At 40.8% G+C, this 120,657-nt stretch overlaps 5 protein-coding genes across 8 annotated transcripts; 3 read left to right on the forward strand and 2 right to left on the reverse strand.

The window, feature by feature from the left end:
• Positions 1-6,670: 6,670 nt before the first annotated feature.
• pcgf3 (polycomb group ring finger 3) lies at positions 6,671-35,170 on the reverse strand. Of its 3 annotated transcripts, none has more exons than XM_088294801.1 (10): positions 35,015-35,170; positions 25,057-25,167; positions 21,280-21,397; positions 20,788-20,884; positions 19,455-19,510; positions 19,237-19,344; positions 15,298-15,386; positions 14,993-15,130; positions 12,424-12,504; positions 6,671-10,883 (listed from the first exon to the last, which is right to left on the reverse strand). In XM_088294801.1, the coding sequence occupies exons 2-10, from the start codon at positions 25,069-25,071 to the stop codon at positions 10,836-10,838; spliced, it is 750 nt and encodes a 249-aa protein (XP_088150927.1). In that variant the 5' UTR covers positions 25,072-25,167; positions 35,015-35,170; the 3' UTR covers positions 6,671-10,835. The 3 variants fall into 3 exon arrangements, with proteins under 3 accessions (XP_088150927.1, XP_088150928.1, XP_088150929.1); XM_088294802.1 differs by having other exon boundaries at positions 34,920-35,165; XM_088294803.1 differs by lacking the exon at positions 35,015-35,170 and adding an exon at positions 34,550-34,664.
• A 1,688-nt stretch (positions 35,171-36,858) lies between these two features.
• On the forward strand, positions 36,859-44,189 carry slc49a3 (solute carrier family 49 member 3). The gene is made up of 10 exons (XM_088294008.1): positions 36,859-37,285; positions 39,006-39,164; positions 39,761-39,977; positions 40,059-40,135; positions 40,358-40,495; positions 40,585-40,701; positions 40,862-41,014; positions 41,088-41,245; positions 42,291-42,394; positions 43,807-44,189. Exons 1-10 carry the CDS (start codon positions 37,121-37,123, stop codon positions 43,983-43,985), a joined length of 1,467 nt encoding a protein of 488 aa, XP_088150134.1. The 5' UTR covers positions 36,859-37,120; the 3' UTR covers positions 43,986-44,189.
• An 834-nt stretch (positions 44,190-45,023) lies between these two features.
• On the reverse strand, positions 45,024-57,920 carry ncbp1 (nuclear cap binding protein subunit 1). Its single transcript, XM_088295054.1, has 23 exons — positions 57,541-57,920; positions 55,636-55,724; positions 55,263-55,363; positions 55,035-55,191; positions 54,863-54,970; positions 54,660-54,781; positions 53,135-53,204; positions 52,814-53,029; positions 52,445-52,542; positions 51,690-51,753; positions 51,494-51,604; positions 51,038-51,102; positions 50,893-50,955; positions 50,734-50,808; positions 49,281-49,384; positions 49,061-49,183; positions 48,862-48,964; positions 47,641-47,734; positions 47,441-47,544; positions 47,242-47,359; positions 46,659-46,802; positions 45,435-45,548; positions 45,024-45,355 (listed from the first exon to the last, which is right to left on the reverse strand). The coding sequence occupies exons 1-23, from the start codon at positions 57,572-57,574 to the stop codon at positions 45,242-45,244; spliced, it is 2,391 nt and encodes a 796-aa protein (XP_088151180.1). The 5' UTR covers positions 57,575-57,920; the 3' UTR covers positions 45,024-45,241.
• A 1,229-nt stretch (positions 57,921-59,149) lies between these two features.
• On the forward strand, positions 59,150-69,250 carry tstd2 (thiosulfate sulfurtransferase like domain containing 2). Its single transcript, XM_088295105.1, has 9 exons — positions 59,150-59,412; positions 60,185-60,471; positions 60,545-60,653; positions 62,302-62,421; positions 63,757-63,862; positions 65,948-66,063; positions 66,136-66,294; positions 66,810-66,948; positions 67,032-69,250. The coding sequence occupies exons 1-9, from the start codon at positions 59,284-59,286 to the stop codon at positions 67,253-67,255; spliced, it is 1,389 nt and encodes a 462-aa protein (XP_088151231.1). The 5' UTR covers positions 59,150-59,283; the 3' UTR covers positions 67,256-69,250.
• Positions 69,251-70,201: 951 nt separating this feature from the next.
• Positions 70,202-117,183, forward strand: fgfrl1a (fibroblast growth factor receptor like 1a). Of its 2 annotated transcripts, XM_088295130.1 has the most exons (9): positions 70,202-70,324; positions 70,418-70,475; positions 72,015-72,103; positions 89,593-89,865; positions 110,061-110,120; positions 112,212-112,511; positions 113,061-113,233; positions 114,318-114,498; positions 115,670-117,183. In XM_088295130.1, exons 3-9 carry the CDS (start codon positions 72,040-72,042, stop codon positions 116,080-116,082), a joined length of 1,464 nt encoding a protein of 487 aa, XP_088151256.1. In that variant the 5' UTR covers positions 70,202-70,324; positions 70,418-70,475; positions 72,015-72,039; the 3' UTR covers positions 116,083-117,183. The 2 variants fall into 2 exon arrangements, with proteins under 2 accessions (XP_088151256.1, XP_088151255.1); XM_088295129.1 differs by having other exon boundaries at positions 70,202-70,475.
• The last annotated feature ends 3,474 nt before the right edge of the window (positions 117,184-120,657 follow it).

A 120,657-nucleotide genomic window follows, 5' to 3' on the forward strand; every position in this document is an offset into this window, starting at 1 on the left:
AGCAACACAGTCTGGGGTCTGTTGGTCAGAAAGTCCTTAATCCAGATGCGTGTGAGGCCAGGGAGGCCGAGAATGTCCAGTTTGGCGACGAGGATGTCCGGGATGATGCCGAGCTGTAGTCCACAAAGAGCATCCTTGCATAGCTCTGCTGTTGTTCCATATGGCCCAGCACAACATGCAGAGCAGTGTCGATGGCGTCCTCAGTGGATCTGTTAGCCCGGTATGCAAACTGGTAGGGGTCCAGAGTGGGAGGAAGGCAGTCTCTGATGTGCTGGAGAACCAGCCTCTCGAAGCACTTCATGATGACTGGTGTGAGAGCAATAGGACGGCAGTCAGGGGACAGGAATAATGGTGGAAGTTTTCAAGCAGAGCCAGGGATCGATTGAAGACCATGCAGAAAACATGTGACAGTTGGTGGGCACATGCTCTGAAGACCTTGCCTGGTATTCCGTCGGGTCCAGTAGCTTTCCTGGGGTTAATAGCCAGGAGCGCGCGCCTCACATCGTGTTCCTCTACGGTGAGTGGGGGGGGAGTTGAGGCATGAAGTGCGGGGGTGTGACGGTTGGGGCGAGTCAAAGCGAGCGAAGAAGCAGTTAAGCTCCTCTGCCAGCGATGCACTCGGGTCTACAGAGGTCGTGCTGCTGACCCGGAAGTTGGTGATGCTCTGTAGACCCTGCCACACCTCCTGTGGTCTGTTGCTGGCAAGGTGGGACTCCAGCCTCCTCTTGTAATTTGCCTTGGCTATCTTGATGCCTTTGCTCAGGTCAGCACGAGCCACCCTGTACTGGGCTTTGTCGCCTGACCTGAAGGCAGCGTCACGGGCCTTGAGGAGAGAGCGGACCTGGCTGGACATCCAGGGCTTCGCATTTGGGAAGGTCCGTATGGTCCTGTTTAGGGACACAGTTTCCATGCAGAACTTGATGTAGTCCAGTACACAATGCGTGTAGACATCAAGGTCCTGATGATCAAAGAGGTCCCAGTTGGTGTCTTGAAAGCAGTCCTGTAATTCACTCATGGCGTCATCACGCCAGGTTTTCACAGTCTTTGTGGTGGGCCTGAATCTATGCCTGAGAGGGGTGTACGCAGGTGCGAACTGCAAGGACATAACTCGTTAAGCAACTGATATTCAAACGCAAATGATGCAGCGACACAATTAGAAATTCAACCTAACATCACTCACAGTCATCTAGACTTTATCCTGTGCAAGGAGCTGATGGAGCAAAGACGTCTACACTGTACAAACATCCATGTACATTGTACAGTATATCTATCTAACTGTTTTACAGCCCGCAGGTGGCCAACGTGGGCAGCAGCACAATTGCCATTCAATTGATGCGCGACCCTTGTGAGGATAAACGGCTCAGATAATGGATGGACAAAAACTGTTTAATTTGTTTTCATTTTATTTTATTTGTCATTTGTCCAATATTTTTCTCCTCACATTATAACATTTTGTTTTTTTTATGGGTGGGGCAGGAGGCTGTAACGGTTAAATGGCATTTCCATTCATTCCAAAAGGGAAAGATTATTTAAAGAGGAAGTCAAGAAAAATAATTTCTTTAATTTGATATGTTCTATGCTGCCCCACTCATCCAAACACAGTATTCTGATTAAGATTGCAAGTGTAGATGTGAATTAAGCAGAAAAATCCACCCGGTTTTATCTATCTCGGGGTAAAAATGGGGTAAAGTATGAGTGATTAACGAGCGTGCACACAGAGCATATTCACGTTTTATCACAAGGCCCCACTGTATTAGTTTTGTTCATTTCATATTTTTAAATTATAATATTTACCTGACATTGAATTTCATTTGACAATTTATATTGGGTGGCATTTTATACAATATACAATACAATTCAACTTTATTTATATAGTGCATTTCACAACAGCTGGAGCTGTAACAAAGCGCTTTCCACATGCTGTCAAATAAATTAGCGGGAAATTAGCACAGAAATTAAAAGACAAACAATAGATACCAGAAGAACAGCGAGTCAAATGTTGAGTAGAAAGAATAGAAATGTGTCTTCAAACGAGTTTTAAAAGAGGACAGAGAGGGAGCTTGCCTAATATTTAATGGGAAGTCATTCCATAGGGATGGACCGACATCAAAAAAGGCGCGATCCCCCCTGAGGCTGAGCTTAGTCCTCTGTACCTCCAGCAGCATTTGGTCCGCAGACCTGAGGCAGCGGGTCGGTGCGTAGGGGTGGAGGAGCTCGGAGAGAGGAATAGAAGTATCTTAAAGCGAACTCTCATGTGCACTGGGAGCCAGTAAAGAAAGGCCAAGATTGGGGTTATGTGATCCGTCTTCCGAGCTCCAGTTAAAAGACGAACAGCCGCATTTTTGCACCAGTTGGAGGCGCTTGAGCGAGGACTGGGTGACTCCAAAGTAAAGTGCATTGCAGTAATCTCGGCTAGACGTAACGAAAGCATGGATTGCCGTTTCTAAGTGCTACTGGGAAAGGAAGGGCTTCACTTGCCTAAAATGAAGAAGTTGGATTGAACAACAGCACGGATTGACAGACAATCCACTTTAAAAAGTTCCGCCTATATTGATAGCTTCAACTGTGCTGTGTTACATCTATTACTCTAGACCAGAGGTAGTCAATTAAAAGTCACAGAGGTCCACGACGAAAATTTCTTCCAATTAAAAGGTCCGAACCAAAGTCCAACTTCCCGAAATTTCTAGCCTATGTTCACATTTTTATATAGTTTCAATATTTATTTTCAACAGAGCGCACTTATATACTAAATATTTAGCAATTTTCCCATTAAACACCTTTGCCAGTCAAACAAATATAAGGCGTTTATTTCACATTCAAGAAAATGTGGCTCCAGGAATTTAAGGGTGCCACTTCCAGAAAAAAAAACAGTAAAATATAATCCTGCAGAAATATATCAAGTGCTAAGCATTGAGTTAACATCTTTTACCTTTTTTTTTTTTTAAATCAAAGAGTTATCATCCTAAAAAAACGGAAAGCCTAATTATCCAAGTAAACCAGGTCAACATGTTCAGTACACAATCAATAAAAATGGCTGTCCTCATGAAAAAATAATTCAAAATGAGCTTTGACACCACTTTTTCTTTTGAATATTTTTTTAACTTCTCTTAATGAGAAAAATGAGTTTGTGACTACCCTGCCAGTGACTTAATTCTGTGTTGGAACGGAGTCAGGGCCATTGGGATTTGGTAGATTATTTCACACATCTGGGTTTTGTGTTTTCCTTTAAATAATGTTTGTGCATCCACATTTAAGCACTCCTTCACAACTTCCCCATCACTTGAACGTTTTTTTATGTTTCCCCAAAATCCATGATACTTTTAGTGAACATTTGTTTGCATGCCGCTGGGATGTAAACGAAAATGTAAGAATCTGTTATACTGCACTCGAAGTTCGATGTTTTTGCGTGCGCTCACCTCAAACTTCAGCGGATAATTTTGCAAAAAAGGGCTGTGCTTTGTTTCGTAGTGGAGCTTCGCAATGTTGCGACGATTTCGGAGCATATGATGCACACTGGTTTTGAATCGGCTGCAGCCAGAACGCAACTAAATTTCTCCGTCCATTCATTTAAAACAACACGCATCTCTCTTGCTAACTTTTTAGCACGGCATACTGTCAGCAGCACTCTCTTCCAGTCTGCTGCGCAATTGGCAGTGGATCGTAAACAAAAGATTTGATTGGCTCAAATCAGTGACGCCTTTTCCGTATTTACTAGAATTGCAGCACCAACGTTTGCGAATGCGCCCTGAAAAAAATTCATCATAGATTGGCCATGGGTCCGGTCCGAACCGTCCGCCATTTGGTGATGCCTGCTCTAGACGTAAAGAAGGCATGGATTACTGTTTCTAAGTGCTGCTGGGAAATAAAGGACTTTACTTGAGCCAGCTGCCTAAGGTGAAAGAAGCTGGATCGAACAACACTACAGATTTGCCGATTTTATGAATTAAATACAAATAAAAGCAAAGCAAAGTATATGCAAACTCCCAAAGCAGTTAGCACCATTTCACATCTGATCGAGGGCACCACATTGGCCAGTGTTGCTAATGGGGTCGCCGCTAGCGGGCTTGTGGTTACTTTATTATTTAATAGACATCTTTGCTAAGGTTTCTGTTTTAGGGGGCCTTTTTGTCCCTGCTTTGGTGGCAATCTGCATATCTGGAATGCCAAATGCTAATTACTTTAGCTTTAAAGCACGCAGAAAGAGAAGCCCGATGACTGAGGTGCCTGCCGGTGACTAATTAGCCTCCTCGGTTAACGGGATCAGCAGGTGTCTCGGGAGAGAAAGCCCCACCTGAGAACATCAATCTCAGCCGCGCGGCCGCCCTGTGACTGTCCGTGGTGGTGCTTGCCACGAGTCTAGTGTCTAATTTGTGGCCAAATGAGCGCCGCTCATTAGCTGGCTTCACGTTAGGGCTAATTAGCTCGTGGGAGGTCGGCTCACCTCTGAGGTGGGAAAACATTGTGTTGCGCGCCCACACTCACAAGCCTGCATGAAAACGCCTGAGGGAGTACAAGTAAAAAGTCGTCAGAAAACATTTACAATGGTTCCCTGACTTACCCAGTGGCTGTGCTTAATTAGCAGTGCAGATATCTTGTATCAATCAAGATCTCCACTTTGACTGTGCCTCGCCTTATCTATATCGGTGCCGTTTTTAAAGTGGCTCACGCAGAAAATATCAGCAGCATTTTGCCACATTTAGCTTCAAACAATGAATAAAAAACTGCTGAGAATTCTTTAGTTAGTGTAATTTTTGGACCGGAACATGTGTCAACTTAAGTAATTAAACCCAAATATAAATGTTACGCCTAAATATTCTTTATAAAATTTGCTTTTTGCACTAGCTTAATGCTAACACATAATAGGAAATGACAGACAGGCTAATGTCTATCAGCTATGTTGCAGTGTTGTAACACTTGAAGCAACGGCTATTTGAAAACAAACGGTTCACAAACGCACACAGACAGATAATGTAAGAACACTCACATGCATATATTATTTATTCTCAGCGAAAATAAAACGACATTCCTGACACCTCGTTGGTTGTCTGTATAACTGTGATATGCTGCCACCGGGTGGCCATGTCGTGCACATCAAGAGGAACCGTAATGAATAAATCAAGATTAATTAACCTGTTTAATTCTTTATATTGTATTTGATTAGTTTAATAGTACAATATTATAATGTGCTATTTCTCTTATTAAAAACACACTACAAGGTTTTTGTTGGAGTCAAAAACGGATTATTTCCATTTGCATTCATTTCAACACGGAAAAGTGTTTTGAGATACTCGTGTGGTCATTAAATAAATTAAAGCCATATCTCAAGGGACCACTGTAATTTCAGGAGAGGTGAAGGCGGCAGAATTATTTATCTACTTGTTAGGAGCACCCTCCTTGGTACCATCTCTTGGAAGATTTTGATGACCTCTTGTAGAGCACTTTTGGCAAGGATGATGTAATTCTCAAATATTATACGCCTGTTTCTATTTTCAGCAATTTATTGTGACAGCCTTGACAATATATTGGAAAATGTGAAAGGTAATGTGTTTTTTTCTTCAGTGTTTCACAATAAAAAATTAAGGTTTGAAAGGAAACAAAACTCACTCCATCTTTATATTTACACTTAAAACAGTACTTTTACCACCTTTGCATATCAACACACAAAGCTAACACCACTGTATGATTTTTTTTTTAAGCAAAAGGCATTATCATGTGAATTAAGTTTTTTTTTTTAAGTATTATTCTGACAACGTTGCCCCTTTTTTTTAGATAAGGCCTTCTTGTCCAGAATAAAGGTTTGTTTTTAAAAATCATTTCCACTGAATGATTTTCTTCCCCCATTCAACTTTTGCCTTTTCATGTCCTCATTTTATGTACAGTAAGATACAAAGTTTACAGTATATAAGGCTGTAAGATTGTTATGGCAGAGTTGCTGATACTGACAATTTCTCCATCAGAAAACATTCCCATTCGCACTCGTCTCCTTTGGCCGATCCACATCGCAATGACTCGACAAAAAAAAAAAAAAAAAAAACTTGACAGTTGATATGTGCTTACAGGAGCATTACGTGACTTGGGAAGCAAGGGCACGTTTCCTGCTGGACAATTTTTTCCCCACATCCATGCATTTTCCATACCGCTTCTCCTCACTAGGGTCGCGGGGGGTGCTGGAGCCTATTCCAGCTATCTTCGGGCAGTCGGCGGGGGACACCCTGAACTGGTTGCCAGCCAACTGCAGGGCACACAGAGACGAACAACTATCTGCACTCACACTCATACCTAGGGGAAATTTAGAGTGTTCAATCGACCTGCCATGCATGTTTTTGGAATGAAAGAGGAAACCGGAGTACCCGGAGGAAACCCACGCAGGCACAGGGAGAACATGCAAACTCCATACAGGATGGCTGGAGCCGAATTGAACCCACGGCCGATGCCGTCTCTCGCTGTGAGGCCATCGTGCTAACCAGGCGGCCACCGTGCCGCCCTTTTTTTTTCCCCACAGTGATGCTGTAATGTCATCATATCAGAACAGCCATCATTCACCACTTTTGTTGGTTCCGGTAAACTTTTTAGACCGCTAAATGCCAGACATGGCTATAGCACTCCTAAGATTTGGCATTCACTTTCTTTGCTGTGTTCTGTATGAAAGAGAACGACGCAGAGCAGCAGATAACTTTTAAAAGGCATTTATTGATTAAATACACAGTAAAATTTGGACAAAAGCTTCTGTGTTTTTCTTTTTTAAAATAACAAGAAATTTGGGATCCACTCTCGACCAAACGCCCCTCCAAAAGGTTGGGTCGCCATAGAAAGCACTTTCATTACACAGCCGCAATAAATAATACAAAAAGTAGGCAGAGGGGAAATTGGGGGTGGAGTGGCGTGTTTTTTTTTTTTTTTCGGGGTACGAGGGTGAACGCTGAGAAGGCATTTTGTGACCTGAGGACCTGACTGGAAACACACATGAAAAGCCATATTGCACATTTGTCCTTCACTCTTAAAACCTGAAAAAGAACACACGCGTCGTCGTGTTGTCACGCTGACATGAACATCAGGAATCCAGAATGCAAAAAAAAAAAAGATTTAACTGAAAAGAGAACCATTAAAAATGCTCACCATGTCTTAGTGAGAATGACTCAAAAAGCGGATTATTACGCAGTACTGCTTGATTGACAGGCCTTATCTACCTGTTTTCAGACAGAGACCAAAAATTGTAACATCAATTCTGTAACAAAAGAACAGGAACTTATCTGCTTTGCTGGGTTCTAAGTTCTAAATAAGCTCTCTTTCACACAGAGATATGGCAAATACGTCACATCAGTGTCTTTCAAGATCTGTCATTTGCACCTTTCACTGGACTATGAGTCAAATGACACTGACCGTATAAAAGCCAGATATTGTTCCAGAAACTTTTTTCTTTCGAAAAGAGACATTGCAAAATCGTCATGATGCCTTAGCAGAAGAAAAAGTATCCCCTTTGCAGGGATCTGTGTCAAAAGGCTAAGACCATATAAAAGGTGGATCAGTGTTATGACAACATTCACACAGAAACCCGCAAATTGTGGCAATCTTGCAGTCACTATCTGTACGAGAACCTTAATCAAAAACAGCAATTTTGGCTTTCATACTTTGTACATAGATCGTGCGAAATTGTCACCTGAGGACAGTAACAGAAATTATGGAACATTTCCCCTTACTTCAATCCTGTGGTGAAAGGGGAAAGCCCAGCTCGGAATACTACATTTTCTGTTATGTCAGAGGTGCAGCAATGTTGCAGGGGGTCTGTGTGGAAGAGCGCATAGACGCATCATAGCCATATCAGCAGATCCAACATTTATGCCCTTAGCCGGGTAAAAATGCTTTTATACGGTAACCCTGCAAAATTTGTGCCATAACAGAAGATCCAGCATTTCTTCCCTTGGCCAGGCTCTGTGTTATTGAAGACAAATACCGAATCGTCCGTCACGGTTGGGATGTGTCAACTGTCACTTTTACACGGGGACCCTGCAAAATCATCACATTTTTGCCCTAACACACGTGTCAAACTCAAGGCCCGGGGGCCAGATCTGGCCCGCAACCTAATTTTATGTGGCCCGCAAAGGGCAAATCATCTGCATCAACTTCCTGTTTCTAGCAACACAGAGATATGAGATATTGCCATTTATTTGTTACCAATCCTCCCCTTTTAAAATAAATTGAAAAATTGTTGAACAATTACTAGCTTCTGATTTCAAAACTGGCTTTCCAATCAATTTATATGGGTTCACAGTCATACCGGCCCTCTGAGGAAAACCACAACTACGATGTGGCCCGTCCACAAAAATGAGTTTGACACCCCTGCCCTAACAGAAGAAATGTAGCTTTTTCACTTTGCAGAGTTGTGTGTCAAAGAGTAAAGACAGAAATGCCGGATCTTCTGCTCTGGCAATGTATCCGTGTGAAAGGGCAGCAGACAGCTTGTCAATCACGTAACAAAGTTAAACTCAGAGTTAATAGTAAGTGAAGTTCAGGGGCGCGGGAGTGGTATGAAATACAGTTCAACAGGGTTTAGGATTAGCACCAGAGAAAGCACCAGATGAACACGTACTTGTTTTCTAGAACGTTCAACGATAACAGTAACAACAACAACAAAGATTAACATCTGCCATATTGTCAGAGGTGGTAAGACTGATTTGGCGTACCTTGTTTGACATTTCAGAGTCAACTCCGCCGCTTGGCTGGGACACGTCATGCCCACTAGATATCAAACAAACTAAAAAAAACTGCATTGGGCGACATCTCGATCCTTTATGATGAAATGAAGCATTTTGTTTTTTGCATCCTAAAATCTTGACAGGCCAGGAAACGACAGTACAGGACAGGCTGGAGCTCGTCAGATTTTAATAGGCCTGTTCAAGAGAGTGAAAAGTGTCATTAAATAAACTTTTGTGGCAAAAGATAAAGATGGTTTTGAGTGGCAGGGCTTCATGGGCTATTTCACACAGTAACCCTGCATAACAGCCATATCAGACCAATTACAACATCTGCTATTTATCTCCTCAACCGGTCTCAGTGTTAAAATATGATCGATATTAATTCTGTGTCTTGATGCAACTATTTTCCAGGGTCTGTGTGTCAAAAAGCTGAAGCGGTTTTAGATTCAAAAACTGTACACTCTTTCACGCACAGACCCTGCAAAGTTGCCGCATCAAGACCAAGAATTATTTGTGGTGTAACAGAAAATCCAGATTTTACAATATCTACTTTGCCGGGCGGGCTCTATGGCAAAAGATAAAAATCAGTTTTATGCCAGATCTTCTATTGCAGCTCTGATGTGTCGATTTTGTCATTCCCCACAGTGAACCAGAAAAATTTTCGCATAAGGGTCTTAACAAATTTGGAATGTATCCCCTTCACTGGGTTCTGGGGCAAAATGTGAAGACCGAATAAATGCCTGATCTTCGGTTACGGCTCTAAATCCGGCATTTATTCCCTGTAGCTCGTCTTCGTGCCAAAAAATAGACAAATCTTCTTCGGGTCTTAAACCACTGTTTGATCCCTTTGCTGGGCTTTGTGTCAGAAATGACATAAATACTGGAATGTATCTGGCATTTATCCCCTTTGCTGGGTTCTCAGTCAAATGAAAGAAAAATACCTGACCATTTTCAACGGAATTTCATATGTGAACATATGTACCTTTAGCTGGGCTCCAAATAAAAAAATAGAGATAAATGCCAGCTCTGTTGCCTTAATGTGAGCCCTTTCACACAGAGACCCTGCAAAACGACCATATCAGAGCCATACATGAAGATCCAAAATTTAACCTCTTAGCTAGGCTCCATTTCAGATAAATGCTGTAATCTTATCCAGTTTTGCCGTGATTTTGCAGAATGTCTGGGAGAAAAGGGAACACATGGATGCGAATTGTTCAGAGTTCCTTGTTTTTTGTTTTAAAAAGGAGCGGAATATGTCTTTTTTTGACATTTTGCATGGTAATTTAATGACGCAGAATTGTTGCTCGCATTCTGAAGGGACGGGACGAAACGACGGGAGCTTCTATGCCAATCTAATTTCTCAAAGAATAACAAACCAAGCTTTTTTAAAAAAAAAAAAAAAAAAAAGATATATTCTGATATAGATAGCACTTCTGGACGCACTGTTTTTAACAGTCTAAAAGTCTCTCTTACTCTCAGTCGTTCACTCCCTATAAGCACATTGTATGTACAATATATTGAACATAAATTACTACACAAAGCCTATTCACAATGGACAATCATCAATAGCAAATTAGATGGAAAACAGGGCGGGGCTTGGGCCAAAAAGACACATTCAGAGACGATTTACTCCATAGCCAGCTTAAGATGGACACACGTAGAAAATCTTTGTCCCCAACAAAACAAGTCAATATAAAATTTCATCCTCCGCTGCAATTGGCCAAAAGACGGTCACGTGAAACCCCTGCCCGCCCCCGACATCTCGTTTGCATGTAAACAGAGCACCAGTGTAGTGTCTTTTTAAGTTTGTGTCTCTTCTTAAACTGTACAAAAGTATAAATATATGATTTATCTCCATTTCTTTTTTGTCTTTTTCTGTCTTCTTCACATATCTCGGATGTAGCGCTCAAAAATGGAAAAAAAAAAATGAAAAAGAAACAACAGCCAGTGTTGCGGTATCTCCCCGAGCTGCTGGCTTTTTGTGTCGAGTGTGGTTTTGTTGTGGCGTTCGCTTGTTTGCTCGCTGCTGCTGGTTGATCGTCTTTGCATACGTTGTTTGAAAACAGCACGCCGGGACAGGAACGACAACAACGACAAGAAAATACAAAATGTAAAAAAAAAAAAGTTAATTGCGTGTCTGAGCTACAGCAGATCCATCTTGGGTCTGTAATGGAGCAGGAGGGGCGATTTCTGCAAGCAAAACAATGTTTAGTTAGTCAGCGAGTGTTCACAAAGCTGTCTGCCGATTACATTTTTTAATCGTACTTAATTCTGTGATTTACGCAGTTAGCAGCTAACTCATTTTTAATTACATTTTGATCATATATTTTATATTTGTCCTAAACGTACAGGGCATTCTGATTTTGATTCTGATAAACTGTTAGGTGTATAAAAAAAATAATAATAAAAATAAATAGCAAGGGCTCATAACTCCAAAAATTCAAACTGGGTTGTTTTTAGCCTAATAATTTAGTCCAAACAAGTCATTTATCTTTATTTCATGGTATTTTTCTTGACAAGTACAAGCATGTCAGTTAGAATTTTTTTTTTTTTTTGTCCAAGTAGATTTCAGAGACAGGGGTCAAAAGTCAATCGACTAATCAAATGAATCATCAACTATTTTGATCAACTTAAAATGGTCAAAATCTTCTGATTTCAGGCTCTGAACAGTTCTTATTTCTGTAGTCCTTCATGAAACAGGCAATCTGCTTTTACTTACGAAAACGGTCAACATTTATCTGACATGTTACGGTACAAACGAGTAAAAGAATCATAATCAATTAATGGAAAAATATTGTCAGTTTAATCTATTAAAAATAATCGAATAATCATTATTTACAAGTCACTGACGGTGTAGTGGTACACTCGCCCGAGTTGTGTGCGGGCAACGTGGGTTCAGTTCCCACTCAGTGACGGTGTCTATGTCTGCCCTGTGACTGGCCGGTGACCAGTTCAGGGTGTAGTGCGCCTTTCGTCTGTAGTCAGCTGGGATAGGCTCAGCACCCTCCCGCGACCCTTTACAGGATAAGCGGGGTGGATAATGACACATGACACATTATTTGCAATCATAGTATGAATAATTTGTAGAATAATTTGTAAAATATATTGACAAACTTGTAATACTTCACATTAATCAGTTAAAATATACCAAATAAACAATCATTGGTTAATTAACAATAACTATAAAAAATATATTTTGAAAGACATTTTTTTCAAAATAAATGTTTATCCGATTAGTCAACGGAATAATTGATTCAATAAATGATTCTCAATATATTTGAAAGTGACCCCTAATTTCAGCATCTGTGTTGCCCTGTGATTCTAATCTGCCCCGGAATCAGTACCACTGGCCTAAACTGCTATGGGACAGTTTCTTTATCCAATACGATTTCAAATTTGCATCAGTGGACCTATAATGCCACCAGCATTTCCCATTGGTGTTTGATTAGTTGGTTGGAGCAAAACTGTTAACACCTAAATTTGATTTGCAAAGCAATTCAGTAGTGACAGTATTACATTTAATAAGCAGCATGTATTTCATTTACGTTTTTTGTTTCTGTTATATGTTAGATAAATATTGATTGTGAACTGGTCCATATGATGTACATGGCAGAGATGCATGTGGTTATTTTGATATAAATATGTCTAACAGTGACTTAATATTGGTGGGATCATGGTGGTGATTCAGTCGCCTAAGTCAGATACAACAAAAATGCCATAAAACGGTTACCTTAAATCTCCATCTTGTTACGACGACAAATTTCAAAGTATGGTCCTTGCCCAGGATTTCCTCGTTGCATAAAATGTCCAACTGTGTGGGAAGAAAGAAAATATAGTCATTTTTCAAATGACATTTCTGAGAGGAGATGAGAGTGAGAGAAGGCCCGTTTTCAAAAAGCATTTGTATCTCTCTTTAAACAAATGAGGCTCTCCCCCTGTGAAGTCTCGCAGCCTGCCTGCCAATCACGACAGCACCCCGCTGGCTCTCCACAGAGTGCAGAGAGGACAAAAAAAAGCCAAACAGTGACGCTTGTTAGCGTTGGCGCAACGCGAAGTTGGATAACAGGTGTGCAAACCTCTTTGTAATTGACGGCGCTGTCCTATGAAAATATTTGAATCCTGTAATGATTGAGTAATAACTATAATAAATTATACCTTTACAAAAAAATATATAATAAAAATCCAGATTTTTTATTTTAAGATGCCTACATTTTTTCTGCTTTAAACTACATTGTGTTATTTTGGTATTTGCACTAATTAGACATTTTAATTTACATTTGAATGATTTTTGTGGGGTTTTTTGGGAGCTTTTAAAGGGGAACCAACTTTTAGGAGGACAGTGGGACAAGAATTAAGAATGTCCCGATCACACTATTGTAGCACCATAGTCCGAGTCTTTGGTTTTAAGGATCTGCCGATACATAGTCTTGATCTGATACCTCAGCAATACACACCAAAAAAAAAAAAAAAAATATATATATATATATATATATATATATATATATATATATATATAGTAACAAATATGGAAATGGACATAGAGCCCAATAGAAAAATAACAGAGAAGTGAATTTGTATATATGTTATTAAATATATTTACATTGACATTTTCTTGGCTAATCCACCAAAAGAATGCCAATTGTTTTGTGTTTTTTTTTAACTCTCAAAAAAAAGTTCTGTTTTCAGTTCTAAATTTGATGATACACATATTGAATAACTCAAAATATGGATTGAGCAATTTGTTTTTTGCATAACATCAATCAATGCATGAACTATAGCCACAGGATTTATAATAATAGTTCTGTCCCAGGGGAAGAACAGCAGCTCCAGACCAGGATGCTGCCACCACCATGTTTGACAATGAGGATAAATAAACTTCAAATTGGGACTTTTTAATGCATTTCTTTGAGAAGTGCCTCTCTTCTTGCCGCTCTTGAAAGGCCAGATTTGTGCAGTGTCCTAAGGACGGATTCCCCCACCTCAGCTGCTGATCTCTGCAGTTCACCTCATGAGCCTCTTGGCTGCATCTCTGGTCAGTGCTCTCCTTGTTTGGGCTGAAGGTTTAGAGGGACAGCCGGGTCTTGGTAGAATCATACGCTCTCCGTTCCAATATGATTGATTGAAAAGAGTCCCGCGAAATGTTGAAATATCCTAAGCTTTAAAGTTCTCCACAATTTTGTCCTTGACCTGCCTGGCGTGTTCCTTGGTCTTCCTGATGCTATTTGCGCTCCAATATTGTTTTTATAGACTTCTGAGACCATCACAGTGGAGATACATTTATACTGAGACTAGATTACCCACAGGCGGACTCTATTTATCGTCATCAGTCATTTAAGTCAACATTCGGTCATTCACAAATCCTCAAGAATCTTGCGTTTGTGAACTTGAGTTGGCTACACTAACAGTAAAGGGCCTGAATAATATCATATACGACCCATTTTTCAGTTTGTTTCTGAAAAAGTTTAAAACAGCGTTTGGATTTCGTTCCATTTCACTATCATGTCCAACTTGGTGTTCATTTTTTTTTTTTTTTAAACTTGGTGTTAATTTCTTTTTTAAAGTTATATATTTATGTTTGATGCCTAAAATGTGGCAAAAGGCCAAAAAGTCTAATACTTTTGCAAGCAACTGTTGCTGCAGTATGAGTGGAGCAGGGCCGATCTTTGTTTGGCTCTTAATGCTCTCTGACCGCTGCCCACACAAAATCAAAACGAAAAATGCAATACTGCGTAATGTAAAATTCAGCTTTTCCTGCATTGTATGTCCCAGCACTAGTCAAAACACAACACTGATTATTTCAGCATTTTTGGAATAGGAACTTAACAGAACAATTCAGCCATCTCAGGGGTCTTTATTTTTTTCTTTCAACAAATGTATTTATAGATTTTTAAATGAAATTGACTTATTTACAAATTTCCATCAACTTTGCATTTTATTTGAAATAATTTTTGTTTGAATCTTCAATCTATTCCTTTTAAAATCTAATTTCATACTTTTATTTGAATAATTTCTTCAGCGTTTTTGTTATTTTCCTTTAATAGCCCCACTGAAATACGATTCAAATGTAAATGAAGTTTATATATTTAAATTTTAAAAAAGAAATTTGTTTGAATCCACATTTAGTTATTTTTAAATTATTTTTTTAAACCAATTCATAATATTGGACAGGAAACGCTCAAAATAATAATATAGAATAAAATGAAAAAAGAAATTCTAATGATTTTCTTGAATGAATTTTATAATTTACACACAAGACTCAAAATATTAAGACCAGTTCTGCTTTATGGTGCAAATGATACCTCATTAAAGGAGGTCAGGTTGAGCTTTTTGGCGATGAACTTCTTGAGGTGTAGAACGGTGGCCTGAGCTGAGCAGCGGATCCACTTGCGCTTGAGGCCTCTGAGTTTGCTGCTGTTACACTCCAGGCAGATGCTCACCTGTCAGGGAGCGCCGGGAAAAATGTCATGCGCACTGGAATGCGATAATCCCTTGCCAGTCATTCATGATAATAGCCACCGTGCAGAATAAACAGCGACAAATATAAATAACCCACAAAGTTGGTCATTTTGTAGTGATACACAGTTCATCTAGACTAAATCTGTACCTGCTCATCGCTACGGTGATAGTCGTTGTCCTCCTCTGCTTTCTCCTCTCCTGCTTCCTTATTGGGTGCGTCCTCTGATTTAGTGTCGCCTGTTTCGACACAAATAAAATAGAAGTCATTTGGATTTTTTTTCTGCACCTGTTTTCATCCTGGTAAGAAGATAAGTCTGATCGGGTTGTTGATGAAAGGCCCCCAAAATCGTCTTGTCAGAATTTATTGACTATTCAGTTATTGCAGCTGATGGTGTGCATCATGATGCCCTAAAAGACAGGCAATTTGGTTCCAAACAGCCATTTTAAGGGGAAGTAAAGTTAAAATTAAGGCAACGAAACCAGTTTCACTTAGCAGCATGACATTTTCTATGCGTGTCAAACATGAGAAGACCCACAAAAAGCCACGCCTAAAAAGACTCAATAAGTCTGCCAGTTTGAGCAGAAGCGGACATTTTGGTCATTCATTCCAATTGAAAAAATCTGCCTTCAAAGCCAGTTTAATTTAGCAACATGACATTTGATATGCGTGTCTATTATGACAAAACCCACAAAAAAGACCCTTGATATCATGATCAAAAGGACTGGGAAATATCTTGTAATATTGCACAGCACAAGGGTAGAGCATATAGCGTAATGTGGGCTTTATAAAAACAAATATATTAGACCATCCATTGGGAAACCTGTTTGTATTGGTTATCTCACCTGCAACGCATTCAGCGTATTTAATAAAAATGACTTTGACAACAAAGAAGAGGCTCGCAACAGAGACATTCTTTGTCTATTGCACACACATTGAATGTTTGGGTATGAGACACACTTTTCACCGATGTAATTGAGGTGTATTGCTTTCACACAACCTCAAAAACAAAGAAATTGTTCCAGTCGCTCTTAATTTCGGGGAAGTAATAGCAATGTGTGTGCGTGTGTGTAACTGGATGTGTTTTTGTGTGAGTAGATTGGTATCCTAATCTAGGGGCCGTTCTCCATGTGGACAAACTGTCACTGATCCCAAAGAGAATTGCCTAACGGTGTGTGTGTGTGCGCGTGTCTGTGTGCCCGTATCGTGCGGTCTCCACGGCTACCGCCTCTCGAGTCAACTTGCTTGATTGCGGATCAAGAGGCTCTCGCTCTTGTTGTCGTTTCAGCTGTGAAATCACCTATACGACCTCAAAGCCGCTCTGACCCAGTTTAAGGAGGGTCATGGATTGATTGCTTTGGTCTGCACCGCATGAGGGCTGGATGATTACGGAAAAATAACAATCACAATTATTTTTATTGTGATTCAAATCACGATTAATAAACTGATTTTTCCATGATTTCTAAACTTTGTATTTTTTAACTGTTGATACTCAACTACCACAAACAATCATCATCGCCTCATGCCCATTTATTCCTGCATATTGGGCAGGGGGTACGGTAAAAAAGCAACAAAAATAAGTGGCCAGCTTTACTTTGTTTCATTGAACCGAGAATAGCAAACCTGAAAAACAAGAACTGACACCTCGTACTTTGTTTTAATAAACAGACTAGGAACAAACCCTAACAATAATGAGCGCCATCTGGCTTTCTTTCATTTTATTGAACAGAGAATCAACAACCATTGCAAAAACAGACAACCCTTTTTTGTTTAAAACTACAATGTCGACCACCTACCATGTAGCAAATAAATGTGTCACAATCTCTGGCCTACCAACGAAAAAAAAGAGCCAAACCGACCATCCACCATCTCTTCTCAGCTGTGAAAACAAGAACCCATAACCATTGCTTTGTTTAAATTAACCTCTTGCAAAGCGGCAAAATTAAGAGCCGGCAGTGTTCAGAGCAGACTTGCTCAAACATCGCTCTGCTGCTCATGTGACAATGCTTCTGTTGTCCAGCTTCCACGGAGTGACTCTCAGAGGATTTGTGGAGTGCTGCACCATGAGCAATAGTTGAATTAGATTCAATTCCAACAGCTGCTCTTGTGAAAGCCCAGAGGAAGTTTATGTTCTTCTTTTGAGGGCTTCTGGTGGAGGTGGGTAGCAGCATGGTAGTGGGGGTCTTTAATTATGCGCAGTGCTCCGCTGCTGAGCAGTCCCTTGCAGTTAGCATGGTGTGATCTCTGCTTTAGTGACTGTTGCCTTTGCTGGGCCAAACTTCAAATAAGAGCTAATGAGGGGAATCGTTTCTTCTGCAAGAGACATTTGGATTGAAGACAAAGATAGAAAGCCTTGAAAAGTGGAAAATCTCTTTCTGTTATTGTTTGCACAAATTGCTTCAACAAGGATGGATGGATTAACTCAACAACAAATCATCTTTATTTTGTTTTAATGAAACCAGGTCTCGGCGACCCTCTGGTGATGCACTGAAAACGAGAGCTGACTGCTGACATTTTGTTTGAACTAACCAAATGACCGCCTTTAGCAAAGCAGCAAAAATAAGAACCGACCGCCCCTACTTTGGTCAGTTGGTTGCCCTGTTTTACTTGTTTTAATGAACCAGATGACGCCATCCTCTGCAAAAGTAGCAAAATCAAGACTCGACCAAGCTTTCCTTTTTACAGAGCCAAGCTTCGATAAGCGAAGCAGCCTTAGTTTTAATAAAACATGTATCGACGAAATCTAGCGATGCAATGAAAAAGAGAAGTCACTGCCTTTCCTTTTTTTTTTGTTGCCGACCTCTATGTAGCAAAGGGATGAACAGGAATAAACTTTCCTGTAGCAAAGGGATGAAAAGGAATAAACTTTCCTGACTTTGTTTTGATGAACAGAGCCCCAAAACCTATGGAAAAGTAGTGAAAACAAGAACCGACCACATATCCTCTGTTTAATGTTGTCAACCTCTAGCTAAGGGGTTAAAAACAACAGCTGACAACGACTTCTAGAAAAATGGAGAAAACAAGAAATGGTTGCCCTTACCTTAGCGTCAACAAATCATAGCAAAGTGGCAGCAACAAAAATTGACGGATTATAAATCAAGAGAGAAATTCAGGCAGCATTTAGTTTGTTTTAATGACATCCTGGAATGTAAATTGGTGACTGTCATCAGTCCGCAATGTTAAAATAAGCATTTTAAAAGACGAATGGGAATTAGAGGGTTATTGTGCGCTTATGTAAGTGTTCTTCTTGTGAATGTGCATGGATCAGGCAGTAGATAAGCAGAGCCATGTTACGGTTGTTGAATTTCTTTTTTAAATAAAAATACTGTTCTCAACCATGTTGATGTGTTGATATGTGTGTCTTGTGTGCGACGCACCAAGGATATGAGAGACTGTGCCTTAATTAGCGAAAAGGGAGCGAGGGATTAGGTAAGCGATTAGGCCCTGTGAGCATGACCGCCCACGACACAAGCGAAGCCACCACTCCTGCGGATAGGTTTAAAAAAAAAAATTATAAAGTGCTTCCAATGTTGCTTTGATGTTACTGCTCTTGTATATACATCTGCTGTGTGGCGCAGTGTATCGTGACACTTCTTTAAAAATGATTTTCAACAAGCAATATTGACTCATTAAACTTTGCCCCGCCCACATGCAAACGCAAAAATTAAAAGACGTCACATCATTCTTGTATACAAGGTTGAAATTTAACAGCAATTGAATGAAATCGCTAGTAAGAGTTTGTCTTTGAAGGACTGGGGACAAATGGCCAAAATGACAAGAAAATGCTTTTCAAACCCAGACTTCCAGGGTCTTTTCCGGTATGGCTTTGGGGGAGTTTTTAGTTGCTGTGTTCATAATAGACATTGCAATCAAATTCCATGTTGCTAAGTTGAAGTGACTTTATGGGCGGAATTATTCAATGTATTTTTTGTGAATGGCCAAAATGAAAAGTAAAATGTCCGCTTTGAACCAAAATGGCCAGCTTAGGCTGCATTTCTAAAACATTCCAGGGGGAGGTACCAAGCAATATTTAGTTGGGTCGCTCGTTCATAGTGCAACGATGATGAGGATGAAGTTTTTGGACTGTACCATTGCGCTGGTCTAGATGTGTTTTCATGTTGCAGAGCTCTCCTTTAATGTCGCCAGGCACCTCCATGCCCAATTTCTGGTAGAAGTCCCGCTGCTTCTTTATCTCCGCTGGAGAACCAACATGAGGAAACATGGTGTTAATGATCTATATTTACATTTCAAATATAATAATAAATATGTATTTTTTTTTCCCATTTTGAATAGACAAACAAACATACCCTCTTGAAGTCCGGGTACCAACTTGTACACAATGTCTTGCATTGTTCTGTCATGGCTGCCAAGAAGACAAGATAGTGTGTTCAAAGCAATAGAGGACAGACAAATATGTATAAAGCAAGAGTTGAAAACCTCTCAAGCTTAAAGCAGTAAAAACAAGAGCGCAACACCCTCACGTTGTTTTACCAATGTGAATAACAATGACCTCTGCGGAAAAGGCGAAAACAAGGATTGACCACCCTTTCTTTCAATTTTAATTTAATTTTCCGTTGAAAGGTCTTGACATCTGTTTTCTCTATCTGTAATGCTTTGAACGTTTTATGCAGAGCATTTTGAATTGTCTTGTACAAAATTAAACTTGCCTCTTCTTGTCTTGCGTTTCCTAATAAACAGTATCAACAACCATGACGGAGAAGTTAAAACAAGGAGCAACTGCCCTTGGTTTTTCTTTTGACAAACTGAGTGTTGCTATCATTGAGCATAACCACCCTAGGCTTGTTTTATATATCTATCAAGCCGCTGAAAACAACTACCTTTACTTAGTTTAATGAATTGAGCGGTGTCAACCTCCAGCAACGCATGAAAAATGACAGCCGAGTATTTTGTTTTAACGAACCAAATGTCGACAACCTTGAGCAAAGCAACGAAAATAAGTGGTCCCCCTTCGTGGGGTTGGTGATCCCACTCAACCTTAGAACTAGCGTGAATACAGAGCCAAAGTCAAAATCAGCTAAGTATGTCAAATGCCAACATTGAGCTAGCAAGTTAAACTGGAACTAAAACAGTGAGCCAAAACCCAAATATGTACAAAAATAAAATATAGCTACTATTTAGTTTTCAGCATACACAACTGCAGAATATACAAAAATACAACCACACATAAAGCATATGGTTACTAAAACAGCATAGATGAGACATTTTCCTTGCTTGCTCTTCACGTTTGCTCGTTAGGAACTAGAATCGAATAGAAGAACCGGATCCAAATCCAAATGACGCCCAACCTGAGTGTCACGCCATGTCGTGTTTCGTGCGTGTGTTTGACACTTCATACACGCATTGCGCTCACATTAGAAGTTGCATCTGTTTTTGTAACAATACAAGATCCCATTTAACAAAAAAAATCCAAATTGGGCATCATGCCCTGCAGTGCAAAAATAGCAGTAAATTTAAAAATCAGTGTGGACATGTAAGTCCGTTAAAACGTGACTTGTGATACAAAAGCGGCACTTGGGAACAGATTATTTATATTAATTCCAATGGGGAAAAACTTTACTCCAATATTTATAATTCATAATGCTTGACCTGTGTGTGGGTTGGTGTGTCAGTTTCACTCACCCAATGTACTGCAGTGGATGGCTCTGATGAATAACAATCCTGCACGTGGGGCACGTGTTGTTCTCCTCTAGATATTTCACAAGACAGCTTCGACAGACTGTATACAAACACACGCATACATACACACCAAAAATTACGTGTCCAACTTGACAAATTTGAAACGCATGGTTGCTGCACACATACACATCTACATCATTAACAAACTAACTTTTCCCTTTGTCACCTCGGTAACAGATTTGACTGGCACGGTGGTGATTTAGCACTCCTCTATCAAACCTCTCCACACTTGACCTGTCTTCCACCAGAGACGTACTCTTTCTTATGAGAGCTTTATTGCAGTCAGACAGCTGCAGTGGGCCGACGTGACCTGAATGTCTCTTTTGAAAAGACTCCACTGGGACCCCTGGAGAGGCTGTTTCAAGTAGGAGGACTCTCTCTAGTGGACGCAAGAAGTACCTACACGCATGTGCATGTGTACGCGTGAGTACGTACACGTATGCAGGCACTCTGTTACGGTGGTGGCGTCTATCAGATAGCCGTCGCACAGCCGACACGTGATGTGGGCGTTGATGTGACAGAGCTTGATCTTCCTCGTCAGCATGTCGGGGTTCTGCGGCAGGGATAAATTAGGATAAAATGAGATCAGATTAAATAAGATGCCCTCTTGTTGTCATGGCAACAGAATCCAGCCGTTCTCTGCATGCAAACAATGCGGCAATACTGCCATCTTGCGGAAGAGGAGAGGTGGTGACACATGATGCCAATCCTGCATTAATCTAGCCATATATGAGCAGAAATAAGCAAGGCAAGATAGGGTGGGAGTAAAATTGATCGGTAGATAGGTAGCTTAACAGAAAAATCGATGTATTCGTGTATCGACAGGTCGAGAAAAGGGTGGGTAGAGTAGCCCAAAATTGTAGTCAAGGAAGAGTAATGTTATTTTATAATATGGCTCAAGAAAAAAAATGTGGTAGTTCTCGAATTAAAAAAAAAATAAAATAAAATACTGGGTAACCTCCAATTATTTTTTAAGTAGTGCACCAATTTCAAATGCACACAAAATTTCAAATAGGAATATGGAAATTAAAATATTGCCCCACAATATCACTTTATCATTTTAAAGAAAAAAAAACACTACAGCAGGTTCTGTCACAATAAGCGGTCGTAATGTTTTATGCATTAAAATTTATGCATGTGAAGCAGCACAATCGGCTCACCAGGCAGAGATTAATCATGCATTAGAAATAATTTCATTATTTTCAAATTCAACAGTTGTATTAACCCACATGTTTGTCACTTCTGACTACAATTTCTCTATTTTAAAACAATTTGTGTTCTCATGTTCCGTCTAAGCTGTGCACAGACCAGTTGCACACTGCTCTCACGTGGCGCACAGTCTAACCCCTTAAATGAGGCTAGTACTTGCTCAGATGATTAGTATTTTTGTGCTTTATTAAGGACATGCTTTTCATGATTTATGAAAGGACAATATGGGTCCCTATTAATACATATTGTATTGAGACTAGGCGGCATTGTGTCTGACTGGTTAGCACGTCCACCTCACAACTCAGAGGTTCGGGGTTTGGTTCCCGCTCCAGCATTCTTGTGTGAAATTTGCGTGTTCTACCCATGCCTGAGTGGGTTTCCTCCGGGTACTCTGGTTTCCCCCCCCCACATTCCAAAAGCATGCATGGTAGCAGTAGAGAAGTGGCTCAGATAATGGATGGATGTAAGGAGACTTAATTATCTGTCCAGCCATTATCTGAGCCGCTCATCATCATGACCATTCCACATTACCAGTTTGTTAGAACCTGTGAATGGTAATTGTAGAAGAGTCGCCCCCCCACAGCCCCCCCCATCTCATACAAAAACGCACACACGCATTCACACGCAACCAAACATTTGTGTTTTTTATTTCTGGTGAGAAATTTAACAGATATTGTTGATATGGCATTTAAATAGTAAAGCTGTGGGTCATTCGTGACAGCAATCAGTTAAGTACTTACTTAAAAGTTGAAGGCGTAGGGCTAACCTGCTCGCTCTTAGCGCTCCATTATAACAAGCAGTTTAGATGATTTTGACAGCTCACACGTTTCTTTGAAACTGTTATTTAAATTAATACGTCCTGCAGTGAATCCACTCCGCAACAATAACCATCCATTCACTTTTGAAACTGACAGCGCTAAAACCAACAAATATCCAGCCAGCAATGACTTGTCGCAGTCATTAGATTGTTGGCCAACAAAAACCCATCGAAGAGTTTGGGGTTTTCTGCATCTCCCACAATGCATTGCCGGAGGACATATTGAAAGGCTAGCCCCACTCACAAAGCGTCATTTGTCATACCTTGTAGTTGAGAGGGGAAAGGGCGGAAAAAGTTTCTTTAGACTCACAGAAATAATTACAAACCAGGGAATTGACACCCCGCAATTGGCTGGCAACCAGTTCAGGGCGTACCCCGCCTACTGCCTGAAGACAGCTGGGATAGGCTCCAGCACCCCCCGCGGCCCTAGTGAGGTGAAGCGGTTAAGATAATGGATGGATGGATGCATTTAGCTAGCAGAGGTTCATTGTTTAATCGTCGTTGCATGGAGCAACAGCTTATCGTGACCGATACACAACTTTAAATAAGAACATTTTGCCTCAAACTTGTACAAGTGGTTGTAAAGTGCCCTACCATAATAAAAAGTCTTGAATCAGCTTCAGCTGTTGGGAACGCGGAATACGAATAAAGATGTATTATATTGTATTGCACGTAGATGTGAACACGTGAAGCCTCCTTCGTAGCAGTAAGAGTCTAAAACGGACTTCGGATGACTACTGTAAAACTGTGCACACTTATATATATTATATATATTATATATTTGACTTATATATACCTCAAAACAAACGCAAAATACATCACAGTCGCCTGCCTTTCTAAAGTCTCAGTGTACTTCTCCATTGCTACAGATTATCAAAGTCAAAACAAAAAAAAAGATACATAATCCAAGCACTTACACTTAGCAATGTACGGGCGTTGATGAAAAGTTGATGCAGCCCACCACTATGGTCAAATGCATGAGATTGTAGGATATGTTAATATTTTTTCCACAACGGTTGAACCCCTCTATAAGCGAGATGGTGTTCGAGATATATTGAGACCAGTAATCCACTTATCTTGTTCGGCCAACAAATTTGAGAGTTGTGAGGACTCGACTTTGCAGTCTCTCTCAAAATAAAAATGTAAGTCTGCAAAATATGCAAATTTTTAATAAATGTACCTTTAGTCAGATTTTTTTTCTCTAACAGCATACAGTTACTTTTTTTTTTGGTATTCTGAATATGTATTCTGAATATGAATTATATAATATATATATATATATATATATATATATATATATATATATATATATATATATTATTCCCCACGCCTGTGCAAGCATAATGTGGGTACTCGATGTCGCGATGTGTTTCCAGATCGAAATGGTGCCTCACAACAGACAAAGGTGCCCTACGCATTGTGCGTACTCTGCGTATAAGAAGCAGCGGCCCTGACAGACTTACATAAGACATAAATAAAGCCTTTGCTGCTTCGGAATAAACTAGCTTTACGGCATCCAGGAGTATGCGTGACAACGGTAGTGTGACATGGACGCAACACTTTAGTTTGGGGCTGGTTAGTGTGATCTGTTCGTAGCAGCCCCTAAAAGGTGAGCGTGGGGGGGAAAGAGCCTTTTAAAAACAGGCAGCTTTGATGATCTCGAAATTACGTTGTCTGAGATCGCAATTTCGGTACCAAAACAATAAATCGTTCAACGCTGCGTCACGCTTACTTTTTTAACACTTTTAAAACACTGAAAATTACAAGCTCTCATCCCTCAGTCACTAGGGGAGGAGCAAACTCAACTGTTTGACGGAAGTGGTTAACCGTTTTGACGTCCATTCTCGGTAAACAGAGGCCACAGAAGTTCGTTCAGCATGTTCAGGGACCTGAAAATGGGGGAGTCGGCTTTGGTCTTGAGTATCCAGGGCCAAGACAAGCTAGCTTATTTTTTACCATGCATGCATGCTAAGCTAAGGTATGTTTTACTATGCCTGCGCCCAATAATTTGGAGTCGTATGTACGTGTTAAAAAGTACGGGTTTAACACCGGTATCTGGCAGATAAAATACAATAATCCACTTTAATTATAATATGTGCATACTGTGACCAAATAGGAGAGTAGACGGTTTCAATTCAGGCAGTTGACCAGTAAACAAAGAATTATGCATGTGTAGTCCTCCTCACCCCTAATACCGCCATGCGTGGGCTGTGGATGTCGCGGCGTCCACGTCTCTTCCTGCAGGTTGAGCAGCCGGTGGCGTTAGCTCCACATCATGGACAGTCTCTCATCTGAGCCTGAGTGGACATAAAGGCAATATAGTTTCTGAAGTCGTCTCATTTGGCTTATTTGGATGACCACTGTTTAGCACTAGACAAATAAATAGAACAAAAAAAAAAAAACATACACCAAAGCATATTTGCATTTTTTTTCGTGAATTCTTTTTAGGGAGATCCAAATGCCGTTTTTCATGGAAAAGGCTTATTTGTAAAATATATCACTTGTTTAAACTTGTTTGGGGTTTAAATCTATTTTCCCCCAATGCAATTATAACAGGCATCAATTATTCACATTCAAGTCAGTCACACAATACGATAGACGGTGGTTCTCAGGGAGCATAGTTTAAGAGTGACATCAAAGTTTCCAAAACAGGTCAAAATGATATCTGCCTTCAATTAAACCTTCATGTGGTGTGTTCTGAATAAATCAAGAAAGGTCACACAGGCTTTTGTTCGCAAGAAATTGTTGGATGTCGTGGACTCGTGGTCAACTCCATTGTGTCATATTGGAGCACCTGGTACAGGGGCACCAAGCATTGTGCACACAATCATTTTTTTTTAATCATAACTTCACTACTTTCATACAAAATATTCAGTTGAAAAATTGGCACACGTGACCAATTGTATGCTGAAAATTAACTCTGAATGGTGAAAAATGGGCGTCATTTACATAGCATTACATTGGAGGCATAGAAGACACCCACAAATGTTTAAGCGTTCCCTTCACAAAATACGTAATGCTTGAAGATCAACTGAACCCTGCCAACTCACGCCAAAAATACACTTGAAATAATGTATCTATTTTAGTATCATATATTATTCTCTGTTTGTGCGCAGAGGGTGGCACATTACTCGAGTAGTTTATGGAATTAAAAAAAAAAGCTCCATGCATTCAAACTATAGGGATCATTTCTTGCTAGGTATTCATGATAATCACCACTTCGCACAAATAAACAAAGAATGTAGCATTTTTTTTCACTGAAAAACAAGCAGTGCCAAAAGCAAATATACACACACAAACACACAAAAGAGTTGCTGTTGGTCCGCATGTGGCCATTGGAGTGCTTCGCCTCGCTGTAATTCGGCATCCAGCTGGAGACAAACACGCGCGCACTGAAGAAGACTTGTTGTATGCTCTGCCATAGGCAGGAGGGAAGCTTCTTGTGAGGGAGGTTTGGCTCGGCTTCAGAAACGCACACGCACATTCAATCACACCAAGTGAAACTATTCACACATTTGTAAAGGCAAAAGCAAATTGGCCGACACACAAGCGAACACACACACACACGCACGCACACACAGTGTCATCTTAATTTCATCTGAAGGCAAGCATGCTAACAGCTGTTATGCCAATAGATCAAAACCCTGAGCATTTTATATCTTGCCTTGTGGACGAATACGACATGGTTTACATACACGGCATGCTAAAAAATAGCATTGTCCATTTTTTTGCTGCCCTTATGCATCCCAATTTGTTTGTTAACGACTGACATGTTCATTACGCCATGTTTTTCCCAGATTCCAAAAGGGAAGTGAATCTTAATTGACATTACATAACAGAACAGAGTTCAACTTTTCTCTGTTAGCTGTACGATAGCACTCATGCTAAAAGCTACTGGGGATTCCCACCGGAGCCACTCGCCCCAAAATGTACACTCACTCAGTGAAATGTTTCACTGACGAGCATGATCACTCTCCAAGCTATTGACCATTATAACAGGCACATCGAAGCAAGCTTCAGACTAATGGACTACAAATCCATTGAAAATGGCGCCGGGACAGCAGGCTTGACTTAATTCAGTTCGTGACCCCCGTTTGTAACCCGAAACATTTGTAAACCAAAGTAATGTTTCCCCACTGAAACAAACGGAAATGCAATTCAAATGGAAGTTATGCTCACCATTTTTTTTTTTTATGAATTTGCGCTTAAAACAGAAAGAGCGTTAAGTGAAAACATTACGACACAGAAAAAAAAATTTGCATACCTATTACTATTTTCTCATTAACTTTAACTTTGGAGTGAAGACAGGGGGGAGGACTACAGCTTGTTAATCGAAGGAGTCTTCTATAATAACTCAAGGAAACTGATTCAGGTTTCTTTTCTAATTCCAAGGATACGTTGCCTTATTGTAAAGCATATAAACATAAAAACGTTATTGTTGTCACTTAAATAATTTATTCCTCTGTTGGCCAATTTGCTGCTTATTTCTTTTGACCATTTTTATCATTATTTGATTAACTTGCTCACCCTATGACGAGTAAATGCATTCTCATTTGTCAGTCTAATAACAAGCAAAACAAAAACAAAAAAGATAACAGTATCCAACGTGACTTGCATCACGTGACGCACAGGCACAGCAAAGATCTTTCCACTCATCTATGACAACTTGACAAGAGCTTCCTAACACTATCTTTAACAGTTTCACTGTTCTTAGGAGCCATTCTGATGGTTTATATAATAATACATTTTATTTGGAATAAATCAATAGAGGGCCACGGGGTGGCTGACTGGTTAGCACGATCGCCTCACGGTGCAGAGGTGCCGGCCTTTCTGTGTGGAGTTTGCTGTTCTCCCAATGCCTGCGTGGGTTTTCTCCGGTTACTTTGGTTTCCTCCCACATTCCAAAGACATGAATGATAGGTTGACTGAACATTCTAAATTGTCCCAGGGTGTGTTTGTGAGTGTGGATGGTCGTTTGTCTTTGTGTGCCCTGCAATTGGCTGGCAACCAGTTCAGGGTGTACCCCACCTACTGCCCGAAGACAGCTGGGAAAGGCTCCAGCACCCGCCGTGACCCTCGAGAGGATGAGAAAATGAAAATGGATGGATGAATAAATCAATAAAACAATAGTTAAAACATAACTATACATAAATAAATAAAACAAATTTCAAAAAATGAAGGGGGGGGTGGGGGGAGTATCAGGGAGCACAGACTGGAGAGGTAACGTGGAGGAAGTCGGCAAGGTATGGGGGAGCAAGTTTGTGAATGGATTTGAAGGTATAAAGGAGCACCTTCAGTTTTATTTACAATTTCAACAGAAGCCAGTAAACTTTTGTCACCTGATAGTGCTCGCAAATGTGGCAAACTTTTCAGGGTGTGCTGGTAAAAATTGTCTCCGGTCGTAGTAGCTCAAGAACATGTTTTAGTGCTCCTTCCGTACTTGGGGAGAGAAAATACAGTTGTTGCGCTTCAACTCTTTGGGTCAGTTGGACAGCACGCACCAGGCAGAAGCACGTCTGTGATGCGCGTCATGTTAAAGAGTTCCTGAATAAATAACATAAATAAATATACAAGACAGGATGTGTACTTTGCCACATTACGGGCCACCGAAATTAACTTGCACTATTTGCTTTATAAAGAACAGCTTCCCAATCAGCACGCTCCCATTCCTTGAGGCGATCACGACCCACTCCACATTTTGTCATCAGAGACAGCGCGCTAATCATCCCCATTGTGGTGACCATGACAGGCAGATGCTTGTGATAGCGATTTTGTGTTATTGTTTATAACAAGAGGTGTCAAGTAACGAAGTAAAAATACTTGTTACCTTACTTAAGTAAAAATTATGTTAAATTTTCATGCATACCTATTATATAAGTGCCAATGTTCAGTTTTGATCAAGTGTCCCGTCAATATTTAACATTGTGTTAAATTAGAGGATAGCGAAGTCCGGTTCCTGGAGAGACATATCCTGCCTGCTTTTTTTTTTTTTAGATCTCTACCTTCTCAAACACACCTGATTGAAAAGATCAGCAAATAAACATGGTTCGTACACCTTTTACATGGACAAATTCAAGCGCTTTTTAAGGACTTTCATGATCAATTTTCCAGTTTATCCAGTACCCTTCAAAAGGAGAAAACCAGTGTGAATAACCCCTTGGCCTTGTTGTTTGAGGTCACCAAAGATTGTCTGGATAAAAAAAAAAGGGAAAATCTGCTCAAATTCAAGCCTAAAGCCTGCGGCATAGAAAATGAAGCTGTGTTTCTGTAGATTACTCAATGTCATCGGTGTTTGCAAACGTGTCTCCGTTTGTGTTGTTTTATTAAATTTCTTGTTTTCTGACAGCACTCAATGACATCGAACAGACAATAATTAACTTTTTTTGCTTTCAGTGAGGTAGCCAGAAGTAATTTTTTTATTTAAATATTATATATTGAGTCAATTCAAGTATGCCAACCACATAGAGTGACAGGCAAAACAATGAAATGCTCTTCAACTAAATGAATAAAGGTACAGATTTAAGCTGTACATCCATTTTTTGTAAATTGTTTTGCTAAGTGGTGAGCCGTGAATTTTGTTTTTCGCTCATTAAAGTTTTACTAACACTGCTTTAGGCATATGCCGCATGCGACAGCTGTCATTAGATGTTAGTTGAGGTAAGTTCTTAACATTTTAATTTGTCATCGACAAACGCTGGCTTTTTTTCCTTTCATTGCCCATAATAAATGTCCGTAATTAGTATTAGTATAAGTAAGTATTTTGTTGCGTACTTATTCAGATATGAACAGGCTCGCTCTAATTTACCTCTCTCTCTTTTCTTCTGCGCTCATGATATACCAACCAAATAAAGAGAAAATATTCAAGCAACATAAAATAAATATATATGCACAAAAGATATTGCAGCTTGTTAAAAAATACTAAAGAAAAAACAACATAAGTAATCCTCAAATTAATATAGAAAAATGAAAACACCTATTGGCAACTAAATCATGTGTTATACAAGCCCTTCTGAGATCTCAACCGTTTTGCTTATGATGAATTGTTTGCCAAAAGATAGGTGTGATTACAATATTTAAAAAAAAACGGGTGTTTTCTTTGTTGAATTAATAAACATACCACATCCTCTTAGAAAACCGCCAATCCCAAATCAATATTATTTCCATTATTTCTCCCCAATCTCGAGTCGCTCTCCAGGATCTCATTTTGGAAAATCCACTGTCAAATATATGGAATAGAAAGGATATTTTTCATGCTTTGTTTGATATATTCTGTTTAATTATTTTATTTTGACCTCATTTAGCATGTCTTGAAATTACTTCTTTAACTTAAAGTACATCTTCACTCATTTGACTTCAGAATCAGAATGTCCTTTATTGTCATTGGACTCGGTGTACTACTTCAACATTGGGTAGGCCAGGTGATATGGCAAAAATAAATACATAAATACATAAATAAATAAATAAATCACCATCAGGCCACCATTAATGTTGAACCCCCGTGCATTCTCTACATTCGAGTAGGGCTGCCGCAAATGACTATTTTGGTAATTGACTAATCACCAACATTAGTTGCGATTAGTATGTAAACTGCTGTAAGTCGCACCAGCAAGCAGCTGCTCTTTTATAATAACCAGAATTAGTTTACGGCTTGAATTATTTATTAATAACATAGAACATTCAACTATGATTAAACTTTGCAGCTTGCACCGTGCATTTCTGAGTTGTTTATAAATGATGTTTGTTTTTCTCCACTAGCATGGATAATTTAATAGTGGCTTTTTCAACACAATCAATGCAACAGAGAAAGAAATCTTTAAATATTAGAAGGATCGTATTTTCTAGTTTTTGTTAGCACTAGAACGTAATATATTGCAACAAACTTAATTGTTTTATTGTTATGTGTGGCCATTTAGGGCTTGTGGCAAATATGTCATTCTCGGGTACTTTGATTAATGGTATTCCACAGTTCATGATTGCATCACAACGTACGCGAGAGCGAGAGAGAGATAGGGGGGAGAGAGCGAGTGAGAGACAGAGGACAGAGAGAGGGCGAGAGAGACAGAGAGAGACACAGAGAGAGAGAAAGAGACAGAGAGACACAGAGAGAGAGACACAGAGAGAGAGACAGAGAGAGAGAGAGCCCTAACTGGATCACATATAGCGTGTGGAGAATTCAAATATTTGCACTTGGAGCAGAATGAAATCTTATAACGCTATTGCATTTACTGGCCCTTTAACTAAGAGTTTAACTGGGAGCACACGAGCGAGCAATAGAGAGCAAGCGAGACTCCAAATGGACAAAAACAGCATGTATGAAGAAGCAATTAAGAGTCGAAATAAGCATCTTAAGTTGGGTTTAATTTGAGCAAAAGGATGAAGTGAGAGAGAACACTCCTGTCTGAAAAAGGTTGGGATCCCTCTGTAACTATAGCTGAGTTCGCTGTTGTTTTGGGGGTAAAAAGCTTCTTTCTGTGTTTATAATATAGATAATAACCCATTTGAGAACTTGAGGACCGGTGGCTATTCGTCCAAAGCAGCTATTGTACGTACAAATCCGTTTTTCTGGCTACATTTTGCTATTGTGTCGTTTAATCAGGTGTGTTTTATAGTCCTGAAATTACGCTAAGTGGATATGAATAGGAAATCAGTCAGCTAATGTTTATAAATTATGAACCATCTTCCGTTAGCCTCTTGTCATGCTCGGATTCTTGAAATATAATGGACGGAAGTGCTTTAAAAGGACGCAGGACGTACAGGGACGTAGGACAATTATTTTACGAATAAGGACAGAGGGACGATGACGGAAGGGTGCCCAGGTAGCGGACACAGGACGGATGGGGAAAATAAGGTAAAGTGCTCTCTGAAAATTAATATGACATACAGAATGGCAAAACTGAGACTCAAACGCCGACTGTCAAAAATAGTGATGTGCATTGGGAGCTGTTCATTTGAAAGAGCCCGCACATGATTGCCAGTTACTAATTGTCAATTAGTCACTGACTGTACGAGCCAAGTCAGAAGACAACGCTAGAATGGAACAGTGAAGAAAATGTTAGACAGCAAAAAAAGGTGTTATATCTGGACACACTGCTCAATGCAGCAATAATTTCCTCATTGCCTCACTGACCTGCACAAAAGTCATCTGCTAAACAGTGTCAATGTGCCAGATTTAGAATGGCTTTTTTTTGGGATGCACAAAGAGGCCAGATAGTTGTTAATTCAATAGCCTTATTTTACTGTTAGCATTGTTTTTTAGTATTAACATTTATTTGTTTCAACACTGAGGCACAATTACCATAAAAAACTACTCTCATTGCTAACATATAGAATTGTCATGCAAGTTAAGTAGTAAAGCCACTTAGCTCAAATTTGGTGCGGACAAGTGATTACACACAACTTTTACAATTTGTCAGCCAAACATTTTTAGTCCATACACACAATCACATTTTGGGAGACTTCCGAGGAGTTGTTTTGTCAGCATTATTTCAAGCATTCGCCTTCCAAAGCGACCAATGCCATTGTGTCTTTGACTTTGTTTGACAGTCGGCAACCACTGCTGTTAATAATGAAACATCTTAACTGTTGTACAAGTGTAAAAAAGTAGTTGTATTTTTGCTTGGTGGTTTTTAGCATAAGACTTCTAAGATTCCACTTGCTTTACATAACTTTAATTATGAGTCACGGAAAAAGCCAAACGTTGTTAAACAATTTGTCCCATTTTTGTTGTTGTTTTCTGTGTTCTAAATTAACATCCACCAACCCACCAAATACAGGTTAAAATTCATTTTGGAGAGGCTCGATGAAAACCTCCTTGCCAGTTTGGCAGGTGATGCATGATGCAATACTTTCGGTCTGATGTACTCTATGCTAGAGCTCCACAATATATCCTAAAAGTATCAATATCGCAATATTATATATATATATATATATATATATATATATAATATTAGAATAGAATAGAATAGAACAATAAAGGGATTTCTATTCTATTCTATTCTAATATTGATCCATACAATATGCAAACTGCAAACTTAATTGCCCATTGCCATCTAATAGTTGAACATTATCTAAAGGAATTATAATTAATTAGCTAAGAATACATTGAGCTTGCTTATTTTGCTAAATGAAAAAAAGAAAAATGTAATTTCTTTAGGTACATGCTGGAATACCACAATAATATCGATATTGCTATATTCAACAACCATATTGGATGTTTTTTCAGTATAGTGCTGCCCTTCAGCCTTACTCGACGCCAGGGGTGGCCATTACATCGAACGCCAAGGGAGTGTTAATTGAGCCCAACGCTTTAGCTAATTCACAAGCCTTCCTAGTAATATGCATATACAGTCGCTGCATGTCAACGGCAGTGAGGCAACTCTTTCACTGCAAGGGGCGTGCATATTCCTCAACTGGAATCCAAACTGGACATATCTATTGTCAAGTATGTTTTCTAACAGGTAGGAGTGGAAGAGGTTCTTGTCTAACTTGTCTGTGAAGTTGAGGTTTATAGCTATATTATACAACAATAGATCCATGTAGATGGCGACGTTGCATCACTTAGCATTTTATATGAGCACAGCTTTGGAGAAAATAATAAAGATTAAGGACAGAATCTCAGCTTGTCACATTGATTATGAGGGAGGTAAATGCCAACATGTTGGACGTAGGGCAAGTTTAAGCATCCCACACACAGACTTTGTATAAGTATTGTAGAAATATAGGCTGTTTTGCGGTGGGCAGTACAAAATGCAAATATGTGTCACAATTGCAACAAAAGATGCCACGGTTCACGGTTGGAGTGAATGTCAAACGCTATATAAGATACATACACTCACATACATCAAAGTCCTTGTTTTGTGACAAGCTCGATTTCTCCACTTTTTGGTGACACAAACTCTCTTCCGATTGGTGATTACTAAAGAACAGAAAAAGCTAGAAACAAACTTTTCTGGCCAAAGACGAGAGTTTACTCTTTGGCAGGTTCAGTAATTCTTGTGTCACCAAACAAATTATTATATGGTTTTTAAAAGATCAAAATGTTCTAAAATGGCAGGCGATATGGGTTTACTCTGCTGATAGTGAATGAGTTTGAGAATGGTAAAGAAAGACAAGACTCATACGTCGTTATAGTGGCCGACTGTCAAAACATATCAAGGCTAATGCTAAAAACAATGCTAACATCAAAATATCCCTTTTAGATTAGCTACAGGTGGCTTTTACTTTGATGACACCGTCAAAGTTAAAACCAAACTGCCTCATTACGGCTGCTAACTTGTTTTAACAGTTGAAGTGGACTCCTGTAACAGTGCACTGTCAGCAAATTGTGATTTGCTCTACAAAACGAATTGTTTTTACCACAAGTACTCACTTAAGACCAAACAAGGTGGCGAAATGAAAACTCCACAAGTTTTGTTTTTTTTTTGCAAGCCTTTTGTGCCCCGCACATGCACACACGTCAACTTCGCACGGTTAACATCACAAAGCCTTTAAACCCGACAACACCAAAAAACTGCAGACTTGTTGGCTGCTGTATGCGGTGCTCCCCCATGCACAGTCATGTCAGTCTACACAACAGCAGCACACCCATGGAAAAACAACACAAAAAAGACAAAAAAAGAGAGGTGGGGGGGTGCAAAGAACACCCCCCCCCCCAGCCCTCCCATGACGTTTAATCCAAACCTCATGTAGAAACTCCCCACAACTTCCCTGACGGGCCTCCAGGCAGAGGAGCGAGAGAACAAGACTAGACACACTGGCCAGACGAGCTTGAGATTCGGGGAGGACCACCGCGTGCATCCCGGCCGAGCTCCGAGTCTGTCTGTCTGCTTGCCTGCCTGCCTGCCTGCCTGCCTTCACCCCCACTCCTCCTTGCTTCAAAGCCGGCGTGCCACTGCAGGGCCTCGCGCTACCATACACCCCAAACACACACTCCCTCACACACATTGTCACACATTCACGCATCACGTACGGATAGCATGCTTGGTAGCAGCCAGTGGAATGCCATGCTAAAAACGAGGAGGTGGAGGAGGAAGGAGAGGAGGGTACAAACCGGCACCCGAAACCGGCCACCGAGGCCGGGTTGGAGGGACGAAGGGAACATGGGGATCGGTGACGGCGACGACGGGTACCCGAGTGCCAACTGACCTGGTAGAGGAGCGCCGAGGTCGGCTGGATAGGGGTTCGGATCCAAGTGAAATACACTCGCAGTACAACAAAGAGGCGAAAATGACCGAGCGGCCGCGGAACAGGCCGAAGCAAAGCGCTCCCGGAGCAGCGCGGCGCATGCGCACTGCAATGGAGGTGGGAAGCGCGCGCGAGAGAGAGAGAGAGATACATACATATAAATATAGGTGAATACGCACACACTATACCATTAGCATTACATAGCCAAAGAGTGCAGGCCATTGTCAACACTTTTGATTGGTCAATAACATGCAAACACAACCCCCAAGTATGTGGAGTGGGATTAGATATAGGTTACTCGAAAAACATAAAGTCTCCAAAATGTAATTTAGGACGTTTTGGCCCAACGGCATCGATATATAAGTTTTTATAAGTTCAGGGTTTAACCCGTCTACCACCCGAAAACAGCTGCGATAGGCTCCAGAGCTATTTTTCTGTTATATATGTCCATCTATGTCTATCTTTATCTACAGCAGCCGCTTTATGTATTGTAGATGAATCTGTGTATTCTAGATCTAGCTTTCTATGTAGATCGCTCAAAATATTTGAGTCTTCATCGCTGTTCTTTGAATTACTTTCACTTCCTCTAAAGTCAAAGTGGAGGATGGAGCCTTCATTAAAATGAAGACCTATTTCTCTGTCATTTCTATCATGTACTTTGAAGAAATTCATAGATCAGTTTAAGTTTTTTTTTTCCATCATCTACGGTCTATAATGTCAAAAGATTCAGAGAATCTGGAGAAATCCTTGCACATAAACGGCAAGACCTTTAACCCCTCAAGCGTCTGCAATAAAAAAATTTATCAGTTAACACAGTTTGTCACTACATAAAGAAATGCAAGTTAAAACTCAACCATTCAAAACGAAAGCTGTCAACAACACGCAGACATGCTGCAGGTATCTCTGGGCCCAAACTCATATAGGATGGATTGACATGGAGTGTAGAAGTGAGCTTAGTTCTGATGACTCCACATTTCAAATTGTTATGGAAATCAGGAGCTTCATGTCCTCCAGGTCAAATAGAAAAAGGACCATTTGGATAGTTATTAGTACAAAGTTCAAAAGCCTGTATCGTGATGCTATGGGCTTGTTTATTAGTGTCCATGAGATTAGTAACTGAAGGCAACATTAATGCTAAAAGGTATGTACAAGATTTGGAGAAACATATTGTATGAGCCATCCAAGCAATATATTTTTCAGGGCTGCTCATTTCGGCAAAACGACGCCAAGCCACATTTTGCATGTGTTACAATAGCATGCCTATGTAGTGAGTGCAAATATTAGATGGATCTGCCCGCAGTACATACCTGTTTACCATTGAAAGTATGTGGTGTATTATGACCCGCCACCCCGGGCTGTTCAACTGAAGTTGTACATCAAGTAGGAATGGGAGCGCGTTCTATGTACTTAATCTCATGTCTAGAACAAGTCGAGTGCAAAGCATGAACTAACTGTGCGCATAGGTGACGTTTCCTTTCATTTGATATTCTCACACCCTAAACTTCTAAACAACCTAAAAGAGGCTTGCACATTGCACCTGTACAAAAATCTAAATGTGCCAGATTTTTTTAGTTTGACATTCAAGTGCACGTGGGCTGTCATCAGTTCACAACTTACTGAGGCTGTTAAAAGGAAAGGTCAAGTAACACAGTGGAAAACAGTTTCAGCTGTCAACTTTAAAATGAGGGATTATTTTTAAAGACAAAAAGGTTGATTAGTATGAAAGAGAAAGAGAGAGAGAGAGAGAGAAAGAAATATAGAAAGAAAGCGAGAGAGAGTTTATCGTGATTTCTGATCCCAGTTGAGCGGTGCCACATCGTTTCGCAATAGGAGATCTTTGTTACGGTCAATCCATTGACTAGAACAAGTGATGTTTATTTGAAGGCGTTTATCTTCTTCGAGGGGTCCGAAGTTGCCTGTTGTGTTGACAAAACTAGCATTTAATTGTGGACTTTGTCCTTCACACCCATTGTGTCTTTTTTGAAGCACTGCAAAAGAAAGAAAGCAAAGTTGACTAACAATGACGCGTGTGTGTTAGCTTGTTAGGCGGCCAGCCGGGCGTCGACGATGGAAAGCGGCGAGGAAGACAAACTGCTTGACTTCTCCTCTGCGTCGCCGTCGCCGGCTTCTCCTCCGAACGACGACCTGAAGAAGCTGCTTCGTTTTAAAGCGTACAAGAGGAGGTGGTTCGTCCTCCTGGTGCTGTGCTTGCTGAACTGCTCTAATGCCACTGTGAGTTAAAACAAGTAACTCTCAGATGAGATAATGCTGTCCTGAACACACACTTTTGTTTGTAAAATGATACCGATTACATCTTCTACGATTACGGTTCCGTAGTCAACTTGTAATGAAGCATTCATGCAAATAAAGTTACAGAATAATGCGTAGCATAGGTGTACACCACGATAAATTCGTAATAACAGTTTATTTATTTATGTATTTATGATCTTGAAACTATTCCGCCCGGGGGAGCATTATCCATTTAATATATTCATATGTATTAATATGCAGTGTAAGTTAACTTCCTTTTTGTGGTCATGTGATCTCCTGTCTCATGAGTCAGCTAACACAACCAGTTTCCTGCATGTTCTGCTGCAGAGGTCAAATAGACCCGTTGAAAAAGTTAGGAAAACTCAATAACACATTGTTTTAAAATGTGGGGAAAGCATTTGCTGATAGCCTTTTTTTAAATCATATTTTTTTAAATAGCTGTATTTTACAATTTACCTATAACAGCATAGTTATCTGTATGCCGCAGTTATGATGGGTATCAGATTGGCCTTTTAAAAGTGTAAAACTAGATTTTGTTCAAAATCTTCTGCTTGTGGCCTTGTTTATTTCTTTTTGTAATATGTGTATACTTATAATACTTTACATTTGAATCAATGTTTCTCAACCTTTATTGCGCTGAGGCACGTTTCACATTAGAAAAAAAAAATCAAGGCACACCACTTATAAGCAAAATAATTTACAAAAAGTAGACATACAGGTTAATTGTGTACCTTAAGTCATTTCGCTGCTTTGCATGTTAGTACATGTGTTTGGCATACATAAATTGACACAGAGAAAAGTCAAAGAAAATAATCATTTTTTGTCAAAATAATTGACAGGTTAATTTTCTACGGCGTACCTGATGATTTATCACTAATGTGCCACAGCCACTGTTTGAGAATCACTGATGTACATGATGGCAGCATATATATAGCTGGCAACCAGCTCACAGAGCACCCAAGCAAAAAAAATTGTTCCCTCGCCCACCTGGCCGGTATGTCCTTCAAGCTTGGGTTATGTGCTGGATCTTAGCGGTTCCCAGTACTCCACGTGTCCATTTTGTCAGTGGTAATCTGAGAGTCAAGATATTGTTGTTGTACTCAACCACCTTTGGAGGTGTCTTCCATCTTAATTCTAGGACTTCTAATCCATATTTGGTACAGATGTTCCGGTCCATTATTCTTGCTACCTTGTTATGCAGCTCCATATATGCCCTGCAAGCTAGCATCTTGCCTTCCTGCTCTGATATGCTGCATCGTCTCTGGGACTTCTTTGCACAGCCTACAGCTTGTCAAGTCTGTTCCTTTTCCTGGTCGTCCTAGCCGCTAAAAAAAGATGGTTACTTACTTTTTGGTCCCACAGACTGCAACCAAATTGTCCCGTATTGTTTTTATTCCACCATCCTTCTGTGTGTTTGTGAGTGTGTTTTTCTTTTTAACTTTGGCTGTGTCTGCCTGCGCTGCGCCTGTGTCTGACGTAGTAAGTACAAGTATTACGTTCTCTACGTTTCCCCTCTAACTAAATTTTTTTAAATTGTAGAATCGATTACATAATGTAGAAAAGATTTAATTACATTTATGGTACAATTTTTCCATGCAGTTCAGGGGTTCTACTCGTTAGCAATGTTATGCTAAGTGAGTAAGTAATCTTCATTGACCATCGTTGCCATTTTTTTTCCCAGCTATGGCTGACCTTTGCACCAGTGGCGGACCAGTCTGCCCAGTACCTTCATGCTACCTTGACGGACATCAACTGGCTGTCAGTGGTATACATGGTGGTGTCTATTCCGCTCAGCCTCGGCACCACCTGGATGCTGGACACGGTCGGACTGCGTGTCACGGTAATGCAACTGGCGTGAATATTTGTTGGATGCTGTTCCACATACTGTAATTTTAACAAATGAAAAAGATGGAATGACGGCTGTGCTCCTGTTTTGGTATTGTGACCATTGTGGATTATTGTGATGATGATTATGACCACTTACATTTTGATGACGGTCATTCACAATTTTTGTTCAATAAGTGGTGGAATGTTGCCACTCTTACGAGGCATATATGGACAAGCAACCCTACCATGCAGGCTAACTTCATTTTCAGCCATAGTGCTGTTTATAATTATGCAATGTTTATATTTTTGTATGCATCTGAATCAAAGACAGGGAACATTTTCTCAAGTATCTATTAAAACACAAGTATGTGAGATTATCTTTGTTTTCCTAAACATGTATGTTAGTGTTATCTGAGGGCACACGTTAGTTTCCTTGAAAACTCATGTTTAGAAAAATGCATGTTAGCCATGAGAAATTCCCTCTTGAAGCAACCCAACATACTAGTTTTTGTAAATGACAATTTAGTTTTGTGGTTCCTGGTTTTCAATTAACGTGACATGTATTAAAAATCAAAGACAGAAAGTCAGCAGTATTTTGTCTGTACTCAGCTCATCCTGGGCTCGTGGTTGAACATGCTTGGCGGCATCATCCGTATCATGAGTGGTCCGCCGGGCGTTCTCTTCCGTATCAACTACTCGACGGTGATGCTGGGCCAGACTCTGGCGGCGTTGGCGCAGCCGCTCATCATCTTCACACCCACCAAGATGGCGGCGCTCTGGTTTCCGGACCACCAGCGGGCCACGGCCAACATGATGGCCTCCATGGGTGAGCTTTTTTGTGCGCCTCATGCTCCCCTTTTTTTTTTTTTTTACAGTGAGCTCAACCCAAGAGTATTTGTCTTCGCAGCCAACCCGCTGGGCATCTTGGTGGCCAACTTGGTATCGCCTGCCGTCGCGTACACATCAGATCAAATCCCCACACTGGTGAGTTTCTTGCATGTACAGATACTTGCACACACATACATTATAAATACAGGAACACGCTTATATACACAATTTCCTACAGACATACATACTTAAACACACTTGCTGTACACAAAGACACAATTAAATACTGTACTTGGATTTATGCATACATGCGCATTTATACATACACAAACGCACGCACACACACTTATATTCATGGCTTTGCCTTGCTTCCTCCAGATGTTAGCCTACTCTGTTCCCCCCTGTGTTGCCTGTTTTCTGGCAACGGTGGGCATACGTAGCAGTGCCCCTCCCACGCCGCCATCGGCCAGTGCAGAATTTTCTACCTCTGAATCCTTCGTGCAAGGCGTCAAACTGGTAGGGACGTGCCTCTGCGTGCTTTTGGTTCTGTCAGAGACAATTTGGTGTTGGACAAAACTAAATTCCAAGTGTTTTGTGTCGTGCAGCTGCTGAAGAATCGAGCGTATCTGGTGCTGCTGGTGTGCTTCGGTTCTGGCATTGGCGTGTTCACATGCTTCTCCACGCTGCTGGACCAGATCTTGTGCGTGCAGGGCTACACAAATGTGAGTCTCCTCTCTTTGGTAATCTGAAAAGTACTTGCACATGTAGACAAGTATGTGTACTTTTTGTAAACAAAGTAAACGTAGAGTCTGCCTCGAACTTCAGTTCTAATATCGGGGACTTAATTCTAACTCGAGTCAAATCATGTGACTCTGCCTGTAGGACTTTGCCGGCCTGTGCGCCGCCCTCTTTATCGTGTTTGGCATTGTGGGCGCCGCCTTACTTGGGCTTTACGTGGACAAAACCAAACAGTTCACAGAGGCCGTCAAGATCAACATGGCCATGTCTGCCTTGGCGGGTATCGCCTTCTCTGTGGTGAGCACACGGCGCCCATCTTCCAAGTTTACGTGGCCGCTTTACACAGTCTGAACACTTGACTCCTCCTCAGGTGTGTCTGATGCAGCAACAGAGCATCGCCGTGGCCACAGTGTGCTCGCTCTTCGGCTTCTTCGGGTTCTCCATTTACCCCGTTGTCATGGAGTTGTCCGTGGAATGTTCCTACCCGGTGGGAGAGGCCACTTCGGCGGGACTCATCTTCATTTCAGGGTACCAAATCAAAACCCAATGAGCCTTCCGATCCAAACTTTGGAATTGCTCTAAAAATACTCTTTATACATTTCTCCCAGGGTTAATATATTGGGCCGTTTTGACTGTTAAAGCCCCCAAATGTCGGCTTTCAAACAAAATTGCCAACTTCGTGTTTATTTTGCGGCGGTTAGGTGGGAATCCATCCTGGAGTTAAGGACCTTTAAAGGCCATAAATATTAAGTGTATGCAAATTGTTTTGGAGGATGGTAAAGCCCTCTCAAATTTGATTCAGTTACTAGAATAATAATAGCACCAATAATACTGGTCAATATTTTTTTTAATCAGGGATTCAAGTAAACCTTTCTGGAGGATTTCTTTTTTTTTTTTTTGTTGCACTGATTCAAAATCTGCCCTGTTTTTTTTCATCAGGTATTGATTATTATCATAATAATAATCATAATATAATATGTCATATACTAATATATTGATTCATATTTTTAAATTAAGGGTTTGGTTCTGCAACAGGTGGATTACGATGCGTGATAAAATCTGTGTTGCGCAAGCTTTTTAAGGTAAAACTTCAAAGCAAAATGAAATAACTCAAAAACCCAAATTTGATGGCTCTTGAATATGTACCCGAAGTCACCTGTAAATTTTTGATAGCCCTCACTAAGGTTTGATTTGTTGATTTAATTAATATATACACTTATTACAAGATAAAAATAAAAAAGAAGTGTGGTTTGTATGTTCAACGGTTTTAGAGTACAAAAACATATCTAGTCCTACCTCTTATTCTCTATATATTACTCCTATCAAATTATTACTCTAGTTGGTAAGGTATAAATATATTTTTGAACACAGCAAGTGATTCACACCTTTTCAATTCATTTTCACAATTATTCTAAAAAAGTAACACCTTTATGTTCTTTCTTATCTTTATTTTTATAAGTCAGATATGCCCCTTAAATTATAGCTGCAACTCTGTGAATAATTGAAATAAAACAATTTGGGGTTCTTGCATTGTCTGAGATAAAGTTGCTTGATGTCTTCTTCAACTTTGTAGACAAATCCTGTCCATCGTCTACATCGTCCTCCTGCAGTCTTTGGCCATTCCTGTTGCTGAGTCATCACGCTCGACGTGCGGGCTCGCCCCTCACAGCTGGAAGGGTAACAAATTGGGGGCATATTGGCGGGGGATGACATAGGGCTGGGCGATATGGCTGAAAAGTACATTGTTTTTGATTTGTTGTTTTTTTTTTGACTATTGAAGCCATGGAAAACAAGGTTGGGTTTAGGTAATTTTGTCTTAAGATGTTGTCACTATCCTGTGAATTTTTCAAAAATTTTCAAGATTTTATTTTTATGTTAATAGTGTTTCTGCATTATAGACTCTCCATTAATGTGAAAATTAAAAAAAAAAAAAAAAAGACAAAATTGGACGTGTTTTTTTCACAGGATAGCAACAATATAAAACTGGATATTAATACATCAACAACTATGAAAAAGTCAAACTGGTGGATATAAAGATTAAATGAACCCCTTTTAAAACAATGGGCTTTGTTGGGCTGGGTCATACCGCTGAAGAATGTTTCACAATAGAAGTATTTCAGAACAGTCAATGTTGATAATTATTGATTTATTTTTATACCTTCAACAGTTTTGTGTACATTGTAATGTCGTGTAATGTGAACTGTCCACCGTTATTTGCTATCCCAAAACAATATTAATACGCCGACATTCGCCTTCATTCAATGTTCATACAATGTATGTACAGTGAACTAATATAGTCTCATGTGGTACATGCATAAGCGTTGACCAACCACTTTAGGACGACTTTATCTTTTTAGCTGACTCATTATTGCTGCAGTCCATTCGTATTTTACTTGCCGGATTTTGACTTAAAAGTGCCATGCCGAGGGTCGGACATGTCTAACACTGGTGCTAGTATATCAGAAACAGGGAACGTCTGTACTTGTAAACGTCTCCATCCGCAGGTGTTTAATCAGATTAATAGGCATAATAATTATCATATAGTCAAGTAGTCATTTATTTCAATGAAGTTACGCCACTCTCTTGTTCCGTATATTACGCACGCCTGCGCCGTTGGTTTAAAATATTAATTATTATTTTTTTTTTCAAAACAGTCCATTTTAAATGTTGTGGAGTTGGGAACTATACTTCTTTCTCATCATTTCATACACTCATTTGTCACAAATACACAGTATATTTAAAATTTATGTTTGGCTCCAAGTACCACAATGGGGGAATTTTATTTATTTTATTGAATTAAAAATCTGCAACCTGTTGTTCAGGGTGTACCCCGCCTGCTGCCCAAACGTGACCCTTGTGAGGAGAAGCGGTTAATGGCAATAATGGATGGGTGGATGGATAAATGGAAGCTTATTTAGGACAACATACACATCTAAATAGTTAACATTAACAAAATGTTGAAAAAGACATGTTTGATATGACTACAATTCAAATTGAATATTTTTCTAAGTGACATGAATGAGGAAAGTTACATTATTTATTTATTTTCAGTTTGTTGTTTTTTTTTTTTTCTTTGTTTCATCCCTCAGTGTCCATGATGGTACTGGCAGTGCTCACCACCTTCTTCACTTGCGTCTTCATCATCGTCTTCCGCACTCGCTACAGGCGCCTGGAGGCAGAGGACGACGCCACCTATGGGCACGCCAGAGACAAACAATCCAGCAAACCCAGCCATTCCAGCGTGGACACGTCATCCATAACGATATAATAAAAACTTTTTTTCTTTTTAGTAACCACTTTGTGTTTTATGTTGCCTTCCTGATGACGCCCAGAGGTGCGCACTTCAAAGCCACCTTAATGGAAATTATGTTCATTGATTGTGCTGCAATACGATTACGAGTCAAGAAATATTGTAATTGCCTTTGTTCTGTCTATGTTAAATGATATATTTAAATACATAATTGAACGCTGATCCTGTTTGAAATCAAGTGTTGGTGGTGTGTTCATTACCCCGAAAATAATTAATCAAATTTTGATTTATCTAGTTTTGTATGTTCCCGAACAACGTTTTAGATTGATAAAATTAATTACCTTCGAACTAAATTATAAATCAATCAATAAATTATAAAATTATTTTAAAGTGGTTTGGTGCAGGGCGGCACGGTGGTCCGACTGGTTAGCACGAAGGCCTCGCAGAGCTCGTGGGATTGACTCCGGCCTTCCTGTGTGGAGTTTGCAGTTCTCTCCGTGCCTGCGTGGGTTTGCTCCGGGTACTCCGGTTTACTCCTACATTTCAAAAACATGCATGGCAGGCCGATTGCACTCTCTAAATTGCCCCTAGGTGTGAGCGTGAGCGCGGATGGTTGTTCATCTATGTGTGCCCTGCAATTGGCTGGCAACCAGTTCAGTGCTCCCACTTTGGCAGCACAGAACGAGTGATCAAGGTTGCGCTTGCTGAAATGTCTTTTGCAGGTCCAATCAATGACGTCATTGACAGATCGCGTAAACGTCGATCATCCATTTTGCATGAAATGAAAACTATCGAACCATTTCAGGACAGTCGATCAGATAGATGTTAAGTTAATTATAGAAACAAATTAATAAAATTAATATTTAATAACCCAATGACCAAATTTATAATCCAAACATTACCCTCCACTACATTTAGTGCACTGAAACTACGGTTAATGTCTTTTTGCAAGGGCTTCAAAATGAACACAAATGAACAGCGCTTACAATAATACTGTGTTGAGGTGAAGTGCATTTCAAACATGCGTCACACACTTCAAGAAAGCAGACACACACCTTGTTTAAAGGATGTTGGAGTTTTAATTCCTTTTCAATTTCACATAAAACAAATATATATATAAAAAAAAAGTTGGAAGGTTCTCTCTAGACTCAGAGTCCATCAAGGGCAATGATAAAAAAAAAAAAAAAGTCAAAAACACTGGCATTGTATTTTTTTTCTTTTTAATGGCTAAGGGGATTCTTGATGCAAGAGCCAGAAAGTTGCACAGATGATTTTCAGAGCTGAAGGGCACAAAACTGCTGATAGACCGCTAGGATGTGGTGGTCCAGCTCGGCTGTGAATAGCAAGTTTTCCAACGTGCCCATGTACTGCTGGATTGTCACGTGGTGCTGACAAGGAACGGAGGTAATCGTGTTTAAGTACTTTATTTTGTATACTTGTGTGTGTGAGTGTGTGTGTGTGTGTTACCATGAGAAAGATCTGCTGCAGCCTTTCCACGCAGTTTTTGTACCACGGCGTGCTGATGTTGACGCTGCCCGTCTCACAGCGCACCAGATGCTCAGTCAACAGCATGATGAATCGCTGCCATAAATTAAGTTACAATCATTTCCTCAAAAGACCACACAGCTGTTTTCTGATATTATGGTCCAGCAGAAAGATTATAAATGTGACGACTATAGAACAGGAATTTGAAGTGATCGCAAAGTACCAAACAAGGCAGAAATTTCGGGGAATATTTAATAAGTGACTTCATTGCAAAACCTTTTGTCTGATACAACAAAGAAATTAAAAATGTGATGATGACCACTAAACAGGGAAAAGTAGTAGCGTGATGTAGCGTAAAAAAAAGCTCTACATTCCGGTAAAGGCCAGCATTGGCGCGTTATTGCGCACAAAGTTTCTTTAATCGTAACATAGAACTGTTGCACAAAAAAGTGATCACTCAAGAACATCAAACTGAACTTGGTGGCCCCAAAAGATCCGAAACTTCTTTTTTTTGATGCCAACACAGCAAGAGTAAAAAAAAAACAAAACCTAATGAATAGAACAGGAAAATGAACTCGATGTAGCATACCAAACAAAAGTTGTACATTTGGCAAAACTTGGAATTCAAACATCGTGCACAAATTCATGCAAGACTTCATTCAGTGCTTTTTTTTTAGTGGCTCCCTTCAAAAAGATTTTTAAAAAAGTGATGACCATATAAAAGGAAATATTTGCGACATTAAGTCAATATCGGGAAACTCTTGGATTCAAACATTGTCAAAGAAAGAATTCATCAAAGGAGTTTACCAGCACCACATTGAGGGGTGAAAAATGTGCTCCCTCTTGTGACTCGTTGAGTCCGTTTCTAAGGCTGGACAATTAATCAACATAGGTGTTTTTATTCCCTTAGAGTTGCTTAATGGAGTGTTCCATAATATCCCAGGAGGTGTTGCAGCAATTTCTGTGTCAATTAGCAGTTACGTAACAGAGGTGCATGCCGAAGTGCGGAAGGCTGACTATTCGAGAGCTCAGAAAACAATTAAAAAGGTCATAGAAATAATCCACAATGTGGCCTCTTGAAGAATGTTCAATTGAGACATGAAACATTGACGGAACAGTTAATCAAGTTTTTCTGAAGTTTGCTTTCTATTGCATTACTTCCCATGTTTTTTTGTTTTTGTTTTTATGAATAGAAAATATTCCCACCTGGAAGATGACGAGGAAGAGGTTCTTCTGCTCGCTCTGGGCCGACTCAACCTTCTCCTGCAACCTCTCGATCTGCTCCTCCAGTTGACCCTCCTCATCCTCGCTGTTCTTCTCCATGTCTTCTTCGTCACCGCTGTCCCTCGGCTACCCGACGCAAGCAGAGAGACATACTATGTAGTAATCCACCATCAAGACGGTCAATGACATTCAAGTTGAGACCTAAGAGTGATGTTTATCATTAAATACGGTTTCTTCTTTGTCCACTTAGACTTTGCATCCTCATGTTCAACTATTCTATCTGTGACTTTACGTGTGTATGGCTTTAAAAGGTAGGGCCTGGCCTGGTGAGTGATATTTACATCAGAATGCAGTCAAGAGGCAGTTAAATGTCTGGCTTGTTGGACAGGCTGAGTGCTGGGCGTCTTGGTGGGAAATGCAGACATTGGCATCTCATGTATGAATGTGCTTATTCTGCATTTGTTTTCTTACAGTTTCTTGACTAAAGCGATGGAAAACATATTGGTGGCTGTGAATGTCAGACTTTTCTTTTACCTGCAGATTTTCTGCATGAAAGAAGACATACCCTCTTATTTTGTTGCTTCTCCAGCTTGTCCTTGGCCTCTTCCAGCTCCATCTGGATCTTTTGGACATGTTTATTCATCTTCCGGATAGTCGAGTGGAGAATCTCCCAAATGTAGAGCCTAGGTAAGGTGAAAGTGGGGCGAGAACTTGTAGAATTGTTCAAGAGTGGAGCTGGATGAGAAAGTAGACCAGATACGTACCTGGTGAACTCGTGAGCCATGTCTTGTGAAAATAGCCAGTTGGCCACAGCAGCGCAGTCCACAATCTGCGTGCGGATCATTTTGTCTACCAGCACAGCGATCATCTAAAAGAATCAAAAGACCCACAACGCAAGTCGGAAACATCAGCCGACATCCGCCGAGTGATGAGAGACTCACGGGAGGGGTGGGGGGTGTCCTACCTGCGGGTGGTTCTTCCACGCTTGGTAAACTACCTTTAGAATGTGCAGTTTACCCTCATCACTTTCAGTCAGGTTCTTCAGGATCTCGTGAAACCTGCAGGGAAGACCAGCACATTTCTATTAGAGGCTGAGCTCCCCCGCCCCCACCAATATGCATATTTTTACCTTATATAAAACTACAGTAAATCAAAATCCCTGTTGCAGTGTGTGCAAACCTGGTGAACGACTACAGTAAAACATTTGACCTCGGGAATTGCAAACAAAGGATACTGTACCAAATATTAACATTGGTTTTCTCAGGTGTTACAATACTTATTTTCCTCAGTATAAAAATAACTATTTGAACAGTGGTGCCTTGGGATAGGAGTTTAATTTGTTCTGCGACCACACTCATAACCCAAAACACTTTTTCCCTTTTCCCTATTAAAATGAGTGGAAATGCTTTTCCTGCCCCCCTCCCACCCCCCAAAAAAAGAAAATTGCTGTTTTTTTTTTTTTTTATATGGAAAACATTTAAGTTATCATTCTCTTTTATAGCCATTAATTTATGGAGAAATTAGATAATAATTGATGACTTGAAAAAGCCTACTTTTAATGAGGAAGATGGCCATACCCCCCTCCGCTCTCTCCATGTCTCTTTTGGAGTCACTTCAGGGACCGATTACAAACTCTCCATTGGAAAACATTGTACTTTCATTGCTTATAAAGTCCAAAAACGGTGATCAATTGGCACCAGAATTCACTTGGAGATCCCTACATATGAGCACTTTAACAAACGATTAACCTCTCCGTGGCTGATTTATGAGAACGAGGAAATGTGGATGGACGTGAGCAGATGCATGGGCACACAGCTTCTTTGCTGATCACAGTGAGGACACACGGCATAAAGCACCAGTCGGTATATTTACAGACTGAAGTAGGAATGAGTATACATGCACATTTATTTGGATGAGGATTGGCCCCAGTTTTTCAACTCTAGGCAACGTTAATACCTACAAGACGGCATCTACTTTGACACGCAAACCTGTTCTAGACGTGCCACTGTTAAGCTCAGGCAGGTGCCCCTTTAACAATTTGCTTACATACACTGCACAATGTGAGATGTTGCCAATATTTTGCCTCTCTCACTCAACTCATTAAGGTAACCATTTATTGTAAAATTAACACCCTAACTTTTGTGGAAGCGTTACTTAGTAATTTTTGTGTTTGAGGTGAACTTACTTGCCGAGGGCGCTGAACGAGTGGCTGAAGGATTTGGCAGCCAGGTGAAGAAGCGTCTGTAAAAAGACGTCCACCTTCAGCGGGTTGAAGCTCTCACCTTCGTCTAGCAGGAGAGAAGCATAAATTTCAAATGACATTTCTTTTCATATACAGTGCAAAAGATGTTGAATAAGTAATAAAAACAAAAAAAAACAATAACCATCGTCGTCATCCTGGTTGGGGTTGGGCACGTCTTTGAGGATGGTGAGAATCTCCTCATTGGACGCTCGGTTCTTGATAGCGTTGCAGACGGTGACTGAGACGGGGTAACCTGGCAACAACGCTAAGAGAAAAAAATTGTCAGTTGTGAATGAATACAAGTGGATGTGACGTCAATCAGGTCTTTGCTGCAGCTTATTAACGATGACAAAGTGGCTTACAAGCGCTTTCGTCTGCGTATTTGTAAATGAAGATAGGCTCGGCTGGAATGAGCGCGGCGAAGGTAGCTGGGACAAGTTCTACTATCCTCTGGTGGTAGGACAACCTGCATAACACACAACCGTTCACTTTTGAAACGAGACATACTATATATTTACATCATATTTAATGAATGCGCCAAGTTGTCAACATGTACATCAATGTTCCCCCCTCATCAACTCCCCTCTCCATCTTAGCGACAACCTAACCTATAAGACCGATTTCATAAAGATAAATTTATACTTGAAAATCGCACAAAATTAATAGCGATTTGAGATAGACAAAGGCTGTAGATTAAATGGTTATTAGGGAAAAAAAATCGGTTTAAAAGCTCAGCTTATATTGGATCAAACTGGTGACTGCAGCATAAGACTATTAGGACTACATTTCCCATGATTCTTACACACAAAAGCAGGAAGTAGTTCTAGTACTGGTATGACGAAAACACATGCCTGCCAGCAATTACATGAGGTTGAGAAATGCTAACATGAATCTTAAAGTAAATAACAGAGCTGGGCACTTGACCCTTTTTTTTGCCGGTCAGTCCCCGCACTCCGGCCGCTATCTTGTCATTGTTCTGGCCTCGACCCGCTAGCCGTATTTATAAAAATTGTCGGCCCCCGCGTTTGACGCATTCTGAGGCAATTTTTGTCGTTTGCACATTTTGCGAGGAGGTTCATCACATGCACGAGAGCCGATTTGTGGGCCGGACTAAAATTTTTGTTACTCCAACCCTTTTTTTTTTTAAAATTTGTCAACCACAACCCGACCCCAGAAATGGGCCACCGGCCGGGCCAGACCGTTCCGCACCCGGGACGGACTGCCCAGCTCTGGTAAATAGGAAGTTGTTTGAATTGTTTACCTCTGTGTCCAACAGACTGCAGTGATCCTCCCACATTCTAACGATGGAAAAACGTTGCCAGCTTGCATGAGGCTAGTTGGACTACATTTCCCATGATTTTTAACCGCAGAAGCAGGAAGTAGTCCAAATTACAGTATTTCACAATAATATAAACGCCTGCTAGCAATTAGATGACGATGAAAAGGACAACAACACCAGAATGGGAAGGAAAGTGATTTTAAAACAATCAACTGAAAATCTGACAATCATCCATACATAGGGCACATCGCATTACAAGTCGCACTGTCGATTTTTGAGCTGATTGTAAGTGTGCATTATAATTAGAAAAATAAAAAGTGTCATGCTTTCATGATTGTGAGAAGCCAAATTGAAATCACAGTAAAACTTAGTTTACCTAGCCCTATGATATTTAAGTCATATTTAATGTCTACACACATTTAAAGTATCATGTTTATATTATGCATGAACCTTTGACACCATATGAAAAGGTTTTAAGTAAACATCTCTCAGGCATCATAATGGGATCTATCGAATTATGAAAAATCAATTCATACCTCATACACTTCTCCAAAACCTCTTTGACGAATTTGGGTTTGGGTTTCTCGAGATCCAATGTTAAACAGTCAGCCCTGAACAACGACAACAACAACAACGCGTCAACAAAGTCTGCTGACGCTAAATAGCCTCAATTTAAGTTTAGAAGATTCGCTCACCAGTCATCCCAGCTCCATCTGAACTGGAAGTTGCTCAAATGGTGGGAGAACCAGTTGATGAGTCTGAAATCAGGAAGCAGGTGAGGGTGAGACAGGAAAAATGGGCGTGACCATTCAGCGCAGGGGAAGAAGAGACTTTTATTACCTGTCGATGCAAGTGGTGCTCATGGTGTCCAGCCGCATGTAGAGCATCTCTGTGGCTTGCGCCAACTGAGATCTCAGTTAAAGAAACATTCAACATACTTTCAGCATTTGGATATCTGTCCTCCCTGTTACCAATTTTTTAGGCTCATTTCACTGAATTCCCTTCGGGTTGTTGCTTCAAGTACAAATCTAGCAAATGGATAAAGTGCCATTTTGAGCCAAGCTGGACAACTTTTATGGAGCTTGGACTTTTTTTGGGCATGCAATCATGATAGACAAAGACAACAAAATGTTTACATTGGGAGGAGAAATAAAAGATTAAAAGCAATGCTGTCCAATTTCTGTCGAATGCACAAGTCTGCCTCGAGTTGGATATTTAAAAATAAACAGGCGAGATTCTTGCTCATAACTGAGAAAGGTTGAAAACTGAACTTTTCTCTAATATAGATTAGGATACGACTTGTGGTAGCGAGCCTGGCTGGAGTTTGCAAAGTTCAATCAGCAGTGACGTGTACATTACATCAATGTGAGGCGGCGAGGGGAGCTGAAAAAGTTCTCCAAAAATCACCTGAAGGTAAAAAAAAAAAAGAATTTAGACAAAAATGTGTGTTTTGTGTTTGAGTTGAATTAGCATATAGAAGAAATAAGTGCACCTCGACAATATGATAGTTGAGCGGGATCTTATTTTTGCCGGGGTAGCTGAGCAACTGTGCGGCGCTGCAATGTAAACAACATGTAAAAGTTGGATGTGTGTACAGTGATGCCTTGACTTCAGAGTCAAATTTGTTCCATGACTAAGTTCGTAACGCCAAAGACAAATCCTCTTTTCCCATTGTAATAAAGGGAAATGCCATTCATCTGTGCCAACCTATGAAAAAAAAACACCAACAACAAAAAGTCTTTTTAAATTAGAAAACTAACACTCCACAGTATTGCACTTAATACAAATTTAAGCCAAACAAATGAGCACAAAATTAATAATTAGATTGTGGGTCATGATGTCACGATTCAATGACCATTGATTGTACACAAACGAGCTTCACAACTTAGTGCCTCAGAAAGTTACTGAGTAGTCGTTTTTTTATGGAAGATGAAGAATATATACTGTGAGCATTTTTATATTGTCTATCAACAAATAATACTACCGTGGGTAATGAAAAGGCGGTTGCGTAAAGGATTGTGGCATTTTGCATTTGGCCTCCTTTTTTTAAATTGTGTGCCACTATGAAGCATACGTAACTCAAATTTTTGCTCGCAACACACACGCACAGACAATGACCAGCACAAAGGGTTTGTATCTTGGAAAAATCCCAAGTCAGGTCATTTTTTTAGCAGAGTTACCAAACATACATCATACAGATTTCAGCAAGCAAGAGTGTGTATGGAGGAACTATGAATACATGTTTACCAAGTTCTGCGCTCTCTCCAATGAGTCTTCATGATGCAGTGCAGGTTCTCTTCGATGACAAACCTCTCCACAGAATGACTGCCGGGCATGACTGGACCCTGATTGCAAAATACAGCAAACAAGATAATAGAAGAAAAAACAAAAAGACGTAAATAAAGCAATGTTTGCCAACTATGACCGAAAATGCATAATGGGTCTCCATTTTTTGTTAATGCACTGCGGTATAAAAGATGTGAAGTATGAAACAATTTACGAAAAGCCATTAGATAACACTGTTGAACTGTTGCTTTAGGGATTAAATGTCTGAAGAATAATCATTATGACCAAAATAATCGATAATAATCCGAATAATAATCCGAAATGGTTTACCTCAGGTGCGTCGGTGTAGTCAAACATGCGGAAAACGACACGGGGCATGGGGTACTGGGCATTGGGCATGTGTCCCGGCGGCGTGAAGGGGGGCAGGTTGTGCTGCAAGGCCTCGCACAACACGCTGTCGAAAGCGATGTATGGACGCAGGATATGACGCTCCTGCCAGCGGTCCTTTTTCAGCTTCTGGATCTGCGCCCAAAGGCAATCCAGGTACTGCCAGGACACACTCGGGGTTAGTGACGAGAAAACCTTCTTTGGTGTGTGAGCGTGTATGAGTGTGCGTATGTGCATGTGCTGAAATAAGATCAAATTTCTCACCTCCTCTTGAGGGTGGGGCTTCTCAGCAGTCCACACCTGAAGCATGGGGAGATGAGTCTTCACTCGCCTCCTGAAAAGAACAAGTACAAGATGCAAAACCAGTCAGTGCATTGTGTTTACAACACACAGACAGCAAACTGCTGAAAACAGAAGAGGTTAGTCAAACATATTTGGGAAATAAATTACTACCACATGAATTGCCAACCACATTCATTTAAGAAATAAAGAGGTAACCTCAACACTAGAACTACAAGAGCCATAATTTTGATGGTTTTCAAACTATTGTGCATTTGATTTTTCCAAATTTTGTAAATATTTGTGTGTATATTTATTTCCTAACGTGCAATTTTATTGTCTTAAACAACATAAAAATAGTTACAAGTCGGATTTACTTAACCCTATGCATGCTTCTCTGGCAAGCTATCCTAGCACCTTCTATTCAAGCACCCATGCAAGAAATTACTTCGGAGAATATAGGCGGCAGAGTGACGTAGACGCAATACTTTTTTTTTTTTTAATTCCAGTACTGGTTAGTCTGATCTGTTCACAGTGATATACTACGGATTCATGAGTCCTTTTAAAAAAAACGTAGCTATGACATTCTCAAAATTGTTCAGCCCTAATGTAGTGTAATGGGCAGTTTCTGCTCCACCAGTGCATTGTAAATGCTTATTTGCATGAGCTGCTACCCCAAAGCAGTACTGTTGATACGCTTACATTAGCTTTCATTCAATGTTCATAAAATGTATACTCTCTTGCATTCCATGCAGTAGTGCTGAACAATCATCGTAGGACTACTTTATGTTTTTTACGGGCTCATTATAGCCATAATCCATACGTATTTTACTTGTCTGATTCACACATGGCTAACACGGGCGCTAACATGTCAAAGAGAGGAAACTCCATTACTTGTACACCACGTCATCATCCGGAGGTGTTTAATCGGGTTAGTATATATAATATGATGCTATTGTAAAAGTTGTACTGAGTCTACTGGTCATTTATTTGACCAAAGTTCTGTTATTCTTTCGCTCCATGCGAGTATGACACATGCATGCGTCATTGGTTTAGCTGCTTCTTTGAATTTGGAGGCGCCTGCATGCTTCCTACAACAAGCGCCATGTCGCGGGTGGGTTGGCTATCAGATTTTTTTTTTATATCCAACATTTAATCAAAGGCATTTTCTGTTGATGTTGAGCATGTGTCAATCGCGATACATATTGATATTGAATAACCGCCCAAACTGACATCAACTCATACCCATCTCTATCTATTCTCAATCCAGTGTTGATGTATCCTCATATGGCACCTTCCATCACAAAAAGTGTGTCCGGAATTGCCAAAATCATTTATCATCTGAACTGCTAGCTAGGTTACTTAAACATATTTTTTTTTTCTTGTCAAACCTGCCACCCTAAATACTTCCCATGGTACCTACGAAATACAAGTGACCCATAAAAAAAAAAAAAAAAAAAGCTGTCATTTTGCAACGGGTGACACGCATTTTGCTCAAGTCGAGCCCTACTTGAGGTAGCCTTCAATCTGGCTGAGGAGTCGGTCCATCTCCACATCCTTCTTCTCATAGAGCTCCTTGCCCACCCACGGCAGGCAGGACAGTACCACGTACACGAACCAATCCGACCGAACCTTCGCACCCAAACACACAAAAAAACTTTGTGAACCCTTATCAACTATCCACATGCAGTAAGATAACCTGAATGAAAATACCTGCGGTACATCTTCCTCCTGCGTCACGCTGACAAAGTTCTCAAACATGGCCACCATGGATGGAGCGGCAATCACGTGGCAGTTTACCAAGTCAGACAGGAAGCGCACCTAAACGTAACGCATTTAAAGGACGAACAGGCCGCCGACATGGTCACGTGTGGTGCTATTTTACCAGGTAAACGGCCTCATTGTATAGGTTGTTCTTCAGAGTCTCCTTCAGCTGCCGGATCATGGCCTCAACAAACTCGCCGCCAAAGTTGTAGTTACGGGCGTTGAGGAGCCCCACCAACGTGGTATACACGGTTAGCTTCTCGGGGAGGAGGCGAGCCCTGTGGATGCGAGAGAGCCGATGATGACAACTACTACACTGAGCGTGCGTGATACGGGTCATTTTACTTACACCACACATAAAATGCGAAGGATTTTGTTCTTGTAGTTGGGAAGGTCGGCCTCCAACACGCCGGCAAGCCCCTCCAGGTTGCTCTCCAGGGATGACTTGCTCTGGCAAACAAACATTACATCTCTTACTGAGTTTTTCTACTGCCGTGTCCGCTTAGGCATAAAATGGCTCCCAGAATACTAGAATAGAATAGAATAGAATAGGATCCTTAAAGTAACAATATCTCCAAACACAACTGGACTCTGGGGGTCAACTATGTTATTTGGAATCTTATCGCACCTTGTCTGGGAAACTAAATTTTACTTAAGTTTGGATAGCAGGTTTGCAAATATCCCCTTGATGTACAACTTGACTTTCATTACAAAACACTTACCTTTTCTCCCACATTGCATATCAAAGACTCCAGGCTGTCTTCAATCTCGGTGGGCTCGGAGGTTCTCCTCCTCTTGTGATCCTGGCCTCCTGTTGGTTTCACACATCACATCATTACTAAGTGTCAAAAATATTGTGGTATTTTGGATGTGTTGAGCTGTATGCCATTGACTTTAAAGTGTAAGGGACATGATTATTACCAATGTTATTATTTATTAGTAGTGTTAAACAATAAAATATCTGTCGCAACAAACAGTTTCTCAAATTGATACACATTAACTGAGGACTATATTTAACAGATTTATTGTTACAATTCCGGGTGGGCCAGCACCACAGCCAAATCCTGAAGGTGGCGCATATGACGTAATCGAGCCACATCTCCAACTTGCTGGCTGTGAAGTGTGCTCGTCATGATTTTTTTTTCTGATTCATTTTGCTTTTGTTTGCATTATGCCGCCACGCAGCGTCGCTGGCTTTTGTTTGTATCGACGGGAGGACGGCGTGAGCCTGTTTAGGTTCCCCAAAGAGGCTGTTTTACCGAAAAAGAGGGAGACACGTAATTGCACCAACGGGGCAAAAGCATCGATCGAAAGCCACTCAGAAAAGAGAATGAAAAGAGGTAACAACTAAATTCTAGGAATACACACACACAGAACAGTCTGCTCATTGCCAGCACCATTCAAGAGAGAAAGTATACAGTACATGCAGCAGATAACTGCTGAAGCATAATTAATAGAGGCAACTGTCTGACAATGAAAAATGAAAACACACTAGTTTACAATGTTGAGATGTACCAAACTGTTTTCATTGTCAGTATTTCTGTATTGTAGGTTTAAATGGATTTGTTTTGGAATGAATTGCCCTCCACAATGTTTTCAAATTCGTCAGATACATACAATTTGTCATGTATATTCTTAAAAATTAAATTGCAGGAACACTTATTTTTAAATATAACAACATTTCAGCATCTTTGGGTTTTGAAATATTTTTTTTTATTATAAAGTAAGAAAATACTTAGGGTCATGACTCAAAAACAGTGGTGGTCTTGATTCAATCAAAAGGACATAGCAAGGGTAACACTAATTATTATTTTCTCAACATATGCAGCCAACAATACTAATGATTCGTTGTTTTTAATTCAGAGCCACGTATATCAATGTTATGATTTAGTTGTTTTAATAATTTATACAATTATAAAATATCTAAACCAATGTACTTTTCATGATAAATATTTTTCCAAGTAATCCTATTTAGAGTCGGATATGGAGACGAACGTGCAGTGCTGACAGCCATGGATGAGACTTGACGACGAGTTACATGCCCTCAAATGGACCGGACTATCTGACGGGGACTTTGTGAATGAGGCAAGTAGAGCAGCCGCGAGAAAAGTCTAATTATTACAAACATATGAAAGAACGCAGTAGTTTGAGGGCCAGTATTGTGACATGAATATTTTTTCGATAAAGTGTGCAACCCATACAAATCAAATTCATTTTCGTATTTCAATGGAGACATTTGGTACATTTGCGCGAAGACTAAAAAGTTTATCTATACTGACCGTTTCTTTTAGTTGATATTAAAAAAAAATAACAAATGGCTTAGCAAATAAACCTATGAGTGCCTCCTCTGCTATTCGACTCGGAGCTAACTCAAAAGCTAAAAACATTGCTAACAACGACACAAACAAAAAAGGCTCGGCATTGTGACAACGCGAGCAAACTAGAGAACGAAAATACGAACGAGCAATGACATTTGAATTGTATTTTCTGTTCTATCCGACACAAAGACAATTTATAAACAAATATGCATCTAGAAGAAGGATGACAAAATGCAAGTAACTACTTGCTACTAGCCGTAATTCATCTGCCCCAACGTGGAAAAACGGCGGCGTCAAAGTCAAACTTACCGTCATAGGAGTCACTATGTCGTCTCCTGGACATGTTTTAATCCGTTCTGTCGTGAATGGTGAGCCGCCCGAAAAAAATACACAAATTAATGTAGGCTAAAATAGGAAATGCGCCTTTTTACGTATCAACTCAACTCGCAAGTGTGCGAGTGATGCGCAGCAACTAGCCTAGCCTAGACGGCCCATTCAAGTGAGACACACGTCCGGTTAGTGCAACCGCCTTTTTTGTCAGCCATGTGTCCCTCTAACCTGGCAAGCGCCAGATTTGTAATGTGAAGCACTTAAAGGAGATCGCCACAATATCAAAAAGTGAATAGTTGGGATAATATTAGCAAACGCAAACTAATTTTAAATCGATGTTCGCAAAGAGAGTCTGTTTGGGAGAATAATGTTTAACAATATAGATTGCCTTTTTACAGTATTACCCCGTGTATTCCCTTCCCATATCGCACAAGTCCATCCATCTATTAGCTGTACCGCTTCTCCTCACAAGGGTCGCAGGGTACAGGCTATCTTTGGGCATATAGGTGGGGTACACCCTGAACTGGTTGTCAGCCAATCGCATGGGACACATAGACAAACAACCATCTGCGCTCACACTCATACCTAGGGGCAATTTAGAGTGTCCAATCAACCTTCTATGCATGTTTTTGGAATGTGGGAGGAAACCGGAGTACCAGGAGAAACCCCACACAGACACGAGGAGAATGTGCAAACTCCACACAGGAAGGCTGGAGCCGAGATCGAACCTATGACCTCTGCACTGTGAGGCCATCGTGCTAAAACAGTCTCCAACGGCGCTGCCTCAAGTAATCAATACCATAAAAATGAAATTTTGGGAAAAATAACTGTCACTGAGGCAAAAATGATCACAAGTTATGAAAATGGGACAACTATCAAAAACAAATTCAAAATAGAAAGTGGGAAATGTGTTTTCTGTGAACTGAAAATTAAAAGCCTGAACATCTTTTCTTTTCTTGTAATATAATACAGATATTTTGGAAGGATTTTCATGACTTGAAAAACCCAAAGGGGATTCAATTGGCTAACTTAACAATAAAATAGGTCCTATTTGGAATAGCTATTACCAATGGTAAAATACACTTTGGTATCAATAATTTACTAGTAATGTCTAAACATTTTTTTTCACAAATGTTTTTTTTTAACGAAATCCTACTATAATTCACTTGAGGAATGAGCTCAATCGCTTTTCAAAATATTTAAATCTAATATAACAGAAAAATACTCTTGCTCTTGAAGCCTTCTTAAGTGATTTTGATTTAAGGTAATAACCTGTTGTCTGGACTTAAGATCCATTTTTGTTTTCCCTTTTGATAATTTCAAACAATGGCCTCCATTCTATGCTCATTCATTCATTCATTCATTCATTCATTCATTCATTTATTTATTTATTTATTTATTTATTTATTTATTTATTTAATTATTTATTTATTTAATTATTTATTTATTTATTTTTCCAATTTTTATTATTAGTATTATTTTTAATTATATTTGTACCTGACATTGGGTTGTTTCATAATGCGGTGAAACAGGTTTAAAAACAAAAAAGGCGCTTTGAGATCTCCGGTCCAGTAGATGGCGGTATCCACCAATGAGACGTAATCCGCCAAAATCTAAAAGAAGAGGAAGAAGTGCAACTGTATATTCTGTCCGGCCTGTCCAGTCGGAGTGTTTTCGTTTATCTAAAACAAAATAAATATTTGCTGCAAAAAGAAAATAAAAATGAATTCAATTTGCTTAGAGTTTTCACACTGGGAACTGGAAAACGCGGGTTCACCAAATAACGTATCAAAAGAGGAGAAACAACTCTCTGCGTCCCTGAGAAGGTTCTACAACCTCAACAAGAGGAAGGTGAGTAGAGAAACCTCAATCACATAAGAGCATGTCTAAACTTTCTATGTTTCAACTTTCTAGCAAGTTCAAAATAGAACTGCGGCAAAAATCACGCAAGTTAAGTCGAGTCCACGTTAAATTTCAAGCGAGTCCAGTCAAGAAAATCACAACTCAATCAGCGCACTCGGCACCTTTGCTTGTATTAGTTAGCTGTACTAGTACATCCATAATCAAATCGTGTCCAAATCTTGTTTGGCCACTAATGGGTGAGTTCAAGTAACGTTAATTGAGCTGTAAACCTTGGATTACGAAAACCGCGTAAGAAACGCAATAAAGATAGAAAGGTTTGCAAGTAACTGTTGTCCACCCCCTTTTTTAAATACTTGACGAAATCAACCCGTTTTCAATATTGTAAATTTACCACAACCTATGATTCAATAACACTTTATTAAAATTTTAACTCATAATACTCTTTACCTTCCTCTAACAAGGGCTAACTAAATTTAGCTCCGACCCAACTTATAAAATTAAATTGAAATCTAAATCTAAATTGTATCACTAAAACATTATTATTTGATATCAATTACTCCTTTCCCACTAGCCAGAGTGTTGCGCTATCTCGTGGAAGGCCACAGAAGTAAACATGAAGAAAAAAAAACTTATCTGGTTGCACACTGCGTACAATGACAATAAAGGGCATTCTGATTCTGAATAGACAAATCCTCGAAAAGCAAATCAGTGGGGATATGTTGGAGTCATGAAAGAGCAAATTTTTCTTTTTCTTTTTCAGTCCTTCTCTGCCTTTGTGGCCTCCAAGCAGGAAGCAAGTCCCGAGTCAGGGGCCAGTCCATTATGGCACTGCTGTGGGCGCGTTTTTACTGAGGACGCTGACATTCACCAGCATGTCGCCAGAACGCACACCACTGAAATCCAACAGCTGGCACGAGCCCAGTACAATCACACACTTAACCACCAGCAAAAGGAAAAAGACGTCAAACCGTGCGATGAAAGCTTATCTGTGGACTTTACTGCGTGGATGCCAGACATTAGCCACATCTCTGAGGAGCAGCTTGAGAAGTAGCCACATTTTCTGTCATTTTCTAAGCAATTTAATGTCTCAGTTGATTTTTATTTTTTTTCTTGTACCCAGAGGCCCTGGGAAAGTTCTGCTTTATTATCGATACTGCCGCGTTGAGGAGCCGCATGTTGTCTGCGCTTGGCAGAGAGCTTTATGCCAGAGCCTCCATCTAACTGGCAAGGTACGTAGCTATCTGAAGTAGAAGTTAAATGCGATTATGGGAAGCATAAGTGGATTTTCTGGTATCAGTAATTTACTTGAGTATTTTGTTCTTCTGTCGGAGAAAGGTTTTGTTTTTTTAACCTCATGCCAAAGTATCAAAAGGGGTATTGGATATAACTGGCGGTAAAAATTAATTGTTGAGTAGAATGGTGCCAGTGCCTTGAGATTCGAGTGACTCGACTTGTGAATTTTTGAGGTATGCGTCGTCATTTTACCCATTTTTATGATTTGACTTGTGAGCGCAGACTTCAGATATCAATGCGGTCACATTTGCCTGCAGTGTGAACCTCGCCAAAGAGAATTACACCTTGTATTTAAAATAGTCACACATCTTGGGTTTTGAGTGAGCTAGCTTAATGCTAACGCTAAATAGCACGGATGTTACAATGCGCTAACCCTGCCTGAAGCAATGCATTGAACAAACAGTGCAGCAAAACATGTGGACAGACAAAGTAATGTTACTCACAGTCATTCATTCTTTATCATTTTTGAAGAACGACAAATGAACTGGTCGCCAGTCAGACACACGGCATCATTCACACTCATTCACACGGTCACGGAACCCGCACACCCTGCGCACAAGTCAGGCGAGTATACTGCTACACCATCAGTAACACGATCCCTTCCATCCATTATCTGAGCCGCTTATCCTCACAAAGGTTGCGGGCGTGCTGGAGCCTACCACCCGAAACTGTAAGCAGACGTGGTAACCATTCAGCAACTGTGCTGCCCCAGTGACACTAATTATTTTTAAATTTTATTTAAATATATCTTGACCATATGTTTTTGTAGAGTATCATATAGGGCTATGTGTTGTGGCCATTATTTAGCACATTTTTTCCAGATAGCTCGATAACAATACGATAATATTTCTATGGGTTCAGTGAAAACAAAAAAAAAAACAATAAAATATCAATCCAAAGGAATGTGGTAAGTGTTGTTTTTTTTATTAGCACTTACCGCCAGCCATTATACATGAACAAAGTCAGCAATAAATTCAAAATTAAATTCCCAATTTTACCGCAACTGTGCTTGAATGATGACAATTTTATGCTACAACAAGAGTGTTTGTTATGTTTGCCTAAGTGCGTGCTGTTAACTGCATCAACGTGTGTGTTATGTTCCATTTTGTCTATGCGCAAGTGGAGTAAGGCTAGGCGGTTCAGAATGTGGGTGGATGTGTTTTGTGGCTTGAAAAAAAGAAAGGTTAACCACTCACACCCGCACCTGACAATGGTTGTGTATGCATTGATGCATTACATGGCCATGTGACGTGTGGACCTTGTGATAGAACTTTGCCAGCCTGGAGCGCATTTTGAGGCTCCCCATACAATATGTTGTATTGTCTGATTTTTAATTAATCCACAAAAAGATGGTGGCAGTCAACAAAGATGCGCGTTGTGACAGCAATAGGGCACAGCCATGGAGCGGCGAGGAACGAAATGCTCATACATTTTTGCAACAAGATGAGTTGAATCAGTTGTTCTTCTTTTACCAGTCTTTTTTCCCCCACAAATATGTGCACATCTACTCAAGTATAGAATGTGAGTACGTTTCCCCACCTCTGGCGAAATGTTCCCTAGAACTAAACAAGTGTTATCCTTTAGGTGAGGGTGGCCTCAGAGGGCATCAACGGAACAGTAGGGGGCACCCGTGTCGCTACTGAGCTCTATGTGGACGCAATGTGCTCGCATCCTCTTTTACACATGGAAAAAGAGGATTTTAAGGTATGGTATTTTTCAAAACATGCATGTATGATGTGTAAATGTGTGTGATAGTTAGTATGATAATAGTAGGGAATTTTTTTCATGTTCCCGGTTGGGGCATTCACAGCACTCGCACTTGACAAAAATTTGTTTTGGTCATGTATGCAGCGGTCGGTTACAGATGGAATGCACATGTCGAACAGACATACTGTTCTGATATAGGGGGCATCAAATCAGAATAACGTCTATCCGCACCCCGACGCTCTGAATTTCCAAACTGTTGAGTGAAACGGTGCACGCATGGAGCACATTTCTGAACGCACCCACGATGAGAGAACGGGGATTTTTTGTGTACTGTTTGCTGAACTGTTCTTGATCTCGGTTTTTGTGAAATGATATTGTGGCTTTAATGTGTGTTACAAGTGGGGGCCAACTGCCACACAAGGTCTGTGTGTGCATGCGTGTGTGTGGTGTGTGTGTGGTTGTATAAGCGCCTTGATATACAATGTTAATGCATTCCCTAACCCCACTTATAATTCAAAACCGTTGTTTCTCAAACCATCCTTTCCCATTGAAATGAATGGAAAGGCCATTAATCCTTCTCAATCTCCCCGCCAAAATTTTAATCGCCCAAAAAAAATAGCCCCATATACACAAAACATACAGTAATTCAACGTTCATCATGCTGCTCATTCTGGTCTGCACGCCTTGGCCACCAGGGGACATTTTAAAGGCCAATTCATACGTACTTTACTGCTTGGGATTCCTCCCTTGGGTTCAAAGTGGGATTCATTCTCTTGGAAAACGGTAAAGAATACAGTATGTGATTGTGACTGCTGTTATATTGTCTGTCTACATTTGCTTTCAAATATCCCATGTTAAAGGGTTATGACACAGCCAAATAAATGCTAAGCATTGCCTGTGTTTGCATGAGCTTTAATTTAGTGAACTAAAGGCTAAGCTACGGTGGTTTCAAATACACATGTAATTCTCTTTGTTTTATGTTTAGTTTGACACAAAACAAAAGACTAAACTGGGAGTGCCAATACATGTTGAATGCCCTTTTTTTTAAGGATATTTATTTCTAACACTGCCACCGTAGACTGCCCGTATCTCTGGGTTGCACTCAGAAGTCATAGCAAAAAAATTATCCAAACAATGGCTCATATTTCAAAGAACTCAATCAATTGGGTTATTCGGTTGTAGCCCCCAATGCAAGTGGACTTGAACAGCCTAAGTTTCTCTCGATAGGATGAAAATTCAACAGGTACTTAGTTTGCAAAACCCTCTTGGTGTGTGTGTGTGTGTGTGTGTGCGTGTGTGTGTGCGCCCGCGCCCGCATGTCTGTGTGATCAGGCAAGTGATGGTGGTCCGGAGTGTTTTACTGATCTGAAGGTTGGGGTCTTTAAGGAAATTGTGCCGATGGGATTAGAACCAGATGTCCTCTCCTACCAACTGGCAGGTACTGTTAACGTGATGCTAGGTTGCCATGATAACCAGAGATATATCTGTTTTGATGACATCTTCACTTATAAGCACGCTTTCTGTTACATTTTGGACATTGTGGAAAATGTAACTAAAAAGAGAATACAATGAAAATCCTTTTCAACCTATATTTAGTTGAATACCCTAATGACAAGATATTTAATGCTCATACTGATGAACATTTTTTTTTAACGTGCAAATTTTCTCTCATTCTGAATTTGATGACTGCATCCGAAAAGCTGGGCAACAAAATAGTTCAGTAGGGCTGGGACGATAATTCAATATCAATATGTTTTGCGATAGTCACGTAACCAATATCAATAGAAAATGCTTCAATAAAATGCTGGATAGAAAAAAATAATAAAAAATTAAAACTTTAACATAGTTATTAGGCAGCTTTCTTTCATAAATGTCCGCTGCCGGGCTTCTAATCACGTTCTTCTCATAGCCTGCAGGTTGGTATTCATTCCTCATTTTGTATTTTTAAAGTTAAATTTGTTTTGTAGCATGCATTTAGAAGGTTGGGAACCATGTTAGGTCCTCAACGGTGTAATAGAGGCTTAAATCCCCCAAAATTAAAAATAAACATTTAAAAACGTCAAAATCTACTTTGCGGTTTTTCCACCCTTCGCGGGGGTCCCAGGATGGCCGAGTGGTCTAAGGCGCCGCGTTCCGGACCCAGTCTCCCCAGGAGGCCTGGGTTCGAATCTCGTGGCTGCCAGGATGGCCGAGTGGTCTAAGGCGCCGTGTTCAGGACCCAGTCTCCCCAGGAGGCCTGGGTTCAAATCTCGAATTTCCCCATTGTGGGACTAATAAAGGCATTATTATTATTATTATTATTAAACGTGATAATCAAGGAATTACTGCATTACAGGAATTTCTATAATGGTTCATGAACATCCTGATTTAAAACATCTGTAAAAACATTTTTTATTCATTTAACCTTTATTTATCCAGATAATGAAATTGAAAACAGGTTCTCATTTGTAATTCTGATCGAGTTGCATACAGCAAATGATAATGACTAAGCGACTAAGGTGTTTGTTTGAATTTTTTTTTTTTTTTTTTTTTTTTTAATTCTGAGTTCTTTCAAGTACCGTATTTTCGCACCCAAAAGACGCGCCGTGTCAAAGGGCGCAACACCTGTTGATGGCGCTATTTCTGTCTTTGTAACATATACTGGACGCACCGCCTGACAAGACGATAGCACAGCTGCTGTTAGCATAGCATGAACTTGGCAGAGCTGCCCACACTGACACAGCCGATAGCAGCCTACTATGCCCCAATAACATAAGCAATCACCCCATTGTTGCAGCAGACGCCAAGTCTCTATTGACAATAGCCGACATTGACAATGGCTCAGGCAAATATTAGGTGCATTGGCAATAGCCTACAAAGCAACGTCAGGGGAGCGACTTGGCTGCTTACCACACTCCTTAGAGTCACGGTTTAAAAAAAAAATAAAAAACTCATCATACAAGCAAACAATGAAACATAGAAATAAGATTAACACAAACATGTATCTCTCATGCCATCAATATACCCAAAAAAAATGAAAATAACACAAAAGCCACTCAGCCTAAGCTAATTCAAGCAATGCATTCTGGGAGCAGAGACCCACAATCCCATAGCTGTTTAGAGAGATTTGCATGGCTGTTTCAAGAGATGTGCTGTTATGCTTTGGACTTTTTGTCTGTTGTCTAAACCTGGGACGTTTCTTGCTTGCAATAACATAAATGATAAGACAGACTAAAACATTGTGGACAGCTGCCCTTTGTCCAGCTTTTTCCAACACCATCACCCAAACATTATAGTCAGATCGTGTATTTGTCACGGTCGATTGTAAACATGAACAACTCACTTTTTGCCCAGCAGGGTGTGCTAACATGCACTTCCAACAGCTCGTTGATGACAAGGGCTGATGGACGTGAGTGGTACTTTGTCCATTTAATGGACGCATCGACTGACAAGGCGCTTTGTTTGTTAAGGGGAGTTTTTGTGACTTTAAAGTGCGCCTTATGACTGCGAAAATACGGTAATTATTTCATGTCTTTCTGCTCAGGAATTCATCTGGAGCCTGAGGAGTTTCACAAAGAGGTGGAGGCCTTAATGGCCAAAGGTGATTCGCATAATGACACTGTCCTGCTGGACTGCCGCAACTTTTATGAGAGTAAAATTGTATGTAACGACCTCCATTTACCAATCAGGCCACCTCTACATCTTTGATTCAAAATTGTCTTCTGCCATCAGGGTCAGTTCTCGCGCTGTCTCGCCCCCGACATCCGCAAGTTCAGCTACTTCCCGGATTATGTGGACCAGAACTTGGAGCTCTTCAAAGACAAGAAGGTGCTAATGTATTGCACCGGAGGCATCCGCTGCGAGCGAGGATCCGCTTACCTCCGCTCTAAAGTGAGTTGTTTTTGTTTCTTGTAGTTATTTATGTTATAACTCTGAGTGAAGTGACAAAGTTGTGTTATACTGCTGATGTTCTGCCAGGGGACAGCATTAGCTGCCTTTCAACCCCCACATCGTAAATTTAGATTTGATTCTGGTTGTAGTTTACATTTAGTGACAAAAACGTAATTTAAATAGTTTTGACATATTGTTAAATTGTTTTACTATACTACAAATTATTTTATAATTGCAATGATTATGATCCATAATTAAATTTAAGTAGATTTTCATTTTGTCATTTTTAACATCATAAGCCACTTATTTATTTACTTATTTTTTAAATTGATTTTATTTATATTTCTCCAATTCATTTTAATGTATTGTTTGCCATATCTAGTCACATGCATAAAAAGTAGTTACACGTCAAAATGAGTTATTTTTGCATTTAATTTATACTATCCAAATGTTTTCTTTTTCTTTTAGATTGTGTGTATTATTTATTATTCATGTGTAAATGATCCTACTTACAGAATGTGTGCAACGAAGTTTACCAGCTGAAAGGTGGAATCCACAAATACCTCGAACGCTTCCCGGACGGTTTTTACCGCGGGAAGCTCTTTGTTTTTGATGAGCGCTACGCCATCTCCTCCAACGATGATGTCATTGCTGGTGAGCAGCCCCTCTCTGTCCCTCCCCCGGCCCCCCCATGCTTCTGTCCCACTTCACGACTCTTAACCTGAATCGGTCTTTAGGTTGCAGGTACTGTGGACGCCCCTGGGATCGCTACCAACTGTGCAGCACGCGCTTCTGCTGCCAGTTGGTTTTGTCCTGTCCCACTTGCCGCTCTGAGGGGCACACAGCCTGCTGCCCCGGCTGCCTAGCTAGCGGCTCGCGACGCAAAGAGGAATGCGAGTGCACAGACGGACGTCCCAGGATCCCTCAAAGTGTGAATAATGGTGTTGGGCCTCTTCAATAGGTATACTGGAGAAGAAGACATTTGGCAAGTTTTTTTTTTGCCACTCTTGTACACCAAAATGAGGTAACCAAAGTATTTGGAAGAAGGAAGTCTCGGTGTGACGCAGTTCACTGCAAACTACAACCACAATAACAGACTCATTGTTACAGTCCATGGTGGTTGCAAATGCTGCATTAATGTATTTTAGTAGATTTTTATCTACTCAAATGAATTTTTATTTTGCGGACCTTTTGCTTTTACTCTCTCCATTTAAAAGCAGATATCTGTACTTTCTCAAATTTGAGCAATACCTGATTGCTTGCGGCATCTCTGAGAAGTCTCGAAAGGTGCAATGTGCAACTTTCCTACATGTGGCCGGGGCCGAAGCAATAAAGGTATTTAACACGATGGTTTATGATGATGATGCACTGGTAAGATTTCATGGAATGGTGCAATACTTGTCAAAGTTAATTTGCTTGTTTGAGGTGAGTGCTTCTCTCAGGCAGCTCTTGGAGGAGGAAGTTGCTTGACGTTGGGAATCACATCAGATTCAAAGTTTTGCTAAGCTAAAGATGCTCGTGCGCAATACGCCTGTACTCAAGTGCTATGACGTAAACAAAGAAGCGACCTTATCTGTAAATGCAAGTTCAAGATGCGGCTTGGGAGCAGCACTGAAGCAAGCGGGACAGCCAGTGGCTTATGGCTCAAGAACACTGACCGACACTCAGAAGAGATATGCTGAAATCGAAGAAGAGCTTCAAGCGATCGTATATGGATGGGAAAAGTTAAAACAATAGTTGCATGGAAAACAAGTCCATGTGGAGTCAGATCATAAGACTTTGGAGGCTGTGTTAAAAAATTACTACAAAAGGCCCCACCGAGATTACAAAGGATGCTGATGAGGCTGCAGGCATTGAAGCTGCAGATGTCCTATGAACTCGGAAAAGACTTGTACATTGCTAACAAACTCAGCAGAGCATTTCAAAATAAGCAAGATGAACAGTTGGAGAATAAATAATATATCATTTAATTTATTTATATGTGGCCTATGAATTTATTTTTTGGGGGGGAGTACAACACTTTTATTTCAAACTTGTTTTGAACGTTTCATTTTACAGCCGGCGATTGGCTTAATAAAAAACCCAAGAATATGTACAATAACGGCACGGTGGCCGACTGGTTAGCACGATGGCTTCACAGTGAGACACTGCAGAGGTTCCGGCCTTCCTGTGTGGAGTTTGCATGTTCTCCCAGTACCTGTGTGGGTTTCCTCCGGGTTCCTCCCACATTCCAAAAAACATGCATGGCAGGCTGATTGGACACTCAAAATTGCTTCTAGATATTAGTGTGTGCGCGGATGGTTGTTCGTCTATGTGTACCCTGCGTTTGGTTGGCAACCAGTTCAGAGTGTCCCCCGCCTACTGCCCAAAGATAGCTGGGATAGGCTCCAGCACCTCCACAACCCTGGTGAAGAGAAGCGGTACAGAAAATAGATGGCTATGGTATCAGCGGTTTGGCATAAAAATGGAGAAAAAGTTACCTAGATGATGGTAATCTGTATGTACAATTAAACAAAGTAAAAGCAAACCTTTTGAAAATAACTCACTGTTATTACTGTGGAAAATGAATTAAATTTGTTAAAAAAGTGGTTTGATGCAAATAAATTGTCCTTGAATTTGAACAAGACACAATTCATAATCTTTGGCGCCAGTCAAATTAAACACCAGGTTATAGTCGATTCTGTTGAAATAGAAAGAGTAAATGAAATTAAATTTCTTGGTGTTGTTTATAAATTAAAAATTATGCTGTAAATCACAAATAGAAAATGTTAACAGTAAAATATCTAAAACTATAGGTATCCTGTATAAACTCCAGGACTTCCGAAAAAAGGAATTGTTATACACGTAATGCTGTTCATTATTACTACCATACCTGACCTATTGCGTGGTGATATGGGAAAACACATATAAAAGAAATGCACTGCCTATCTATAAACTTTAAAAAAAAAGAGCTATACAAATTATTAACCATTCTTCACGTGTGTACTGAATGAAGTGGCCTGTGAGCTTTCCATGACTAGAAAAGGACTTCGTTGTAAATGTTTGTTCTCTTTGGTCTTTTTTTTTTTTTTAGCAATAATGATTTTGAACATTTTGGCCTTTGTTATCAGGCTAATTGTTTCTCTGAGTGCTTTGTTGACTGTGTAAGTGTGAAAAAAATAAAAGGTGGGGATGAGGATTCACTCTTCCATTTTTGTCCTTCTATGAATGAATGCATTTTGAAATGTATGTTTGAGAAATGAAGCAAATCCCAGGTTGGGAAAAAAAGAAGAGTTTAACTAGTTTTGAATAATGTCATTGTCATTTCCTTTATCCATGATCAAGTAAAATTTAATTACAAACAGATTCCTGCAAGAAATAAATACAAATAATTTTGAGCCCATTAATTGTCCTGCCCTAATTTTTATGAACCATTTATTTCGGAAGAAACCGGTTATGTGTGCATTGATGCTGTACGACCGACAGATGGCGGTATATGTCTCCCATGGCTCTTCACGAGGGTTTGAAAACAGCCTGCGACGTTCACCAATGTCAAATTATTGCATCGTTAAAAATTAAAAGTCCTCCCTCTATTTAATTATTATTCATTGAAATAAGATGTAAAAGCGTGCAATTTGCTGCTTCACTGTTTAATAATATAAACATCAGCACATGTAATTGAATAAGTACTAAATAAAACACAAATGTACATAAAATGTTTTAAAAACAATATTTTTGGGGTGAATTTGAATGCATTACGTTGTTATTTCTGAAGGAACGTGCTCCAAATTTGTCCATGACGCGCCCGTGCTCTGATTGGTCAGGATGATCATTGGCCTTGCCTCTGATTGGCAGAAAGTTCCACGTGTGGGCAGGGACGATCGATCCAGAGCAGCACTCTGTTTTCTGCCTGCGGCTCAAAGTTTGAGGACGCTGGTGCAGTCGGAGCGCTTTTTTTTTTAAAAAACATGATATTCTCTTGACTTATCCTTTTGACTTATTAATACAGTTTTATATTTTATAAATGCTCTATAGCTCGTCGTTCCTCCCGGTAATTGACATATTTCCAGGCAAGAGACTCATCAAACAGCGGGATTAAACCCTTGACTTCATTATTTTGTTTTGTTTTTTCTCTTTTTTTGAGGTGCTGGAGGATTAGCTAATGTAATCATCTAATGACTGGTGGACATATTTGTAAAAAAGTAAGTGACATAACATATACACCCAACTCAATAACGTTTGCACGTGTCACGTTTTAAGATTTTGCGTGCAACGATTTTGCGTGCGTGTGAAAACTTTGTTGCACGTTATTTTCAAACAGGTGGCCCACTTATAAAATCCTAGTACAATCCTTAGCCGCACATTATCTTGTTTTTTTCTCACAATTTGACGTCAGAGACATGCTGTGTTGTTATTTAATGAAGAAATGTGAAGAATAGAAACGCTAAAAATAAAAAAAAATAGGATTTTCTTGACATGAGTTGGTCTATTAGTGAGCCAAATTTTAAGCATATCAGACAAGGATAAAATCACCTAAAAGAATTCAAACTGACTTTTAATGTCACATTCAGACTGATCAGGCAGATTTTCACTAATTGGGCAGGAACAGCATCTTCATGAAACGACAAAATGGTATCAACTTAATCTCCAAAATAGATAAATCAAAACGACGCTCGTACCATACGGATATATAAGTAATAAATGTTTGCATGTTAACATGCACACAAACCGGTGGGCGCAAAATGATGATGAATATTACAGTTCAAAGATTTGTTCATGAATTGATATCAAATCTCTTCCGTGGTGTTTTTCAATCTTACACTAAGCAGATTTGTGACATTAAAACTGCCAAATTGTAATGTTCTTCAAAGATGTTACATTTACTTGTTGCTTTATTTAAAAGGTGATATTAATCGCAAAAGAGGCTCAAAACCGACTTTTGTATAAGATTTATGACTGATGTGGCAGATTTTCCACTAAATACACTAATTAATGAGCAGCAATAAAACCGCCCTCCTTAAAATATATTAATGTTACCTGTTTATAAAGTAGTCAGATAACAAGTCAGATCACGGAAAAAGAGAGACATGCTCTCTCCGGACAGGTGGATATAATAAATTCCTCTATAAATAATAAATGTTGTTGGATCATCTGAGATTTGACAGGTTTGTTTACCTGCCCTCCCCCCAAACCAGTGTGATTTGTTCTAAAAGCTTGAGAAATGACAGGACATGTGACCTCTGACCTTCTTCTTCCTTTATTTTTAACCTTCTTTATCCACCAAGGAGTGTTGGAGCCGAAATGAACTGAGGGGGGAATGAGAAAAATTGCAGTATGTATGAGAAAAAGTAAAGTTAGACAAATGCAGTTATAATAGTATGAGGGAAAAGTACTCATACAATACCCCAAAATATTTTTTACCAGAATTAAGATGGAATAATATCCGTATTATTACGATAAAAGGTCATGAAAACAATTTTTCTGAGAAACAAAAGTGGTATAATTGTGATGACAAATAATGTTCCGAAAACAAATTGGGAATAAACACCCTGAGAACATTTGTATAAAAATAAGTAATACTGTGAGAATACGGATGTTATAGGCAACTACTAAGAAAAAAAAAACTGTGACTTCTGGTGTTCTTTATTGAAAAACAACGTTTTGAGGCTGCACTTAGCTGTTTGTCATCAACATGTCATGGTTTAAAAATCTATTGACTACAGTGACTATTTTTCTTGTAGGCGGTAGACGTCTAAAACCTCTGTGATGACGTCAGTGTTGTTCCACCTTCTGCTGCTGGAGTCCATCTTGGTGTGCAGCACGGCCAGAGGTCAGTGACATCCAGGAAAGATGGAATTTGTCCCAATACTTTTGCCTCTTATTGCGTGGCTACTGTATACGTGACTCTCCGTGTGTGGTCTTGTTATCTGAGAGGTGGGTGGGCAGTGGGGAGTCTCTGCAGCAAAGATGCTACAGCAGTTGTTCTCAAAGTGCCAGCTGTCACCAGGGCGGGTTCACAAAATTAATTTGCAATAAATTCTGAGCTATGTTGTATCATTTTAAAAAGTGCAGGGGAACATATGGGGACCGGCAGTCTCCTTTCTTGTAATACACAAATCAATGTGAAAACGATTTATCTCATGTTGTGAGTTTGTTAGTGAGAATTAAACTCGCAAAGATGTCAGAAAAGACGCTAAATACCGTAATCCCCCGTCCGTCCCGGCGGTTTCGTTTTAGACCCCACCGGCAATAAGTGTAATCCGCTATCTAGAAATAACGTAGCATTTATGGCACTTAATTTTTTTTTTAAGTCTAAAAACACATGAATTGTACTAACACATTTAAGCATATCATTTACTAAGAGAGAACAAGAGCAATGCATGACACACAAATATTGTGCAGTACGGTTTAACTCTGTATCGATCCCTCTGTCTTTACAGTGAAGCCTGGCGCGCATGAGGTGGCATCCGTGCCTCGTGTGCAGGGGAATTTTTAGAGAGTGGATGGCGCTGTGCCATCGGCGCCATCTAGCAAACATGTTTGATAATTTAGGCTCACACCATTTCAGAGTAAATAGTCTGCCACCATCTAGTGGTCAGGAGTAGAATTACACACACAATAGGCGTGCTTTGGAACAACACCAGAGTTATTACCTGTATAAAAAAATATCCACGAATATAGTGGAAACACGAACCCGGAACCCGCATTGGTGGAGCATTCACTGTGGTGCGAAATATATCACCTCTCTGTTCATAGCCATCTTGTTTGTGGAAGCTTTGCACGTCAACTCGCTACAATGGTGTAATATTGGATTTACTTTTGGATTCACTAACCTCTCCATCATTCTACCCTATGTACCTTACTAGCACCTGTACCTTTCTACCTTCCCTCGTACCAAATCACCTACTCACCCACTCACCCACATGCTTATCTGTCTTTTGCTGCAAAAAGCGCATATTCGACTATCAAGAAATTGTATCACTTTGGACTTTACTACTGGCATTTTATAGACAACTAGTTGGATAAATTCCCACACGTGTTGGTAGTGCCAATGGTAGACGCACGTCTTGGTGTGTGAGCAAGAGAGAGCGTATGAGGAAGGACCAAATGTGCACAAATTAAATAACAATACAATACATTATTACATTCTTTTATTTGCGCTCGATGACTTAAATGTGTATTGTTGATTCAGGCTGCCTTCTTGAACCGTGCCTCTTATTTTTTGCGAGCAACTTAATAGACTTTAGGTGGAAGCGAGTCAGGCAGCTGTCTCAGTATGAGTTCCCCAACTTTATCCATAACCTTAACTTTATTTTTTGAAACGTATACCTATGATTTTGTAATTCAGTTCAGTATCCAAATAAAATAAAACCTAAAACACTGGTGGCGCCAAAATATATTTGTGTTGGGCCGAATTAATTTACTGCATAATATGTGATAACTAACATAGTGTACGTAAAGTTTTACAAATGTATATTTGCACAGTACAAGCTGTTACACATACATGTAAATTGCACTTACTTGACATTAGTAAACTATGTCCACAGGTACAATTTGCCTTGAATAGTCCTTTAATTGGCTAATTACCTAGCTAACTTGAAAGCTAACTGGCTGGTGAATTAGCTGTTAAGCTAATGAACCAAACCAACTAGCTAGCTAGCGACCTCAAAATGAACATGAACTCAGGTGTTGTGAACAAGTTTGATCAATTGATTCATTGAACGGAGGAGAAAAAAAAATACAAATCCTGTTTTAGTGTGTGTTTTGCTGATAACAGCTAAACGGCCCCAGACGTTGTTAGTTAAACTTAATTGTGTGAAGCACTTTTTGAGTCCTCTCTTTGGAAAGTGCTTTTTAAATAACATTGTTACTTCATTGCAGTACTTACAGTACTTAAACCAAATTGGCATTGGGATTGGAAAAGTTTCTTCCCAGCTAGGGATCACTGAACCCAAAAAGGTGAGAAGCCCTGAGTAAAACAACAAACAAGGCCGCCCCATGGAGATGAGTAGACCCTAACCATTGGGCGGAAGCCACCAAGATTGCACCGTTGGTGATTCTTTTTGTCACAACAAAGGGGCATTCAGCCAGGCGGCGTGCAGCCACGGGACCAAAAGTAAACACAGGGGCCATAGATGAGTTGCTCAGATTAGGCTGTTAGGGATGTTTGCTGGGCATTTCCTCCTTCTTCGTGGAAGGTTGGCAGGAAATGACGCTGGAAGTCAGGAAGGACGCGGAACAGCGGGAGAAAACAAACAAGAGGCCAAACGACCAGGAAAGCCCCTTTCACACTGGCTGTCTCAACTGGGTTGTTGTCCAATTTGTTCGGGAATTAGCCGGCTTCCAACATAGTTCCGGGTTTTTCCTGACTCAAATTAAGACAGAAGTGGCACCATTATGAACAAACAAACACGTTTTTTTAAATTATTTTTTTGGGTGGATTATTGCTCTTCAGCAATATCTTTTTCCCATATCATATTGTACTATATATACAGGAACCCCGAAGGCAGACATGCTAATCGCAAGGTCAAACTGTTTCTGTAGGGCAGGTTAACGAAGATATTTTAAAATTGGAAATTAAAAGCATACAGTATACTGTAAATCCCCCTCCATCGCGGGGGTTTCATTCCAGAACAGCCCCGCATTTAGCGAAATGTGCGATATAGAAATGCACCTTGTTAGAATTTACGGCATTTATATTTCTTAAGGTCTTGAAACTCACTTTTAAAATGATAGTCCTTTCATCATGTCTAATATGTCATATTAATGTATAACACAAAAATATCGTACGTTTGCTCATTACGACTCATGGAAGGAAACTTGTAAACCCAGCTTCCTTCCATGAGTCGGTGGAGCCATGTATTCCGATGAGAAAGAATCCGAATGACCAAACGGAATAAAATTCCTCCATATAAACACTCCAATCGGAATAAAAAGGCTGAATGGAATTTCATTCGGATTCTAGGGGTTGCCAATCCGAACGAGCGTCATGTACACAATTCAGTCGGGCTGGCCAGGCTGCGCCCCGTCTGCGCATGCTCTGTTTTAACGTAAATGCGTAGCATGTCATCGTAGATGCACTTTAAAATGGCAGCATGTACCAGAGCTCGTCTGCGACGCGAGAACTACTTTTAAAGTCCTGGTAACTCTTTTTATCAAAATGCTGCGTTAATTAAAGTGTTAAAACAATTTCGTATACTCTGCTAAATAGATGAATGAACTCCATCTTGATAAATCACGTGATGTTTACCTCGATTGCCGCTTGTAACACAGCGGATTTGATTAGCAAAAATGTGGAAGTGATCAGTAAGTCGAGCAGTGTGCTGTGATGCTGCTTTGCCAGACAAATGTGAAATCAGATTTATCTCTCCTGATTGTACCAGTTGCTACCTCAAGGCATTCTAGGCAACAACCTGTAAACAAGAATGACTGATCATGATAATTTTTTTTTCCTTAAAACACATCTCCTGCAAACCTGCCTTCATAAATTGCTTTATTTATATAAAGAAAGGAAAATCTTATTTCAAACCATTTCAAACATTTTATCGAATAACTGTCACCATGGAGGTCACTATTGTCGAGTGACGTCAGATTGAAACAGGTCAGGGGTTGATGTTTTCTGTCTGATTTCTTCACTTGTTCCTCCTCCCTGTTTGAGTGGCATTCCAGTGCACTTCACTTTCACTTTTCAGTCAGAAGACTGGAAAACTCTCAATTCCCACTTTGCTGCAATGTAGCATGAGTCTATGGACAGAATAAAACCGCCAATCAGCGGCTGACAAAAAAACTTTGCTGTTGTTGGCTTAATCAGTACATACGGATATTGTTTTGTGATCTGCGGGATTTCAACTCAAAACAGCGAAATGAGAAATTATGAAGTTAATAGCACTTGATGATGCTAACCTGGAAGCTTCAATGGACGGGGTTTGAATGTATTGTGGCCTGTTACACACATATTTTAAAATCAGTCGGTGTCTTGCTTTGAATGCGGATAGTTGTCATACGATAGCAAATGGGAAAGGCTTTTAGGAGTCAAAATTGTGTCACAGACATTTGGAGGGCAGCTGTTGAGGTCCAAAGGGCCAACATTTGCTTTTTACATTAGCGCTTAACGAGAGCAAATCTGCCACCCTTTGAAGTTTGCTGCCGTTTTGCTGCTACACGTTAGTTTCACACACTTCCATACAAATGTACAGCAGAACCTTTGAAGTTGAATTCAACTATGAGCATTAGCATTAGCTTCGGCAGCTATATGTTTAACACTGATTCTAAAAATTCTATTACAAAAATTCCCGCATTTCCACCAACCCCGAGGCCCACCCTCAAATGTCAAGCCACATCAACCGCAACAGGCCGTGTGCCAATGAACCCCCAATGTTGCTCACAGACACCTAGAAGCCCCAATTTGACAACCACTGGTCCGAGGTAGCTGGTCAAATCAATATGGCCTTTCCTAAAACTTATGTTCAAGCGCAGGGTTCCCACTCTTTTTGAGAAATTATTTTCTGGGACTTTTCCAGGGCTGTTTAATCTGTTATAGTACGATTCAATTCATCACAACACATGTGACTAAATTCTTTGGCCGAAATTTGGAGAAGTATTATTTCCCACAATTGTATTTTATATTTTGTACATTGAACCAGATTGCTTCAATGTTAGCAAACACAATTTCAAATTGGCTGAACAAACAAACAACCGCTCACAGCTGTGAGTGACAATATACCCGCTCCATCGCTCGTGTCACTCAAAAGAGGTAGAGGGAGAAGAACCTCACACTCGATATACAGCGCGACAGCAAAACTCTTGAATTGAACGTTGGCGGTTTTGGCACTTCTTGGGCGAAAATAAATCCTTACTTGAAAAGTGGGGGTAATCTAGTAACAAACTCATATGGAAACACTGGGCAGCAGAAGTGTTCTAAGGGAATATGCAATTTAAATTAAATTGGTGTTCCTCCTGTAAATGTCTATGTATTCGTGTGTGTCCGTGTGTGCGCGTGTGTACCCTCCACTGGACAACACACACTTGAGCAAAAATAGCCTGACAAGTCTAAACGTAGGGTCAGTAATTCTGTGTTAGCATCAGAATCAGAATCAGAATCAGAAATCCCTTTATTGTCATTGTACTCAAGTGTGCAACGAGATTAGAGAGCTCCCCTCTCCAGTGGAATACAACAATAATTCAGATAAATATATAAATTAGATAAATAAGAGAATAGTTAGTGCAATGGAAAATAATACTGAATAGGATATATAAAAACACATCACGTTGCTGTTCTGCAAGGTAAGGGTGGTCGTGTGTGTGTGTGAGAGTTTAGAATGGAGATGGCTCTTGGAAAGAAACTGTTTCTCAGTCTATTAGTCCTTGATTTGATGCACCTGTAGCGCCTGCCAGAGGGCATCAGGTCGTACAGGTGTGAGTTTGGGTGGGTATTGTCTTTGACGATATTGAGAGCCCTGCTGAGGCACCGGGCGGTGTAGATGTCCGACAGTGAGGGGAGAGGGCAGCCAATAATCCTTTGCGCTGTTTTGACCGTCCTCTGGAGCCTCACTCTGTCCGCCTCAGTGCAGCCGCTGTACCAGGTGGAGACACAGTACGTCAACTGGCTCTCGATGGACGAGTGGTAGAAGGCCAGCAGCAGCTTCCTGTCCAGGTTGAATTTCCTGAGGACTCTCAGGAAGTGCAGACGCTGGTGGACCTTCTTTACCACTGCTGTGGTGTTGTGTGTCCAAGAAAGGTCATCGGAGATCTGTACTCCCAGGAACTTGAACGTGTGGAGCCTCTCCACACACACGCCTTCGATGCAGAGGTGGGGCGGCACCGTCTTGTTCCTCCTGAAGTCGATGACAATCTCCTTTGTTTTTGCAATGTTGAGTTGCAGTCTGTTGTCCTCGCACCAAGCCGTCAGTCTCTGGACCTCCTCTCTGTAGGCTGTCTCGTCACCTTCCGAGATCAGACCGACCACTGTCGTGTCGTCAGCAAACTTGACGATGGTGTTGTTACCGTGGGCCGGGCTGCAGTCGTAGGTGTAGAGGGCGTATAGGAGAGCGCTCAGCACGCATCCTCGGGGGGGACCGGTGCTCAGCGTACGGGTGGTTTTGACAAGGCGTGAACCGACTGTAACACTGCTACACATCGTGTCTTCAAACCAAGTCGGACCAATACCTTATTTAGACTATTGTACGATATACGTGTATAATATATGTGTGTTAATTGGTTGTGTTGGTTAAAAGGTTGTTTGGCTGCACTTATCGTAATTTGGGGAATATTGAGCGTTCTTGATTATAATGAGCACAAAAAAATTTGCATATGTTGGCCGCTCTTGTCTTTAAGCCACAGGTGTCCACATAGGATATTTAAACAGAAAGATGTCTTATATTTATATTAAATGTTTAATTGGTTGATTTCATAAATTACTCATTTGTTAGTTGGTTAAATTCTTTACTTGTTTGCTTGGTTAATTAAATAGTTGTTTTGCCCCTTGGTTATTGTTTGTTCTACTTTTTGTACAATAAAATGAAAAAGTTTCGATTACCATTTTTAACTAATCAATCGCAAAGAATGTCTGGAATTCATTGTGATTAATCACATCATTTTCCAACTACTATTTTTTGCGATACTTGTGATATTTACTTGAATAATATATTGGAATGAATGTAAAATCACCAAATATGAGCTACATTTTAAATCAAAGACTGTTTTAATAGCTTTCTTTATCCCTTGAATACGATTTAAATGGAGTCATCTTTACAAGAATTTTTTCTTAGAAACATTTCTCAAAACTTATACAATACATTTAGTTCTGCCCACAAGCACCACACTCCAGCATTGTTGGTTTGCAAGGCCCAGTGGTAACTTGAGCTGGGTGTTTTGTTCTGAGATTTTTTTTTTGTGCTAAAGAGTTACAGCTAATACGGTACAGTATTTGAATTTGGCTTTGCAAAGTATGCGACTTATTTTTGAAGTAAATAAGACTAAGTAAACTGAGTTGGAATATTTAACTGGTTATTAAATGGTTATTTTGTTGATTGTGGTGTGGTATTACGTGTCTGAATAACCACTGTGAAAATATCAGATTTTTAAATTTGATCAAAAAAGTGCTGTAGGCTTCAATTTGGCTCTCTTAAATCGAAAATGTCAACCATAAAGTCTGTAATCCGACTCGATTGATTCAATGGTTGATTTGGAGTCGTGTCCCATTACTTTTGTCTGTTATATGCCTCTTGTGTGGGTTTGTTTGTCGCTTGGCAGTCACGCTGCAGTCCGGATGCATTCCCGTAAAGAGCAAACCTCAAGTCAAATATAAGATGTGGCTGACAGAATTAGAAGCTGTCTGTCATTGTTGTGGCACAGCATGGCTGACATGTGCTATCCTCCCTCACCATCTCAGCCTCACCCCAACAACCCCCCCCCCCCCACAGATTTCCCCTCCCTTCACCCTCACCGCCTCAGTGCCAGCTGCTGATGTGGAATCCACACCACGGGGGGAATGTGTGTGTAGTGTGAGAGATGTGGGGGTGGGTCGATACTGGTGGGTCCGCAGAGACCACCGCTCTTAAGGCGCCGTAGCCAGTCACCAAACATTAGTATTTTTATTTTTTTTGTCGCCCCATTATGAAATTGAGTTGCATTGCTTTGGTTGATGGGTCAACCATTGCAATCATTGAAAAAGTCCAAATTGCAATCTGAGTGCAATATTTTAGGACAACAATCAGTATTTGGAAACTGGAGCCAAAATGGAGGCCGCACGCCTTACTAGAATGTAGCGGAGGCCAACCTAACCACAAAGGAAGAAAGTAAGAAAGTAGAAATGAAAGTAGAAGAATGTATTGAAATGTCACAAGAAAATATGATACAAGAAATGCATGTTAATCTCATATGATTATGGAGTGCAGCATGAATGAGATTTATGCGCAAGGACACACAGTACTTGGTAATTTGAGCCAAAATAAATGGCATGTGTTTCACTACAAGGTTTTGAAACCATCAATAAAGAAAGGCAATTCAAACATTGTTTAAGAAAAAAAAATGTTGGTTGGTTGGTTGGGTTGCTACTGGTTGAATTGCTAATTTGATTAGTTACTTGGTTGGCTAGGTAGTGTGAGTTGATTGTTTTTACTTGCTTGGTTGCTCATTTCAGAGTTCATTGGTTTGTACATTTCTTTGTCACATGGTAGGCTGTTACATAGTTGCTTGGTTGGTTTGTTACTTGGTCCGTTAGGTGGTTAGCTGCTTGGTTTTGTTACATGGCAGAGTAGTTATTTGGTTGTCTTGTTTGGTACTTTTTGGTTGTTTTGGTTTGACATGTTTGGTTACTTTATTAGTTTCATTAGTTAGTATTAGTTTCTGTTGACTGGATAGTTACTCAGTTGATTGGTTGTTTGTTACTTGGCCGATTGTCAGTTAGTTGATGAGTTACTTAGTTGAGTTGATGTGCAGAAGTGGCATGCGTGTATTAGTGGTGGACTCGGTGCTTGAGCTGTGTTAATGATTCCCCGTCACACAGTGCTCGGCTCATTATTATGTGCTTGTAATCCCTGTGTTGTACTGGCAGCATTGTTGTCACTGCGGGACATAACGGACCCATTCTTTACCCAGTCTGCGTTCATTCTTCTGTGGACGTAATCTCTACAGCCACTTATGCGCATTAGCGGGTTCTTTACGCCGAGGCAAACGGAGGGGCAAGGGGGTCAGTGGAGCTGTTCAGTCAGATTGCATTCGACAAAAATATGCTTTTTGTCATTTTTGTCTCTAACACTAAAAAAATACTCTCACTCCATGTTAGGAATCATTTTTAGCTAAAGTTTGTATTTGATTTTCCAGCAGACAAGTTTAATAAATCCTGCTGTCACATGAAATAGTAGAGTAGAGTCAGTATATTGTGTTACTGACATTTATGTGGCTCTGCACTGTATCCCCAGTTGGTTAATTAGTCAGTTATGTTCAGTTAGTTGGAAACGCCTTTACGACACAAAATATGGACATAATAAACGAGCGCATTAGACTCTAATTTAATAGCGTGTCTTGTATTTCACTGCACACGACACATTAAAAAACGTCGGACTTGACTGTCATTGACAAACAATGTACATATAGTTGTGTTCACAGTGACTAGACTATGATGCGGGACAGAGCACAGTGGGGCATTAAGGTGAAAGGAAACCATCATCCGACGTGACACTTCATTCGATGGGAGAGCTGCTCTTTGTTTGGACGCTTTTAGCCTGAGCGAGCCAATGAGTAGACCGAGATGTTGAGGATTCAGCCGCAGATTAGGACAAGACACACGCAGATCAACAAATGCACTTAGTCACAGCTCAGGATTTCCAAGGAATGTGGGAGGTGGGCATGGTGTGTGTGAGCGTGCGTGCGTGTGGTGGGGCTGTGTGTGTTAGGTGCATGATTGGAATGTCCATCTCCCCACCCAGTCAACCAGAAATCACACACACACACACACACACACCCACACGCACACACCCCTGCACGCACACACAGGTGGAGGATGACGAATATTTACTACTGAATCATGATCCCCACCTTTTAAACTTCAAACTATTTTTTTCTTCCATTTTCCCTCAATAGTCATCCATTTTTATCAGAAAAAAAATGCTTTTCGAGTCAGACCAACCCCTACACATATACAATTAGCCATGGGACAAAATTACTCATTTGTTAATTTTGAAGGTTGAAACGTTAAGAAACAATGAATGTAATGGCAACTATTAGCAATACTAATTAAAACATTTCATCTTAACCAACAAATGAGAATAACATTTTTGAAAACAACTTTTGATTTTTGTATTTTCCCCTTCCGGGATTTGCTTTGTTCCTTCTGACACTTTCCAATGTTATGTTGACTTAGGACAGAAGCGTGACCAAAAAAAAGATCAAGAAAAAGACTAATACATTTGTTTTGATTCCTGATGCTCGTTGGTATAACACAATGTTGCATGCAGCGCCACACTGCATCAACATGTGAGGTAACATGGCAACAAAAAAAAAGTGTGTGTGTGCGAGTGTGTGTCGGGGTGCGCCTGTGTGTGTCTCCTCATTTGTGTGGTGATGTGTGCTTATGTGCTTGTGTGTGGGCGTGTGGTATCTCTCATGTTAATGAGTAATAGCGTCTGCCTCCAGAGAAGCTGATAAACGTCAGGTCGAGGACAGCAACACAAACACACACACCTACATTCACTCACTCACTCACTCACTCACATGAATCAAATAAATACTTTAGCTTGTTTCACTCACCCCCAGACATCCATTTAAAAAGCAGTCTGGGGCTTGGTGGTTGTTAGTAGTGGATGCTCTCCACTTGAACACAGTTGAAGTTTGTACACAGGCGTCCGCTAGCCTTAGGATGCTCCGATTGCATTTGGAAGGTCGGTGTGACCGCTGCAAGCACATTCTTGGCTGTAACAGTGAGTATACGCACTGAGAGGATGCATTAAACAGGTTCCACATCCTGAACACCACAAGTAAGCCACAAGTGGGACCGCCAACGACATCATACTTAGACACAGGTGAAACAAGGTAGCGCTCATTTGGATAAATTCGTACGTACCTTGACGTGTCAGACAGGTGGAATGAGGTAGGCAAGGAACTGATCGTGCGACACGGGTGAAACAAGGTGGAGTTGATCTTAACACTCGATGCAAGTAGGATAAATAAGTACATGTGCTGATCGAGACGAAGCGCTGATGGTTAGACACACGAGGGGCGATTTTATTCTGTGGTTCTACAGAGCAGATACAAATAGCAACACACAAACATTAATGAATAAGAAGTCAATCGATGATTTGACTGTGGAATAATATGTCAAAGACACCGGCAAGAGACTGTTTGACGTGGCTACTTGAATGAATAAACGCGGATTTGATATCTGTCTTGTGAAAAGTCTCCCCCTCACCTCCCCTCGTCTCCAGTGTAACACGGCAGGTGTGGCAGGCTGGCACGCTATGAACTGCTATTAGAGGCGGAATTGGCTTTTACGTGTGTGAGGTGTCGGCCATTAGGGCTGTGTGTTTGAGTGTGGGCATGATGACAACATGCCAACACACGCACACACACACACACCCTCTCACCCCTTGAAGGCCTGATGTTAGTTGTCACAATGGACTAACAAGCAGCAGTTAACGTGCGTACTTGTATACGTGCGTGTGGGGGTGTGCACGAGTGTGTTTTAGGAGACAACTTAATGGGTGGCTGTCATTCAACAAAGGTAATGTGTTTGTGTGTGCATGTGTGTGTTTTAGGAGACAACTTAATGCGGAACTGCCACTCAACAAAGATAATGCCTGCTTGTGGGTGTGCGTGTGTGTGTGCGGGTGTGTGGGGGTGTGTGTGTGCGTGTGTGCTGTATACAGAGGCATCTTACTGGACTCTTCATTAGGTACATCATTGCTATCTAACACTGGAACTGTGCAATTCAGACTTTTTATTAATCACGATATTATTATCATTACTCATTCCATTTTGTGACATCATTAACAGTCAAACAAACGCAAGTAATAATCAACTTCACAAATCTCATGATATGACATGAATAACTGTCAAAATAAATTATGAACCTGTTTCTGTGTAAAATACAAAAATATTTTTAAAAAAAAGAAGTTTTAAAAACTAAAAATCTATATTGCATGAAAAAACAACTTGGGCAAAAATCTTTATGCAGATCATTTTATGATTCACACAAGTGTAAAAAGAAGTTAACCTGTGCCGCAAATGAGCCTTCCGCTTTATGACTATTGTTATACTCACGGTTGGGCATCCTCAGAATCACCTATTCGCGCACATTTTTCAATATGTGTATGTGTGGGAACCTGGTCACCATCCAATCATAGTCATGAGAACTCTTATACACTCAAGTTTTGCGTGACTTCATGTTCCGGTCTGATAGTTTGCACACTCACACTCACACACAAAAACACAAAACCTCCGTCTGGCTTCCCAGCCAACAACAACAGAAGTGTTGTGATGGACCCTCCGAAACCTTCCAAGTTGGCTGTCTCTCGTCGTTATTTTAGCACAGCGAGAACATTGGCAACATTTACTATTTTATTTTCTTCCCATCTATGGCCGCTTTGGTCCACAAAAACAGTGAGAGCTGCGAGATCTGTGCAGGGGCGGAGCCAGAAATCTTTCAGCAAGGTGGCCATGGTGACACAATTGTGACAGTAAGATGACATACGCAAACAAGCACACACGGGTAGAGTCTCACTACCACTAGGTTGACAGGTTAGCCTTAGTTACTCATCGAACATTTCTCATACCATCCACATTCATGTCATGTCAAGTCATCATCCACACCGCTTATCCTGTACAGGGTGGCGGGAGGGTGCTGGAGCCTATCCCAGCTGACTACGGGCGAAAGGCACACTACACCCTGAACAGGTTGCCAGCCAGTCAAAGGGCAGACATAGACACCGTCACCGAATGGGAACCGATCCCATCCTGTCCGCACACAAGTCAGGCGGATGTACCTCTACGCCAGGGGTATTCAATGGAAAGTCACAGAGGTGCTCTCACCTCAGACTTCAGCGGATAACTTGGTGCAAAAGGGCGGTGCTTTGTTTCGTAATGGCGTTTCCGAGCACATGATGCACACTGGTTTTGAATCGGCTGCAGCCAGAACGAAAATAAATCCATCCATTATCTGTAGCGCTTCTCCTCACTAGAGTCACGGGGGGTGCTGGAGCCTATGCCAGCTGCCTTCGGGCAGTCGGCCAATCGCAGGGCATACATAGACAAACAACCATCCGCCTCTCAATCACACCTACGGACAATTTGGAATGCCCAATGCAGCTGCCATGCATGTTTTTGGAATGTGGGAGTAAACCGGAATACCCGGAGCAAACCCACGCAGGCACGGAGACAACATGCAAACTCCACACAGGAAGGCCGCTGGAGTCGAACCCACGACCTCTGCGTTGTGAGGCCATCATGCTAACCAGTCGTCCAGCGCACCACGCAGGGATATCAATATTTTTGCTATATTTAACATCCACCTAAAGAAATGCCATTTTTATTATCTAGGGAAAGCATTTCATTTTTTTCATGCAGGAAAATAAGCAAGCTCAATGTATTCCGAGCTAATTAATTGTAATTACCTAAGATAATATTCAACTATTGGATGGCGATGCACATTAATCATCTGACTGGTCAAATTCATATTGGAAGTGTTTGTTGTGTTTGTTGCGTAACAAACGTTAAAAACAACTTGGGCAACTACGCCAATAGGCTAACAATGATGCCAGAAATGAAGCTGTGTCGTCCTGTTGTCAGGCTGCACAATAATGCATTAAAACAGATGTGCACATACAAGACACTGTCACTCATATTTGTGCACACATGCACGCACGCACGCACGCACACACACTCACACGCACACCCCGACACACTAACATCCTTCAAGGTGCTGCAGGATGTGACATGGAAAAGGAATATAAACGCCAAATGGACTAAACAGACTAGGAAGTTGTAAAAGACAAATGCAACTGTCTTTCATTTCCTCCACACACACACGCCCACACATGCTCATGCAAAACCACACACAAGTTATTGCGGCAAAAAAACATTAGAAAAGTAACCTAATTTTTAAGCTGAAGATTTTAGATGAAAAATACACAAATGTTTAAGACAAACTATTAAAAAAAAATTACAATTGGCAAAAGTGTGACAAGTCAATGCTTTTGTTCCACTGGAATTGTCCAATGAGAGAAAAATAAATATTCAAAAGAAAACTCTAAATATGAAAGAAAAAGTTGAAATGATTTGCAAAATTATTAGGGAGAAAATGTAAAACATTAAAACTCCTAAAATTTAGAACCGAAGCATAATGTAAATTCAAGTGTGAGTGCATTAAACAACTTGAAGCTCTTTTTTTTTTTGGGATAAATAGTTCACGATTTGCCAAATTGCTGCTTATTCTAAAGTGAGTTGAATTAAGTTCACTGCCACCAGACAGCGTTTGGTTTGCAAGTTTGTACTCGCAAGTCAGAGCAAAAAAAAAAAGGTTCATACCTACAAAAACTCATCAGTTGCCTCACTCGCAGAAAAAAACCCACTGCGTAGACGTGGAAATAAAACAGAAGAAACACGGACGTCATCATGTTAAATACATAAATCTCATCGTGACATTGCATGTGTGTCTTCTTCACTTCTTCGAATACTCTCATAGAGGAAATCATCTTTGAATGTCGCTGTCTGAAATGCTGAAGTATGTACACTCTGGAACAAAAAAATTGCGTCTATCATGTATTCCCACTAACACCCCCAATGCACCCCCCCCCCCTCCGCACACACCCACTCAGTTTGAAAGCGAAACTGAGATGGCATCAATTTCCCTTGAGGAGGATGCAGCACAGTCTTCTCTTCCCTGACGGGAGAGGTTAACTGTCCAAAATTGAGCGGTTCACTGAGAGGTCCTGCTCTTGCAAAGCTTTAGTGTGTATGTGGATAAATCACTCTGGAGCGATAAAGCGCTGATATACGACATGGCCAGAGAGGGAGAGTGTGAATGAGCAGGACGAGGGGAGTGATGTGGAGGAACAGTCTCATGAGGGTCATGTCGTTTAAGTGAGGGGGCGAGGGGGTGGTGAGTGTGGGTTGGTTAACGCATTTTCGGGGTGGGGGGGTTGGGGGCCTTGGTGCTGTCGGTGGGAATGAGATTTCAATCTGTTGGAAGCATGGAAGAGAATGGCAACGTGAACGGGAATAACGTTAAGCACTGAGGAAAAAAAAAAACAGGAGAGTGGTGACTGGAAATGAGCATTAGCTCAAACTTGTTAGCTCTATCACATAAGTCCTCCTTTATTTTAGCAAGGACTTCGTTTTCATCTCAGCCTGCTCATTTGACTAGCGCAACTATATTTGCGTTATTATAAAATTTGTAAACAAAAACAAAAATTGCATTGTTTTTTTAAAGTATTAGACTGAAATATTGAAAAAAATTGAAAAAGGAGACAAAAATATTCAAATAATACACAAATATTGCACGTGTATTTAAAACTGTACAAATTATTTCAACATAATCTTGAAATATTACTCAATTATTAGTAAATAAGAAAAAAGTATTAAAATTATTCTAAAATATTACACAAAAATATAACACAATATAAATATCAGCCCAAATTATTTTAGTATTGAAAACATTTTAAAATGTATCCTAGAATATCACTCAATTATCTAAAAATCATGAAACAATTCTAATCTGGTACTCAAAAATATAAACCAAAATAAATTATATTAGACTCAAGTATATACGTAAATAACACAAAACAATGAGGCCCAAATATTTAAAAATAACACGACAATAATGGATGAAAATAATAAAAATAACATTGACATAACAAGATATTTCAAAACACAATTCTGTAAAAATAGTACGTGTGTACCGTTTAGTCTAACAAATGAAATCACAAATTGGTCTAGCAAATCAGGGTTCAGTTTCTTGCCCAAGGAGCCATGATTCAAACCAGCAGCCGTTTGGTCCCTTTCCCACCCGACCTGCCGACTGAGCCACAGCCACACTGCCGAGAAAAATACACTCCTCTGGGACAGAATGAAAGCATGTGGTATTTGCTGATTAATACGTCATATTGTTTAAACACACCCACGCGCCCAGAGTGAGCTATTTTGGAGAGCAGTGAGAGTTTGGTGACAAGCGTCCGAGCGAACTCGATTGCTGTTTTTGCTCGGCGTGTATGTCACCGTGTTCGGCCGTTGTTGAAGGAGTCGTGAGAAGACGCCACCCTGCTTCCCCTGCTTCCTTCTCCTTCTCTTCCTGTCCTCTGCTGTATTTCATCCCTGCTTCATCCCCAACCTCCCACGCTCACTCCCTCAAATTCCACCGTTTTGTCAATTCTTTTTTCTTTTTTTTTTTTTTCTTTTTTTTTTTTTTTTTTTTTTAATGCAAGCGATTGTCTCTAGGCTCCCCCTACAGTTAATGACAAACAAGCCACTGACAATTACAGGAACTATAAAATTTCGGAGATTTAGATCTTGGTGATTTTTATGGCAATGATTACTTTGTCTGAATTCTTCAGCAATTCTCCACAATTATTTTCTGTTACGTCCCCCAAAGGAAGAAGAAAATATTTCATGCCCAACTCTTTGGTCAGTCACAGAAAAGTTTTGAAGTGGATCAATTTGGCTGAAGTAGAAGAAAATATAGAAATGAGAGCGCCGCTGCCACCTACTGTGGTGGATGTGCAGTTACACTTTATTCTAGTACAGCAAAAAAAAAAAAGCATGTTACGTTGCGGTGACACGCCCCCTTCTGTATCGCAACGGGCACCCCACTATTTGAGGAGGACGGGTCGAGAGTGAAAATAATAGTAGAGTAAACAACTACACAGTAAGTACACGCCCCCCCAAACCAAAATAAATCTTTTAAATCAACCGGGGTGAGGCGCAAAAGTATATTTAATATATTAAATATTTATTATAACACTTTTGAGATCTTTGCAATTATAGGTCTCGAAATAGCATTGTTTTTGTTTTTTATATCCATTTAGCTGTGCTAAGGAAATATAATCATGTTATTTGCTAAATTAATTCCACCACATAAGAAAAAGTGGACAAATGCGGACATGAGAATGCAAAGTTTGAATGAAAAGAAGCAGAGAGAAGAATACATTTTATTCTTTCTACCTCTATTCACAATAAATATTTATGTTTCACATTTAAATAACTTGATCTTTCATTCAAATTTTTTAAACTTATGTTTTATCACAATCTCACAATTTATTAAATTATATGAATTCTAGGCCATATCACTCAGTCTTCATTTGAAGCAAAAATATGGAAACGCTTAACCATAGATGTACAATGAATGTGAAAATTAGCATGAAAGTTAAATAATTTTAATGAAAAAACAAAATATATATTTCACACATAATTTCACATTTCTCTCTGTATGATAGCAAGTTGAAGTATTTTAACTTTATTGAACCAGTATAGAAATCTTCCTCCCTTACACAGCCTCCTTTGTGTCCTCACATTATTAGAGTAATAAAAACTTTTAATGTGTTGATGCTATCATGTAACTTTTTGGCATAATTCTAAATGTTAATGTACATAATGAATATTGCCCTGAAGCTTGTTATGGAAAACAAAATCAAAATTGCAATCACAATTTAATCTTTTCCTGAAGTTGTTCGGCAATAACACAATATATATATATATATATATATAAAATATACATAGTATATCTTTTGCAACGTATGCTGCACGAGAACATTTAAACATGTAACATTACATGAGATGTTTATTACGAGTTGTACTTAATATAATTGGTGTTTCATTTATTCAACATCCCAGGTCCTCCCAGGGTGTCGGAACGCGTTTCCCACCGGCAGAGCGTGCGCCTGGGCCGCACGGTCAAGCTGCCGTGCCCTGTAGAGGGCGACCCGCCGCCCCTCATCATGTGGACCAAGGGTGGCCGCAACATCCACAGCGGCTGGACGCGTTTCCGCGCGCTGCAGCATGCTCTGCGAATCAAGGAGGTGGAGGCAGATGACGGCGGCGCGTACGTCTGCAAGGCCACCAACGGATTCGGCAGCGTCAGCGTCAACTACACGCTCATCATCATCGGTGAGTGCAAGGGAGATTGGGATGTGGTTATAGATTGGTTCTGAAATTTGCAACTTTTTCATTCCTGTGGCATTTGGAGATACACATGCTAGTTATGTTTAATTGTCGTTTGGATTAGGAGGGGGTCATTGGAAAAATGTCTCTCTGTAAAGGGATCCCTGGACCCAAAATGTTTGTGAATCCGTGTTAAAGACACCGATGACAGAGCTTTGGGTCCAACTTGTGTGGTTGTGTTGGCGGGATATTTGTGTTGCCTCATGTCGTGTTGTGGGCGCGTCCCCGAGGTGATGTCACCATCGAGCAGACGTCGTGTCTCGCGTCTTTAATCACAGTGTCTGAGACACCACGCACACAAACAGCAGTGTGCTGTGGATATAAAAAGTATCCACACCACTGTTGAAATGCCACAAACGTTTTTGTGATATTAAAAAAAAAGTAAGACAAAGTTAAATCTTTCCAAAATTTTACCACAATGAATATGACCTTTAGCTAACCTTCAACTCTATTGAAAAAAAAAAATCGTTGTGTCTTTGGTTGAGTTAAATGGGAGTCAACACACACCTGCCATGCACCATTTAAAGTGATCTGATTAACCAAAGAATAAAGTTCAGCTGTTCTAATAGGCCAAGTCAATGTGATTGGTTAATTCTAAAAATTCCCAAATCCCAAGTTATAAACGGGTGTTCACACCTGTGCAAGTGCATGATCTTATTTGGTTATTTTTACTTCCCCTCTCTAAAATACGTTTGTTTTTTGTTTGTTTTCAATCGAATTATACAAGTTACGGCTCAATTTTGGGGGTGAATGATTAATCTTGGTCTAATTTTTTCATACCGCAAGAGTCTGGCATTTGAACAGGGGTGTGCTGACTTTTTATATCCTACTGGTTGTCGTCGTCACGCATCTAAAGCAGTATTTCCTCACCGTTATTAAACCAGAGCACATATTTTTACATATGAAAAAAAAAAGCTATCATTTCATTGTTCTGACATAGATAAATGACATACATTTTTCGGAGTACATGCTAATTTCTGGACCGAATGATTGCAATTGGATATGCCGCGGGAATCACTGATGTAAACAACATACTGTTGTTGCAAATGGTGCAGAACATTCACACATTCAGTTCCGTCCACGAAGTGTGTGCATGTTTGGAGGGGAGGGTCGGGGAGTTTCGGGGGGCCACAACAGCTGCCATGTTGGGCATCCAGGCTTACAGCTGCTGTTTGGCTGCTCATTGGTTGTTCTCTTTTATCCTTCATTTGAAAACAAACGAATTTCTTTTTTACTCTTTTGTGCAAATGATATTTTATTGCAATCTGCATTTATATAAATCACAACTGAGTCAGATTTAATCATATTGTTTGGTAAACTCAGATGACGCAGTGTAATTGGAATGACTTGTTATTGTGTCATAATTGAAGTGTAGTGTTATGAGGAATTAATTGTTTCTTAATTGGAATGAATTCTATGGAATCATAATCACAGAGAATCGTATTGCATTGAAATTGGAACCAGAACCAAACAAAGTGAAGCGTCAAAGTTTTTTTTTTTTTTTAATGTTCCTGAACATTTGAGATCAGCTCAAAGTAGTGTTGAATTTAAATCGAGGCTTAAACTTTATAGTCCACTGCTGCCTTTTAGACAACTCAAAAAAATGATTTCTCGGTTTCACAATCCTGCTTTCATTTTCATGTCATGTTACTGTTTTGTTTATCATCCTTTCATTTCATTTTCTTTTTAAAACATTGTTCTTTGACTCTGTAAATCACACTTGATTTGCCCTTTGTATGAACAGCATTATGCAAATGGGAATGAGTGACGCAAACGAGTCCTGAGCAGATGTGCTGACAATGGTGAAGCGTGTCTGGATCAGTGATGGGAAACACTGCGGGGACAAAGAGGAAGGAAGCAGTTTGGCGCGTGTGTGGCGTGCGATGATTTAGCAGCTGGCCTCGAACACATGACATGTGCTTTTAATCGTTGCGACATGAATGGTAAAACTCTTCATCCTGACTTAAAGACACAGCAGAGACAAACCAAAAGAGCCGTCCCACGGACTGTGCAACCAGAAGGAATTCCCTGTGCTTCACTCCCCCCCCCCCCCACATTTGGAAATGGAATCAATTTTATTTTATTTTTTTTTCTTTCAAATTCTGCACACAACATCAAACAAAAGAAAAACAATCTGATGGTTTGAAGGTCCCAGTGAGCCCTGTGGCAAACTACTCCCAAAAAAACAAGATAGGCAAGCTTGTGGCATCATATAAAAAAAAAAGTCTTTAATTTCCGCAAGATGTTTACAAACAAAGTTTGAGCAAAGGTTGTAAATTCTTAAGTACTAATCCTGTGAATACTGTCCAGGTGCTTCATGCAAATGGTGCTTCATGGTTTTTCCAGCTGACGTTGTCCCAAGTGAGACTGCAGCTGCTCACTGGACAAAAACCAACATGTGGGATCAGGTTGTCGATGAAGATCTGAGCTCCATACCTCCATAATCTGCATTTTTGTTCCGATGTCCCTTCAAACGCCATCTGCTGGTCGTTTATTCTTTCAATCGATCCGTATCCTGTCCCTTTACAGTATATCCTCGTCCGTGTCCCGCCGTCCACGTCATTAGTCCTCCTTACCTTATATCTTAGTCGTGGTAGCATCCAGTTTCTTGCTCCTATCGGCCACCGTCCCTCCAAATCATCATCTTCCGTATTTTTCCGTCTCTCATTATTACATTCCTTTACATCTATGATCTCATTGGAGCTCATCATTGGTTGAGTCTTTGCAGTCAGGCTACTCTTGCATCCTTTTCAATTGTTGTTTTCTGTTTTGTTTTTTTTCCTGCATTTCTCTTTTGCTTTCCATTTTAAAGGATTGCTCATTTTAACCTTGCAGCAGTCTATTGTTTTCTGTGCTTCTTTATGCTTTCCCTTCTCCAATCAACGTTTAATCAAAATATATTCTGTTCTTCTGAACAAAGTCGGGAGCGACCCGTTTTTGTCAGGTTTTCAGAGAGAAATATATACATGACGTGCTGGCTTCCTCCTTTAAATAAGGACCACCTGATTCATACATGTTTTTCACAGAATGACACAGACGAATGGGTATGCAGATCCAAAAAGTTTGGGACTATTACACCTACTTATAAATTGTTTGCCATTCAATAATAGAATTCCTACCAAAAATGTGATTGATATGGTTAATCATGTTTGACTGCTATGATCTTCAACACAACCGCACGTGTGTGTCAAAAACACATGAGTGTGTGTGATTGCCGAGTGTGAAGAATGCAGCTCAAAGAACCTGACCTCACTTTGTCACACACTCACCTTCTAACTAGCCGAGTGGACCATCTGGCCCACTCTTGTCAGTCAGTGCGCGTGTGTGTGTGTGTGTGTGTATTTACTGTCTAACGGGATTCTTGTGCTCAGGTTTCATGATGTGCTGCCTTGCTAATGGCAAAAAAATGCAGCTGCTGAACGCGTTTAACTACTGGAGCACTCACACGCGCACGCACACAAATACACACTTTTCAATTTCATCTGTGCTTATGTCTTAGTGTGAACATGATCGCACACAAGGCGGTAAGACGTTGTTCATTCTGAATTACCGTTGGTTTGTTAGTTCAGGTGGTATGCTCAGCTTGTTTGGAGGCACCAACGCAGGAGTGGCGTGGTTCTCGACTGATCAATTGGTGTCGCAAACAAAACTTCTCAGCCACAAAAAAGGTTGATTAATGTGGAAATACAAAGGAAACTCTTCAAAGAGAGAATCAAAGTTGAATCCGCTTAATCTTTCTGCTCTACATACGCAGGCAGTCAAAGAACGCTGATTGTGAGGTAAGCTTCTTGTCGTAGCTTACCCAGTAAGTGAGGAAGAAAGGTGCACTTTTTATTTATTTATTTTTTTTACAGTTTTTGGTTGAAGTCGTGTCCGGGTTCTAAATTTGTAACGCATTACCAGACTGACTAACTGTAATACTCTCATTTCTTTGTAATATTAACCAAAATATCTTACTGCACCATGAGCAAAGACTTGAGACCAACCTAGCACCAAATCATCCAGCCTCAAGTGACTCAGGTGTCATTTTTTTAGTACGGCTTCTCACCGCACTGGCAACAGCTCAGTGTGAAAGTAGTACGAGCTAGTGTAGTTGCACTCCTGGAGTCGGAATCGGCACGGGGCCCCTATAGCGGGTCAGCGGCAGTCCCTGCGGGCGGAAATCCCGGAGTCTCAGTGACGACGGTGAGATGTAAACATGCTGGCTCCTATGAAACAAAGTGCGCTGGCCGAGTCACATTTCAAAAGATGTTTTTGCAAGTGGAATGGAGGCAAAGTTGTATGTCATCACACACATGTGGACGCTTTGACTCAACACGCTCCTACGGGTGGATGAGGGGGGTCATGCCTCCATTTCACGCCTGTCTGTCCCATATCCTCTGGTTCTGCCTCGTTTCACCTCCGCTAAAAGAGACGCCAGACATTGCAAAGGAGAAAAGAAGAAAAGAAGTCAAGAGTGGATTTTTTTTTTCTTAGAGCTTCCGCAGGAGATGTCATCAGGTGAATTACACAAAGCATGGAAGGTTCGAGCTGGAACACGTCTGGAACATCAAGACACTGTCACTATCCAAACACGGGCTTGATCAACACGGCAAATACTGAAGAAAACACGAGACTTGAAACTGTGGTCATACTTAAAGGTTTACGCTGAAGCTGTGCAACGTTGCAAGTTTTGGTCTCGATGTGATTAGACGAATACACAGAGCCAGGATTGGCAACACTTATTTATAATTCATGTGGATGCATCATCACTAACTTTAGCTGCAGTGGGTTATGAGACTGAAAGATTTGCTATTGATCCGATAGTAATTCTAGTTCCAGTATTGCCACGACTGATAATGATACTTTTGAATGATGAAAGTCATGTGAGTTTGTGAGCATCATTATGGTTTTGTACCAAGGAAAAGTATCCCAGACTCATTGTTTGCCTTGAGGTTGTTGATGGAGCGGTGCAGAGAAGGCGTGAAGGAGCTGCAGCGTTCTGTCGGTCTAGAGGACGCCTGTGACAGGGTGCCAAGAGAGGAACTGTGTTACTGCGTGAGGAAGTCTGGAGCGACAGGGAATTTTTTTTATAATGGTGTAGGACATGTGTGAGAGCCATGAGGCTCTGTGGTAAGTATGTTGCAGGTGTGTCCGAGTACTTTCGGGTAGAGGTGGGACGGCATTGGGTTTGAGCTCCGAGCCCCGTCGTGTTTGCAACGGGGTTGGATAAGCAAAGATAACTTTTATTGTACCCTCAGTGGGCAAATTTGCAGTCGGAACTGGTCGGCTGACAGATGAGGTAAAACTGTGATCCTCGTGGATCATGATGTTCGCTATTAACATTGTGATCTGCAGGGAGCTGATGGAGGAACAATTAGAAAGGTGGAGGAATGTGCTAGAAATGGTTGTGTGTCGAACGGCGCTGGCAGGTGCGCCCCACCGCTAACAGATGACTTAAATTGGTCTAGGTCAACGACAACTATCAAAAGTCAATGCAATGACACGTTGGCAGTCAGAGGGCTGCCTACTAGCAGGCTTATTGATAACACTTTAGTACATCAAAATGAAGCAAACTTATCAAACCAGGGCACACAAAAAGAAAACAATCCAATGTCACAATTCTGAATGCGCGTTACGAGCTCACCCGAAACGCAAAAAAATGTCTACATTATCTGTCTTGATTTGTTAACACAAAACAGTTATGTTCTATTTTTAATCATGATGCAAGAAATCAGTCCTAACAATGATGATTTCTCCTACATTAGCAAAGTCATGCATTAGTTGTGAAATGCTAAAACTGATACCAATCCCAATTTTTCAGTTTAAATGTTCCATTAAAACAACAACTGCGCCCCAGTAGGGCTTTATGCTTAGCAGCGACCCTGGAGTAGAAATACAGAGGGTTTGTGGCCCTTAAATACTTTGGATCAAGGAGAAATGGATTCAAGCAGGTCGGAACAAGTGGAGGAAATGTCAGCTGTGTTATGTGAATAAAGAGTCTATTCCAGGATGATGGGAACGCTTTATAAGACAGCAGAGAGGACACATCTTGTAGGTCTTAGAAGCATTGGCACTGAAGAGACGACAGGAGGCCGAGCTAGTTCAGTGTAATTTGATTTGAAATTCTCAGGAATATATTGTGAAAAAATGTAGACCAATTACTTTGAAGGAGGCGCTCATTAGTTCGGGGAGTGGCATCTTCGTCACCCCCCAACCCCTGCCCCCCCTTTTTTTTATTATGAGAGAAGCTAATGAGAGAAGTTGGTTGAACATCTTCAGCCGCATACCTTCCAGTCCTTCACATGCTCGTTTATTGTCATGCACGTTTTGAGGTGACAAGTGCGGATAAAACCATGCAGGGCTGTAAATCACAAACTTGAAATTGGAATTTTTTTCCTTTGCGTTGCAGTTTTACTATTCAATGACTTAATTTGGGGAGCAAATTTATAATTTCATCATTTTTTGGGGGGGGGCCGCTTAAACCGAAGGACATGAAGCTTGACAAATGGCTTCCTGTTTTCAATTATCCAAATTTTTTCCATCCATCCATTATCCAAGCCGCCTCTCCTCAAATAGTCGCAGGCGTGCTTATTTCTTAAATTCACATTGTGAGTAGAAGCTTTTCAAACTTAGATATTTTTTGTTCAAACGTCGTGGTTCTGAATGGGTTGTGTGGTCCTTTCACAGTTGCGTTGTGCCCATCAGAGATTCACAAACGTACAATTCATTTCAGGGCCATTACAATTACTTTTGGAAGTTTTATGGCTGCCCGCTGCCACCCCCACCGACCGGGTTAGGATTATTTTCCCAAGATGATTTATTTTTCCCAGTACATCCCTGTCCAATCCCTATAACAATCACTAGCTGGCCAATTTATTATTCAAATCCGCTTACCTTAATATGGCTTTATTATGGTGGAAAATGTTCCATCTCACAGAAGTGAGTTTACGGTTTGACTTCCCCTCTGTTTTCTCTGTCTGTGGTATTGTGGTAAAATGCACGCCGCACCGTTGCATCCCCGAGACAGACTGCCCAGCTCTGATCAATTAATTTCCTGACGCTTAATTTCTCTACCTCGTGAAGAAACGTAAAAGATGTAAAAATATGTACTTAGAATTGAAAGTCTGGTTTCTTAAAAGAACTCAACTGGTTGCCAGCCAATCGCAGAGCACACGTAGACGAACAATCATTCACATTCACAATAACACCTAGGGACAATTTAGAGTGTTCAATCACCTTCAATCATCTTTGGAATGTGGGAGGAAACTGGAGTACCTGAAGAAAAACCACGCAGGCACGGAGAGGACATGCAAACGCCACATAGGAAGGCCGGAGTCGGAATCGTACCCTGCTCCCCCAAACTGTGAGGTGAACATGCTAACCAGTCTTTTTAAAAGATAAAGATAAAGATGTCCTTTATTAGTCCCACAATGGGGAACTATGAGGTGTTACAGCAGCAAAGATATAGCTCACACAGAGTCGGCGGCGTAATGTAGCCGTTAATGTATAACATTAGCAGCAGACATTCATAAAAAGCATGCAAATATACACAGTATAAACGTATCTAAGTGTAAGGAAACACTCCTAATGCCTGTCCATTATACAGAGGGGGAAACGCTGTAATGATAAAAACTACTGAATGATTGAAAATACTGCAATGATAAAAATATTGCAATGATAAAAGTACTGTAATGGTAAGAGTACTGAAATGATAGAAAAGTACTGCATGATAGAAAATACTGCAATTGTAAAAGTACTGTAATAGTAAAAGTACTGCAACGATAGAAAAATACTGCAATGATAAAAGTACTGTAATAGTGAACGTCCTGCAATGGTAGAAATACTGCAGTGATAGAAGTACTGTAATAAGAATACTGTAATGGTAAACAAAATACATCATTGGTCAATATTTAAGTACACCATTGGCTGAAAGTACAGTAGTAGTGTATATTGCATCTTAGGACTGCACAATTGCACTAATGCCCTCCCATTTGTAGGCCTGACCCAATGTTCTCGTTAAAAAGTCTGACAGCAGTCGGCAGGAAGGAGCGGCGAAATCTCTCTTTGGTACAGCGAGGGTGTAACAGTATCACTGAAGGAGCTGTGGAGTGTTCTCAGAGTGTCATTGAGTGGGTGGGCTGGGTTGTCCAGCATTGATGACAGTTTTGCCGTCATCCTCCTGCCCCCCACTGAGTTCACAGAGTCCAGGGAGCAGCCCAGGACAGAGCTGGACCTCCTCACTAGTTTGTCCAGTCTCTTTTTGTCCCGGCCCGAGATGCCTCCTGCCCAGGAGACCACTCCATAGAAGATGACTGATGAAACCAGCGAGTCATAGAAGTTCCTGAGGAGTGTTCCCCGAACGCCAAAGGACCTCAGCCTCCTGAGTAGGAAGAGTCTGCTCTGACCCTTCCTATAGAGAGCGTCTGTGTTGTCGCTCCAGTCCAGTTTATTGTTCAGATGAACACCCAGGTACTTGTAAGTTGAGACCCTCTCAACGTCTGTTCCCTGGATATTCACTGGTGCAGGTGGAGAATGCCGACGCTTGCGGAAATCCACCACCAGCTCTTTGGATTTCACAGCGTTGATTTGGAGGCGGTTCTGCTGACACCAGTCCACGAACCCCTGCGTAACGCCTCTGTACTCCCGATCGTCACCGTCAGTGATGAGGCCGACAATCGCAGAGTCATCAGAGAACTTCTGCAGGTGACAGGTTGTGGAATTGTATTTGTAGTCCGAGGTGTAGAGGGTGAACAGGAAGGGAGCCCAGAACAGTTCCCTGCGGCGCTCCCGTGCTGCAGAGGAGCACGTCAGACACACAGTCCTGTGTCCTCACGTACTGTGGCCGGTTTATGAGGTAGTCGTGGATCCATGTGATGAGGTGGTGGGCCACTCCCGCCTGCTCCAGCTCGTCTCCCAATAAGGCGGGCTGGATGGTGTTGAAAGCACTTGAGAAATCAAAGAACATGATCCTCACCGTTCCCCCCGCCTTCTCCAGGTGGGAGAGTGAAGTGTGGAGCAGGTACATGATGGCATCATCCACACTGATGCCAGGCTGGTATGCGAACTGGAGTGGGTCCATTGAGGAGCTGACCAGGGGGCTCAGATGGACGAGGACCAGTCTCTCCAGGGTCTTCATCAGATGAGACGTCAGCGCCACTGGTCTGAAGTTGTTGAGCTCCTTCGGATGGGGTGTCTTTGGAACCGGAACCAGGCAGGATGTTTTCCACAGCTGGGGGACTCTGCCCAGCTTCAGGCTCAGGTTGAACATGTGCTGGATGATTCCACACAGCTGGTCTGCGCAGGATCTGAGGAGCTGGGAGCTAATCCCATCTGGGCCTGCTGCCTTCCTCGCCTTCATCTTCCTCAGCTGGCTCTTCACCTGAGATGTTGTGAGGAACAAGGCTGAGCAGGAGGAAGTGGTGGTTGTCTGATGAGGCTGGGAACTGGAGCCTGTGGAGAGAGAGGGGGAGAGAGGGTCTTGTTCGCAGTGGCAGGAGGGGTTGGTGGGGGCTGCAGCAGGGGAGCCTGAGCGGGGTCAGGCATTTGATCAAACCTATTGAAAAATAGGTTCAACTCATGTGCCCACTGAAGCCCCCCCCCCTTCTGGTTCTTACCTGGTTGTCCGTGGCCTGAGATGGTCTTCAGGCCCCTCCAGACATCCCTGGCATTGTTCCGCTTTTTCTGAGTTTTTGCGTCATTGCTACTTAAGTTGAGCCACGTATAGGCTACTAGACGGATAGAAAATGCTAAATTGGGTTTGAGTTTTTGTTATTGTGTGTGGTCGGAGCATGGCGGCAAAGATTGATGATCACATTTGTACGATGTTCAGCAACACAACAGTTGCTTTCTCGCCTAGACTTTGTTTTTATGCTCATATATAGTTGGGTTAGAAATGTTCTGCAGATGTTCTGTGGTACTTCTTTTTTTTTTCTTTTACAAGAAAACAAAATAGAAGATGAACAAAAGAGGTGAAAGCCGCAAAAAAAGTGCAAAAGAAAGGAAGAAAAAGATGTGGAATGGGGTGTCTGATCAGAGCTTGTACTTGTGAATAGACAGCTTAGTGGCTATTATGCAGCCTGGAGGATTAGATGTGCTACGCTATTGTTAGCGACACACACACACACACTCTCACCCCCATGCACGAGCACGCGCACATGCACATACACGTACACACACACACACACACAACACAGATGTACATCGAGAAAAAAAACCTGGCGAATCACCCTTGATGTGGTACAATTTGGGGAAAATGAGCCCAAAGATCTTCGACTTCATTGTGAACGTTTTCTGTTGACGTTTAAATGTTGTCAGTGTATGTTGTAGCAATAGTTGTAAGATATTTTGGTTTTCTTTGCTTTGCTTATGAGCGTGGTTAATTATGTGTGTGATATGGATAAAATCTATCACAATATTTATTATAAGCATTGAGTATACGCAGGAGACTTTTTCAAAATAACAAAAAGAAGCAAAAAACTGACAATTTCTTCATTTTTAGGTTTTTCCTCTGAACAGTGGTCTACTTCTTTTTTCGCACACACACACACACACACACACCCCCCACCCACACACACACGCACACTCTCTCTGTCTCTCTCTCTCAATAGGCTCGTCGCTTGACTGAGAGTCTCTCGTCTTCTCGAGGAGTTTTCTCCTCGTTAGTGCAGGGATTGAGTGTTCTGCTTGTATTGTGCTGTTAGGCCACCATGCTCCTCCACTGAGACAGTTGGAATGGACAATTAGCCGAAAAGATGAAGCTGGAGAAGAGGGCGAAGAGTGCGAATTGATGGAAGAAAAGACCCTGTTTGAAGTTTTACAAACTTTTGTCGGTGTCCATCAAAGGGCTCACATCCTCCTCTTCCTCCTCCTCTTTTTCTTCTTCTTCTTAGCCTCTCGTCAAGGAATCTTTTGTGTTTTAACGACATTGACGGGCCAGTTGTTGCAGTAACGCCAAAAACTGTAGGGGCACGCACACTCTCTGCTGCAGAGATGGACAAATTAAAGGGACACTTGATAGAGCTTAACATTGGCACTTATACAATTGGTATGCATGTAAAATTGACATCAGCAGTAAGCAGTTAGCAAAACAAAATCAGATTCTTACTATTGTGCAAAACAAATTAATCAATTCTCTCAACTGTCAGGATTTTATATGCTAAGATTTAATAAATCGCAGTTAAAGTTCAGAATCAGGATTTTCACATTTTTCCAAATGCAAAGGTGAAGGTACCACTTTCCGTCAGCAGATGGCAGCGCGTAGACAATTTGTTGCAGTGAGACAGTGGGCTTAAGCATTCACCAGATTCATACCAAGTCATCTGAACCAGGGACTGTGCCGCACAGCTGGAGTAAAACAAATAGTTGTAAATGTTAAAGGAACACAATGTATTGTTTGAGAAAAATAGCTATAACCGTGGTATTGAATTGCAAATCGCATTATAATCAAAATAATCTAAATCTAAGTATTGTGATTTGAATCAAATCGGCAGGGAAGAGAATTGTCTCTTCCATACTTCTTGCTGTCCACACATGCGGCTCTGAGTCATTGAGCATGTTCATGTCCGCCACTAATGCTAACGTTAACGCATACGGATGAAATTGTAATAATAACTGGTAATGAAAAACTAGTATTTGTTTGCTGTTGAATTGAGTGCTTTGGTTCCCAGCATGCATTTTGCATTTATATTATCTGAGACGCTTATCCTCGTCTCGTGGGTGTATCCCAGCTGTCGACAAGCTGAACTGGTTGGCAGGGCACACAGAGACAAAAAAATCGCTCGCGCTCACTATCACACCAAGATTCCTTTGAGGGGTCCTCAATCCTGTTCCTTGAGGGCCGGTGTCCTGCATGTTTTCCATCTCTCTCTGTTGCAACACAGCTGATTCAAATGATCAGATAATCATCAAGGTCTGCAAAAGCTAGATAACGATCGTTCAGGTGTGTTGCACCGGGGAGAGATGCAAAACGGGCAGGACAGCGGCTCTCGAGGAACAGGATTGAAGATCCCCGTTTTAGAGCATCCGGTCGACCTTCCATGCATTTCTTCGAAATGTGGGGCAACCGAAATAACCGGAAAAAGCCGCTAAGTTTGTCATCTTCAACACTGCTTATGCTGCAGGGTCACCAAACCAAGCTGACTGGGTGAAAGACAGACTACTCCCGGAACTGGTCGCAAGCCAGTGTCAGGGAGGCTGCCAAGAAGTCTGCAACATGGAGGGAGTTGCAGGAATGTTTTGTGCTGCACTGGCAAATGTCCTAGCCATGACAACAAAATCAATCTCTCATATTATTCATACAGAATAGCGCTTATGACACCAGTCTGGGAGAGTGCCAAGAGTAGTAGCAGCAGTAGTGTTTGTGTTGAACTAAGTAGGGTCATGGTGTTGTGGTGACGAGCGCCTGTTTTTTATTTGACATTGTTGTAAAGAGTTGTTGATCAAAGAAAAGTTGTCAGCATGACGCCTCGCACTGTGGCGTGCTGATTCGTCTTTGAAGTTGAAAACGAGGGCCGCGCATTCCCGGAGTGAGACACACGGTACTTGCAGTCCACACGCAATCATGGAAGCGAACGCACACACTTGTGCAAACACACGCTTGTGTTATGTTGACACTCGAGAGGCTTTGAAATGTGTTTCAGTGTGCGTGTTTGTGTTGGACCTGTGCCCACCTTGCACCACTCAAGAATTGTTGAATCGTTTGGCACTTTGCATCAGGTGAGGTCAAACCTGCCGACGTGTCCGCTCAATCTGCTCCACATATTGATAAGTTTGATGCCGGTCATTGCATTTGAAGTTCGTCTGACTGTAGTCTTGATGCAAAGGGGCTTCCTGCTCTCCACTCAGACCAGAAAACATGGCAACGGCTGGTTTTTCATCAACGAAGGCAGTCGGCAGTGTTAAATGAGTGCAAGTAGCCATCTGCTAGCCTCGCGTGGTAATAAAAGCTGTTGTCATGTTGGCACACCAATGACAGGTGTTCTACATATGACAAACTTGCTGTCGGACTTTACGACAAGTATTAGCTTGTGTGACAACAATATTCTGTATTTTTTTGTCCAGTATAGCGTATAGAAAGTGATCAAGGAACCTGCCAAGAGGCCGATTGCAACATTGAAGGTGATCCAATGATTTCTGGCAAGTACTGGGTTGCGTCACACTTAAGGTGACAATGAAGGCAGTTTTGAAATTTCTGTTGAGTACAGAGTACTTCTACTGTACATGTGACAACAATCTCCCATATTCTTCCTCCAGTGTAACTCAGAGAAAGGTTGTCAGGGAGGCTTCCAAGAGGCCGAGGGCAACATTGAGTGCATTGTAGTGATTTCTGGCAAGTGTTGGCGTCCCACACGTGACAACAATCTCCCATGTTCTTCACATAACACAGTATAACACGGAGAAAAGTGGTGAGGGGGGTGAGGGAGTATTTAATGGTTTCCTACACTTGATGACAATCTCCCACATTTTCCCTGTCTAGTGAAGCTGCCATGAGGTTTAGAGCAACATTGAAGTCAGTGTGGGAGAGAGGAATGGGGCGTTGATTAGGAGTTGAAAGTGTTGAGCCGAAAGTACGGTGGTGTCGGTACTTCAAAGGCTGCGTGCGCATGGCGGCGACGTAAAAAATAGTTTGATTCATCAGCGCACGGTGCTGCCTTGATGTGCGCTAGAGTTACACAGGGGGGCAGCTGGCACACATATACGCACGCGCGCACGCAAACTTGCATAAGACAGATGGCATTCTTGCAGATGTGGAAATAGAATAACATGTAATCACTCACTTCAAAACAAGTGCGCTGTTTACACACAATGGGAGGTTTGAGGGAGTCGTTCATTTATTCAAATGGACATTTTAATACATCGTAGAGAGTGTGTGTGTGTGTGTTTATGTCGTAGGTGCTGCTGCCTTGGTTAGCAACTGAGTTCAAATGGGCTTAGCAGGGCATTCTTATGTGGTGTGGTGCCCATTTGAGGAAGATGCTAATTTGCTCAAGTGGCCAATTGAATTCATCTGAGAAACACTTCACAAGCGTTGGTAGATGCTGTTTATTTGATTAGCAACGGCGTTGCGATGAACATGTAATTATTTCAAGTCCATCTGGCAGAAGCCGTGTGATTGAGGGAGGCATTTGAAGGAGGCTTTAATTTCTTAAAGACGCTGTTTACATGCATTAGTGGTGCTTTTGTTTTCAATTTGGAACAGAGCTGCAATGGGTGCAGCAGTTACAGTACATTTTTGATGCCCGTGTGATGAACTGAGATTACGCTTACGAACCGTCGTTTTGTTTTCATTTTTTTCTCATCCCAAAGTTGTATGTGGAGGCATCTCTTTGAGGGCGCAGTGCCACTTTGATCCTAGCGACATGATCTATTTTTGGGGCGTGACATGCGTTTTTATAGTGCCGGGTGGTTTGAGGTTGGAGCCAAAGTCTAAATATAAAAACATAAAATCAGCGTGCCCACCCCCCCTCTGACATGTATTGGGTCACAAAGGCACCAATTTACACCACCATACAAAAAAAGTGGACGTGACCCTCAGCCAGAGATATGCCGAACATTTTCATAGAGCAACGCCCCCATATACGTTTTCAAATAAACTCTTTTTTAAGACGTTCGTGACACTGATATATCAAGCACGATGTTCGCCGTCCTTCCAATAGTGGCGTTAACCTCAATGGGCCATGGAAGGTTTGCCTTGAATTTACTATATTATGTATCGGTAGTGGTACAATGGAATATTTTTCCAACGCCATCTACGTATTTGGAACACCATCATCATTATTCTTGAGGACATTCTTTGCCCAACTGCAGCGGTAATATGCAAACAAAATACCCAAGATTTGTTACAACTACAAAATGGCATCGCTATAAGGTTGCGTTCACTTGCCCGTTCTTCACCGATCAGCAACAACTTTCTCAGCCAGATCGAAAAATGATGCCTTCGGGAAGGTCTTGAATTTGAAACGCCGTTTTTGGATTAAATATACACAAATTGTCAACAAATATGCAACAGTTGCCTGAGCTATAACCTTGTGCTCACTTCCTGGTTCTTCTCCAGTCACGCACACTCAAGGCGGACATTTTTTTATAATTTTACACACCACACATCAGTTTTTTTTTTAATTTCTAAAAAGAAAAAGAACTTAGGTTTTTTTTTTTTTTTAAATAGAATCATGTATCAAGTTTCATATTGAGTCCCAGGTGAATGCTTGGCTGTTAATGTAACGAATCAAGATCCCGGTATTGTTTGCCAGCAATGACGTGCATAGCTTAACGAGACACACACACACACACACACACAACATCTAAGAACCCCCCTGAGGACATTAAATAATTGCATAACGGCCATATCCATATTTTGGATTGTCTTGTAATATCTATTCGTTATTATTCTTGTGAATAAATCACTTCTTTGGGGTGCCCTCAACGTGCCAGTAAACATGCCATTTTTTACAAGTCCATGTATGCTTGTGGAAATATATTTATGAAAGGGCTGTCCAACACCACACCTCTTTAACTCATTCAGTAGTGCACATTGCAAAGATGGAAAAAGAATTAAAGATCCCCAAAAGTTATTTCATGTCCGTCATGAGAGGGTGAATGAAAAAGTGTCAAGGACCCATGGTCAGAATTGAACAGAAAACTGCAAGCAAGTATCCACGACCTGAAGCTTTCAGCTATACCGTCCAATGTCAGCAGCGAATATCATCAAATTTTCATGATCTCTTCGAGGAATCGTAATATAAAAGTGGGTGCGAGGAATTTTACTTGGATTGATGTTTAAGGAAGAATCCTGTTGATTTTGAATCATGTCCGACCAAACGTGGTTGAGGTTTAGAAAAAAGACTTGAAGACCACAATTACAGATCACTTATGTGCCTTTTGTTGTCCTTCTATTCGTTTACGCATTCCACAAATGTGATTACACGCACATTACAGTTCGGTGGTTACACACAACTTTTGCACGCACGCACTTGCAAATATTATCGCCACGTCTTGGCCAAGCGTAAACAAGCCGAAGTTGGCTGCAGCGAGGGAAATAAGACGAGTGCGTAAGTGATGGAAAACAGAGCCGGAGTCTGCCGTAAAAGTGCTGCTCGTTAATCACACGCGTGTATTTGCACAATCTCACGCGGACGCGAGAATAAAAGGTTTGTTGCGTGGAAACAATGCAAGTCTTTCTTTCCTCACACTTTTTTTTTTCAGGAAGGGCCACTGAAACACGAGCACTCAGGAACAGACTAGGATATTTTATCCTTCCTTGAGTGGGAATATTTTTCTTTTCATGCCTTGTTACGGATAGGCCTGGGTCAGCTGCAAGAAAGCAGTCTGGCATTTACAGTATAGTATTACTCGGAATAATCTCTTGCTTTTTCGAGACGATTCCTCGAAGTCGTCAAACTTTGACCCAATGCTTTGCCTGCATTAGACGGTCTAGACAAAAAAGCTTTTCAATTTTGTGTCACATCTGTATTGGAAATTAGTTTCCCATTGGGGTCCTTTGAGGCCCATTTGAACATATTCCCTTATAGAAGTTTGACAACAAGTGCAAGCTCTGGAATTCGACCATGAAATTGAATTTCAGGCCTGGTTCCTTGAGAATTTTTCTTGGGTCCTGTTATCATACACAAGTCCACCCATTTTTTCAATTTGGGGACAGATTTTTTAAATTTGTTGGTGGCTGACTTACATCCTATCTCACTCACAAAATCCTGACCCGCCCCAGTCCCAGACAGTAAAAAAATAAATCCTGTCCTGTCCTGCTCCCAGTCAAAACAACCTCCCAATCTCATTCTTGCTTCCATTTTGGAAGTCAGCTACATTAAGAATTGCAACTTTTCTTATCTCCAACTGGGTAATCCTGCTCCCGTCTGCTCCTGTGAACCATTTATCCTGTACCGTTCCAATCCTGTGATTAAATGTAAAGGTGTCTCCCGTCCAACGGGAATCCTGTTATTCCCGAAAAAATGTCAACCTCTAGTGTGAATGACAAAATGTTGCCCTCAAATGGGTCTTTGACCAACATGGTGGTCCTCCTGTTCAATTCTGGGCATGGACCCTTGAGACTTTTTAATGTGTTCTGTTACGAAAGACATGTCACATTCTATTTTGTGTTGATTGATGAAACCGGTGTATGGAGCATTTTTTTTTCTTCTTACGGGCTATGTTGAGGCCCCCAAAAATGTGATGTGTGTTGAATTTGCCATCAGTCGGGAAAAGTTTGAGGGAGGGGGGCAGGAATTTGAGAGCTCATGCCTCACACAGTCTTGCTGGCACTTGATGCCGTATCAATGATGTCATATACTCGCGCACACACAGGTGGATGTAATTAGTGCAGTGAGTCCATTCATGGCGCCAGATCAAACCTTGGTACAACCGGCTTCAAGAAATACGAAACTATGCCGCTTCAAACTTGAACACACACACACACCTTGAGTGATTCTTCTAGAATCTAGAGCGTATTGTTTAGTCTGCAGGAGACGTGCTCACACCCAAAAGAAAAAGGCGTGGAGATTGATTAGATGAGGACCTCGTGTTGAGGTGGGCTCACCTGAGAACACAGACACACGCTCACACAATAAACAAACTCACACACCCACATGCTCTCAAAGCACAAGTTTGCATTGGAAGAGCTTTTGTGCAAGACGGAAAGTTGACCAGGTCTGACTGCTCAGCACCACTTTGTCGTCTTCTTGATGACATTGCACTTTTCTTTGCTCCTCCGTGCCAGCTTGTTTTTCGTCAGGGCCTGAGCACGGAGGTGCGAAAGCTTTCATGAACTTGCTAAATTGCTTTGTCATTAATATTTAGGCCTAAAAATAAAAATCACTTCTTTAGGTGCAAATTAAATATTTAAATAATTTAAAACCATATATCCCCAGTTTTTCCAATATCGTGCAGTCCTAGCACCCGTGGTTTCTTTTGTGAAACCCATTCAAATTGATCTTTAGTTGCCGACTGTTTCTTAATAGACAGTCATCCTTAAATATGCAAAATGTCTTTCTATTTGTGTATTGACATGATTAGTTAGATTGCCTTTTGTATTATGTATTATTTGTTTTATTTTGAGATACAAGAAACAGTCTAGGTCACCTCAGATATTGGATGGATGGATGGATATTGTTAAGGCCTGAGGTACAAAGACTCGATTGAAATCGCTTTGTTTCTTATTAGCGCAAACAATGGGAAAAATGAAATTCTGATTCGAGCCCGAAAATGAGGTGCAAAGGCGTTGGCTTAGTTTCTTCATACTGACATGCAAAGACCTACTTCAATTGCATAGTTTCTTTGTTGTTATCAGGATCCTAGCATGAGGTGCAAAGCATGTAGGGCCTCTTGAAATTACTTCGTTTCGTCATCGTTTTCATTATTTATTATTATTTCGAAGTTGCTACGTGTCTTTGTTATTATTATTCGGGCTTGCGCACGTAGGTCTGAGGACCTACCAATGATCTCTTGAACTCCTCCTTTTTTAATTGATGTATTTTTTTCAAAATAGTGTTGGAGCACGAAGTGGAATGAGCGAAATTAAATCAATTGAGTTTCCTGCGATCTCGTGGTTCTGTGCATCGTCTGTGGAGTCGCGTCATGGTGGCTGCCTTTGGCTCCTATGCCGTGACCGTCGACACACACTCACACAAACATACAGAGGTTGAGTCCACATATCCAGTGTCTCTATATTAAATTGTGGAAGGACATGACCCTTTTGGGAAAATACTGGCCCCGTGGAAACACACGCACGCGCGCACAAGCACGCGTAGGACAGTTGGTATTCATGAGGGAGATAGAGAGAGACAGAGAGAGAGATCTGTCTGTCTATGCAATAATGGTGTGAAGCACCAAAGGTAGAAACGCGCTATACAAGTGACAGCCCATTTAACATGTGTGTGAAAAATGTTTAATTTTTTAAATTCTGATTGTGGGCGGCACGGTGGATGACTGGTGAGCACGATGGCCTCTCAGTGCACCCTTGCGTGGGTTTCCTCCGGGTACTCCGGTTTTCTCCCGCATTCCAAAAACATGCATGGCAGGTCGATTGAACACTCTAAATTGCTCCTGGGTATGAGTGTGAGCATGGATGGTTGTTCGTCTTTGTGTGCCCTGCGATTGGCTGGCAACCAGTTCAGGGTGTCCCCCACCTTCTGCCCGATGAGAGCTGGGATAGGCTCCAGCTCCCCCGTGACCCTTTTGAGGAGAAGCGGTACAGATAATGGATGGATATTCGGTTATTAGAGAAAGTATGTAAACACAGGGCTCCAAATTAACATATAGGTCACAGTGACCCCTAACCTGAAATATTAGGAGTGCATGTGGAAGATTTAAGGGCATGCACTGTAAATTGACTTGCAAAGTAAATATTGAAAAACGTGTGACCCAGTCATTTGTCAGCAACACAAAAATTCAAGAATAGGTAATTATTAAAAAAAATAAATAATAATCCTAATAGCATTGGCACGAGTAGATGACAATAGGAGTTGCAGCTGTCTGAAATTGGAAGGGCAAAATGCCTCCAATTAAGGGCAGTATGGAGCTCCAGAAAATGTTTATTTCAATATGCTTCCTTTTATGAATCAGGGCCCCTCACAGCGACTTAAATGCCCTCGTTATTTATATTGAAAATGATTTTAGATTGTGTTTGTATTAATATTTACAAATATGTATAGCCGCTACGTGAAATCTTTACTTTATATTCATTCATTCATTCATTCAGTATTTTTAACATTAATTATGCCTTCAACCAGCTACAACTTAATTAATTGAATTGTTTAGCTAACTGATTTCAATACTTTCGAGAATTTCTTTTGTTTTTTTTAAATATTACGTTCCTTTTTTTAATATTTCATAAAATTGTGTTATAATTTTGTAATTAATCATTTTTGTATGAGCAAGCAAACTTCAACATGCTTTCCCCATTTAATTGTTTTTTTTAAGTCTTAAAAAATTTTCATATTATTTGTTAATATTTAAAATTATTATGTATTTTTTGTAGAATTATCTCCTTTTTAAATTCTAACTTTTATATACATTTGATGCGCATGATCATGACCTGGATGTGTCACAGTTGATGAACATGCTATTTTAATTTTTTGTCCTCAAAATGTAAGATTGTACTCAGAACAATTGTGTATTTATTGTAATACATTTCTGTTTTTCTGTCATTCCAGATGATACCGGAGCCGCACCAGCCAACTCAGAACACGTTCCGGAGCTGGCCGGGAAGATGGGTAATGACAATAAAAGAATCTCTCACATAATCATCTTTAAACTAACTTTGCTTCCTCTATGTTTCCGTTCATTACAAACAAATAAAAAGCCACATCTGTTAGTTTACAGATTAATTGCCTCCTCAAATCTATGATATAGCGGACAAAACAAACAAACAATGTATTTCATTTTCAATCTCATCAAGTGACATGAACAACATGTCCGTTGCTCCTCAAGGATGGAGTGGGAACGTCTCCAAAGCCAGCGGCAGAACACCAGTCCAGAACTTTGCACACATTGATCTCTGGGCTCTTATCAGGTTCAATGTGACATATGGTTCAGGATCAAAATGATCTTTTAACTAAATCAAAATTCTCAACTTCAGTTTTACACAAAATTTAATTTGACCAATTGTGCTTATAACGTATAACTGTCAACTTATAAGTGTCAAGAAGTTCGCTTGCTTTGCTGATTTGTTATTGGCCTTGACATTAATGTGATTGGGTTAAAGTTCATGAGTGAGAATGCCAAAATTATATTTGCAGCAATCCTCATCGAGTCATACGTCAAATTAAAGGCCGTGACGAACGCTTTCTAGATGTGTAATTATTTAGGCCATATGCCTTCTCACGATGACGTAGTAACTAGAAAACACATGTTTTATTTCTGACCTCGCTGTGAACCTCCCTTTCCATCTGCTCCCTGCTCACCTCCCCTTTGATTTAATTCCTGTTCTGCAACATCAGTCCGTTGCTCTTTACTGTGTTTTATTTTCATTTGAATCACTTGGAGCTCCTTTTGCATGTTTTTCCTCTTGGATTTATGTCGCAGCTCCTCCTCCCCCTCCTGTCTGGTTAAAATCGTTTCGGGCCGTCCGGTAGCGTTTCTCAGCCAGTTGACAGGGACAAAGGGGACCAGACTTGAAAGTCTTTTCGGGAATGTTTGTTGTGCGATCCCGCCCAGTGGAGAGCCATTTATAAGGACGTGTCACATAACTCTTTCCTTCTGCTTGTTTACATGGCGCTGCAATAACAAGAAGTATTCATGTGTGGCTGCTGGGGGCTGCAAAAGTCATTCTTGACCTTTCTCAACTGCGGGCACCACCTCAGATATGAATTTAGTGTTTGTGGGTGGTGTTTATTTTTAATAGAATTACAGTATACAGTACAAATATATATCAGGCCTTCTCAGTCCAGCCGGGAGGCATAGTCTCGCCAGCATGTCCTGGATCGTCCTCTGGGCTTCCTGCTGGTGAGACATGCCCGGAGCACCTCACCAGGGACCAGATGCCCGAGCCAATTCATCTGGCTCCCCTCAATGTGGAAGAGCAGCGGCTTGACTCTACTCACCCTATCCTCTAAGTGAGAACCATGCAGAGGAAACTCATTCCGGACGATTGTCTTCGAGATGTTGTTCTTTCTGTCATGAATCACTGCTTGTGACCATCAGTGCAGGAAGGAACGTAGATCGACCGGTAAATCCACCATGACGGACCGATACAGAGTCTGCACCACCGCAGACGCTGCACTGATCAACCTGTCGATCTCATGTGTCCTTTAGGACCTTGCCGAGGGTGTAGAGCTGTTCCACTGTTCGGGACGCAAACCACACTGCTCCTCCTGAATATGAGATTTGACCAACTGACGGACTTCCTCTCAAGCAGCCCTGAATACACCCTATCAGAGAGGCTGGGGAGAGTGTGATTCCTCAGTTATTGAAACACACCCTCTGGTCCATTCTTCTCAATCACGCCCTTCCAGGTCTCACTGTCATTGCCCACGTGAGCACTGAAGGATGGAATCCATAGAGAGAGCGCTCTAAGCACACCCTCCAAGGACTCCAAAAAGGGTGTTTGGGGAGTATGGAGTACCGGATCCCCTGACAAGTGCTGTTCGATGTACTCGGTTGTCAGATTTATTTTCTGTGAGGGTTGGACTCAACCAAAGATGCCTTTTGTCGCAGATTTTAATGATAATCTTTTATATTTGTCAATACTTGTCGGACCTTACATTTGAAAGGGTTTCCCTTATTACCCTGAAAAATACAGTTGATTCAGATTTGATAATTTCCGCCACCACTTGGGTCACCGTTTCCTGTTTTTGCCCCCACAGTGCGTCCTCGCTTCACTCAGCCAGCCAAGATGAGGAAGCGTGTCATTGCCCGGCCGGTGGGCAGCTCCGTGCGCCTCAAGTGCGCGGCGAGCGGCAACCCTCGGCCCAACATCGTGTGGCTAAAGGACGGACGGCCACTGTCTCATAGAGAAGATGAAAACGGCGGCGCAGAAGAGGACAAGAAGAAGAAGTGGACTCTGAGTCTAAAGAGCTTGACGCCGGAGCACAGCGGCAAGTACACGTGTCACGTGTCCAACCGGGCAGGACACATCAACGCAACCTACAAAGTGGAAGTCATACGTAAGTCCTACACCACCGAATGTCTTGTTGTGTTGCTGTGCATCAAGAATAGACAGCGATAGGGTCGAAAAATAATAAAATATTTATTAAAATTGCAATTTTTTTTCCCTCAATCTTGATATTGCAATTTAATACGCACTTATTATTTTTCAAAGTCCTCTTCGTGTGTATTTGAACAAACACAAGCAGTACATTAATGCATATTACAATAAACAATATAGTATTTATTATACATATGTTTTGGTTTTAGAGGTTTGTCTTCTGCTAAAACAAAGGCAAATGCACCATGAATATGAAAGTCTTGATTTAAATCAGTGTGTCCAAACGTACTAAATGTTGACTTTGTTGTCTTTTACTTCACAAAATTCCACTAAACAAGTGTGGTGTAAACATAAATCACTAACACTGCAAGCAAATGCAATGCAGGTCAGATTTTTTTTTTTTTTTTGGACCAAATCTCATTTTCATCTTTTATTCGTCTTTAATAATGAACAAAAACAAAGAATTGAGGTTGCAATTACCTTGTTGTTGTTGTGTGCATGTGGACAGAACGTACCAACTCCAAGCCAATCCTGACGGGCACTCACCCGGTCAACACAACAGTGGACTACGGCGGCAGCACATCCTTCCAGTGCAAAGTGCGCAGCGACGTCAAACCTGTGATCCAGTGGCTCAAGCGGGTGGAGGCCGGCGACGAGAGCAAGTTCAACTCCACGCTCGAGGTACGGTGCTACATGACAGCAATCAACCCAGATACGGTGCAGTGACATAACAGTGGTCTGATTTGATCTTCATATAAAGGCCCAAATGGGTCATTTTTAATCAGATGTCATAGAGCATGAATGAAGAGACAGATAATAGATAAAATAGAAACAATGAATATATTACACAAAAAAATAACACAATAAAAATTATAATGCATTAGAAATAGTAAATATTGCCCCAAAAATCAAAGAATTAAGTGAAAATGTACTTACCATTGAAGAGCATTTAAATAAATATAAAACAACAAAAATAAGTTCATAGCAATAAATATGAATAAGTATTTAATAATTGAAACAAATACCTGAAAAGGAAATTGAAAAATACAATGCAAATGAATTATATTCAAACCTGTAAAAATGAAATTAATATCAATGAGTAGAAATGTATTTTCATATTATATTGGATCAGGTTAAATGTAATGTTGAATTAGATTCAAGACAAAATACAAATGATTAAATAAATATAAATCAAAATTAAAACAAAACCTTTATTAAAAATGTAACTATTAGAGAATTAAGCAAACTATATAAAGAATATACTAATATGCATAAAATACATTTGATTTAAAAAATATAGAATACCTAATTTATTAATATTAAATACTAATAACGAATAAAAAACAAAACATTATAAAAGACACAAAATAAAAGAACAGTTATAAGAAGCATAATTAATAATTTTTTAAATGAAATAAAAAAAACAATTATAATGAATGGGGATCTATAGTAATTAATCAAATTTAATATGATTCATGATAATACATATCTCAACAACATGCTTATTGTGGTCTTCTTTTCTTTTTCTTTTTTCTTTCTTGACTTGACCTTGAGGTCACAACTGGACATTCATAACTTGCTTCACTTAAAGTGGCATTGCCAACTACTGGACTGGCATGCATAAGTTACAGTTAGAACCCATGTTGCACTGCATTGCTTCATCAATGTTTTGTTAACATTGCCCTCAAAGAAAAAAAAAGAGCTGATGTGACCATATATGGTTCCCAAGGGCTGCGTGATGCTAAAGTCGTGCGTTGTCATTCAGGTGGGGGACCACCGCTATGTGGTCCTGCCCACGGGGGACGTTTGGTCGCGGCCCGACGGCTCGTACCTCAACAAGCTTCTGATCACTCGTGCTAAGAGCGAGGATGCCGGCATGTATATCTGCCTGGGCGCCAACACCATGGGATACAGCTTCAGGAGCGCCTACCTTACTGTGCTGCCAGGTGAGAACCCAAGGCTTCTTCCATATGTTGTGTGTGCATTTCACCTAGTTGGGGCCAACCATGCCAAAATTTAACATTTGAGTTTCTGTTTGGAACATGGTAAATGGGCTTTCACTAGTATGGCGATTATCTACCTTTGGTACTCAAAGCGCTTTACACTGTTTCCTCACCTACTGATGATGCAGCATCAGGAGTAACTGTGGGTTGAGTGTCTTGCTCAAGGACACTTCGACATGGTCACAGGGTTTGAGGATCAAACCCACAACACTCGGGTTCGACCACTGAGCCATACCACCCCCCAACATAAAATTGGACAGGTCTGAAGAACTAATGCCACAAAAGACAAAGGAAGTCAGCCGTTTTGGTTCCAACTGGTTATTTGTGGGCCTTCTTATATTCAGAATTAAACCTCAAAGCCAGTTTGACTTTAATCATGAGAAGGCCCACATGCCTAAAAAGACACAGAAAGTCAGCCATTTTGGTTTAAAGCAGCCGTTTTAGGGCATTTTGGCCATATACATAAATTAAAAAAAAAAATTTTACCCGAAACCCAGTTTCACTTGGCATCATGAAATTGGTGGGGGACATATCTATCATGAGTAGACGCATTCTTATTAACCCATGCCTGAAAGTGCACAGGAAGGTCAGATGTTTTTGTTTGAAGCAGCCATCTTAGGGCATTTTGTCTATTCAATTCATTTCAAATCTCCTTGTGCGCCATTTTCACCTAGCAAATTTAAATTTGGTGGGCATTATCAGTGGTAGACTCACCCAAAAAAAGTTTCAGGAAGCCGTTCCCCGAAAAAGACGAGAAATCAGCCATTTTCTTTTTAAATGCCCATTTGAGGGTAATTTTGTTCATTAAAGCAAAATAAAAAGACCAGCTCAACACAGTTTCCTTTAGCAACATGAAAATTGGCTTATATTTCAATTTTGAGCATTCCAACAAAAAGTCTCAAGAAGCTATGCCTGGAATGACGTACGAAATCTGCCATTTTAGTTCAGTGGAGACATTTTTGGGTCATCTCCTCGTTTCATTTTATATAAATCAGCCCCTGAAGCCACATTTTGTAAACAATCGTGTAGACCCACAAAAAGTCTCAAAAAGCCAAGTCTGAAAAAACAGTTTGAAGTCTTACGTGTGTGACCACAACATTGCTCTCGTTTGCAGATGTGAAGCCCCAAAACAACTTAGTCCTGACCGCTGCCTCGCCCAGTCTACCCTGGCCCGTCATCATCGGGATACCGGCGGGCGTGGCCTTTGTCCTGGGTACTGTACTGCTCTGGTTCTGTCGGTCCAAACGCACCTGCCCATCATCCCCCTCCTCTTCATCTTCCTCGCAAGCCTCCTCCGCTCTCCCGGTCTCGCAGCGCATCGCGGTCCCAGGCCGCGAGCGAGTCTGCCCTGGCGCCGACAAGGAGGGCCTGTCCTACGAGGACTACGTGGCCCACCAGAACCAAAACCAGCCACTGACTTCCTCCAAGCTCTACCCCAAAATTTACACGCACGATATCCACACACACACACACTCGCACGTGGACGGCAAAGTGCACCAACACCAGCACATTCACTACCAGTGTTAGCAACAGAGGGAAACACGACAGCCATGACACTTTAGTGCATTTTCGAACACAATGAAGAATGTAAAGAGAGATTTAAAAAAAAAAATTAAATACAATCAAAAGTCCCTCAAAGTATTTTTTAAAAGCTATAGAGGAATAAACAGGCCCTTGTGTTCTGTCCGCCAAACATTTGTATATAGTCAAATATAATTATATAGCATTTAGCATGCTTCGTCACCCCTTGGGGTCTTTGTATAAATGTAATATTGTGAGTGTAATGTTCGAGTTTCATGTCATTTTAGTTGCAGAAACACCAACGAGATTCACTTCACTGGGAGGAGGAGAAGGCGAAAAAAAAAGGCTGCTAAACATTGCAAAGTTCTCTGGAGATATTTCATTAGGTACACCATCAAACTGTCTATTTTGTGGATTTATTTTATAGTATGCCCACAAAGCCAGTTTTGGTAGGCAAGATGAAATTTGGTTGGTATGTCACGAAAATAGCAGACCCACAACAATGTCTCAAAAAGCCATGTCGAAAAAATACCGGAGGGAATGTAGGATGTCCTCCAGCAAAGTTTTATTACTCATCAGAAAACATTAAATGCTTGGTTGGATTTTTTTTTCTGAAAGCAATATGAAATTTGTTAAGTTATGTAGACCCACAAAAAAATGTTTTCAGAAGTCAGACAGAGGAAGTCTGAAACGGCCATTTTACTTTAATTGTGGCCCTTTCAATCAGTTTTTTTTTTTTAAGTCAAAGTCATCTTTCAAATTTGATGATTCACAATTGGGTTAAATTCAGGCAGAATTTTTTGATGGCTCTCACTTCGGGTGTACCTATTGATTTGGCCACAGAGTGCATGTATTCACATTGAGCTCACTGCATATCAAGTTTATACCAGTTAAAACCTGTGAAGCTATTTCTACTATTACAACATGTTGTTATTTTTGCTCAAGTTGTGTTTAAAGCTAACGGACTGCCGCTGCTCTTGACCAATATGTGTTCATGTGCACTTACCGCTGGTATGCATGTACGTGAATCAAATGAAAATGTTATTTTTTTTATTTTTATTTTTTTTTAATAGTCAAATTAGTGAATAAAATAAAAGCAAAAATCTATTTGGAAAAAAATCATTGCATTTTGAATTTATTTTTTTGGGGCATTATGCCGCATAGGTTTATTTTGTGTTAATAGAAATTATATATATATATATATTTATTCCATATAAATTAAATAAGGTAAGAAATTGCATATTTGATCTGAGTGTAAATATGGACTATAATCTGCATTATCTTGAATTGATCACAGTGGTTGACCTTCTACAGTATTTTTGGGGATTTCCTCCCCATTTCCCAAAACTTGACGTGAGATCCCACTTTAAAACCCTAATTTCAACCATTTGTCGGACGGCTCCTGGCAGCCATGATGGCTACAACCGGCCCGGAAATACACCAGCTCTTTGGGAAAATTCACACATTCCCGATGACCAATTTGCCCCTGCACGGAACCCTAATTCCAAACCTTAACGCTGACTCACATCCCAACTTTGAAAACTTTTCTATTCAGCACGTGTGCTCTCACATGTGCTTTCCATAACCGATCGTCTTCCCCCTTCCATGTGATATTGTTGTGCGGCCTCAAGATGAGGAACACTTATTGATCTTGAGCGATCCAGGTTGATAATCTGTCCATTGATATTTTGCACACATCATCTGCCGCCTGTCACTGATCATTAGAGCACGTCATGCACAAATCAAAGGGGAACATTTCCCCTCTCATCCTGTTCTGCAAATCATTTTCCGTCACATCTGCTCCCCGTCCTTGTCCTGTGCGAGGACGAGGATCCCGCGCGAGGTAAAGAACGTCAAAGGCGTCGACACCTTGGCTGAGTCATGGCTCTCCACGCGACTTTTATGTCTTTCGTCCGTCTGGTTCTTTTCGTTCTCCCAGAGGTGATTCACAAGTTTCTACGGTTGAAATATGACTGCTGTTGGCTGTGTCGTCTTTTTGGGGAGCGTGACACCAACCAGACGCAGCGCTGAGGTGCCTCCAGATGCTTCTAATTTTGTTCATATTTTTTCAAAGGATAAAGATGCCTGTCTTCTAATGTCAGTGAGTAAAAAAATGCAATTTATTGACAGGATACTAAAATTGAGGCAAAAGTCCGGTCGTCTACGAAGTTCAATACAAGCTAATACAGTGCGACAGTAGGCAGACATCAAGCTTGATGGACCCCAAGATCCAAACCCTAATCTGATTCTCTACGTTGGTTTCAAACAAGAAAACATCTTAAAACCTTGATCCTAGTTTAAAACACTAAACTGTTTTAAAACCGTACTTCAAAACCCGATCCTGGTTTGAAACCGAAACTGGGGATCAAAACCAGAAAACAAAACAAAACAATAAAAACCGGGTTTTTTTTTTAAAGCCTACGCCAGGGGTCATCAACATGGCGGTCATGGGTTTCATGTAGCCCCGAAAGACCACATGAGTAGCCTGTTCTAAAAATAGCTCACCAATGACGGGAAAATCAGCACCTTCAAATCTGAGACCATGGTCCTCAGTTGAAAACGGGCGGAGTGCCCTCCCCAGGTCGGGAGCAAGATCCCGCCCCAAGTGGAGGAGTTCAAGTATCTTGGGGACTTGTTCACGAGTGAGGGCAGGATGGAGCGGGTGATCGATTGATATTTATTTGTTTCCTAATTCTAGTGAGAAATCATTAAAATGATCGGCGTCTTCACAAAAATGATTTCAGGAGTGTGACTCAAACTGGTAGTCCATCGCAATAATCAAGTTGCTCCAGAGTTTCAAAAAACATATTTTGATGCCGTAAACCAGGCTCGAACCCCAACCATATTTTAAAACCCTAATTTCAAAGCATAACCCTGATTTGAAAGCTAAGTTGAAAACCGTCTTAAAACCCGACATTAAAACCCTGACACTTGTTTGAAACGCTCACACTGGATTGAAATTCTACTTTGAAACCCAATCTCTTGTTGAAATCGTAATATTTGCCCACTTAGATAGGGTGCCTGTGGTGGGAGTTTAGTGTGAGTTTGTGTTCTTGTAAAAACAAATGTGTGTGTGTGTGTGTGTGTGTGTGTGTCGTCATGGAGGAGATTCTTGTGTGTTTAAGTCAACAGCAGCTGTGCTCGCTGAAGAAGAGGAGCTGTCCAAAGCGCTTTTCACAGTGAAGAAAAGGAACGTCGCTCAGGTGCTCAATAGAGGCAGCCACCATGACAGACTCGCACGCACACACACACACACACACGCAACCACACACACAACAGGAAGAATGAAAAGACATCAAGTAAACTATGGAACTTGTGCACGCGCTGACACACTAAAGGCCCAGATGCACGCACGCATGCACGCACACACACCTGGCTGCGGTTGCACTCAATCCTTCACTGGGCTACAAAGCCGCTAATAAAATAGAACCAGCAAAACAAAAACAACAAAAAAGCGGCGGCTTGCACTGCCACCGACTGTTTCCCGCCCTTCGGTCTACTTTGCGCCGCACCACCCACCCCCTTTGTGAAAGGCGAAGCTGGCAGAGGAAAGAACTTTAAAGTCTGACACAGAGACGTGAGAAAAGCCTCCTAAGCTCATAGTCTTGTCTTTCCAAACCTTAATACACACGTACACACGCGCACACACACACGGACAATATTGTTGGTGCCCAAAAGTTAATGAACAAAAAAAACCCACAGTGGTGACAGAAATAACTTGAATGAATCAAAAGCAATAAATACGAATGTAATGAAAAGTAACCAATGAGAATCTTACACTGATTTTGAATTGGGATTCAACAGAATTAGTATTTTTATAAAAACTCATGAACAGGCCTGGACCAAATGATGCTACCCTTTACTTTTGTTGCACAACCTTTAGGTGCAAACAAATGATTTTTGTAACTTTTAATGAATCTACTTAATAGAATATTTGTTGATCATGAGCAAACTGCGCCATTTGTCTCAGGTTTAAAGAGTCCTTTCTGCAGACATGTTTCAGCTCTTTCCACGAATGTTCATTCGGATTTCGATCAAGGCTCATAGAAGGTCACTTCAGAATAGTGCAATGTTTTGCTCTTGTGTGTTTTGTGTTATGTGGTTTCAATACTGAGACCTGCGACTGAGACTAAGCTTTCTGACACTGGGCTCTCCAGAATACCTTGATAGTCGGTGCCAGATGTAGCAAGCAGCCCCAGAACACGACTGTGCCTACTCAATGTTGCACAGTTTGGTCAGTGTTCTTATCTTGGTATGTTTCTCATATAAGTGCCTGTGAACATAGAGTTGATTTGCCATGCCAGAATATTCGACTTCCATCCACGGGAAATTCTTCCAGAAGTTATGTGGCATGTCAAGACGCAAATTCCAGTAGCACTTGATTAGGATTTCTTTTCAACATGGGTGTTCTGCTGGGTCATGTCCCATGAATGCCACTTTAGGCTCAAATAACAATAGATGGGGCCATCTGACACTGATGCTCCTTGACATTGGGGTTCACCTTTACTTTCTTTGGAGGTTGCTTTGACCTCTTTTGTTACCATTCGTATTATCAACCTCCTTCCACTGTCAGCAGAGTTC

Source organism: Idiotropiscis lumnitzeri, chromosome 4 (assembly GCF_059441095.1).
Source record: "Idiotropiscis lumnitzeri isolate Australia: NSW breed Sydney's pygmy pipehorse chromosome 4, RoL_Ilum_1.0, whole genome shotgun sequence".
NCBI lineage: Eukaryota > Metazoa > Chordata > Actinopteri > Syngnathiformes > Syngnathidae > Idiotropiscis > Idiotropiscis lumnitzeri.

What these genes read in the sequence shown, in the direction of transcription:
- pcgf3 (XM_088294801.1), bottom strand. An exon ending in CATCCACTGCAGTACATTGG is followed by an intron (nt 19,511 to 20,787) that starts GTGAGTGAAACT and finishes TCTTCTTGGCAG; the next exon opens with CCATGACAGAACAATGCAAG. An exon ending in ACCTGACCTCCTTTAATGAG is followed by an intron (nt 12,505 to 14,992) that starts GTATCATTTGCA and finishes CTTCCCACACAG; the next exon opens with TTGGACATTTTATGCAACGA.
- slc49a3 (XM_088294008.1), top strand. Translation starts at nt 37,121, where the DNA reads ATGGAAAGCGGCGAGGAAGACAAACTGCTTGACTTCTCCTCTGCGTCG. An exon ending in GCGTGCAGGGCTACACAAAT is followed by an intron (nt 40,702 to 40,861) that starts GTGAGTCTCCTC and finishes CTCTGCCTGTAG; the next exon opens with GACTTTGCCGGCCTGTGCGC. An exon ending in GGACTCATCTTCATTTCAGG is followed by an intron (nt 41,246 to 42,290) that starts GTACCAAATCAA and finishes TCAACTTTGTAG; the next exon opens with ACAAATCCTGTCCATCGTCT.
- ncbp1 (XM_088295054.1), bottom strand. Translation starts at nt 57,574, where the DNA reads ATGTCCAGGAGACGACATAGTGACTCCTATGACG. An exon ending in CAGGCTCGCTACCACAAGTC is followed by an intron (nt 51,103 to 51,493) that starts GTATCCTAATCT and finishes CTGAGATCTCAG; the next exon opens with TTGGCGCAAGCCACAGAGAT. An exon ending in TCTTCCTCGTCATCTTCCAG is followed by an intron (nt 45,549 to 46,658) that starts GTGGGAATATTT and finishes AATTTATGGCAG; the next exon opens with CGATTCATCATGCTGTTGAC.
- tstd2 (XM_088295105.1), top strand. Translation starts at nt 59,284, where the DNA reads ATGAATTCAATTTGCTTAGAGTTTTCACACTGGGAACTGGAAAACGCG. An exon ending in TCTGAGGAGCAGCTTGAGAA is followed by an intron (nt 60,472 to 60,544) that starts GTAGCCACATTT and finishes TCTTGTACCCAG; the next exon opens with AGGCCCTGGGAAAGTTCTGC. An exon ending in GCCTCCATCTAACTGGCAAG is followed by an intron (nt 60,654 to 62,301) that starts GTACGTAGCTAT and finishes GTTATCCTTTAG; the next exon opens with GTGAGGGTGGCCTCAGAGGG.
- fgfrl1a (XM_088295129.1), top strand. Translation starts at nt 72,040, where the DNA reads ATGACGTCAGTGTTGTTCCACCTTCTGCTGCTGGAGTCCATCTTGGTG. An exon ending in GGTGTGCAGCACGGCCAGAG is followed by an intron (nt 72,104 to 89,592) that starts GTCAGTGACATC and finishes TCAACATCCCAG; the next exon opens with GTCCTCCCAGGGTGTCGGAA. An exon ending in CTACAAAGTGGAAGTCATAC is followed by an intron (nt 112,512 to 113,060) that starts GTAAGTCCTACA and finishes GCATGTGGACAG; the next exon opens with AACGTACCAACTCCAAGCCA.